This window comes from Grus americana, chromosome 2 (genome assembly GCF_028858705.1).
Source record: "Grus americana isolate bGruAme1 chromosome 2, bGruAme1.mat, whole genome shotgun sequence".
Taxonomy (NCBI): Eukaryota; Metazoa; Chordata; class Aves; order Gruiformes; family Gruidae; genus Grus; species Grus americana.
In genome coordinates, this window is record NC_072853.1 from 162,401,856 (window position 1) to 162,532,139 (window position 130,284).

The 130,284-nt window shown below is 46.1% G+C and overlaps 1 protein-coding gene across 2 annotated transcripts; it reads left to right on the top strand.

Moving 5' to 3' along the window:
* Window positions 1-20,956: 20,956 nt before the first annotated feature.
* ACVR2B (activin A receptor type 2B) lies at window positions 20,957-121,171 on the top strand. Of its 2 annotated transcripts, XM_054817114.1 has the most exons (12): window positions 20,957-21,094; window positions 21,591-21,782; window positions 100,845-101,052; window positions 104,769-104,878; window positions 106,242-106,393; window positions 107,520-107,663; window positions 108,770-108,913; window positions 109,810-109,958; window positions 113,719-113,833; window positions 115,398-115,536; window positions 118,138-118,268; window positions 119,437-121,171. In XM_054817114.1, the coding sequence occupies exons 2-12, from the start codon at window positions 21,731-21,733 to the stop codon at window positions 119,629-119,631; spliced, it is 1,539 nt and encodes a 512-aa protein (XP_054673089.1). In that variant the 5' UTR covers window positions 20,957-21,094; window positions 21,591-21,730; the 3' UTR covers window positions 119,632-121,171. The 2 variants fall into 2 exon arrangements, with proteins under 2 accessions (XP_054673089.1, XP_054673090.1); XM_054817115.1 differs by lacking the exons at window positions 20,957-21,094; window positions 21,591-21,782 and adding an exon at window positions 22,237-22,272.
* The last annotated feature ends 9,113 nt before the right edge of the window (window positions 121,172-130,284 follow it).

A 130,284-nucleotide genomic window follows, 5' to 3' on the forward strand; every position in this document is an offset into this window, starting at 1 on the left:
TGCATACATACAAAGAGAACATCCCTGGCTATAAGGCAACTATACGAGGAGGCTAAAAAAAAACCCAGATGGGTGCAAATATAGCAGGGAAGCATGAGGCAACAGCAAGATAGTTAAAACTAGCTTGAAAATACCTTGGACCTCTTGACCCCTACCAAATCCCCACTGTGGTGCTTTAGCTATTGTGTGCAAACAAAGAGTAGGGAGGAGAAGCTATAAAAATGGCACTGCAGTCAAATAACTTTTTAAAAATTCTTTATGCTTAGCCTCCATTAATCTTGTAATGTTAATTAGGTCTCCTGGGAAATAAATGTTCTTCCAGGACAGCCTTTTGCTGGGAGGCAGAATATGGATTGGAGAGAAGATCATTCTTTGGGAACAGAAGGCTCAGAAATCCCCCTTGATAATTGGCAGGTCTGGCTTACTTGCAGATTCTCCATGATAATACCTGTCTATCTGGGCGGGAGAACCAAAATCCAGGAATTCCAATAGAGAGGGTTAAGTCTTCCTTTGTATGGTCATCACTTTTTAACTTTAGAAAGTGATGGTCCCTTACAAACCAACCCTTAGCATCTAGCAGTTTGTTGCTGAGGGCTCCTTAGGGCTCTGACTACAATTCATGAAATTTTTGATATGTTTAATGCTTAGATTCAACTAGCTAACTACCAACAATTAGCCCCTAACCAGCAATACTTGGCCTTTGAAATGAGAGGAGAGGAGATACAGAGTACACGGGGATGCTGCAAGCTTCCCTGTGTGTTTCTGTCTAGGTATTTCAAAACCTGTGACAGCAGGAAAGGCTCCACCCAAGGGGAAGACCACTTGCATCAAGGTACTTAGAGGGTCTTGATCGATTTAAGCATTTCCAAGGAACAACTTACTGACAAGTAAAAAACGTTTCCCCATCTTTGACGCTCAGGAGAGCAAGGCTACCAGTAGATTATACGACTACATCACACAACCTCCAGACAGAATATGTTATTAGGATTTATTAGGTTATAATCCTTTTTTGATTAAAAATTATAAATCAGCTCATGTTTGATGTTAACCCATAAATGCATAGCACGTGTCAAGCAAAGCATAGTATGCATGGCCCCTGGGCACGCATGGAGGAGCCCACCCTGCTGCTTCCACCACTTTGCAGAAAATAATGGACACGATCAAAGCAGTGTGGCCCGCGCTGCATCAGGGCCCTGGCTTTCAAGAGGTTAATTCTCAGAGATGGAGCATGCTAAGCTGTTGCATTTGATTTATTGTCCCTCCTTTCTTCTTGTTTCTCCTTGAAACATAAAAGCTTGCAGCCCACAGACTCTTGACATTTCTTTTAAATGCTCTTGTCATTCAGAAATTGCCACAGTCATCTCCTGTAACTTTGCACTTAGCGTTCCCAGCCTGTTTGGGGTTACTTGCAGAAGTTGAAAAGGAAATACGAATAGATTACAGGGCGCAGTCCTGCAAGGTGGAGAGTCTTCTAGCTCTGAACCAATAAAGCGCTTAACCATTTACTTAACTTCAAGGGTGGGAGTAGTCTGACAGAACTGTGTTGCCACTAACTGAGTTATAATCTTGAGAATTAAATTGTGAAGATGTCTGCAAAGCAAACAGCCACTCTAGCTACCAAGGGCAGGTGACACTGTACGGGATTTTTAAAGGGTCTTGTTTTATGAGCACAATTATGGCTTGTACCGGAACCTGCCACTTAAATGCTTTTCTAAAAATCTGCCTCCCTATGATTTGGGGTTAGGTCCCTGCGCTCCTTGAATTCTCTTTTGCACAGCAGGACTGTTTTTCTGCTCATCCTGACCGTACCATGCAGGTCTCTCTGTCTCTAATGCATGTTAATGAAGGATGGAGAGTCTTTCAACGTGCAAGACAGTTCAACAGGTTTGCAACTTATTATCCCAGACCCAAACATCTCTGCGGGAAACTCAAGTCTCTGGCCTTTGTAGCCACCTAAGGTTAAGAATAAAAGTTGAGGGTTAAGAATAAAAGCTAAGAAAATCCTGGGCTTTTGGGAAAGCACCTTTATTTACTTCAACACAATGCAGGAATGCCAGGTGGAGCTTTCAGCCATTTATGAGCAATTAAACTAGCAGCACACTTTTTAGCTCTATTAGCTACGTATATGAACAGGGATAGAGATAATCAGCTTGTAAATGGTGCTGCATTCAATATGAAAACAAGCATAATGCCTCCTTCAGTATTGCCTTCTGAAGGACAGCCAGAGTGAAGACACCTTCAGGACCTTCATTGATCTCTGATTGATAGGACAGGTCCTGTGGTTCTGACCTGGGTGGTGCTGTTGATCACAGATAGTGCTTAAGTGTGGTTCCTTAACTGTCATGAACCTTACCCTCCATCCAGTGCTCATCTCCAGGAAACATTCCCCGTGATCTAGTCCCTGTATACAATTTTTTGTTTCTTTTCTTGGAAATTTTCTTGCTTTATCCTTTTTGGTGGAATTTAATTTTTTGTGACTAATGCTTCCAAAATCCTTTCCTTTCAGCCCTGAACACTAGGGAACCTGAATACTAGCCAGCTCTTCCAAGGACACATGGAACTTGTATTTCCTAGCTGAATCCTGAAAGCTCACTGGGCAAGAAATCCTCTTTTTTTTTTTTTTTGTCTCACACACTGTAAATTGGAATAAAAATCTTAACTTTTTCAAGTTGCTTGTGGCTGAATGTAGCAGTTGTTTCAATGAAAAGGTCATGCAAGAAAAGCATGACAAGGTGGTGGCAGATTGAGGTTTCAGACCTCCTCAGACAGAGGAAGGGAATGGACCCAAGTCTTCAACTGCTTGGGTAAGTGCTTGAAGATGAGGTTACTAAGTGGAAAATGTGGTCCCTTCTCTTTTCACTGTACCCTTCCACATGCAGTGCTGCTGAACTCCAGAGAGCACCTTGCCTTCCAGCTAGGGCATCCCAGGCATTTTGGGCAAGCAGCAGAGCTTGCAGACACCAGCGCGTGGGTATGGGACCTGGATGGGCTTAGTGAAGACAGGGACATCCCCAGGCATGGGGAACAGCAAAACTTCAAAGAGTTTCCTTGGCAGCTTTTGCCAGGGAAATGGAGACACTTACAACTCTGCAGGCACCCAAGTGGGATGGCATTATTTTTTTCACAGATCTCTCAGTTCAGCTGAGGTGTCTCTACTCTGTGCAACTGCTGTTTTAAATGTTGCCCTCTGTGATTTGCAAGATGAGGCCTCAGGTGGCTTCAGGAAGCCGTGCTGCACTGAAGAGGCACAGCTTTCTCTCAGTAATCCGGCTAAGATAGCAGCGACAAGTGACATGAAAGGTGCGTTTTGCATGACGTACATGGAAAAGCCAATTACATGTAATTAATGTTGGTTAAATGCTTTGAAGATGAAAAGCTTTTATATAAGTGTGATTAACATCTATTCTGTCAAAATGATTGTCTTTCTAATGTTTTAAGAAGCTTAATAGCATGCTTCAGCTTTTCAGTGTTTATCTCGGAGATGTGATGACCCCATGTAAAGCATTCACTGGAAAACTATGTAAGAAAGGCCTTCAGTGGGAGTTGATGTTGGCCACAAACCAAGAGTAAAGACTGAGACACTGTGGGACAGAGATGATTCACCTGTCAGCAGCTCAATCTCTTACAAAGGCTCCTAATCAGCAAACCAGTTGAGCGATGCTGAAGTATTGTCCTGATACAAGGTCTTAAACTGTGAGCACTCGCTACAGCATGGCTTGTGGAGCCTACAGAGATAGTCTGTGAGTGCTGGATCCAGTTTTAGAAGGTGCTGTACCAGCTTACACTTAGCAGGAGCCCAGGATCTGGCACAGGACCGAAAAGACACCTCCAATTGGGAATTTTGCCACCGATTTCAATGAATGCATGAAATGACTACATTTTAGCATGCAGAAAAATAAGCTGTTATTGACTGAAGGCTTATAGTCGATTGTCTTGCTCCAACACATTTTGCTTTCCACTGTAAATAAAGTGGATTTCATTGTAAACCACTCGCAGGAGATGAGAAACAATAAGGGTCGGACACTGAACAATAGGCGTTCTGAGAAAACAGTGAGTTCATACATTGGCAGTTGCTGTTATTTTCTGAAAATGAGTGCAGATGTTTTAGTATGCTGAAATCACTCAAGACTTTTATGGCAGAAAGAGGCCATGGAGTAAATAAACTGGTGACAGGTATAATGAAAGGCATTCAGTTTATTTGCTTGTTCAGAGTTATTTTATTCAAGGGAGCCCTGTTTTGCCTACCACAGGCAAATCCTCAAGACCATCTTGAAGAAGTATCTCCCTGGAAAAAAGAAACGTGCAAGATCATGTAGCAAGCCCAGGGCTTCTGGATGACAATCAAATGGGTTACTTAATTCTTTGTAAGCAATTCCTAGAAAGCATCGGATCCCAGAAGAGACATATATGAAGGCTCTGCTCTTTATTTGCTGGTGGGGAAACACAAGGGCTGTACCTCCGGTAGTGAGGGGAAGGCCATTTGAATCACTCGTGGTGCTGTGGCCAAGAAAAGTGTCCAGATATCACTCAACATCATGCTGTTAAATCAGCCAGATAAAGGTCAGGGAGGTTTACAGGGCTGGCAGAGATCATGCTCTTTCCCTCCATCAGTTACCTTCCTGGATGAGCTGATCCACTGGTGGGTTAGGACCAGTCCCCGCAGGTTTTCCCTGTACGGTGGAAGTTGCAAGATAGCTCTGAGGGGTTGCTGGGATCGCCTTTTTCTCCACTGTTCAGCCAACCTAGCTAAACCCTTCCCTGCACTGTCCTCCTGGCCGTGGTGGAGGAGCGGGTGCTGGGGTCAGTATTAGCATCAGTTGCAGCCATATTTGCTATCGAGCACCAGGGCAGCGTCACTCTGAGCTGTTCTCCTTCAGGACATCTCTCTTGAGGTTCAAAACATCCCTCAGAAGTACCAGTGATGTGGCAGTGGGGACACTCAGGACTCACAAGGTGCCGCCTTTGCCCAGCCGCAAGGTCTGTGCTTACCTGGTCAGTCTACACATGGCAAACCAGGTGAGACAACCCGAGCTTCACTGGGCCCTGCTAACACACACCGAAGATGGATGAGGTCCTCAGGGCGTATCTCTGTCAGTTCACATGTATTAATACTTTGGCTGCTCTGCCTTGACTGGGATTTTACCTCGGGTTAATTACTCTGTATGTGCTGATGCCATGTAGGAACATGCTTTTTTTTTCCCCCTGCTGAAGAGGAGCTGGATCCAGAGAAGCGCTGCCCTTCAGTGCAGCTTGCCGGAGCATTGGCAGCTTCGTCCTTCAAAAATGGGATTGGTAAAAATGTCAAAACCGTTTCCATGAGGCTGGTGCTGCAGGTGGGGATTCACGTGCTCTCCCACCAGGCACCGAGGTGCGCTGCTGGAAAAGGGGCATTGCTCGGGCTGTACCATTTATCATGCATCGGGTTTTCAAGTCCACCACCTTTCATAAACATTAAATGCCCTGAAAAAGAGTTTTAGAGGAGAGAGCTGCAAGACAACCAACCTTTCCCTCAAAGGGAGGCGTATGATAACTTCAGCTTTTGTTCCTGTGACCTGCCCTTGCAGGACTGAAAAGAGCTTTGAGCAAGCACCCAGGAGAGCAGGAAATCTCTCCTACGGATCACTTGTAAAATGGCCCGGTTTGAAAAACACGCTGCAGAAAGAATGACGCCTGACTGCAAAGGAGAGTGGGGTTTTTTTTCGCCCGTGAATAGGATTTCAAACTAGCAGCCAAAGTGAATCATTATACATCCTTGCCATATGCCACTTTCAATCAATAAGGCCTTATGCTCTGCTAACAATCATCCTAAACTATACCTATTAACAAGAACGCACATTTTCATAGTAATATTCCACGCACGTCACCGCACACAGACTGCAAACAGTCGAGAGTGATCACAGCCGAAGGGAGACGAAGTTTCTGAAACAACAGGCTAAGTGTGTGGACGCACCACGCTGTAGAGGCTGCCGCTCTTACACGTGTAGGCTGGTTTTTGCTTTTAATGGCATACGCTCCTACAGACTGATGTGGTTTTTTTCTTCCTTTCACGCATACACTTCCTTGATGACCCAGCCAGTTTCTCTCCTGATGACCCAAGAAGTGGCTGATGCACTGAGGTGCAGCAATAGCAACAGGGGGGTGAGATACGGCTTCAACAGGACACCTCCAGTTTGAAGGGAGAGAGATGACAGCAATCATCATGAACTAATCATCAGTATGATTAGTTCATACCTGAACTGATCTCTCTGTGAAGATATGGAACCCTCTGTAAAGGAGACACAGGGTTTGAGGGACGTGGTGCAGGAGCAGGAAGCGCAGATTTTATTTCCTGCTGATCACGGGGCACCTCTGTTTCCCACCCGCTATTTCTTTTGTCTACTTACATTGCAAACTCCTCCTGATGGGTGTCGCTTCTCCAAAAATACTGCACTTGCTGTAGAAGTTATTGACTGAAATGCCACAGTCTGAGCTGCTCAGAGCAGCCAAGTCTTACACCATGGGCATGAAGCACTCGGTAGATTCACCCAACTACAGCAGAAATCTGCACTTAAGCTAGTCACCCGTGGCTCCCGTGCTAGTCAATGGAGAGCCAGTCAATACAGTCAATGGAGTCTACGGTGATTCATCTCTTCCTAAAGTAGATGGTTAAAACAGAGCAGATGAATTGCATAATAAAAACACTTATTTCTTCTTGCTGCCTGGGAAGCCCAACATGACAGCTTGCATTTAGAAGTCTACTCTCTAAATATCTGAAATGAGGTGAGTCTAATCCCACCACTGCCCTCATGACCCTTCCCCGCCCTGATGCTCTCAGCGCATCTCAGGCATTTGCTGGTGCTCTGTGTCCTGTAGTGCAGCGAGAGCTACGGTTGGGTTGAGGGACGTCAGAGCAGAGCAGAGTGGCAGTCCCACACGTGGGTAGCTAAAACGTACCACCTCTGACCAACAACCCAGAGCCTCAGGCCCTCCCATGTGTCCCCAGACCCCAATCCCCTGGTCCCACTCATGAGTCATGGCCAAATGACTCAAAATGTGAGCTGTGCTTTGGGATTGCATCAGCCCGGGGGGTCTGGTTGTGCAGGACCTGAGGCTAGACTATACAAAGTTCTTACGTCTGCGGATCCTGGATTAGCAGAGCATCTACAGTATGGCATGGTCCCAGTACAATGGCCTTTGGATGCTACCACATAAAACCCCCTTCTATCTTTCTCTCAAAGGCCGAATTTAATCTTTGCCTATTTCTGTGTTTTGTAACTAAAGGCTGTTTCTGCAACCCTTTTGTAGATGTCTTACACGTGGTCTATGCAATACCCTTCACGAGTAATCCTTGTGTGTTTTTCAAGGTTCAACATAAAAATTCTTTGCTAATCAAAAGGCATTACTGCTCAGATGTTTCTGTGCTGCAAAATAACCCCCAGTCAATCAACCCCCCCTCAAACAATCCCTGCCTATGCTTATGGCTTTGCAGCCTCGTTGCCTGTGGGTGAAGGTGGGAAAGGAGAACGTGCTTACCTTTGAGCAAAAAGCTGTGCAACTCTGCGTGTCAGTAATACCACCAAAATATACCCGAGGTGGTGCAGTGCCCTTTTGCTGCCTTTCTGTGCAAGCACATATCCATAACGGCATCATTTGCTGCAAAGATTTCACTTAGTTTCTTCCTCTCTGGCACAGTATGCGCTCATTGAATCTGGAAGACCTTATTCCTCAGACAATTCCTCTTGCCTTTGATGAAGATTTGTAATCCTGGAAGGGCTGTGCAAAATTTATACTACTAATTTTTCATATTTGGAGATATTAATGATGTACAAGTCACTGGATTCAGTACAAGATAACTGGCCAAATTGCTGTAGTCTATTTTATATGTGAAGTAAATATAAGTGATCAAAAGAGAACTTCTGGCTTGAAAAGGCATTAATACTACTAATATCAGCCGAAGTAATTAAACTGCATGTATTTGTTTAAACACTTAGTGCAGCTGTTGACCCTATGGCATCCTCTCCCTTCTTTTCAACATCCATAGACATTTTGACATCAGTGGATCTTTAGGAATGAGGGCAGTAAAGCTGGGCAGAAAATAAATTTTCCCATCACAAGAATGCTCAAGACCACGAAATAAACACACTCTTTTTCCAAAGTGGGATGAAAGCTCAAAATCGCAGCCCCAGAATCCAGTCCCGGCAACGACAAAACCACACAAGGTCCAATCTCATTTCACATCTGGAAAATATAGTCAAACACCTCCTAACATTTTTGGCCACTGTTTCTGGCCAAAACAAGATGCACCTGCTCCCAAAGCAGCCCTGCATCCCTGGGGACCCCGTGAAGGCACGCGATGGGGGTGCAGGTGCTCCTTTATGGCAGCTTCTTGGGGATAAAGTCGAAAGATGACCTTAGCTGGGTCTGAGCAGACAAGGTGGTGGATATTTCACACAGAAAGGTTCCTTTGAAATTACTTTAAAGGGCTGTGGCGAGTTGAAAGGCAGATTCACATCTGCTCCTGGCAATTCGTCCCTACGGTGTCCCCAGGCATGATGTACTGCATGGTTTGGGAGACAGGACTGCTTTCTTACCCGTGTCCTCTGTGACTTTTTAGGAAGGACGGCAACTATTGAGATAATTATTCTGTTACCCGTACTATATGCAGAAATGCAGCACAATCTCACGCTCTCAGTCGGTTGTTTCAGGCACAGCCAGTGGGGCCGGCTCTGCATGGACATGTTGAGCTGAATTTAGAGCAAACTCAACTCCCTGTGCTGCAACTAATTAGAAGGTGCTTCCAGTGGGTGAGATACCGGAGAAGAGTTTTAGCCATGGCAAACCATGATCTCCAGCCAGATTCAAATCCACACCCCCCAGCAACTGCAGAAGTGTGTTTTCTACCCTGCGCAGTCCACATTTATTAATATTTGCATGTCTTCGGTTTTTTCATCCTTCATTTCCCTTTACGGTTTTATTTTTCCCAGTCAATAAGAATGATTTTATTCTTCTTAATTAGATTTTTTTTTTAGCTTTCCCATAGTAATTAAAGCACTTTTCTTCAGCAGTATAACCTATTACAGTAGTTAAAATATTAAATCATGACTGGTGCCAGATCTAAGGGACCAAGAAACATAGGTTTTTCAATAGCCACTTCGTCTTCATCTTTTGAATTAGTCTGCAGCCTGCTTTACATTTTTGGGTAAGTAATAAGATTTGTCGATTTGAATGAAGAACGATATAAAAATAAATTGCATTGTACTTTTAATTACATAGTCTTAATTTTTGTGGTGACACTCCAGGCTCTCATATAATGTTGTTTAATGTTTACTTCTCTTTATTGATTTGATAATTTAAATACAAAAATGTCATTTAATTTGCAAATTTCTACATTCATCGTTGGGGTGCTGTGCTCATTAAGGAATCAGGGGAATTCTATCTTTTCCCCCACCTCTTTCATGCTCACGCAGGCATGTATGTTCCATATTTGCTTTTTTTTTTTAAGCACCAAATCCCAGCTACAGAGATGTTTTTCTTCTCCACTGCTGTGAGACCAAGATCCTCCCTACGCTCGACATTCTGAACCAGGGGACTTGGTGCGAAATGGGCTGCTGCTCCAGGGAGCCCTTTTTTTGGGACTCCTTGGAGGTGGTTGAAGATAGCGGTGGGTAGGTCAAGAGCCATCGTTGGATGTGCTAGCCTTGGCAGGCTCTTTCTTCACCTGGGAAGTCAAACACCCTCACAGCAATGAGAGTGGTCTGAGTCAAACCCACCCCTTGCAGAGGAGACAGTGGAAGCAGATGTTGCAAAAAGTCCACAGAAACTGTAAGATGAGCCCACGTCAGTCTCCTTTGGTTTAGGGTGAGGATGATGTCCTTACTGCTCTCCAGATGCCATTCAGAAATAGATATGAGAATGCAACAAACCAAAGGCAAACCTTCAAACCTTCCTTCCTCCATCAAAACCAACATCTCTAACCTACCTCCTCCACTCACCTCAGCTCTCTCGGAGAGGAGCAACAGACACCGCTCCGTCCTACCCCAGGCAGTGTTAGGCACTTGGCTACATCCCAGCTTTATGGACTGGTTTTGAGGTGTTTGCCTTCTGGTTTTGGAGCTGTAGGCATATTCCAGAGCTTTTAGAAGTTAAGCAAAATTAAACTTTTCTTTCAAAAATCCATCACCATAAAACTGTTTTCCCCCCCTCTTCATTAATGATTTACTTTCTGTGGAATAAATGCACCAACTGAGGACAGAATCATTATTAAAATCTCAGTTAACAACACAATATTACTTTGGTCCCTTCATTTCCTCCACTATTATAAAATTCAAGATTCATTTCATCTATTAATATTAGCAATCTATTTTTTTTTAATTTTGACCAGGCACAAATTAAAGGGGGAATGATATTATGGAAGCAGCACAGAACTTATTCCTTTTTTTTTGTAAAATCTATTTTTTCCTTTCCATCAGTTCTTTCTTTGCATCTAATATTGGCTTCTTTTGCATCGATATTCCCAGTGACTTCATTTCATACCTGGCATTACTCCCATGGAAGTCAACTGGAAGAGGCCAACAGACTTCCTTGGAAGGTGATTAAAATTAGAGGTCAATGAAGAGCTGAAGGCTGGCACATGGGTTTGGGAGCAAGGGAACTGGGTTCTGGCCCTAGCCCTGCCACAAAATTGCTTTGTGACCCTGCACAAGTCATTTTATTTCTCTGTACTGCAGTTTCCATGTGTTTAAAATAGGAACAAGAATGTTTGCTGCTCATCGTTCAAGTCTCCTAGCAAATAAAACATGATGTGTAAGAGCTAACTGAGCAAGAAGGCACACATCCTTCTCAAGAAATCTGCATCCTGGAGTAGCGGCAGACAGTGAGGACTGGGACAGAACAGAGATGCACTCTATCTGTCCGAGAGCTCATGAATCGCTCCTGTTCCCTTTATAACAGGTCATTGTCAGTGGGTTCTAAGAAGATTTCCTTTGTGCCTCTCTAACACTAAACATAACTCAGATTTCTTTGCAATATTTCACACGGAAAAGCTCCGCTCATGTGCAGCGTTTCCTTGTCAAAGGCTGGATTTTTAATGCTCTAGAATAACCACCTTCTAGTTATAGGACACTTATTTTGTAGCTTGTTTCTTTACCCCTACAGTCCTAGGAGCTGCACACCAGCTAAATAGGCATGGGATTGCCCTTGCAATCTCCTTGATTGCAAACAGGAGATTGCTATTGTGGCAGGTCTTCCAGATGCTGAAGGGCTGAATTCCAATGATTTCAGTGGCAACTGGAGGAAATAGGAAAAGAAACTCGGATAAAGCCTTCTAAGAAGCCTCCGGTACAATGAACAATACTTGAACCATCCCTGTGAGATCTTTGTGTAAGACCTTCCTGCAGTGACAATTCCACCACAGCCTATGGAAACATCCCTGTGCTGAACTATCCATAGCACTGGAAAGTTTTTCCTCATCTTTTACCCACATCTTTCCTGCTGAAGCTGAAGCCCGTTACTCGCCTGACTTGCAGAAGGTGCAAGGACACATTGTGCCATTCCTCTTTCCATCAGCCTTACACGTATTTGGCAACTTGCTTTGTCTTGCCTTGGTCCCCTCTTCAGATCACGCAGTTCTCTCTCCCTCAGCCTTTCCTCAAAGGCAGATTTTCTACACCTCCAACCATTCTTTTTGCACCTCCTTGGGCTTTTCCCAGCTGAGCTGTCTCTTTCCTGAGGTTTGGAAATTTTTCCTAAGAGAAGACCCCACCACTGCCAAGTTGAATAGAGAGATTGTCCCGTGCCTTCTGCAGCGTGCCCCTCTGAACACGCATCCCGGGAGGACTGCTGGATTTTTGCAGGGCTAGATTTCTGCTGTGCTCCCAAGTATCACATCCCCGGATCTTTTTCCACACGGCAGCAGCCTGGCCAATTGCTCCTCATTTTGTATTTGAGAAATTGATTTTAACTCCCCTGCCAGGGAGTGCAACATTTTAATTACTTCTGTGGATAAAGCCCATTGTTCCCATTCTGATCAGGACTTAAGAGATAAGTAAAGCAAAGCCTATCAGAGATCCTGCAGAAGCTTGAGCTGGAACCCAGGCTACAGGAATATCCCCAACCAGTGCTTCTGCCATATGTCCTTCACCCTTTTCATCCTTGCCCCATGCCATCTTTGTTTTTAAAAAAATATTTCTTCTTCTCCTCCATTATTATCGAATTATTTTCAAATCTCATGTTAGTAGTCACCTGCAACCATTTAAACCGTGGTAGGTGAATAATAAAGGATCTGTGCACTATCCCACAGCATGGACAGGTCAGAAAAAATGGGAAACAGATTGGTTGCTTGCTGGATTATTGATTTAATTTCCCTGCTGCCAGTTCCTGCTTCTCAACACAAATGAGTGGCATTTGGTGGCAAAAATAAAGGACAAAACCAGTGGCCTTTGGGAGCAAGAGAGTCTGAGTGGATACAGGGCCAGGAAAGTCAAAACATGAAGTGCAGTCTTCTTTCCACAGGACCTAATCCCAATTGAGGGGACAGCAAGACACCTACAAATAGACAAAACCTTGAGCCTGGCTACAAAAATATTTGTGTCTCCTTCTTCTTCCTGCCCATGCCAGGAACCCACAATACCCCAGCATCTCAGCCTGCAGGGCTGGCTGCTCTCACTTGTCAGTACATTTATCACCGATAATACGCCAAAATGTCCAAGAGTTGAAGGCTGCGGAGCTCTGGGAAGGAGAGCACGTTCTTCTCACAGGCATGGCTGAGTGCAGCAGTACTTTACCTGCATCTGTATTGGCAATGTGTCACTCCTGTCTCTCTACAAAATTGACGGACCAGTGGTTGGATTTTGAACAGAATAGTTTTTATACTTTGTACTTTTTATGACATGTATGACTCTATGTTCCCTGCTATGAAGCTAAGGAAATAGTCTGAGAAAGGGCATTAGGGCAGCTGGGCAAGAAGCAGTTGATAGGAGGTTAAAGAGGCAGGACCAAGGAGGAAGCCCATGAAAGCCAGAAATTGCTTGGATGAGCCCATCAGCAGGTCGAGGGAGGTTCTCCTCCCCCTCTACTCTGCCCTGGTGAGGCCACATCTGGAGTTCTGGGTCCAGTTCTGGGCTCCCCAGTTCAAGACAGACAGGGAACTACTGGAGAGAGTCCAGAGGAGGGCTACGAAGATGATGAGGGGACTGGAACATCTCTCATATGAGGAAAGGCTGAGAGAGCTGGGGCTGTTTAGTCTGGAGAAGAGAAGACTGAGAGGGGATCTCATCAACGCTTATAAATATCTAAGGGGTGGATGCCTAGAGGAAGGGGCCAGACTCTTCTTAATGGTGCCCAGTGACAGGACAAGGGGCAATGGGCACAAACTGGAACACAGGAGAAGTTCCATCTGAACATAAGGGAAAACTTCTTTACTCTGGGGTTGACTGAGCACTGGGACAGGCTGCCCAGAGAGGTTGTGGAGTCTCCTTCTCTAGAGAGATTCAAAACCCACCTGGACATGATCCTGCACAACCTGCTGTAGGTGATCCTGCTCTAGTAGGGGGGTTGGACTAGATGATCTCCAGAGGTCCCTTCCAACCCCTACCGATCTGTGAATCTGTGAATTAGGGAGCCCTTCAGCATCCCAAAGACCCACAGTGTAACTGGGAGGGCTGAACCGAGTGAAGTCCCCCCACAGCCAAGGAGCACATGCCAGAGATGGTGGTATAGGGAGTCCAGGACTTCAGCAAGGGAATCCAGTCCTTGAGATACAGCTAAGCAGCCCAAGGGATGGAGCGAGGGTCATGCTGTGCAGCCAGAAATACAGGGAAAGGACAAACTGGCCTGTTTTGACTTTGGTAGACTGAAGAGAGACAGTCTTCCAATGTGTAAAAGCTGGAGCAGAAAGAAAAGGAGCAAGCCATCCCTCAGGTGCTCGGTAAGGACCAAACTGCAGCAGGGAAGGCTGAGGTTACGCAGGAAGGAAAATATTCTGCCGGTGAAGGTTGTGAAGTTCTGGGGGCCTGGAGCACCATGCAGTGCCCAGCACTGCAGGAAGAGGTCAGATGAGCATTTTCCAGGAATGACACAGGTCGAATAAACACTGCCAAAGGGAGGAGGATGGGCCGGATGACACCTGAAGATCCCTTCCCACATTAGCGTCCCACTTGCACATTGCCAGCTGCCAGCATGTGGGACCAGCTTCCTCCAGGCAGTTTACATCAGCGTTTCTCCACGTGAGCAGCAGAGACAGACCCAAACTCTGGTCTCAATAATGATAAAAGGAAAACTACCTTGCTAGTGATGTCCAATTCATTACTCAATACCATGTAACACAATAATATTGCACTTGAAAGCTTAGTGCATCTGCCTTGCTCTATTTATACTGTGGTCTTGAGTGTTTATCACCTCCTGCTAATGCAGTAGAGTATTTGCCACAAAAACTTAATTATTTGCCTTCTTTGAGAGGGTATTTTTCCTGATTAAAGCCTTCCTGAGAGCAATGCAGGAAGCACTCGGCCCCACCGGGCATTCTTATACCCTAACCACTGAAATCTGGGACAAAGGCCAATAATCTGGGACAAACTCTAAAAATACAGCAATCACTCCAGGACATATTTTATTGGCCCTTCCATACATGCCTTGAGTGCGTCGGAAGGCACAAGGCCACAGGTAAGAGTAGTGAAAGTAAACCCTCCGGCGTGGTCCAGCTGGCCGCAGGAGCGATACGGATGCTTTTCTTAGGCAGAGCCATTTCGAAGAGAGACACGACACCTCCATATGAACCTTCCCAGCGTTAAAGCTTAATTAAAACCAGTTTAAAACCCCCGAGTCTAGCCTTTTAAACAAAATATTGGAATTTGAAAGACGTTCTTCTGCCAACCAAACACCTGGGGAGGGAGGAGGGCGAGGCAGCTGGAGAGATGACAGCCCTTAGCTCTAGGCTGCTGTAGCCACCACATGCACTTTAAAACACCTGCACTGCATTTTCAGGTAAAACATCAACAGCTGAAGACAATGTGGGTAAATACCTACTATCTTCTTTCACAGAGGATGGTAATTTAAACGGATAGGGTTAGGGAACAGTCTAAGGGCAGTGACTGAACATGCTGTTCTTGCTCTGTGGATTGAAGGGCTGTTGTATTCCCAGGCTTTTTTTTTTTTTTAGGTGTTGCAAAACCCTGTGGGATCTGCTGGCAGCCACCCAAAAGAACGCAGCACTTAAGGCTGCCCTAACCTGGTCCAAAGCTCTCCAAGCGCAGGGGTTCGATGCCTTGCCCTTCGCCTGCCGCCCCCAGCCGATGCCAGCGACGTCGGCTGTCACGCAAAGCAAAGCAGAACGACCGGGGCGACTCGGCAGCTCCCGAGCCCCACGCTTGCAGCGTTGCACCCTGGCTAGTCTTACTCCGAGGATGGGAAGAGTTTCTTTTGCTGTTCTGCTTGTCCATCTCACGTAGAGGCATTGTAGATAACCTCTATGGAAGCAAAATGATTTGATGATGGGACCTGTATTTATTTACCTTCAGCTTTTAATGGAAGGAGGACAGAGTGCTTTACGGGCACAGAGCAAGAGATTAATAGATTCCCATTACTGGAGGCTGTCACAGCCACCAGGATTGTCACCAAGAACTGATTTCGGTGTTGCTACCAATAATTTGGGAGCATGTTTTCCTGACAGGCATCCAGGCAGTCTTAAACATTTCAAGCAGAAGGGATTTTGCTGCTGTGGCACTTGGTAATCTGTTTGAACGGTTAAGTACCTTCTGGTAGAAACATGTTCCTTCCACCAAATTTAAGATGCACCGACTTCAACTTGCTGTAACACACTCTCAGAAGTTAGAGAGACTTATTTTTTTAGGAGCTAAGCATCACCAATACTGTACTTGTATTTTACAGGGAAACTGAGGCAGAGAGCTTGAAAGCAGGACATTAAAATTAAGGTCTAAAGTTTGGTACCGTAATCCACTTACAGAAATACCGTGCTTTTCCCGACTCCTGGCCACCAGCTTGTGCAACTGCCGGAGCTTTTGTACCTGAGGTTCAGGGAAATCCCTCTGCAAGCTGCGAGCGGCACAGCCTGGCGTTTCAGGGGAATTTGAATGCTGGTTTCTCATCACTAAAAAGCACAGCAGCGCTCAAGGGCGTAAGACAATGCCAGCCGCCACAGTAACTTTAAGTACAGCGAATCTTAATGAAGAAAATACCTGAAAGGAACCACAAGCATTAGGCAGACCTTTGACGCTATGTCCTGGGTTAAAAAAAGATAAAAAATGCAGTCCTTTACCAATTAAGCATATACCGTCATTACAGAATTAGTCATATGATGTCCATAATTCTCCTTGTCTGAGCACAGAAGTCTCCAACTCGAGCGTGGGCGTGCTTTGGTTCCCGGCGAGCTGGCATGACTTGGGGGTATGGATTAGAGCCTGGATTCTCCTTTTGGGGGTGGGGGGTAACACGCTAACGGTACAGCTACCATCCAGCGCTGACCATCCTCCGGAGCCTTCTTGCAATTAAGTTCCCCGCCCAATAGGCCAGACAAGTTCCCCTGGATTTAAAGTGAAATAATTATATGAGAACTCTGGTGGTTACAGTGGTAAAAATAATGAGCTATGCCCTAGAAGTCCTAACAAAATTCACGGATGAGTAAAGTGACACTAAAGTTCCAACCTGAACAGAGCTTTGGTGCGCGGCTCTGACACCGGGTGACGTGTGCCAGTTGCTGGTATTTACACTTTAATCAAAATACAACCGAAAAACAAGGGAAAAATTCGATTTCTGGAAGACGGCAAAAGCGGCGGTTTACGGGCGTCTCGGCAACAGATCCCTTCGCTTGGTATATTCCCCCCTATCTGTCAACATCTGATGCCTTGCTCTTTAGTCTGGAGCTAAGAAAAGCTATCAAAAAATACCTTCGTACAGTTTAGGGCCCATTCTGTCTGCCGTATCACTCGCTATTTTTACCGGCCGCACTGAAGCCAGACCGCAAAGGGCAAATTTGTCAACGTGGGTGGGCTTTTTTAGTGCGAAAACCAAGGGCTCGTACAGACAGTAGCAAAGACCATCTGCATCCACGTCTGGAAGTTCAGGCTCTAATTTAAAGCTGCTTCAAATATAGAAATTCCAGCAAAGTTAATTGTAGCTGCATTATGGAGAGGTGACAGCAGCGAGTCCTTAGAAAGCTGGGGAAGGTTTAAATCTGCCTCAGCTCTGTTCCCTTTAGAGTCAGGCAAAGCCACCGGGAGCAGAGTCGGGCTAATACTGGGTGTAAATCCTACCGGGAAATTCTGCAGGTGAGATACTGACCACACAGCAATGGCATTTCTGGAAAATAAGGATAAAGTTCTTGAGCAAAACCATCTTTTCTTCACATGTTGAGAACCGTGCAACACCGCCCCGCTGTATTAATTGGTCTGTGCTTTTAAAAGCTTCCCAATTCTGCTCACAACCGAGAATTTAGCTTACCATTATATTAAGAAACCGCTTCATAGTGTGGGTTGGTTGTTACTGGGAAGCGCTTAATTACAATGAAATGTGTAGTTCGAGTGACAATTTATTTACTCAAGGTTACGAATAGAAATTGTTATTTCTTACCCATGCATTTTGAACTGGGGAGGCAGAGGCTGGGATCCCAGGAGTTTCTCTAGGCTGAGTGATTTCCTACAAGCAGCTTTAGGAACCGATATGGAAACTGCAGCCTGTAAAGCAGTTTGCTGTCTCGGGGCCGCAGCACACGTGTCTCACCTGTTGCAAGTAATGCAAGTTTTGCTTAAGACGACTGGGAAGGGGTCCCTTTAATTGCATCAGAGCTCTGTAACCTGCAATGAACCAACGCAGAGCTGAAAAATAAATCCCCGTTAGTGAGTACATGAAGAGATAAAGGAAACGTTGGGTCCCCTTCCCCCAGTATTTTCCATGTTTTATAACACCTCTGTCAGTATAAATTTCCATTCACTGAAGAAATTACATTTCACGAGAGCTACAATAGGATTTTAAGATAAATGACATGCGAGCACTGCAGTTTCGTACAGGCTTAAGCGATCCAAGTATCTTTATCACGTGCGGGGTATCAAAATACATGAATTTGACTTGTTACAACAGTCACACGAGAAAGATTGAGTGTCATATGAGGCTGCAAAGCATAAAAGCATCTTAGCTAGAATTTATTTTAGCGCGGGAAGGTTTTTTAACTGTTAAGTATAATTATTTAAAAATGGTCTGAGCTGTGATACCTGGAAACGGAAAAAAGATCTTGAAAAATGCCGCTTGTAAGGGCACTTCTTGCAAGCACTGCCTGCCCTTAACACTTCCTACCTTTGTTCATCGCTATTTCCGAAATTCTCGGAGGCTGACGAAGTTTTTAAGTGTCATCTTCCTAAGGCTGTAACGTTATCTCCAGTGACAATACTCACTCCTGGGCTTTTATGTTGCAAGTAGAGAAAACATTTTAGCTTTTCAGGAGGGTAAACATCTCCCTGTGAAACAATGTAAGCAAGACGGATTGCAATTTAATAAATGAAAATTTAGGGTACCATTTATCCCTGGGCAAAATATCGCCCTGGATCCGGCTCTCTGTCGGTTTGCTCTTTGCAGCATCGCCTGCGCCACGCAACAGCACGCTGTCCAAGCGCAAAAGGCCATGCTACGCCCGTCGTATCGGGTGGCTATAGGACAACATCCGAAGCGCTCCGGGCCCGTTTCCTCAAAAGCGATGACAGCCGCGTGATAAACGTGCTCCCAGGTCTCTGCCTGTAAAGCACAAATTCGGGTACCGCGAATCGGGGCTTTCCATAGCGCAGCGATTAAAAATAGGAGCGGCGTTGGCCAGGGAGCGTTTCAGCCCGGGGCAGGGAGGCAGCCCAAGCGATCGTTACGTTAGCCACGCTGCCAGCTCCCGAGGGCTAGTATCTTCTTGGTGTGAACTACATGACCCTTTTTCGGTAATCACGGGGATGCCTGTACAGTGAAACACTGCGCCATGTTTTATCACCCCACACATTTCTCCACACTTCAGCCACTTGGTAGCTGTTTAAGAACTTACTCCTCTATTGCAATAAGCAGAAATATTGACCTGTCACTTGCTTTCAAATGAAATAAGCGGCCTTATAGGAAATACTGACCCATTATTTGTCTCTTCTCGAGGCTCCAAATGCATCCCAAGCTGCTGCAGCCCACGGCCAGGACATTTACTTCTCCTTTGACCACTGTTTTACGTTCCCTTTTGCACCTCGAGTGCCCTTCTCAGTGACTTGTCCCACCAGTGTCCAGTGACAAAATCAGTCCTCACTGCCTCCAAACCCCCAAACCCCACTTTGTCAGTGCTTGTTTCTGAATAAATAGGGATCACCCCTGGCCCATCCCTCTGACAAACACTTCTCCTTCTTATTTTCCATCCTTGGTTTGACCAGCTGGGTGACGTTACCCACCTTGCTTGTTTTTTCCGTGCCACAGCCCTGCCCAGCAGCAGCTCTTCGTGGACTTGTTTTTGCTGCTTTTTTGCTCCAAAAATTATTCTCTTGAGTGGTTTTTGTAGCTTTACCAATTGCATTGCCCCTCGTCGGTGCACACGTTAGCTCTGACTTTCCCCCAAGAGCCTCGTGTTTAAAGTCGCAACCACTATACGCCTGCTGATGTATTCCTCTTTACTTACAGTAAACACATGAATGAGGTATGATAGCATGAATGATACTATTAATCACTTTATTGCAACTCCACCTAGGAATCCCATTCACAGTTAAGACCTTGTTACGCAAGTGTTATACCTATATAAAAAAAGTTTCTAGCTTCAAAGAGGTTACAAGCTCTTACAAAAGCCTCCTGAAGTTTCCTGCGAACTTCTTACTGTAAAAGAAACATACATATTCCTTCCTGGAACAAAACACTTCTCAAAGTTTTAAAAGAATGATTCATATCTATTCTTATCTCCCTCCAGAGGAAAAAGCAAATGGTTTTACAAATATTTTCAGCCTTACTCCCCATCGGACAAATTAGCGAGAGCTGACCTGCAATTCACCACCGTGCGCAGGAGCTCTGCCGGCGCGCAGCGTCCATGCCGCAGCCCTCGTCCCCGTGAGGCGTCGGACCTCGCAGACCCCAAGTCTTGGGAATGACCCAACTTCAGCGTCTTCCCCTCCTCTTCCTTCCCCTTACCAATGCTTCAGTGCTCCCTAATGCTGTGTTATTCAGTTATAATTAAAATAAATTGTGGGGAGAGTTCAATTCCTGTAACCCTGGCAATAGAGGAAACCTTATTAACCCTGAAACGGCCGGAAGATTGATTCTGCTGAGGTTGATTCAGCCCTGGCACCCCTGGACACTCCCTGAGCCATCGCTCCCACAAGATCTGGGGGTCACGGCACTTCCTTGGGTGCAGGGGGCTCTGGGGCAGGCGAGACACCAGCAGGGAAAACACATTCTCACCAGCTTGGGAAAAGAGGATAATTTTTTTTTTTTTTTTTTTTTTTTTGCAAGGACACGGTTTATTCCCACCCCGGGGGGCCCGCGCTGTTCTCTCCCCCGGGAAGGTGGCGGGCGCGGGGGGGGGCTTCCCGACGGCCAGCCCCTTTCCCCGAGAGGCCGCGGTGGCTTAGCCCTGCGCCCCTCCATCCTCCTCCTCCTCCTCTCCCCCTGCCCCTGTCCCCCCCCACCCCCCCAGCCCGGGCCGCTCCGCGGGGCGCGGCCGTGACGGGCAGCGCCTCTCCCCACTCAGCGGCCGCGGAGCCCCCGCGCCGCTCCGCCCCCCTCCAGCCTCTTTGTATCAAACATCCGGGTTTCCCCCGCTGGCTCCGCTTCGGCTTCTCCCTTTTTTTAGAAGCCATTTTGGACTCGGTTCAGGTTTTTTTTTTTTTAATTATTAAAAAAAAAAAACAACACAACAACAAACCTCCCCTTCCCCCCCGCGCTTTTTTTTTTCCGTCTTTTTTTTTTTTTCCCTCCCCTCCCCTCCCCTGTACATGGCAACTCCCGACCCAGCCTCTGCTCCCGCCGCCCCCTCGCTCCGCGCCCCGCGCAGCCCGCGATGCCGCGGCGCGGCGCGGCGCGGCCCGCCGCCACCACCAGCCCCCCGCCGCCGCTCCGCGCCCCCTCCGCGGGCTCTTGCCTGCCGCTCAGCAGCCGCCCTGGATGCGGGGTCGGTAACCTTGCAAAGTTTCGCTGCTGCTGCCGCTGCCGCCCCGTTCGCTGCCGGTGCTGGGAACGCGTGTGCGTTGCACGGGAGAAGGGGAGCGTGTGTGTGTATGCGCGTGGGGGTGTTGCGCGCCTTGCACGGGGCTGCGCGTGCATTGCACGGGGCTGCGCGTGCATTGCGCGGGGAGGGGGTGTGTGTGTGCGCTTGTGTGTGCGCGCACGCGGGCGTGTGCGTGTGCGCTCGCCCCTGCTGCTGGGGGAGCCGGAGGGGCTGGGTTGGGAGGAGGAGGAGGAGGAGGAGGAGGAGGAGGGGGAGTCGGTGTGTGTGGTGCACGCCGCGCTCCCAGCACAAAAGCCCAGGGAAAGAAACTCTTGGAAAGCTCGGAGCAAACGCCGGGGCCAGGCAGGAGCAGGTCGAACCGTCCGGGGCTGTTCCTCTCCAGTGGATACATTTTGCAACTGCGAAGGAATTAAATCCGATTTTTATTTGTATTTTTCAGGATTTTTTTCTTCTTTTTTAAGGGAGAGAGAGGGCAGAGCCTCGCTTCTCCCCCCTTCTTTCACTCTCTCGATATTTTTATTTTTATTTTTGTTTCCCTTGGGGATAGAGGGGCACACGAGGAAAAAAAAGTAAAGGAATATGATTGCTTCGTGGCTGACTTTCGCCTTGCTTTGTGGAACTTTCTGTGCAGGTAAGTGCATTTCTGCGTGTTTACCTCCCGCTCGGGCTTACGGTCGCTTCTCCAAATGCAGAATTGAATGGGCCGTGCAATTACTTGCAGCCACCCTCCAAAAAAGAGCAACCAGCGACCCTGCAAACTGGGGAATAACCCCACCGCTGCGATCTACTTAATTTTCTTTTCTTTTATTTTTTTACCCCCCCTTTTTTTTTTTTCGCTTTTCACCCCCTCCCCTCCGTTTTCTCTCTGCTCGCAGAACGAGCCTTCCCGTGCTGCTTTTTGTTCCCTTCAGGCAGCCTGTGGGAATAGATGGCAATGTAAACACGGCGCGATATCGAGGAAACTTTACAAAAATGGGCATTTACTTCTGGGCGGGTGCTGCCGGAGTGTGTGTGTGTGTGTGTGTGGGAAAGCTGGGGAGGTTGGGGTGGGGGGGGGGGGAAACTTGGGAGCAGCGGGAGGAGACCTGGAGGTTGCTCCGAAATGGTGCGGAACCCCTCAGGTAGTGGCCATGCGTGCGCCCCGCTCCTGCCGGGCTGCGGTTGTGTAACCCGGGGGGATGAAGGGGAACCCCCGCTCCGCCCCGAGAGGACCCCCTCCGGTTCCCCCTCAGCCCCCCGGGACGCCGTGCTCCCGTCGGGGTTTGCCTGTTAGCACGGAACGAGCCGTTTGGGGCTGGCTGGCGCTGCGGGGAGCTGGGAGAAAGTTGGGAAAAAGGGGGTGTACGGGGCGGGGAGGGGGTTGCCTGGGGGAGCATCCCCCGGGAGGAGGCTTTTGTGGCGGGGGTAGTGTTTATTTTGTATTTCTCCATGCCATTTATTTTATGGAACTGGGCTGGCCCCCAAACTTCAGCTCCAACCTGCGGGGTGCGCGGTTTGCCGAGGGACGCGGGGTGGAAGTTACCCGAAAGCCCGGGCACGGCCGGGGGAGCAGGAGGGGGCACCCGGGCAGCGCTCCGCGGGGCGGGGGGGGAGTCCACAGGGTGCCCCATCCCGCAGCCCTCGGGGGGGGCGGGAGGGATCCAACCCCCTGTGCCCCAGCACTGAAAAAAGCGGGCGCGCTTTAAGTCCCCACTTTCCCTCCTTGTTTTTATTTATTTTTTTAATGATTATTTTTTCCCCAATTCCTTTATACTAGCGCAGCATATTCCCCAGGAGAACCCGGGGTGGCAGTACTTTTGCCCCCTTCCCCCCCCCCCGCCCCCCCTTTTTGCCTGGTCACCACAGCCCCTCGACACCCCCCACCCCCCCCAAGGGGCTGAGCCTGCCGCCCCCCGCCCCGGCACTGGGCAGTAACTTGTTACGTTACCTCCATTCCTCAGCCCGGGGGGGGGGGGGGCGAAGTGGTGGTGGGGGGGTGTTGTTTGTGGCCGAGGGCTTCCCGGGGGCAGGGTGGGGGAGGCAGGGATGCTGCAGCCCTGCCCTTTCCCCGCTCCGCGATGGGCAGCCGGGGAGTTCCCGTCGGCTTTGCCATCGCGGCTTCATTGTATTGCAAAGCGGGTGGGAGTGCGTGTGTGTGTGTGTGCTGTGGGGGGGTTCCCCGCGTGTGTGTGTCCGTGTGTACCCCCCCCCCGCCCCGGGGAAGGGGCTGCCCGGCGGGGCCGGGGCACGGGTCAGGGCGCGGGGGGGAGCGGGCGGCGGAGCCGGCCCCGGGGCGCTCCTGCAGCCGGGCTTCCTTTGTTCCGAGTGCCCATTAAATATGCACTGCCACCGCCTGCCTTTGGCATTATAAACACTGCCATCGCTTAATTATTTTTTTAAGTCACGCCGAAAGTGTGAGGCGGGGGGTGGGGTGGTGGTGGTGGAAGGCAATAAGAAAGGAGCGGGCAATAAAAATAAAATAAATTTGATGGTGAGCAAAGGCAGCTTGGGCTTTTTTATCTGGTCGCTGGGACACTTGTACGCAGCTTTGTTTCCATGTGTTAGGAAGGGGGTTGTGCGGGCTTGTATTTACATAGCAGTGCTGAGGGAGAGCAGGTATTTTGGAAGAAGCAGGCTCTGCGTGTGTGCGTGTGCCATCAGTATTCGTGGTGCTCGGCGTTGCTATCATCACAACAGCTCTCTTGGCTGGAAAATTCTATTATGTGCATAAAGGAGATTTATGGTCAATGTATTTTCTTTCCATATATCTTGGAATCCTTTTATCTCGGGTGATTCAATAAAAGAGATGGCTTCCGTGTTGGGGTGGGTTTGGTTTTTGTTTGTTTGTTTTGGGTTTTTTGTTTTGGGTATGGGGTTGGGGTTTTGTTTGGTTTTGGGTTTTAACCTGATCCTAGGGCTGTGTGTGTATAGTGGCAGAATGAAGTTGGAAGAAAAAAGCAATTGCTTTAAAAAAATTAACCCTGAAAGCTTCTTAAATGTATCGTGTTATGAAAAGGATAATCTGATAGGGCATGCCTATGCTGACTTTTTCTTTCCTGTGAAAATACAATAAAGAAACCCCAGAAAATGAATATAATTCTGTTTATTTGAAAAGGTCCTCTCAAATCATTAAATCAGTACATTAGCAATTCTGTAAATCCCTCCCTCTCTTTTAAAGCCTTTTCTGCCTTTCTTGTGATATTTCTGAGTATTTATCAACGTGATCTTCATTGTCCGGTTTTTCCTAAAGCTGTTCAGTCAAAAAAAACCCCAAAAAACCAAACCAACCCCGAATACCCAAAGTTGCAATGTGTTGCTGGGATTCAAGCACTGGGCTTTGCTTGAAGTATGTCTTTTGTGCGTGTACATATTAGGACTGTGCGAAAGTGGTGGGCTTTTCGAAAATTGCTTGACCTCCATTGTTGACGATTCTCATCGCTACCTTGGCTGGCTGTAACAAAGCAAGCACGGGCTGCTATTCTTTCAAAAAAAAAAATCTGTTATGCTTAATTTTTGGAATACTGAGGATTCATTGAGGAAAACATTATGTTCATTTTTAGCCCTTTGTTTGCAAATTTACTGCAGCCCAAATGTTCAGAAATCATGTTTTAATCTATGAGCTTTAGAAAATACAGAAGGTGTAAAAGGATTTGTCTTGCAGAATGCATTGCTAACGCGTTTTCCCGAGCCATTGCATTACTTTTATTTTGGTGCAAGTTTAAGTAATGCCACACAGCAATGAACTGTGCTGCAAATGGATCTGGTCTCCTCTTTCACTGTCTTGTATTTATCCTCTTGTGCTTGAGAAAGGGAATAAAACTGGCTTCATTAGCTTGCTAATTAAACACAATGAAGTGCATGGCCCAAGGTTAATGGCAATGGCCTTTAAAAACACAAAACTCTTGAACAGGTGTTTGGGATATATATTTTTTTAATCTGTCATCAAATCTAGATAATTATACCACCGAGAGAACCATTGTCACAGTTCTGTGGAGAAGAAAATGCTATGTTAGAGATGCGAGCGCACAGTGTATTATTTTTAGTGACATTATTTATAAACACCTCTCCAGGTCCTGCACAGCCTGTGGTTTAGCTCCCCCCTTCTCCCCCCCACTCCACTGCAAAGCATCTTCTGCACCTCCCCTTCGGTGTAGGTTTTTGTGGATCAGGCAGGGTTAAAAATTCAGTATCCCTGGACCGGACTGCAAGTCTAAGCTGAGCTTGGGTAGTTAGTTAAAGTATTTACGCGCTGAAATTTCTGCCATTTCTTGTGTCTTTGAGCAGCCCATCCAGGCTGTACCGCTCCTGCTCGCTTGATGAGATGGTAAGAAACAGCCAATTAAAGCGGAGGTCTCTTAGTCCCCGCGTTCGAGCTGTCACCAGCCTCCTGTCCACTCTGGTCTCCGTCAGCTAAAACACGCTTGTCAGGTTTTTTTGTGCTTTACGTGATGCAACAGTTGTAGACCTCCCCTGCTGCCACTGAATAGATGGTAGAGAAGAAAGAAACAGGCCAGCCTCACTTTTTTCCTTCTTTTTTTTTTTGTTGTTTTTGTTCTCTCCTTCCCACCATCTCCCCCCTTCCCCATCACGCACTCCTTGCCTTGCAGATCAAGCTAGAGGGGTTTCCTGGCTTCGCCAGTTCTGGGAAGCAGGATGCGGGTTCAGATGGAAGAGGAGCAGCTTTTGGAGCGCTGGAAATGGGATCGGTGTTAGGAACAGCCCAGGAACGCACTGCTGTGATTTCCATCACGCCTGTCCACGGGGTGGGTTCCTCTGCAGAAGCGTTGCAGGTGTAAAAGGAACCAAGGGATCTTTATCATCATTTATCAAGAGCGGAGGAGATGGATGGAAGAGGTGGTTCGAGGCTGGGCACCCAGTGATGGTGTACTTGCGCGCTCTGTCCATGTGGTGCCTGTTCCTAGAAAGCCAGGGCGCCTTTAAAATAAAATAAATAGAAGTCAAAGTTACTCTGCTTTTGGGCCTTGCGGTGGAAGGTGTTTTGGCTGTCATATTTCAGGGCCTACTTTTAGAAGCATCTCTAACATTTAATGTTAATAGTAGTTGACCATGTGGAGCTGCGCTAGAATAGTGAGAATTAAACAGGATTTTAGTAGCGCTGCATCTTTTGAGCCCCATAGAATATAGCACCTTTCTACCAAACACACCCAGGACAGTTATTTTGAGCTTAATGTAGTAGCTGTAGTCTAAAAGTTATGGAAGGGACTTGATAACCCCCCTGCTTCTGGCTGCGCGTGGCCAAGGCAAGGTACTTTGGTGGCTGCCCCTTCTCCAGGGAGCACCGCACCCGGTGCTGGGGACATGGCCTCTCCTTACGGTGCTTCCCATCCCTCGCCTGGAAATCTGCGTATCTAGCCCCATCAGCCGGTGCCGAAGAAGGGCCGCTGTAATTTGGGAAGGATGGAGGCAAGAGAGAGAACCTGGTTGAGTTCAGTGGTAATCCAGACCCAACTGAAAGCCCTGATGGGGTCTTAGCTTCAGCGACTGAAGAACTACTTACGCGTCAAAAAAGTCTCGCAAAGGCAACTCTTACGAAGTCAGAGTTGGTCGATACCTGCTTCAGAGTTGGCTTTCTCTTGCTGTTGGCCTGAAGGAGTGGTGTCAGAAAGGCGGCAGCGTTTTCCAGGTTCCTTGGGCAGCGATGCGGGCAGCGTGGTGCCATGCCTTGGCACTACTGCAGCACCCCGGCTCCGGCGCTCTCGCTGTAACAAAACATTGTGGGAAGTTGGGAAATGGGAACCGCAGCGCGTAATCTCTGCTTTAAAGAGGTGTTGTCTTTCCCTTTTATCCCTCTTGGCCTTTGATTTTAAAACTAGCAGGGGGGTGTGATTTTCTTGCCTGGCCAATAGCGCTGCCTGGATCTGAATTATTCAGTGTAGCACTTGGCATTCTGCACCCTGTTCCCACTTAAGCTCTTTTTCGCCTGTTCCTTCATGTGGAGATTTTCACATCAGTGAAATTGGATGTGTTTAAGAGGGGTGTTTGTGGCCGCAGCGTTCACCAGTATAAGCTCTCCTCTCCCCTGCCTTTCCCCTCCATTAACCATTGAGGATCAACTAATGTCTAATCTCTTCTCTTCATTATTACTTCATTCTGAAATAATTTTGTATCTCTTTAGTCATTTGTTCCTTTAAGGTATATTAAAAATATATACATCACTTCCCCCCTCACCCCCTTAAATCTTCTTTGTAAGTTTTCTTGGAGCCACTGAAGTCAAAGGGGCAGAGAAGTAAATTAAAGATGAAACGCTCTGCCTGCATTCTGCAGACCCAGCACATTTTATGCTTAGATTTGAATATAACCGTTGGTCTTTTTCACCAATTTCATGTTCTTTTCTCTCTGTCATCTTCCTCCTTTATTACGGTATAGCTTCAATTCAAACTAAAAGTTAAGAGCAGCAATTGTCAATGTACATTGTAAAATAATAATATGCTTCCCTCCAGCACACAAGTGCCTCTTATTTTGCCAGTATTCGAGTCTTGTCGCTCTGATTATGTTATTGCATGTGGCATCGGTCCATCGTGCTACTTAAGAAAAAAATACGTTACTGATGTCTAGGTGCCTTGGAAAAATATGACTCTTCTTTTGCAAAGTGGTGGTTGTGTAGAGAGAAGGTCCCTGCCCCAAAAACCCTGAGTGGAGGGGCCGAGCTTGGGAAAACGTTGCTATCTCCAAGTGTTCCCCGCTGCATCCGGAACTCCTCACCCAAGGTCACACCAAATATTTTATACCTATACTAAAAAAAAAAAAATGAGCTGTGTATCAGGTAAAATCAGGCTTGAACCTGGTAGTGTGCTCTGGCCACTTAGGTGATTTTGTTTTCTTTTCTTTTGATGACTTTATTGGAGATGGTTGGTGTGGTTTTGCTCCTAGAGAAAATCTTTCCCGTTTGGGTTGAATTGACTGTAAGCAAGGACTGGCTTATGCATACGGATTTGTGAATTTAAATATAAAAGAAAGACAGTGGAAGGAGCGAGCCTGTTTGTGCTTGGCTGGAGGAAGATGTGAATTACGTGTTTCTCATTAATAATTCTGCGATTTCCAGCTTGGTGTGCCGTTTCATCCCAGATTCGGTTTCGGATCTTAGGGGAGCTCTGCGGGCAGGAGGAGGTTGCTCGGAGGAGGGCAGGAGGCAGCCTGGACCCGAAGCACCATTTTTTGGCTCACTGATGGGTTCGGGAAGCAGGGGTGTATTAAGGAGCTGAAAAGAGCCTGTTAAAATGTTGGCACAGGAGCTGTTAGAGGTAAAACTTGTATCCGTGGATGTTTGCATTCTATTCCTGTAGTGCATAATTTATGGGATGTAGCAAAAGTTTAAGAGCTATTCCCACCTCTTCTGTGGCAGGAGTGACTTCTCTGAGATTTTGGGGGTCAGCAGCAGGGCAAGAGTGTCGCTCCCCATCCTCTTGGGTCCACGGCTGGTGCTCTGACCACCCCATTATCCTTTTTTGTCCACCTGGAATTAAATTTGCTGGGAAAAATGAAGTGTTGTGTTCGTTTTGTGAAACCAGAGGTATCGTTTTGTTTTCTTTGTCCTGTCTCCGTCTCATGCTAATAGATCCATATATGAGTTCCTCCTCTTTAAATAAAGAGAATAAAGCGCATTCATGAAAAGATGCAGTGCTTTCTGGTCTGAGCTACATTAATTTTCCATCTAAGTGGATACTTGTGCAAATTAAGACATGGAGTTTGAACTCGACTCTTCATGTCTAATATCTACCGTTGTGTGATGACGGAAAAAGAAAAAGGGGCTCACGGGAGCAGAGGGAGTACGTTAATCCTCCTCCACGAAAGCTGGAAACGGAGTGTATTGCCGTCAGTTTTATAGAGAAAGAAACAAAAACTAGGAGAGATGAGTGTGTCTCTGGCACTTCCCAGACCAATCCAAAATCCCAGACTTGTGCCGAATGATCCCTAAACCACAGCGGCAAAGGTGGTCATTTGAAGAAGTCCGTGGTGGCTGACGCTGCCCTGTCATGTCTTAGGTGCTGTGACTGTCTCTACCTTTTCTTATTTAAAGCTTTTCCCATTATAGAACTTGTTTTCTAACTGCCGGCAGAAGTTTAAATTTTCTCTGTGGTGCTTGTAGGGCTAATGTAATGCTTCTTCCTAATTTATTGCTCCAAGGTGTGAGATTATAAGCTTTTGAGTGGATGAGAGGGATAAAGTTAGCTCCATTTGTGCCCGATCTATCAAATGGTCAATCTAGGTGGCTAACCCTTCTTTCCTCCAACGTTATGTAATTAAAATTCCTCTTTTAATGTGTGCAACTTTTAAAATTTGGCTTTTAGGAATATTTTGCTTATACATGATTTACCTCTGCAGACAGTTTTGAATTCCTGGGGAGGGAGGAAAGCAACTGTGGATCTGAAGTGAAGAAATGTTCAATCAAGCTCCGTCTCCTTTTTCTGACTTTTTAAAAGCATTTCATAAAATGAGGGCATTTTAGGCTTTTTAAGCCCTTTTAGTGCTATTCTCATGTTTTGCAGTCTCTAGCTTGCTTCTGTGGACTGGTGGCTGTTGCTGCAGTTTGACTGAGCTATCTGCAGACTTCCCTCTCCGGTGGCTCTGTTTGCCATCGATACTTTCTTTTTTTTTTTTTTTTTTGGCAAATGAGGGCATTTAAGCTTTGTACAGTTGATGTCCAGGCATCTCTCTGAGGCAGCAAGCTGAGCTTTGCACTATTAAAGTTGTAAGGAGAACAAGGTACCGCTCTTGGAATAGTCTGTGGGTTTTGTAGGCACTCAAGTGCGAGGAGACGTTTGCTTTGAGACCTGTACGCTACCACCTGGATTTGCAAATGTCCCCATACTCAGCAGAGAGGAAACGATGGTTGACTTGAGATGTGGTGGCTCAGCAAAGTGCAGATTTGTGGTTATCTTGGTGGTAGCCTTGTCCTGGCAAGTTCAATCTCGGGACAACTGAGACAGGGCAATGCAACCTGTGGGTGCGCAGCTTTTGTTTCTCCAAGCCTTTATTTTTCTTTCCCCAGTATGACAACAGAAACACAGTGGGCTTTTGTATTCCTGCTTTAGTTCCTGAGAGTAATTAATGGGTTAAGAATGCTAATTCCCTTATATATGTGCAGGCTGAGAAATTCAGTTGTCCTTGGGTTTCCGTGGTGGGAGTATCCAGTTACAGCTCGGCGGCTATTGGGTGGCTCTCGGGTGCACTAAAGTTTGAACTCTGAATCCCTTGCTTTCACATGCACCCACAACTTCCCAGGCACTTTTATTTTTATAGGAAAATCTCTGTTAAAGCACATTCTTATGCCCGGGACAAGGCATTTTCCCACGTACTCACCTGCTTGGCTCCTAAAAAGCAAGTTTGGGGTGGTGGCAATAGGCACCGTTGCTGATGTTCCTGAAGCAGTTCCCTGCCGTGAAATTCCCGTTTAAGGTGCCTGGCACGCACGTGGAATAAAGCTTAGCACAAGCCGAAGGAGGAGAGGAGGACGGTGCGTTTGGTGCTGCCTTCCCGGGATGTTGGCTCTGGCTGCCGGCAGGCGCGGTGTGTGGTGGTGTGAGCGCCCGACCCGGTGATGGCACCGGAGCCGTAGCATCTCTGGCTGAAATGCTGCGCCTGGACCCTCGGGTGGGGATGTTCTCATGCAGTGTGCCCTGCCACGGAGCTGCCTCATCCATGCTCCCTTGGCTTCCTTCAAAATATTCCAAAGACACTCTTTTTTTTTTTTTTTTTTTTTTTAAACAAAAAACCCTAATGGAGATGAACATTTTTATCTGATCACTGTTGTTTTACTGCCTTGCTGTTACAACAGACCTTAGTCTCTTCCTCAGGCTCCTGGAGCATCTTTTTAAAGTGAAAGCATGAAGCAGGGGCCTGCAGAAAGGGCAGGCTCGGCACGCTTAGTTATAGCAAGAAATTACCGTGTAGATTTTAATCACCTTTTACTGTCTTGGAAGCGACACGGTGGGCCTTCATTCTCGATTTCCAGGCTTCTTTGCGCAGGTGATAAAGAAAAGCAGAGCCCGATGGAGCATTTCTGATGAGCGCGCTTGCTGTTGCTGGGCAGTTCCCCTCATGGGTGCAGCTTGGTGGCACAAAGCTTATACAGCCTGAATTTTGAAGGTGATGGATGGGGGGAAAAAAAAAAAAGGAAGGAGAAAAAAAACCCAACCCACTGAACATACCGTCCCTGCAAGTGCGTGTCCCCGCGGCTGTCGCCTGGCTGAAGCCCTGGCACCGTGCCTGTTTGCATCGGCGGGGAGTTTGGCCCGATGTGTCCGTTCCTCGGGGGGTATTTCAACATTTATATTGTACCTGAGATAACTGGGGAAGTCTTTCACAGATAATTTTTATGGCTGTAGATAATTTTCCGTAGATAGCTTCTGCTATTGTCTAATGGGATGGAGTTAGTGCTGCTAAAAGCAAACATGAGAAACCTTTTTTTTTATTTTATTGGTAATAGAATTTCCTTTCCCATGCAATCCTGTACAGATTGGCTATTTATTATGTAAATAAAAGCTAAAAGAAGCCCTTCCAAGGTAACTGTAAGCCCCAAAGGTAAATGAGATCGCTCCTACCCTGTTAGATGAGTGAGATGCAAGTGTATCTGGCTGTGTAACTGTGTCCATGGGCTCCTTCTCAATGAACCGCTGATGAAAGAAGAAACCCCGCGCGAGGAACGCGCCGTTCTCGCAGCCTCTGCTGGAGAATCGCCCCGTCGATGTCCCCGACGCTTTTTGTGCGCGGAAATGATTTCGAACCAGCTAACGCGCAAAAAAACTTTGAAGTGCGGTACGACGAGATGAAGTTGGCTAAAAATAGGTCTGAATATGAAAGTCAGGAGAAAACTTGGGGGGGTGGTGGTGGTGGGGTGGAGCTGAGGGTTGGTTTACAGGCATTGTTGATAGAGTTTCAGGGTCCCAAGAAGGGAAGATGAATGTCTTTCTGTTATAGGAACAGCTGCTCTCTGTCCATCGGGATCTAGTGTTTGCCCATCCAACTCATAATAATTAAACAAAAGAGTTATTTCATAGCAGCCTTGGTGGAGGATTTATGTTGGAATTTTATCTTTCTCCATTTCGACTTTTTTTTCCTCCATTAAAGAAAAATACAAAGTTCTCTCTCACCTGGACTGCGTCTTGCCTCTTGTCAGATCCAGCTAATTACTACAGAGAGGAAGCTAGCCGGTAACTGGGCATTCAGAGTTACGTTTAAAAAAAATAAAAATTCCAAGTTTCACTAATGCGCTTGTCCTTAAAGAGATCCTCAGGGCTTTTGTGTCCCGAACCTCTGAGCGGTTGGTGACTCTGTGGGGTTGTTAGTAGGTCCCTAGTATGGCCATGTAATGCTACATGCAGATGTCTTTTCTTCTTTCCCGTTAATTTTTTAGGGGTTCCCCCCCTTTTTGACAGCTAACAGCTAGTGTGAACAAGCAAACAGCTTCAAAGGAGTCTCAGGTGCAAAGTGTAGCAGCGTTTCAGGAACGATCTGCGTCGTGGGACTTTATTCCCGTGTAGTTAACTCTGCAAAACCCCCTGGTATGGGTCACTCTCAGAGGAGTCCCAGAGGTCCAGAGCAAGGCAAAGCGCAGTTACTCGGTATTTTCTCACGTGTTCAGCCACAGCTTTTAACACAATGTGACGTTACCTCTGTACTCCAGGATACAACAGCCCTTGGCCAAGTGGGTCGGCATGGCACGGCGCGGCTGGTGCCACGTGCTCCCGTTCTCCCACCTGAGCAGGACGGGCATGTTCGAGCCCTGTCCTGTCCCATCCCCTGGGCACGGGCTGGAGAGGCACCGTCCAGAGCCGTGTCAACTGTTCCTTCTTTTTTGCAAATCTCTCCTACCATTTTTTTTTTTGTCACGGGGCTCTGTCCCTGCAGAGGCTTTCCAGAAGATTGCACCTAGAAATAGCTGGTGTGCAACTGTTTTTCATCGCAGTGGTGCAGCTTTTGTTTAAAAATACGCTGAAGCTGCCATTCCTTGAAGACCACGGACTTGAATTTATCCAGTGCTGAAGCACCGCAAGAAGCTACCTGAAGCCCAGGGCTCCCGTCGCAGGATCCTTTCCCAGGTCTTAACGGGATACGTGCCTCCGCGTAGCTGCCTTTTGAACCCTGGCTGTTAATTTGATACCGTTTACCCTTCTCTGAAGGAGAATAGGCCCAGTTGGATGGTAAGGTTAAAACCTGAGCTGCGCTATGTTTATATTAATAATTTCCACTGGTGAAATATGGATCTGAGACTTTCCTCGTTCATTTAAACCTCATAGTTAATAGGCAATAGTGGAAATGTACCATGTACGTGATTATTGCAGTGACCTGATTTCACATGCATTTCTGATCTAACATCTGTTTAAAAAAAAAAAAAGAATTATATATAAAATTGATTTTGGGAGCCCTGAGAAGGAGAAGGAAACCAGGTATTTCAACCCCCAAATTCCTTTGAGCTGTAGAAACATTGTCAAAGTAATTGTAGCCTTTTCAATTTTTCTGTGTAGATTTCTTTCTGTGTAGTCTCAGAAAAACTGTGCTCTGTTGATGGATGTCACTGTTTTTTCACTTGTGACAAATATCTCCCAAGGTATTGTTTGAGTGATGTAAAATTTGGTTCATGTGTAAAATTCTAGCTTTTCATGAATACTTTATCATGGATCTGTGTATGCCGGCTTCGTCTGGATTAAGGTGTTATACCTTTAGTGGTTTGCTGCGGGATATCATCTTAATCATTTTTGCTGTAATTTAATCATCTTAATTAAAACTGCATTGAATTGTGGAAAGTAATTTGGGTCTGGAGAGCAGTGGGTTTTGTATTTGTATTTTAGTGTGGGGTTTTTTTTTTTTGGTCTTGTTAGAAGATGGTAATGGTCTTGGCAAGGTTCTGCTAAAAATTAGCACAGTGTACAAAAACTCATGTTGCCAAGTTAGTACAGTATTTCTCCAGCTAATTGTGGCCTTGAAGGGTATGATATAAAAGGTCATCTTTGTTAGTGAACCGCAGGCTTCTCCTGCGAGACAGAAATCCATGTCCTTATCAAGGATGAAATCTTGGCTCCTTGGTTACACAATTGAGCTTTGCTATAATTTGGACATCATTAGGCTCTTTATTAAAGCAGCAGAACACTCTAATCAATCTTGGTGCTTTGCTTTCTTAAACGTACTTCTGTATGTGAATTTGTGTTACGGCTTCCCTTTCTTTTTCTCCTCCACAAACCCCGCAAAGGGGAAGGGTCTGAAGATGAGGTGGGATGAAAAGTTGCTGGTTTCCCCTTTTCAGGGTGTTCTTTTCCTAGAAGGTTCCCATTTGTGACAGTGGTTTTGAAAGTTGGGATGTACGACCTCCTCTTCTGATTATCTTCTGTTGAGAAGAAGGAGGAGGAGACCGTTCTGGAAAGAGCAGCCACTCATTTGGGTTTGTGGTGTTAAAATTAAACAAAAAAACCCAAACCAACCAACCAACCAAAAAAACCCCAAACACCAAGCCACAAAACTTAATGAACCCAAAATTTAATTTAAAATTTTAATTTTTCTTTAAATCCAAACAAAAGGGTTTAAATTTTTTGGGGGGTGGGAGCCCCAACCTGAACCAGAACTACTTCTGTGGCACGTGGTCATGGGGCAGAAATGTGGAGAAAAGTAAGAGAGTTTGTGCTTTTGCCCCTTTTCTGTGTTCTGGGTCTTATTTTCATTAGGGTGTTAGCCCTCCCAGGGAGGTATTTTTGTGGCTCTGACTTCTGGATCATAAAATGTAGCTGGCGTTTATCATCTCTCTTTGATTACTGTTTCTTTAACCAGCAGCTGTTTTTCTAGTTGGATAGTCAAATGGATCTTTCCCACTTGCTGGACAGTTAGATCTGATTTTTGCACAGCTATAAAAGTTAGACCCATGCTTTGGCAGAGTTTCATTCGTCAGGTTTTGGAGACTCGAAATTTTGGTGCCTTCCATCACCTGTATTTGGGTGGATGATGTGCTGGAGGTGCCTGTGTCCTTGAGACACTCACCAGTGTTAGAAACGCTTGCAGAGGTGGGAACAGCAGTATCAGATCATCTCTGTAAAGGACTGTCTTCTGCAATATCCCTGCCAACTTCACTTTCATGCATCTTGAAGATGATAATCTGAGAGTACCTCCCCACTGGGACATGGAAGCGCTGTTATTCGCACGCACAGGTGAGGACCGGAGCAGAGAGACATGCTTTATGGGAGCAAGTCTGTGGTCCCTGATCCCCAAAAACGGGTTTGTACGTGGACCTCTAGATCATCTCAACATTCCCTTGCTGGGAGGCAGATACCTACAGTTGTTATTATTAAAATAATGTACCATATAGATGGTTTCACCTCAAGCACAGATGCTGTGACAAATGCCTCGTTTCGCAGTTGGTTGGTGTATGTGCTGCGGCTCTGCGCAGAGTAACATGTTATGCCTTTAATTAAAAACTGGAAAAGAGACACGCTTTTGGCATCTAGTAAATTCTTTTCAGGAATCCTGCTTTTCCTTGAATCCTCTTACTGGGGGCTCCTGACCTCATGCTGGTACCACCGTTCGCGGCTCCTTGCTGCGTGGATGCACGTGGAAGTGCTCAATGGCATTTGAAACGGGTGTGTGCACCACCTCCTTCCTCCTTTACAGCCCCCTGGTTGGTACTTCCCCAGTTTCTGCCTGGCAGATACATGTGCTCTTCAGGAGCTCTCCCTGGGTTTCGCTGGTTCCTGCAAAAATTTGCTCTTTGAGCAAATTACGAGAACCAAATGTTTCTGCTCTGAAGGGACGAACTTTCTTGGGCTGCAAGTTTTTAATGAAAGCTTTAGGTTATGAATGTGTCATCATCTCATTACTGTTCCTTACCGCTTGGCGTCCTGTTGGCCTGAGCTAGTTTAACTGTCTCCAGCCTAAATGGAGTGCTGCTTTCGGTATTTATAAACTCTACAACTGTTCAAACAAACCAAGCCTCCAGTTGCAGCAATGGCAGCGGGGTTGAAGACAAGGAGTTGTCTCTAAGGAATATAGTCTATTATATGTTGGGTATAAATCAACCTCTGACTTGTGGGTGTTGGGAGGAAAATTTCCTTGGGGACTTGTAATCCAGAATCAGCCTCCTATAAATCTGCTTGGATCTTCTCCTGAAGCGTGTGGCGGTACTGGAGAGCTGATTATGGATGTAGACCGTGGACCTGGGAGTGTGAAATACTGCTGCTCCTTCCCTTCCATCACCATGCTGGATGGACAGGTCCGAGGAGCAGATTATTTTCAGTATGTTAGAAGTGATGAGTTTATTGTCCTGTTCCCTCCCTCCCTCCCTCCCAGTAAAACCTGCAGACTTGGCTTTAGATATTGGGAATTGAAAGCAAACAACAACAAATATAACTGGGTTGGTTTTATTTGCTTTCTGGGGTTTCAGGTGCGAGAACGCGCGTTGGTTGCATTTTTGTGCTTTTTATGTTTCTTTTCTTGTTCCTTGAGGGCTTAAAAATATTTTTCTTTAAATGGAAAGTGATGTTTTACATCTCCTAAATGTCTCTGAGAGATGAGTTTGTAGCAGACAAAAATCCAGCTCTGTACTGGGTAGTGGGAAATCCTGGGAAGGAAGAACAGGGCAGGAACTGATGCCACCACAGCTGCAGGGACAGGTTGGCTCGTGCCAGCTGGACATAATGGCGTGTGAAGTTTGTCATTGCACACTTTCTTCAAAGGTTTTTTTGTCGTTTTGTGGTGCAACCTAGCTGCTAGCAGCGATCTTAGTGTGGCAGGTTAAGGTAGCACTCAAAGGACGGGTTGTGTGAGCAGCTCTGGACCTTCAGGGGTTTCTGTGAAGAGCATGGTATGGTCGATGTCCTCTTTGTAGTCGATGAAATTTTCCCCAGAAAGGCAAACCATTCCTACGACAGCTCAAAAATGCAATCCCTATTCTGTGCTAGAAAAACCCCAGCAATTAGGGCAGCGTTATTCTCTTCAGTTGCCTGGTGGGCTCATCGGCCTCTGGGTCTAGGAGGCTGCAGGATCAGGCACCTCCTACAAGATGTAGGACTTGTCCATTCCTCGTGTTGGTCACTTCTTCATCCCTGTGTCCATCCTGGTTTGCGCACTGCTCAGATACGGCATTTAGAGGAGGTTTCTCCTAACGGGGAACATGGCCAGTAGCAAGTGATACATGGGCTTGGGTTGTGGGTTTTTATTAACCTTTTTCTTTTATTACTTCTCATGCAACTTGCCTACTTCTCTTCTTGGGGTTTTTGTTGGGGTTTTTTTTTTGATTGTGCTCCCTTTACCTTTCTCGCTCTTTAGAAGAAATTGTTCCAACTTCAGGAAATGTTTTCTCACTTGTCAGAACAAAAACAGCTGACCCCGGTGGGTTTTTTTTGTTCATGCGTGTGCAAGGAACGTGTCAGGGTGTTTTTACGGGCGCTGCTGCCGAGCTTGTCAGCAGCGGCTGGGCCAGGCAAGCCAGGCTCCTTTTCAGATTACATATCTTTACAGATTTTTATCTCCAGTTTGCAGAGAAGGGTAGCCTGAAGTCAGTTCTTGACAGTTCGGTAGCGGAGAAGGCTGGAACCACACCGCTCATGCAGTGCTTTGCCAGCAGACCCGTCCTCCTGCCTGCAAGCAGAGGAGAGGGGTGATGGGCGCTGTGGACAGGGACCCTCTCACAGTATCTCCATCACCAGGGAGGAGTCATCCTGGGGTGGTAATCATACTGATCTGCCTTTGCAACAAACTCTGCTCCCTTCCCCTCCTCCCGTGCTTGTTGCTGCTCGCGGCTGGAGGAGCCTAACTGGAAATGGAGAAACCTGTCCCTGCCCTTTCCCCATCCAGGGGAAGGTCCTCTCAGACTCGCTCTTTGGAGTCCTAGTGACAAATGATTTGCCGTTAGTCAGGAGTCCTTAAAATCGTGCCGATAAAGGTTTTTTATTTATCTTTCTCACAAGTGGCTGTTTGGGGTGGATGCTTGCAATTCTTTATGCATATTTCTTCTCCTGCTCCGTATGTTCAAAGGGCCCTGGAGAGGAGCCGGATCAAACCCTCAGGGCTGGAGCATCTCCCACCCCGGCTGGAGCATCTCCCACCCCGGGGTGAGCTCCCGTTCCCAGCGTGACCGTGCTTGTCCTGGTTTTAGCAAAGTCTGGGCAGCACCCCTTGTGATCCGATGCGTTTTGGCTGCAATTTAAAGATATTACAGGGTGTTCTTGCTTGTACGGGCATTGACACCCATCCCTCCCCCTCTTCCCCTCGGTATATCGGGGACGCCGTTATCTACAGCGGTTCTGTTGGGTGGAGGGTGAGCTGTCAGGAGTTAAATCGCAAACAGGCAGCAGGTAACTGGACTGAATTAAACTGGTAATTCCCTATTAAACCCCTTCTCCCTCCCCTCACATCTTTGGAAATGCCTTTTATCTGGACTGTAAATTAAATTATGGTGGTGGTTGTTGCTTGAAAGAAGCTGCAAGGATGAGTTAATGGGAACTCCTGAGAGAGGTGTCCTAAGAAAGTCTCCTCTTAGTAAAATGTTAGGGAATCTTTTTCCCTCTGTTCCCTAATTTTTCTGAAGCTAGGATAGAAATAATCATTCTGTCTTTTCCACTTCAACTTTCGTGATACATTTACAAAGAAAAAAAAAAAAAGCCCTATAAATGTCCGAAGTATTATCTTTTCTTGCAGGCTTCATCGTAAAAATATTTATTGAGACCTCACAGGCTTAGAGTGTTGTGGTCAGCATCATGAAAGTAATGCTTTTCTTTGTTTCTTTTTTTAATGGTACTTAAAAAAAAACCCAACAAAGCCACCTAAGAAAACCCTCATAGCCTGGCAGTGCTTGGTTCCCTGGCTTTTTGGTATTTCTTTACCGGATAAGAACCTGTAAAGGAAAAGGAGCAGTTCCTTTCTGTTGTCAGAGCTGAGCTAGCGGCAGAAAAGGAATGTTTAAAATAATGCTACGGTTTAGCAGTATACAAAGGTTTTGCTAAAAAAGATAAGGCATAAAGGGTATACTTTTTTCACTTTTTTGGGGGGCGGTGGGTTTTTTTTTTCTTTGGGAGGGAGAGTGGTGAGGGAGTTGTTGTTTGGTTTTTGTGTTTAGGTTTTGTTTAATTATTCTGGCTTTGGAGCTGTGGAGGGAAGAGAAGGAAGGGGGACATCAACCATTCGCACGATTTGGAGAGGAAGGAGCGGGGCAATGGGCAGATTTGCAGGAAGAGAGACAAGGCGGCTCCTGATGCTTCCTTTCACCGCTTCCCTTACTCTTTTGTTTCTGCACCTCTCCTGCCTCCGGATCTTGGCATCACGCGACTTAATGCTTTTGATATCGGCATGTCCTACACATCTGCTTGTCCCTTTGCTAAACCCCTTCCATCGAAATCACGCTGGCTTTCGTCCGTCGGGGCTGGACAAGCGGCGCTTGGGCGTATGGTGGTGCAGGAAGGTGGTGGGACACGCTGGGGTGCGAGCGTACCTGGGGGCTGGATGCACAGCGGTTATCGCCGGTCCCCTGGGATGTGAATTAGCGATGATAAAGTAACGGGGAGATGTTCCTGAGCTTTCTCGGCACTGATGCTCCCTTGGAATTTCTCATGGAGACGCTCGTGTGTGTTGTCAGGTGTGTAGTTGAAAACACAAACGTGCACTGGGGCACTTGTGGGTTCCAGGGCACCGCTTGGAAATCCCTGGTGTCAGGAAAATACAGGGAGGGAAAAATAGCTTGGAAGGTATTTAAGAGTCTCAGGCTGGTACCTTTTTATGAGATGTGGCTACCTACATTTTTCTAACTGTTTCCATCTCTGTGCAGACGTGGGGCTCGCCCCTGTCCTGAGCTGTGCTGGCGTTTAGCCACGGCTGGAAGCTGGGGCTGATGCTGACTGTAACTGAGATCAGATTTTGGTGCAAGAGATAGACTTTCTGGAAATGATGAACTAATTCCCCTCATTTGTCAGTGAAAGTACGAAACTTTGGAAATCCTGCCCCCGTGCCAGCCAAGAAAAGACAAAACCCAGTCGGGGAGAGTTTCTGTAATGGGGATATGGCTCCAAAATCCAGCAGCAGTTTCTTGTTTCTTGCCTGCCAGAGCACACTGCAACCTCTCCTCCTTGAGCTGTTGTGGTGCCTGACACAAACCATATTTTTCAAGAAAGAAATCATCTTTTCCGCAAAACACAAAGGTCGCCGTGTGTATGTGCAAACCCTCCGTCTGTGAAGGGAATAACGTAACCTCTGTCCTTTTGGGCTTCACCTCAGTTGATCTGTACCACATGTCCTTCAAGGTAAGCTGGGTAAGTGGCTAGCAGTCAAGGCAGGGAGAGAGAAATCCTGTTTGAAGCTGACCTGATGCCATCTGACATTTTGCTGATTTGAAAAGAGGAGGTTTGGTATGGAAATGGTGGGGCTAGTTCTGAGTTGCTGCAGCTCCTTACGACATATTAATCTTCAGAGTGAATTACAGCCTGACAAAACAAGTTGTTTGTTTTTTTTTTTTAACTCTGTGGTAAAGACTTTTTCTTCCACGGGCCACCTAAGTCTGCCTGGATCCTTGATGTGTTTGTGTGCCTCACTCGAAGCATGTTGAGAAACCGTTGTGTACCTAGTTAAACGTGTGCATTAATTCTGTAAAATTAAAGTCTCCTTAATTATCCCTCTGCTGAGGTTTTATGGATGATGTGGTGCACGTTCCCTACTTGTAAGTCGGGCCAATGTATTCTTTCTCTCTCTTTAGCTCTCCTTCTTGGAGAAGCTGAAAGTTTGCAGCATGCTTCGAAGATGAAGGAGTTACCGCTGCAGCCTGTCTGCTCTCCGGCAGATGCAATCCCCTCCCTTAGGAAGCGTTCAGCTAGAGGTTACAGAAAATAAACCATCTCCCCGTACTGTAACAATTTTGTTTTAAATGGGGTCTAGAATTTATATGCATGGGCAGGAAATTTAGACTGCTGCTCTGCTTGCTTTTTGGTCTTTGTGAAACGGCGTTAGCTTTGAGGCGTCTTGATACTTTCTGTTGACTTTGTGCCAGGGTGAGGGGTTCTTGAGCCTGCCATCCAGCTTTCCGTGACCGTAGAGTTTGGAGCGTGCCATCAGCACACAGCAGGTATGAGTGGTTCCGCCTTGGCACGGGAGCCCTTACGTGCCTTGCCCCTATTCCAGCTCCTGGGACTCGGACTGGCAGAGCAGACGCGGGAGAAATTTAAGGCAAAGAAATGCCCGTCGTTGGGAATAGAAGTTACTGAAAGTTTGTATTTTTCTCATTTTTCATTGGTGTGATGTCTCCAGGAGGAAAGGCAGCATCTTTCCTGTTCATGTCCTCTCTCCCATCGCCCAGCAGCTGGCTGGCGAGGTGGCCTCTCCTCTGTCCCATCCACATCTCGCTTGGTGCACCACCGTGCTGGGCTGGGGTTGCATTTCCTATCATGCTCTCCACTGGGTGCAACCAAGGAGAGGGAAGAGCCAGAAGAAAGATCTGATGGTCCCCAGCCCACGAGGATGTAGGGAAGGGGAGGGTTGTGGCCACGAGCGAGCTGGACACTCTGCCGTTACGCTTTCTGCCCAAGTCCCCTTCTACAGTTGCATCTTGTCCAACATTCCTGATTTTACTTGGCCAAGTACTCATCTCCGTGATACCGTGCTGGATGCCCTTTAAAACGTACTGTAATCTGGACATTGGCTCCGTGTGGTCTATGGGCTACCAGCCAGGCTGTGGGACAGGAGTCGCTCTCCTAAGGGAGGTCCAGCCCAGCTGCCACGAGAGCAGGTAGACCACTGCCATGGCCTGGGGGACACCCACATGGCCTTCCCACCCCAGATGGACATCGGGTGGGCCATAGGGTGATGAGGATATGCAGTTGGTGGGCTGTGGGGTGCAGCAGGAAGGTGAAGGACATCTAAGGAGACCAAGGGTCACTAGCTTCCACACATTTGGAGGGTGCACGTGGTGGCTCTCCCACACCCCTTGTCTCCAGGCAGCAGTGTGTGTTTCAGGGAGCTATTCAGGATTTTCCTTCTTAGAAGGAATTGCACTGGGTGAAAATCCCCGCACAAAAAAGCTGCTGTTGTCCTGGTGGGATCACGTTTGAGAGTGCCCTGTAATTCAAAATCGCAGCTGAACAAAGACTCGCATCTATTCTGTTTTGCTTTGTTTGCATTCCTAAAAATCATCCAGACTTTTTCTCCTCTTTTAAAAGCAGCAGTGCTGCAAACCTCTCCAGCTGCTGTTACGAAATGAGTGAGTTATTCTAGCTAAATGGAGTAGATTGGACTGGAAACACTTCTGGAAATACTGTGCAGGTTGTGGACCAGCTGTTGGCAAAACTAGCCAGGGTTTCATACACAGGGCCCCAAAAAAGAAACAGTATTTTGCCATAGTTATTTTTTTGCCCTCTTTATTCTGCTACAAGCACAATCCTGCACTTTTTAATTAAAAAATTTGAGCTGTCTCAGCACTGGGAGAGGGCTGTAAGTCTGGGGCACAAAAGGGCAGTCATTTCCTTCATGCTAGCTGGTTTCTCTGCCTCCGTCGGGTGGCCGGTGACCTGAGACAACGGCACGTGTGAGGCAAGAGAGTGGAGGGAGCTTTTTTTTTTCCTCCGATAGCAGAGTTTTCCTTGCGTTTCCAACCCCCTTCATGAGCTGCCTCCTCCTCGGCCGCACTCAATGGGCGGCCCAGCGGCAGAGGGAGCAAAGGAAGAGTTTGTGATAATTGAGAGAACTCTGCGGAGCATCCAGTGGGGAGCAGGAGGGGGCCTGTCAGGGACAGGTAGGCCCGCGCTGATCTCAGTGCAGGCTGGCAGTTGGGAACGTCTCCTGTTTGCTCTAGTGGTCTCTCCACGTCTGCCTCAGTCTATTGCTCTTGGGTCCAAACCAGTTTCTTTGAAATTTTCTGCCTCCCCAAGAGTATATCCTAACTCTTTAATGTAGGGCTATGGTTGTGCACGAAGGGTCGCAAGCCTCCTTCCCTGCCCGAGCAGCTGGGGCAGGCGCAGTGGGCAGGATGGGGATGAGCACAGGCTTAGTTTTCTTTTGGATACATTGTCAAAAATTCTCCCAGCAGCATCTCCCCTCTTTCACATGAAGGAATATTATCATCAAGCAAAATGGAGAGCGCCAAATTCTTCAGCCTACTGTTACTCTTCCTGTTTGTGAAGGATATGTCCTTTTTGACTCCCTTCTTAAATGTTTCCCCTTTCCAGTTCGGGTCACTTCTTAATCCATCAGGTTTTCAAATACAGATAGGAATTTTGTTCTTGTTTTCTTGCTGCACTTGCATGTTGTCTGCTGTCAGGTATCCGGCCAGGTCAGCTGGAGCCAGCTACTCTGTCCTGCCTGTGCAGGAGCAGCAAAGTCCAGATGCAGCCTTGTCACGGCTGGCTAGGGTGAGCTACCATTAGTTTCTGAATGAACCCAGCTTTAATGCCCTGCTGCCAGGGGTATTTGAACATAAGAGGGACTTTTTCCCCAACCTCCCAAAGGAAAAAACCCTAAACCCTTTAAAGCGTGGTATTCAAGAGTCTGTAACTTTCTCCAGCCAGTTGACCAAGAGGTTGACAGAAGTAGTGAGATGCTGCTGGTTACGTCCAGATGCTGCTGAGATACTAAAGAAGTTTTGACTCCCTTAAAACAACTTGAATTAGTCTTTGCAGATTTAGGTGTTCCTGCTCTGTACTGAACATAGCGTTTAAAAACGAGGTGGATGCGAAGCCCTCTGTCACCCTGTCTACAGAAAACCTTGGAAGTGCTACAGGAGGAACCGCTTCCTCCGGTTCCTTGCAGTCTGCCCTGGCCAAAGGCTTACTTCCATTTTGAGGCAGTTTAGCAAAAGCATGATACTTGGGAGCATTGGCAATTCATTTCTTGTTGCAGAGTAGCAGCTGTATGGTGCAAACTCCCACAGCTAACTTTGCAGCACCAAACTAAGGTTTTGAAATGTTGCTTGTGGTCCACCAACGTGCCTTTAAACAACGGCTTTGAACTAGGCCACGCTCTGATTTTGGGGAAGACAAGGCAGTGGGGGGATCTGTGGCTGAGTAGGCGTGTTGTAGCAGGGAGATAAGCTACCGTGTCCTCCCTCCTCTGCTGTAAATCATACAGGAGATGAGACACAAGTGGCGTTCGTGGTGACATGGTTAGGTGACCTCCCAGGACCTCGCTTAACTGTGGGTGAGAACTTCCCTGCTTTGCCTTACGATGATTTTTAGAGCGGTATAGCTGTCATGCAATTGTTAAATTATGGTAAAAATACAATTTTGGGGGGAATTTTACTCTTCAGCTGTTTTATCTTAACTCAAGTCGTAGCTTCTATGAAAACACCCATTTTGTCGCACTGTGCACGGGGTCAGAGACCTTGCATACCTCGTCTGAAACCTAGAAGCGTTCGGCAAACTCCATGGATCTCTTTACTAGGTGTACTTGACATTGTAGTATGCTGATGCGCTGCTTTAAAATGCTGTTTGGCTGGGACTTTCCATCGTGGACTCCACGTGCTTTGAAAAGCACTGCTCTCCTCCAGGCAGGAAAAAGGAGGATCTGAAGGGGCTCAGATTGCCGTGATTGCCCTCGGAAATCCGCCGCTGGACCGTGCTGAGCAAGAGCCCTGCTCCTGGCATCGGTGGGGAGGGATATCGCCCTTTGGAAACGTTTCGGAAGTGTGAAATGCTGTCCCTCCCAGCGTGCCGACCCCGCAAGGCTGAATTTTGCCCCTGCCCCCTCTCACCGGTATAGTTTTTATATGGGCAAAAATTTTGCCTTAACTATTTCAGATTTGCATTATCAGCACGAATTACTTTCTCTTCTCTCTTAGGTGTAAAAAACTATTTCGAATGGCCGCTCTGCTTTCCGAGGAGTTATTTAAGCGCAGTAGGTCATCAATGTATCGCGCGTATTACAGCCATGCCCTGGCATTTGGTTTGCGTTTGTAATCCAACACCCAGCTGCTTCAGCCTCAAACTCCAGGCAGCTATTTAGTGGTTCAGCTAGTGCTGAGGAATGCATTGTGGTGCTGTTTACTTCGTTTCTTGCAAGGCTTATATGGAGTACAGTGAGGTTCAATTAAAAAAAAAAAACCAAAACCAAACCCACCCAAACAAACCAAACCCAAAAGCCAAAAACCCAGGCTAGGAAATGCAAGCTTAATAGAAATGTTAAGTCAGAGTAGAAGGACCCAATGGAGAAAATTTGGGTTATATTCCACAGTCAGTGCAAACATTCTTGATGATGAGAGCAGAGATTACTTACAGTGCGATAGGGAACTGGACCAAGAAAAAAAAAAAGTATCCATCTACTCCTCTGCCGCAGCTGTTCTGTTGCTTCTCCATCTCTGGCTGAGCAAAAAGCACTGAAAAACCCCACCCAGAGCAGTAAATGGGGCTTTCCTGGGTATATTCAGGTTTTGCTGCTCCTGAGCTGGGTTAGTATTTCAGTTGTAGGCTGGGCGGATGGTTCCACATCCCCAAACTCTCTGGTTTTACTGAGGTGCTATGGGGTGAGTTGCCCTGTGCCTTAATTTATATCTGGTGCGGTAGTGAAAGTGCGCGAAGGCAAGGCGAATTCAATTCATTATGTTTAGCTGGATAATTAGGATGCTGCTAGCTCGTTACGTAAAGGGTGGTAGTAAGCAGAGCTTTTGATCAGCTGATGAGGATTTTGTGCGTATTCTTGCTGAGGCTCTTTAAGCCTCCCGGGGGGTGAGGAGCACTGGTGGCTCTTAAGAGGATCTGAGGTACTGAAATCTTGCTGCGCCGGGACAAGGGGGAGAGGGCAGAGCTCTTCCTCAGCAGCTGGAGATTGTCACGATGGTGTCTTCTCGGTCACAGGAATAGCTTCTTGTGACAGACGAATATGTTGTCTCCGAAATGAGGAGTGATTAATGGGGGGCTATTCCTGTCCCCGTGCTGCAACACCTGGCGTTGGAGGAGGGATCTGAGGATGCAGAAAAATTCAGGGAGCTTGGTCATTGTCCCCCTAACCGCCAGTCTTGTGGATGAATGTGGTGGAGTCAGGTTGAGGGTGGTTAGTTGGACTCCCAGTTTGGGCTGACCACAGCAGGGGACACAAACTGGGTGTTGCCAAAAAAAAAAGTGAAGAATGTGTTTTTCTGAACTGGAAGCGTAGCACGTGTGTGTGTGTGCAGTCTCTTGGAAGAGCCACTGCGCTGCAGTGGTACCTGCAAATGCTCCAGCAACCAGGGCGTGATGCTCAGGCTTTGCTGGTCGAAAGTGTTAGTACCTGGCCAGGTCACTTTGTGGTTTTGCTGGAAGAAGAGAGCGATAACCTTTGCCTGCTTTATAAAATGTGGGCCCGTTCAACTCAGATTTCTTTTTTAAAAAAATCGTATGGCCTTGAAAAGAATAAAGATGGGATTAGGATATAAATCTCAAGGCAGCTTGACTGTGTGACCTGGGCACCCTGCACAGCAAGTTGTTGTTTTTTTTTTTTTTTTAAAATATAGGGCTAGAGAGCAGTCATTCCAGTTTGAGGCTGGGGATTTTTTTGCTTTACCCATTTGTCATTGGGCTTTCTAAAGATGATACCATCCTTTTTTAGCTTCTCGCTGTTCTCACAACAAGTGACGTTGCCCATACTGGTGCAAGGATACATCCAGTGAGGAGGTCTGGAGTGCTGGATGGACACAGCTATCCAACAGAGCAGGTTTAAAATGCATTTGGTTTTATTTGAGCAAAAAGTCTCTTGGCATATGTAGCTGCATCTGACTTGGCATTTATATTTTGGGTTGGGAGATCTGCTTTAAAGCTCGTGTATCACTGGCACGTTTGTTTGGGGTTTTTTTTTTGGATGCCGTTAGATCCAGCAAGCAAACTGTGCTGGGCTCTAGGAAGGGTTTAATGAGTAAAGGTTGGAGCAGTGACCTTTTCCACGTGTATGGTTTTGGATGGGATCCTGCTGTAGAGCCTGGTGTCTGACTGCCCTGCGTTTGCGGCTGGAGTCAGGGCTTTATCAGCCTAAGTCAGCATTGCTTATCAAATCCCTGGATGGGAGTTCAGTTTCGGTGCCAAAAGGAGAAACTCCTTTTTTTTTTTTTTTTCTTCCTTTTTTTTTTTTCTTTCTCTCTTTCTGTGCAGTGGAATGAAATTTGTGGGAAATGAGAGGTTCTGTGGTCCTCTCCTGCTCCACTTCCCAGGGTGTTGAATGGATGGAGGCTGGGGAATGAGGTGGGACTCGTCCCCATGGGTCTCCTAAAAAGGAGTACAGAGGCAGCATCCTTTAGCAACAGATCTCTGCACCGTGATCCCCTGTTGAGAAGGGGGGGAAAAAAAAAAGAAATCTAAGCCTATTTGTAACAAAGCAAATAAGAAGTAGTATTTTATTGAGAAGGGACTGAGACATCCCTTAATTCCAATAAGCTCTTTGTCCTTTACAGCGGCGGTAAAGAAGGATCTTCCTGCCTCAAAGCTGATGCTTCCAGAAGGGTTTCCTCTGTACAGCAGCAGTCTTTAGCTTCAGAGAGGCATTGGGTCCCGTGAACGTCTTCAGCTGCGAAATGGTTATTATCCAGCTATTTTTGTAGCAGAGGGCATGTAAAAGTGGCTGTGTGGATTTCATTTGCCTGTTTTCCCTGTCAGCGTAGGTTAGGTATCTTGTCATACTCCGCGGTGGCTTTCATTAAAGTGGTTTCCAAGCAATAGCACTTCAGTGGTTTTGTTGTCTTTCTTTCTCTTCCTACTTTTCTGCTGGCACATTTCAGATTTGAGAAGAGTTGAAGAAAGCTGGCGTGTTTTCGGTGCTTTCTCACCTAGCAAATCCTTCCCCGCAACCTGGGACCAGCTCCTGACTGTGCCCCATTTTTCTAGACTCCCAAACCTTTGCAGTACCGGGCTTAAAAAAACCCCTAGCTGATGCTTTCTTATATGTTATGGGGTAGTCTAAAAATAGCACGCTGCCCTTTTTAACAGAAGCATGTATTATTAAAGAAAGAATGAATAGGCGATGGAACCGGCATAAAATCTCCCTTCTTGCTGACGATGAGCTTTAGAATCCTCTAAGCCAAAATATTTGACCCTTTTGAAAATGGGAGCTCCTATTTGGGAACCGCAGTCTAAACTTTGAATTTCTCAGCAAGTGGTGAGGTGGTGGTTTGCCTTTGCAAATGTAGTTCCCAGGTGATGGGTGTGTTGGTTTTTGGTTTGTTTTTTTTTTTTTCTCCGAGAGGAGCAGCAGCAAGGATGGAGCTGGAACCAGCATTTTCCTAACATCTCTATGCCCTTGCATTTCTGCCAGATGCTCCTAGGTGGTTTATATATAGTGATAACGGGGCCCATTGTATTTATCTTGCCTGGGACGTAGCGGTATAAAATACCCCTAAATTGGGCTGGTCGCGTCTGACACTGCACAGTCATTCACGCGGGTGCTGCGGTGTGTAAAACGATACCGTGCTGCTGCGGTAGCATCTTCTATTCACTGCTGGCGCAAATGGAGCGAACAAGATGCCCTGTGTCTTTTCTTGTCTGAATGACCGGTTGGGACAAATTATTGAAGGGTGTTTATAAGCAGCAGGCTCTTCTCTTTGGCTCGGTTTCCTGCGTGTTGCTGGTTGAATAACAGTGTGTATAATAAGCAATTAATGTCTATACATTTAATTTTAAAGGACACTGTAAATAACAGGTTTTACTTCTCTCCCTCCCCCAACTGTTGCATTGAATTTCATTCCCTTTAATTATACTAACAAATGTGGAAAAAATGATAAATATTTATAGTGGACTGGGTGGCTTTATTCCATGAGTGAGTGAATGCCCCAAGGTTGATTATAGTCTTCCATTCAATCACAAATCAAAAGTATCTATTATACAACTTCAAGAATGAAACTCCAAACTTCTGCCAAAGGCAGAATGAAACAACATCGGATGTCAGGAATGTTAGTGTGCGCTGCGGCGCGGCTGGCCAATACGTTTTTTGTTATTCCTGGTTCTGAGCAGCTAAAAAGTGAATTCTATGGCTGTAATTCTGGTGCGACAGTGCGTTTTAGATGCTGCCAGTAACTAATTTTTGGAAAACGAATGTCGAGCGTTGTGCCTTGACATTGACTTTGATTCAGTGCGTCTTGTAGAGTTTTAATTTGTTAAAGTATATTTAGGCAGGCGTATGAAATGATGGGCACACAAGTTTGGGTTTGTTGGTTTTGTGGGGGTTTTTTTCCCCCATCTGTTAGTGTAAAAACCTCTAGTTCCAATATTGCATTTATATCCCAGCTTTCTCTCTGACAGTCTGAGTTTCTTCCTACATCCTTTTCCATGTGTGCTGGTCACGGGAGAAACCATCCTCCTGGCAGACCAGGGTGTTACTGGGAATGCTGTATCTCCGTTCACCTTGAAGACTACCAGCAGTGTAACCCTTCGTATGCCCTCAAAAAAATATTTTTATATTTAGTTTAGTGCCTTTTTTTCTCTCTTGAGAAATGCTCGGCCATTACAGAGATGGGCCTTCTCTTGCTGCAGTAAGAATATAAAGTTTCACGTGGAGTTGTGGAAGGGTTGAGCATTGATTGCTTGGTGGAAAATAAGAGCTAAAAGTTTGAGATTGCTTAAAACTGGTTAGTTTGCACCAGCATATGCCTGCTTTCGCTTTATGACTGTATGGCTGAGAAGAAAGGAAAAAAATATCTCAACTTACACCACTGAACGTTTGATTGTCACTTTAGTGGACATGTTAGTGCTGTGACCAGCTCTTGGTGGATGAATTCCTCAGTCCACGTACTTCATCTCTGCTAAACTCCTGGGACTGCTTCTGTGGGCTCTGGTTGTGTATCTGCACCAAGCTGCTCCAAAGAGGACCTACCTGAGCTTTTTACAAATGAGGGGAGAATTTTTATATTTTTATATATATATATATAAAAAGCATTGCAGCTATAACCACTGAGTAATGGTCTGTTTGATTAAAATTTTCTTGAAAAGAAAATAAAGAGAAGACTTGCAAACCTTCTTTCTGTTCTTTATTAGCTATTCTTCTTTGTATCATCCAGCTGCTGTAAGCCAGCCAGGTAGACTTTTAACAGTACGGATTGTATTTTTATAAAGAGTTCAGCATAATAGAGTCCTAACAGGAGCCCATAATAGAGACAGTGATCATTATTGGCAATAAAACCTGGCAAATTTGCTGGAAGTGTCTTGTGATTTTATAACTTCAGATGTCTATCTTACATTATACTTAAATAAACGTGTCTCAAATTAGGAATTTAAGGCTTAAATTAGACTAACATTCCCACAAGTTTCATGATTTTTGTTTTGACTTTGAAGAGCTGAAATAAAATCACTTTGGTTTATCACTCATCCCCCTCCCTTTTTATTATTGAAGAGGACTGAAGTGACAGTCTTTGAATGTGGTCAGATGAAATGTTGGTTGTGTAACTTTTTAATAGACGCTTTCAACTGCAAATAGCAGGTTTGAGTTGAGGCTTGAGTAGAAGACATGTCAGACAGATTTTATTTATTTATTTATTTTAAATTTTAAGTTTTTAAAATAAGTTGCAGTGATGGGCAAATGCTATATACTCTCCCATGTCTAGGCTCCTGACATTGGCTCCTTTGGCCTCTTCTCTCCAGCTACCAACCCTCCAGCCATCCCCACTACATCACCTCCGTGAATATCCCCCAGCCTTTCCTTCCCCGATATCACACAATCTTTTTTTAAGCTCCTTTTCCTCATCTTTAAAGATTCTTCGCGGCTCTCTCCCCGGTCGCTTAGGTGATGTGGTGCTTTGCCGCGTCACTCGGACGATGCTGGCCTTAATCATCCGTCTGTCTGGCTCTCCTGCGGGTGTCCTCGGCTGCTCTTTCATGTGCTCCTTAAGCAGGTCCACGAAGACGCTTCTTTTTCCTCCAAATTGTTCTGTAAGACTCCAGGGATCCTACAGAGAGTTGGTATTCACACATGCTAGGAGAAAGGCCCTTTTGATTTGCTCAGAGAGATATTTCAGGGAATCCTGGAGATACAGTTCCATAGGATGAGGGTTTTAACTTTCCAAACCCCGTGAATTTTAGATGGTGCCTGTATAAAATCACATTGTGTGTCTTACTGTGGATTTCTGTTCTTGTCTCTGTTGCTCTTCTTTTCCATTGTTTCTTCTCAAATTAAATTGCAAATGACGATGTGGCAGTACAGAGAGCAAAGAAGGGCAGGAACCTTTCCTTATGTGCTTTGAATGGTTCCTACCACAGTGAGAGCTTGATCCTGGTTTATACCTTTTGATACTGCTTTAATGTAGACCTTTTTGTTGAGTGACACACATAATTCCCCAACAGCACCATCCACTGGCACCTTCCTGGGGCTACCTTGTGCTCCCTGTGCGGGCAGGGAGCTTTCACATGTCTTTTATATAGACCACAGTGACCTTCAGATACTCAACAACGACCCATTTTATTGTCTTCTGGCCTCTTCCTAAAGTTGGAGTAAATTACTTATGTGGCATAGTTGCTGGTAAGGCTCCTGGTAGCCCAGCTCTGTAAGTCAAATGAAATTGGTTGTGAAACTCTTCCCCTGTATTTTAACCTCAAGTCATGCCACGCTGGGTCTCAATGGCTGTGCGGTGGGAAAGAGGACTTGTGCTCACCATGCCGGGAAGACTCCGCGCGTTCTGCTGTGGGCATTTGTCCTGTGTAATAAAAGTCATATTTACGGATCAGTAACACGCACTGTCATGTTCTGGAATAGCGCTGATTTGTACCTCACAGCCCAGGAGGCACCCAAGTGTGTGCCGAGGGTGAGAGCGGTTGAAGCTAACTGGGAGCCAAGTGCAAGAAGGAGGGGGAGAAGGCAAGGTCTTAATTTTTCTAAAGGAAAGCATGGCTGAACACCTGCTGTTCCCCAACAGAATAATAAGAATTTGCATCAAAAAGGGGTCCCAATCAGTTGTGCTGGCTGCTTTTGAGGAGAGCAGTTGTGTCTGGAGGCATTCTGTTGGGGGAGATGTCTTCCAGTGAAAGCATTTTCCACACAACGGCCGTGGGGCCCACCCCGTGGCTGGCATTTAGAGAGGGGTGGAAATGCTATTTAAATTTCAAATGGACTCAAGTTTTCACAGTTGCCATGTCAATAGATCAAGTTCCTTGAAATACATTTTAAGCGGAGTTTACACAGAGCCGCAGGAGCCCGCATTGACTCCGAGGCCTGCCTTTATTGTGCCTCCAGCAGTGGTAAGTCAATATGGCATATTGAAAGCAGCTCTGCTCTGACGCCGAGTGAAAGTTAGCAAATTCCCCTGTCTCCTTCCAGCTCTTTTCTTGGGTAGCAGCATGTTTAACTAACTGAAATGGTCTTTTTTTTTTTTTTTACTTCTTTCTTCTTCTTCTTGACTTGTTTTGGGAAGGTGGTAATTAGATTGGGCTATCAAACTCATCACACCTTCCAGAATGCCAGACCAGGCAAGGCTGAAAAGCCGATGTGATACAAGGGAAGGTAACAGGAAAACAAGTGGGACCAGGGTGGTGCTGATAAGGGCTGACAGTTGCTTGGTACAGAACAATAGAAAATAGAACTCGGAAAACAAGACCGGCGAGAAGAGTGGTCGTATTTCATTGCAGGAGCTGATAAAGGTTGCAAACCCTAACTCTGGCGGTTCCAGGAATAACATCCTCTGGGAGTGACCTGATCTGACCCTCCAACTGTTACCCTTGCCTAGCTGTGGTTCTTACTCATTTATCTTCGCTCCCTACCCAAAATACCTTCAAATCCTGTACGACCAGGGCTTGCAGCAGGTGCGGTTTGTGGGCAGAGGCTGTGGAGATGGGATTGTCTCCAGATAGAGGTGGGATGGGAGCTCTCAGTGTGACTGGAGGTGGCTGCTCCTGGGAAAGGCTCTGGACCTTGTCATTAACTTCCCTAGCTCGTCCATCAGGGTGCAAATGTATCTGACATAAATGTCCTGGGTTAAAACGGCTTGATTTCTACCCTCCTGCCTCCCTTTTTTTTTTCCTGGGGGAATGGTGCAGGGAGCACACACATTGTGCTTCCACTGGCTGATGCTGGAATCAAATGCTGTCTCTGGTCTTCTGGCATGCGTCTGAATTTCATGTGTGGGTGCATGCAGTGAGTCTGCAGCGCTGGAAACCGTTGTCTTTGATTTCTACAAGATATGTTTGAAATGCTTTTGGAGATGTTGTGTGTACTTCTCCATCATCCGCTCATGCATGGGAAATGGTAATTTCTCCTTGGGACTACCATACAGGTTGTCCCTATTAAAGATCATGGAATCATAGAATGGTTTGGGTTGGAAGGGACCTTAAAGCCCATCTAGTTTGAATCCCCCCTGCCATGGGCAGGGACACCCTCCACTAGCCCAGGTTGCCCAAAGCCCCATCCAACCTGGCCTTGAACACTTCCAGGGATGGGGCATCCACAGCTTCTCTGGGCAACCTGTTCCAGTGCCTCACCAACCTCACAAGGAAGAATTTCTTCCTTATATCTACTCTAAATCTCCCCTCCTTCAGCTTAAACCCATTCCCCCTTGTCCTGTCACTCCATGCCCTTGTAAACAGTCCCTCTCCAGCTTTTCTGTAGGCCCCTTTAGGCACTGGAAGGTGCTCTAAGGTCTGTCTGGAGCCTTCTCCTCTCCCAGGCTGAACAATCCCAACTCTCTCAGCCTGTCTTCATAGGAGAGGTGCTCCAGCCCTCTGATCATCTCCATGGCCTCTTCTGGACTCTCTCTAGCATCTGCATGTCTGTCTTGTACTGGGGACACCAGAGCTGCATGCAGTACTGTGGGTGGGGTCTCACCAGAGCAGAATAGATGGGAAGAATCACCTCCCTTGACCTGATGCTCATTAACTATTTCTTGCTGGGCATTCACGGTAGATATGTGAATCTGAACGTCCCCATCCATGGTGAGCGGATGCTAGCAGGTATTCTGATTTTGAATTTGACCTGCTTTGATATTTTAAGATGCGACATGTTGCTAGCTATCTGTGGTCCTCTTTGCGCTGGTGTAGTGTGTGAGGAAGCTGAAGCAGTATGCAAGCTGGAGTCTAGACTTTTTGAATTTTAAATGCTCTGGTATGAGTTGTTTTGTTTCTGTTTAGATTGCGCCTACCACTTTCATACCCTAGTGTTACCCTGCCAGGATAAATCACTCTTGAGGTGACCACGCATTTCCTGAGAAATACCGTTAACTTAAGCAAGCAAATGAATGACCTGGCAAACCGCCGTGTGATGTTGGGCACTGATGATGGAGCCTTTGATTCTGCAGCCCAGGGAATGTTCCTCTCTCTTTTCCAGGGCTCTGGTAAAGCTCTGTGATTGTGGTACCCAAAAAAAGATGGCTAGATTTACATTCTACCAGAAATAGAGGGTGGCATGGGAGAAACATATGCCTTGATTCCTAAATGGGGAAAAAAAAATATTTAGGAAGGAAAAAACAGTTCTGTGACTAATTATTTTTAATTGTTTTCTTTATAAAATAAGATCAAGATTGTTAGAGTGCTTCTTCCCCTCCAAAACATCTACAAGTGATCAGGCTACCAAACAGACTAATTAGATGTCAAATAGACTTCAGTTCTTAAATTGGTTTAGTTACACAATGCAAAACATCACATTGGGAAGCAGATGGCGTGTCATTTTTAATATGTCTTGTAACTTGCCTGAAACCACTTCAAAGTTTCCTTAAAGAAAAAGTTGCTACTACTGACCAAAAGAGATGCCACTGAGTATCTCTCAGCGTAACAGCAAGGTGTTGGGCCAGCGTCTTGCAAGTATTGTCGGTGCCTTCAGAGGCTTACAAGTAGAATCTTTTTAAAGGGGTTTGTGTTCAGTGGGTAAAGAGCTCGTGCTCTCTTAGAAAAGAGATACCAAAAAAAAATAAAATCAAGGCTATAATATAACTAGTTTTGACAAATGTTCCTCTGTGCCCAGACTAGATAGTTCAATTGGCAAGACTTTGGGCCATGACTTCCTTAGAAATGCCTGTGTTGCCCTGGAATCTAAAAGATGCGTTGAATAGGAATATGGAGAACCAGAAACCCCACAGCAGTGGGGGGAACTATTAGCCTTGTTTGAAAAAAACAAAACAAAACATTAAAATGGCTCAATATCTTGTAACTCGAGTCATTACAGCATTAATAAAAACATCATTAAGTGCTGCCAGGCTGTTCCATTGCAACCTTAATTACTGAAAGAGTAGGAAATGAGTGTTTGGGTGAAAAACAGGTTTGGGATTGTAGTCGAGATTAAGTAATACCAAAGTGGAGGGAGAGCTCTCCTCGAGTGATCAAAACTACGAGATGACCTCAGTTATATTTTGAATCCTTACCCAAATATGCTTTGGTGGCTTTGGAGGGTGTGTTTGTTGCATAAGTGGAAAAGTCCATGAGATGCTGACAATAGCAATGAAAACAGAGTCGGCAGTAGGTAAAGAGATGGGATTGTTTTGGTAGGCTCTATTATATATAAAAAGTCAGTTTAAGTATCCTTGAATGATTTAATGCTTGAAGTAACATGTCTTCCTATTATAGGTTTCATTAAATATTACTGGAACGATATTGGTTTAGGTTGGGGTGAAATTTAGAAAATACTTCAGTATAGGTAAAATAAGGTGGAAGATTTAATTTCTCTCTAATGTTCTTCACTCATACACAGCATTAGCTTCATTACTTAAAAATTGTATTTCTAAAGGAAAGTGATAAATGCAAAGGATTAGTTCTTAATTAATATTTTAATCTGTTGTGCAAACTTTGGAAATACATTCTTTTCTTGCAAAATAACCCAAAATAGTGGAGTCTCCTCCCTCTCCTCAACCCTCCTGTCCTGAGCTCATAAACATCAGGAGGAGCAGAGTAAGCTTTGCCACGGGGCATCCTCTTGTCAAAGATGCTTAATGGCCTCCGAGTCTACTAATCTAATATATGAACAAATACCGAAGCAATTAATTGTGTTTATTTAAAAGCCATTTCCCCTCTTTTCTTTCTGCTTCCCCCTCCCCAAATCTCTTTCTGTATTTGTCCTGTTGGCAACAGACCACCAGTTGTGAAATTGGGTCATGTATTGACCTTTTTGGTGTCGGAAAGCTGTGGCTTGCAGGGTAAGCGCTATTTTAGGTGGGAAGGAGGAGATAGAGGAGTTGGTTCAGATGCGTTGGCAGCAGGGGATGATTTCTGCTGGGATGAGGTGTGGTCCAAAACTGCTGTTGGATGTGGGACCTGTGGTCATCCCCATGGGGAAAGAGGAAAACCAGGCTGGATCACACCTTCGTTGGGCAGGGAAGAGGAAAGCTGGCCCCTTTGAGTTGTTTTCACACCCTTTAGTCCCCCTGATGGTAACAGAGTTTATAATTAACCTCATTACTAGAGTATACAGGGCCTCAATCAGTCTCTGGGCAATTGCTCCCAAGGATATCTTGCTAAAGGACTACACGATAAGCACGTTTGGCACCAGAACGTGCTGAAGATCTTTGTCCGTGGTGCTAATTGCTTGTGTCATCCTTCTCCGCGCTGCCAGCTACACGCAGTTCTGGAGATTTTCCTGAACAGCAAAGAGTTTCCTTGGAAAGCAAACAGCCTTGACTGTATTTTTGATCATTTTATACGGCAGCAGTTGTTTTTCAGTGCTGCTCTGAGGGATTTGAGGTGGTGAAGGCAGTTTGAGGGGAACCTTCTGTGAACCCAGTGGAGAGCGGGATGGTTTTGAAAGGTGCTTCTCACCTTGGGGTGCTTTAGAAAAATCTGTTTCTAAAAGAAAAAAACCACCCCCAACTGAAAGCATAAAACAAAAGAAGCAAGGAGCAGGGTCACTTGCCCTTTTTTTTTTTTTTAATCCTTGCTTCCCCAAAATGGAAGTGCATGATAGTGTGGAGCTGCATCAAGGTCATGAAGTTTGCAGAATAGCAACCAGGTGGAGGAGAAGGCAAAAGTGAATGCAAAAAGACTGGGATTAGTTTGGGGTTTTGGGGGAAAATGGTTCTCTGGATTGCTTCTCTGGTAGACTGCTTTCTTTTGGGTGCAAATTGAGTCATCTCATTGTGTTCAGCTCTTGGCATGACTTTGTTTTTTAGTACCTAGTGGGTTTCATCCTACATGGCTTTGCAGACCCTTCCACATTTTTACTAAGGATTTACAGATCTCGGAGAGCACCTTTTAATAACATTGGCAGTAGAGTTGCTTTCATTTGCTGCTTTCCTAGACCTTTCACAAGTAGTCCTGGGATCCTTAATGGTCTGTGCATCAGTACCTTAAAACTCCTAATCCCTTGAATTATGGTAGCATTTCAGCTGATGGACTGGGACCTGTTCATCTCTTTTTTTTTTTTTTTTTTTTCCTTCCCCTAAAAAGCAGAGGAAGACTGGAAACTTTATTTTGTTTATAGAATCATAGAATGGTTTGGGTTGGAAGGGACCTCAAAGATCACCTAGTTCCAACCCCCCTGCCATGGGCAGGGACACCCTCCACTAAAGCCCAAAGCCCCATCCAGCCTGGCCTTGAACAATTCCAGGGAGGGGACAACCACAACTTCTCTGGGCAACCTGTGCCAGTGCCTCACCACCCTCACAGGGAAGAATTTCTTCCTTATATCTACTCTAAATCTCCCCTCCTTCAGCTTAAACCCATTGCCCCTTGTCCTGTCACTACACTCCCTGACAAACAGTCCCTCCCCAGCTTTCCTGTAGGCCCCTTCAGGTACTGGAAGGCCGCAATTAGATCTCCCCGGAGCTGCCTTTTCTCCAGGCTGAACAACCCCAACTCTCTCAGCCTGTCCTCATAGGAGAGGTGCTCCAGCCCTCTGATCAGCTTTGTGGCCTCCTCTGGACTCTCTCCAACAGCTCCATGTCTCTCCTGTACTGGGGCCCCCAGAGCTGGATGCAGTACTGCAGGTGGGGTCTCACAAGAGCGGAGCAGAGGGGCACAATCACCTCCCTCAACCTGCTGGTCACGCTGCTGGTGATGCAGCCCAGGACATGGTAATTACAAAGGAGTTATGGAAACTTTCAGCACGAGCACACTTTTTATCTCGCAGTGGGAGTGAAGACGCCAGGGCATTTAAGAGGGACCTGAGCAGGGGAGGTGGGTTCTGGGGCGCCGTTGCTGATGGGTGATTGTGGGTGTTTGCTCACCTTCCTGGCAGCACTGGATTGTTGGCTTCATGTGATCCTGGCGTGGGAAAAGTTGTTGGAGGAGGAAGCGAGGAGCAGCTCCATTGCCCGTCTCATATATTGAATCCAGTCTCGCTTGCTATTTTAATTACAAATGTTTTACTTACCCGTTTGTTTACGTGGGCCTGGACTCTAGCGGTAGCCCCTTGACTGTACACTCAAATGAACAAGAATGACCCGAAAAATCTGACCTACTGTTGTCTTTCATTCTCAAAGCTATTTTCAGTAACTGTATTTTTTTGGTTTTTCTACACCTAAAAAAAACCCCAACCCTTTTAGCAGCCTCAGCTGGTAGGCTGCAGGAGGATGGGAAGGCCCTGTAACCATTTCCCCCATGTTATTTTCCATAAAGTGTGAGCATTTTAAACAGAAAACCTGACAAGTCATTTCCTATCATGCATTGTAATTATCTATTATAATAGGGAATAAAGGATTAATTAGTTTTCAAGCTGCAGATATGATTTAATTAGTTTTCAAGCTGTATCTGAAACACCTGTCTCGGCAAAATCAAAGTGATTTCATTGCGGGGGGGAAAAATAGGGGAGAGGGAGAGAAGGAGAGAGCGAGTTCAGGGTCAGCGATGTTTGCTGACTCGAGGGGTCGCTCCCCCATTTTGCGCCCTCAGCACGGCACGATGCGTTTTTTGTAACTCTCCTGTTTATGGCAAGTGTCTAATGGCACTGATGCATGCGTGCTCGAGAGACGTCATTGCCAGTTCATGCCCGCTGCTCCCCAAAATTTAAGAAATTTTGAGTGTCCTCTATAGGATGTATGTGTTGATCCCACGGAGTCATGGCAGAGAGGAAAAGACCAAAACCCACGTTTTTTTGTGGAAATGTCAGCTCCGGTCACTTCGAGAGAGGGTGAAGCGGTGGCTGTGAAACTCTCCTCTGGTCATCGATTTGGGGACAGTTCAGTGCTGAGTGGTCGATTTAGGTGAAATGATGTTTTTGCTCTATGGGAGCGGCAGGTGAAGTCTCCATCGTGGTCAGCTGTATCTTTCCATTGGGATTAAATGTGATTTGGGAGGAAAAAGGATGTAAACCGGGAGGATTCGGGTAGGTTTTGCTGTGGCATCACCACTCGCTGTGGCTTTGCCTGGGGGCCAGCTCTGCCTGTGAGTGAAACTGCATCCTCTCTACTGTCTTTTCCTTCCATCACGATGATGATGATGATGATGAAGATGAAGAAACTTAAGCTGCTTCTTCCTCTTCCCTGCCCCAAAACCATATTTCAGGGTCACTCCCTGGGAAGAGGTTTCCAAAGAAATAAGAGTTTTGCATCTTAAAGATGAGAAAAACGGACCATTCCTGAAAAAGGGGGGTTTTTTTCTTTTTTTTTTTTTTTCCCCCCAGTCTCTAATGATTTTTCTTTGTGCATATTTTTTCCCCTCCATCTCCCTTTCTCCCCACCACTTTTATTTTCAATTCTGCCTTACAAAGCAGCTCTACCTCCCCAGCCAGACGCAGGGTGCAGCGTGCTTTCTTCCTGTAGTAGTAGTAAAGGTCACGCTTCCCTGCGGTGGCTTTTTTGGCTGGGTTATTTTTAACTCAGAGCAGCCCATCCGCGCTTCTCCTCTTTCTTGCCATCGCTTTCGCACGCGACGGGGTCTGCGGGAGGAGAACAACAAACCGATTGCACTTGAGTTTATTTTCTTGTCGTTATTATTTTGGTTTGTGGTGGGGGGTTTTTTTTAGGTTTTTTGTTGGTTTTTTGTTTTTTTTTTCTTCTTTTTTTTTCTTTTGGAACCGCTGGGGCTCTGCGGTTGGGTTGCGCCTGGTTGTTCGCCAGCAGCTATAAATAGCGTTGTGTACAAGCAAGAAGTGCCTGAATGAGGTTGAGCGGCAGGAAAGGAAAAGCCCCTTTTGGCTTCCAGCTGGCTGCCGGCCAAGCAGCGCATTGCTTCAGCAGATGAGTGTTTTGAGGTAGCGTGGGAAGGAGAGAGCAGTGAGTAAGATGGTCTTTCTCCGGTTAGAGGTGTGTGTGGATGTCTGCGTGTGTGTCTTTTGTTGGGGTTTTATTTTATGAATGGCCGCCCGCGGGCAGGGCGGTGCTGCCGATGGGGATGCTGCGGGTTGCGAGGGGCTTCCTCCTGAGGTTTGATCCCTCGAGGTGTTAATGAGCGAGCCTTGGGAAGGACATAGCGGTGAGGATGCTCTGGAGGATCCCGGGCGAGGTGGTGCTGGCTTGGGAATCGGGTGGGTTTTGGTTGTGATTTGGCTCTGCTGCTGCTGTGTTTAATGTTGCTCAAGATTCTTCTCCCTTTTTTTTCTGGTCTGGAAACGTGCCATCACATTCAAACTAGGGTGTTGCACGTGTTTACGGGTGTCCCATCTCCAGCACTTCTCGTGATCTCATTATCCTGTCTGGTTTCGGACTTTCGAGCTCAGAAAATGGGAACGGTCCCACTGCAATGGGAGGGATGGGACCATCGTGCATCGCTCCCTTTGCCCCCGTCGTCTCAGGGGCTGAGCCACCGGTTGGGCACCCGAAAGGCACCCGTATCCCCAAACCCGCTTCCTTGCACCCAGGCTCTTCTTTCCCAGGGGGTGGTGAGGATTTCTTGCGTTACTCTAGCACTGAGCGGACCCTGGTGCTATTGGGACTGTGCAAATAGACTAGAAGAAAACACTCAAAATCAACCCTTGATGTGTATATTTTTTTCCTTCAGTGCATAGATAATTTAATTTTAATCAAGGACTTTGCTTGAGAAGTCTTTTTGTCTATACATATATTAAAAAAAAAATGCCTTTAAGTGCTATATATAGAAGCATGGATTAAGTGGCATTGTTACTATTGAATTAAATGAGTTTTTATCAGAACACTTAGAGACACTTTTTCAATAAAACTTGAATTGGACCGGAGAAAACCTGACTTTTCCTGTGCAGTTATTTCAGCTCCACTGAAAGGCTTTCTAGGAAGAGCTGCAGCTCAGCCCGGAGAGCCTGCCAGGTTTGTGGGAAGGAAGGAGGATGAGGGGAGAGTTTGCTGTCTTTGGCTTTCAGTTTTAAAAAGAAAAACAATAAAAAACTCCACCAAACTTCCTTTTTGAGTAAAGACTGAATTTGCTAGGTTTTAGTCTGAAACTTGACTATTTCAATGAATTATGAGATACTAAAAACAGGGGTGAGAAGTGGAAATATTTTGAGAATTTATTCATTCTTCCCTCTCCCTATTATAATTTGTTTGCTGACTCAGTGAGAAACATTTATCCTCAAAAAAAACCCCACATTATATTCTTTAAGAGGTGCAATTAATGATTTCCTTAACCAGGTAAGACTTCTTAAAACTTCAAAACTGATGAATTAGCTCTGCAAGAAAGCAAGCAGCACGTTAGGGTTCGGCTGATACGTTAATGAAGGCAGCATTAGTTTTTAATAGTGATGGTAATGAGTTAATGATTGCTTATATGGCAGAACAATATATTCCAGTGTTTGTGGTCTATGCTGTGGCATGCAATGAGTTCACAGTTACTGTAACCATCACTGCCCAAAATAACCTCAGATCCTGCACAGTCTGCTTCAGAAAAGCCATAAACTGTGGGGTTTACTCTCTTAAATGTTTTAGGGACTTTTCCTTTCTTTTTTTTTTTTTTTTTTTTTTTTTTTGAAAGCTTCATCCTAATTCCATTGATCATCCTGCAATACAGATAATGCAGCATTAATTTAAAAAATACATCAATCTCCCTCTTTTTGGTTTCATAGCTCTTCAAATGCTATAGCTGCATGATATTGCTGGATAATTGTTTTTTCCTTCTGTAATTGAATAGTCTCAAAATGCAGAAGCGGCATCTATTTATTTGAACTGTTTAGAGGAAAATTAATTGGGCTATTTTTATGATTGCTCTTTTGTGTCATGGTCTTATTTTTTTCACTATCTGATTTATGTAGCTAGAGTAAAAGGACCAAAAAAAAAAATCTGCATCATTTGAGTTGCTGATATTTATTTTATAGAGGTTTAGGTTGGGATTTTGTAATTTCTGATTTTGGACTAGAAGGCACAGAGCTTGCGCAGGAGAACCTGAAATATGAAATTTCTTTTGCGCTGTTGTGATATTTGGGCTGCTTTGATCTCTCGTGATGAAATGCAAGATGCTGCAAAATGAAAGGTTGCTCGAGAGACCGGGGTGGGGGGGCTTTTTTCCCCTCCTTTAAATTCTTCATGCAGCTGGATGAGAGACAGACCCTGCGGAGGGAACAGGACACAGGCTGGAAATGCCGTTAAGGGAGTTGGAGCACCAAAGGTTGGCAGAGCCCTCCTTAAACCCAAGCGAAGGTTGCGACCCCCAACTCCGGGCTGGGCACCGTCCCCTTCGAGGGTGCAGGATTGTTCCTGGGTGAAACCGAGCCGTGGAAGGCTGGCTTCTCCCTTTTCCAAAACAGACAATTTGTTCTACGTGGTGGTGTTTGCTAACCCAGGTCAGAGACCAGCAGGGAGTTTGCGAGCGATAGTTTGGGAGGTCTCTAAAAAGTGGACGTGGGAACACCACCTTCAGTACCAGGTTTGAAGCCTTCTCCTGAGCTGCGTCTTCTCCCTCTGGTGCTGGCGCTGTGCGTGGATGTGGGAGGTTTCTAGAGGTGCTGCTCCGATTCCTCGAGCAGACCCAAATTGAAGCGGTGGGGTTGGCAGCTGGCAGCTAGTGACTGCCCGGCCGTGTGTCTGTCCCCCGTTACGTGCAACGCCAAGAAAACAAGGTGGCTTGAGCCCCTGGAAGGAGACACAGGGGTGATGGCTCTGCCCATGCTACGGAGCAGGCGACCCCTCAGACCCAGCCCTTGCCCGCTGCACCCAGTTTATCTTCTCATCCCCCTTTTTTGCTGACTTAGCAGAGGAGTTAAAGCACTTCGTTATTCCCGTAGTGAGCAGCTCTGGTTTGATATAATCCATTTAAAATGTTGAAATTTTCCTTTTTTTTTTTTTTTTTCGTCTTTTTTTCCCTTTGTGGTTGTCATAGACCGTTTGAAGCAGTTAATTACCACCAACCTGTGGTTCTCTCCCTTTCCTCCTCTCTCCTTCCCAGCCGCCCCCCGGCACCGCTGCAATGCTGAGCCGCGTCAGGAGGTCACCGGACGAACCTTTCCGACAGCAAGGCCTTGCTATCCAGGGAAACGCCGTTATCTCTCCGATAAAATGGTGTTTATGGGGGTGGGTTTTTTTGGCGAATAGCCTTCTCCCCTTACAGTCACGACTACTGGAGGAGTTAAATCGTCCAGCTTGAAGGAGCCTGAGCCCAGCGAGGCACTCGGAGCGCTGCCGGTCCCCACGAGCTCCCTCTCCTCAGTGGCCTTTGCTTGTTTGCGGCAGCATAGGTTGTTGATAGGGAAGTGTTGTCCTCTAATAAACGAGAGATAGCGGATAAGGAGATGTTAATGGTGGAAGGTGCCGCATGAGAACCAAAGACCCAAAGCACTTTGGGGGCTGTTGGCAGTGTTTCCCTTCCTGTGCAGACTTCGATGCGCTCCCAGGCTGCACAGTTCGTGGCTAGCGTGAGGGTTGTTAGGAAGTTACTATCAGCTCTGAGGCTAAAATCTGTGTTGGCTAATGATAGTGCAATACCTCTACATTTTACACTGATTTTTTTTTTTTTTTTAAGCTATATTAAGTGTATTTTCTAGTTAAAACATCTGCTGGCATGATAGAGTTTTTTGCTCTCTGAGCACCTAATGCTCAGAGTTAGTGAAACGAGCCAGAAGACCTTCCGTTTGGGATGATACCACGTGGCCAAGTTTCACTGCTCCAGAAGAGGTTCACATCTCCTGATGCAGCTGAGAAGGTCATGCATCAATGGAGAGACACCCATCACAACCATGCTGCTTGTTTGAACTCTGGGCAAAACCAAGTATGATACTTCATGCTTTAACTCCTCTGCTAAGTCAAAAAAAAAAGGAGGATGAGAAAATAAGCTTGTTCTCTTTCAAAAAAACCCTATAGCTATATTGGTTTTATAGCCATTATAGCCATGGTTGAGGGGCGCCTCTGCTTCATCCTGTTGATGAGAGGAAGGATGAAGCAGTCATCAGAGCTCTGGGCATGTGGGAAATCCCGGGTTGATCCCCTGCTCTCTCGCAGGTTGTCCCCCGTGGTCCCTGGTAAGTCACTTTCCCTTTCGGTGTCTCAGCCCCCCAGTCTGTAAGCACAGAAAACACTTTCTGGCTGCACTGGAAGGCTGAAAAGGATATATCAGTGTTTGTAGAGTACTCAAACTATCAAGTGGAGGTTATGTATGCACCCAGCATGTGCATGCTGAAATTGTCTCCTGGTAATGTGTACAAGAAATTGCTGTTGTGATAAAACCACAGGTGTATAAAGTACTCGTTTTCCTATGAGATCAGGTTGCATCAATTTGGGTTGGGTTGAAGGACTACCAGGTCATGACAAGCGCATTCAGTATGCAAAGAACAAGATGTGTTATCCCCGACCAGCAAATGTCTTCTTTGTTACTACTGTTATGTCCTTCTTGTGTTTACTTATACATATGTGCATTGAAATTATGGAGAGGGTTTTGCAGGGTTATTTGAGAAGCAAAACAGCGCAAGCGATCCGGATGCCTGTAGTCACTGGAGAGAGTGGATTGCTAGATCATGTTTTCTTTCTCTGTTTGAAACTTTGGAGTATGAGATTGTGCGGAGTTGTGTTTTTGAGACATGCAAAGGAGTGTATTTGAGCGTACAGTGTAATTAGCAGTGTAATTAGCCTTCTAATTAGCGAGAGCCTTGAGTTTGACATCCAAAATAGTGTCCTGGTGGTTGGGAAGAATACATGTCGCCGTGATGGGGTTGCACGGTGTCCCTGATGACTGCGCTGAGAACTGCTGGTCCAGGGCACTCCGGCAGAGCTGCCGTGGGGATCCCGATGAAATATGTAGGGCAGGGATGCGTGCTATTAGGAGAATGATGTAGGCACACTGCCATGGAGGTAGAGGTTAAATCACTGTGGCCTAATGCAGATTGGCACTAAACCTTGCCAAATTAAATGTTCAACCTTTCCTCTGTCAGAGGTTGCATTAACCAATGGTGTAATTAAGAAAAAACCAGTAATTTTACTCCGAGAGAGAGTTGAGAGGGGTCTTGTACCTTGAGTTGCAAGAGTGAATAATGTGAATGTCTGTCGAATTCAAGTGTTCGTACTAACAGGTTTTTACCAAAAATGAGTCAGTAGGAGAATTGATTCTAGTGCGAAGCAGAAGTTCCTGCTGAAAAATACCATGGCCTAAAGAAGTGGAGAAGATGGAGTATGGTTAAAAGGAAAGGTAAAAACGCTCTTTTCATTAGTGTCGATGATAATTGGCTGTTCGGTGGTTGCTTTAGCTGCATCTAATGGGCATAGGTTCCTTGTTGTTATTTGTTTTAATAAACTATAACAAAACCCCACTGATTTTAATCAATTGAGCCATTTAAGCTAGATTTTGGGTTTGCTTGTTTTGTTGGCTCTGCATCGTTCATTCGAACCAGTGAAGTCTACTGGTCTGGAGAGGGCAGGAGCTCTGCAGGAGCAATCGTGCTGATACGGTGGCCCAGACCTTCACTGGATTTTATGTTCCTCCTGGCGATGCCATTTTTTTAATTCTTTCAAAAGTTCCTTTCTGCTGCAGCTATTTGGTGTCATCTCAGCAAACTGCAAAACCGAGCGCCTTGGCTGCGGTGACTTTGCAATGCTGGAAGGAAACAGTTTGGGTTTTGTGTTGGGATGAGCTGCTGAGTACCCAATCCTTTCTCCGCGTGGTGAGAAAACAGGGCTGTCCCATTGCGACTGATACTTCCCACGGTGGAAATAAAACCAGTGCGTGTGGGGATATGGAGGAGGAGAACATCCATTTTCTTGGGCTGGAGGAGCAGTGTGAGAGGGAGAGGACCTGTTTTGTTGGGCTGGAGGAGCAGTGCAGACTCTGGAGGTGGCAATCTGTGAGTGAGGTTACAATCAGCCGGTCTGCAAGAGATCTTCAAGTGGAGCGAGACTCCCAGGAGCCACGTCATTACTGATAATCAAGCCCAGGCTCCGTGAAGATGGTCTCAGCAGCTGTGCCAGTCCTTTCATCTTTCCAGGATGACCCGATTGCCGTCACGGTTGTTGAGGTATCACTAAAAATTCCCGATTGAATGGCATGGCCCTGACGGCTGCGGCATCAGCCCGAGCTCTGCCAGGAACAGTCCCTGTGGGTGTTGTTTGCCTTGACAGATTGAAGGTGCTCGTTCAATTAATGCTGCATCATGGTTCGCTTTCAGTAACGCAGGAGGTGTCAGCAGTTTTGTTTACGAGCCTCTGTGCTCTCCCGGTTTAAGTCATTCCTGACAAAAGGAAGTTTAAATGCTTGCATTGATTCCTGGCTCCGCAGTGCAAAATATCCGCACGTGGCAAAGACGCGGAGATTTTTCAAAGCAGCCTAAAGGATTTAAAGTGCTTTTAACATCTCAGGCACTGAGCTCCCAGGCCTTGGACCACTGCTTTTAAGCATCCGTAAGTCACAAATAGATTTAGAAGATAAAATGCTGGAGGCTATTAGTTCTCTCCGCACGTACTTTAGTTATTATTTCTTTTGAGGATAGCACGCTTACTAAATTTACCCTTTGTAATGTTTAGAGATTGATATTCACAGATTTGGCCTTTCTAAAAAGCATGTTGGGTTTCGTAAAGAACATTGTGGCTTAGAAGCAAGATTTCTGGAGGCTTTTTTCATAAGTCTTCTCCCTGTCACTGAAGAAACTACCCAAAAATACAATCCTTAACAATTTGAGATGTGATACATGTAAGAAACTAAGATGCTTTTTAGTTTTCAAGTAAAAGCTGTGTGGGTTTTGTTTTGGTTGGGTTTTTTTTAGGAAAACCAAGTTTCTAACAGAAGTGGTTTATTTTTCCTACTTTTTAATGAATCATAGAATCACAGAATGGTTTGGAAGGTTGGAAGAGACCTTAAAGATCATCTAGTTCCAACCCCCTGCCACAGGCAGGGACACCCTCCACTAGACCAGGTTGCCCAAAGCCTCATCCAACCTGGTCTTAAACACTTCCAGGGATGTTAAAGTGTTCCATACTTGAATGTTTCCTTTGAAATTTTTTTGAAAAGTCTAATTCCATGTTTGCTGAAAAAATTCGGAATATCATATATTAAGAAGTCCCAGTATTTGGGGAAAAATGTGTGTGTGGGAAAAATTTCAGTTTGAAACTGTTTTCCATGTCAGATATATTGGAGTTAATTGGCTTTTGTATCTTGTTCATCTGTTGTGGATCTACCAAAATAGCCTAGATGATTGCTCTGCTCCATCTGGTTATTATCCTGCTTCTCGTAGTACCCTTGTGCGACGCTGTCATGGCCGGCCGTGGCTGAGAAGAAGCTAGCTGGAGATTCCTGAAGATCTGCTCTGTTATATGTTACCGACTTGTCAGGGACTCGCTTGACAAATTGAAAATTAGCCAAATGCTTTTCCAAGCCAAAAGTAGCCTGAGATGGTGTCGATGCATCATACCGAAGAGCTCTTTTTAGTTCCTTAAGGTGACTGACTCCAAATACTCCTCAGATTGTTAATAGTGCCCTAATAAACCCGGAGAGCGATCCTATAAATTTCTACACGTTCGAGGGTCAAGCAGTGAAGTCAATATTAATTAATAGTCAAATGCAGTGTTTTATTTCATGTAATCAGCTTCCTGACAGTCTGAGCAGTCTTGCAGGTTAGTTACGCTCAAAGAGCGGGAGCGATGCCAGAGCATCCCATGCTCCGTTGTTATAAAATAGCAAATAATCTCGAGCTGTTGCATGTAATAGCTGCAAGATTTAATACATCGCCTGAAACGCTCCGTGCCCTTTTGTAAGGGGCAGTAGGAGCAACGTTCTGGTGGACCTCACGGTGGTTTCTCCTTGCCCACCCTGCCAGCTCTCACCGGAGGAATGGTTGGGAAAAGTTGGCTTTGTCATGAAGGCAGGAGAGGGGTGCAAAGACCTGGGTGTCGGGGTGATCTTGGGTGGTTGGTAGCTTCAGTGGCTTGGTGGTGGCAACTCCAAGGCAGAAGGTTGCAGGGAGAAAGGAAGGATACGTGGAGAAACTCCACACGCAGCGCAGATGGAAAAGGAGAGGGGCTCCAGAGAGATGGAAGAGGATGCCTCTGATGTCAGCTCTAGTATAAACTAAATGACTTCAAAATTGTTTAATGTGCACTACTGGGAATATTTGAAGGATTCAAGTTCTTTTTCAAGGGGGAGTTGTGTTCGTGTACCTGGACTGTCAGATTACTGTGCTCAAAAGCAAATCCATTTATTTGAAGGAGTGATTTATAGATTTTCTGCCTTTCAATAGCTGATCTGCAGCTCCTGGAAATTCCTCATAAACTCTTGTCCTTTGCCTGGCTGGCGTTGGCATCTCACCCGGATTTGGCTGTGGTTTAGAGACACCCTTGGTGGACAAGGATGGGCGACACCTAAAACTAATTGCAGGATGTTTGATAATACAAAGCCCATCTTGTCCAGAAGTTCACCCGTTTTCACGCTAGCTTGAAACTGTAATGTGTCCCAGATGCAACCCTTCACCTCCCAAAAAGGGGATGAGAGGGAAGAAAGAAGGGGGGGAAAGACAATATTTTCCAGGCAGGTGCACAGATTCTTCTTAGCTGAGGATATTTGACAGCGTGAAGATGGATGCTCCATCCAGGTGTTTGTATTTTCTCTCCAATCCATTATTAGAATGAATTAGGATACCTTTCGGCTGCCATCTCTTCTCCAAGCGGCAGGCTTCTCCTAAGTTATTTACGTGGGATACGTCACCTTATTAATTATATTCCTGTATAACCTTATGGGGCTGAAGCAGAGTGTTCCCCAGCGTGAGGAGGATTCACTTGTGATGGAGCCAGGCTGGATCCACAGTGCTCATCTCCAAACCTGCGTCATACTTCGTTTTTGGGGAAGAAAAATAAAAAAATTTTCAGAGATTTGTGGCCAGTGAACCCAGGCAATACTTCATTTTTGTGGAAAAAAAAAAAATATATTTTTGGCCAGTGAAGAGTTTACTATAGAATTTTTAAAATATCACATATCTATACATACACGCGTAAATACAATACGTGAATATAAAATAAACATATATTCACTGCCAGTGCTACCGATGGTACTTTAGTGTTTTAATTCAATTTAAATTCATTTCACTTGCCATCTCGCTGCAGCTGGAGTTGGAGTCTCCAGGTCGCAGTGTCCTCCGTGAAGACCCTCACCGCAGGGCAGCCGGGTGATGGCCCTGCAGGGTAGAGCCCAGCGTGTTGCTGTTTCCAAAGCAAAACTTCTCTCTTCGGTTTTTTTCCACTGTTGAATCTGATTAATTCATTCAAAGAACATGCAATTTTGATTGAAGTTTTCCTGTGTCCCAGTTTTGGCCCCTGTTCGGTAGAGCACGTCTTGCGATTCTAGTTTAGACCCATCATATATTTATATATTTTGTCCTCCTGTCATGGTGAAGGCCTTTGCTGAAAGATCTGGACTGAAGCACATTAGGTGAATGTTCTCTGAATTGGGGTTTTTAATAATATTAACCGGATGTTAGGCAGCCTGTTTTTGGGGGGACGTATGTAGATGGAGGGTAGGAGCGGCAGCTCTTGCTATCAATCTCTGCATTTGTAGTGCTTAAGGACACAGTTGTTCATCATCCACATTTCTATATTACCAGATGCAGATGAAAATAAATGTTTCCGGTTTTAATCACTTTTCAACAAAATTGTTTAAATACTTTGCAAAGCTCAGGGTTTCCTTCCAGCAGCTCTTTTCATCCCAAGACGTATCCTAAAGGAGACGTTAGGCGATGACGTTATTGGTGCCATCTCAGCGGATGAAGTTTTCAAAGGCGACGTGTTTCTACAGCTATCCCGAGAAGAGGCTGCTGGGTTGAAAGAGTTGTGCTTCTGCCATCTCCTTGGCCAGGCGTTTTCTCCCAGCTGGCCTGTTTGGGATTTTTGGGGTGCAAACCCCAGCTGCAGAAGGCATTACCCCATGGGTCAGCCCTCCAGCGGCTCGTTCAGCAAACCTCTAGCCCATGGGGCATCCCAGCGCTGCCACAATCCTGCAAACTTTTACCGTTGCTGCCTTTTTCTGCCCTTTTTTTTTTTTTTTTTTCTTCTTTTAAACTAGTGTTTTGACTTCATCTCTGGCTGTAAATGGATTTTGTGCAGTTGAGGAGATAAACTGAGAAGCTCCACTCAAAGGTACCTTGTTGACAGCCTCTCCTCCGCCGCAGGAGTGCTTTCTCTTTCTGGCCACGTGTGGTTTTTAGCCACGGCAGCCGAGTTTCGAGCGCGTATTGTTGAGCACGTCGCGAGGCTTTTCGGTGGGTGAAGCGCCTGTGCGCGCAGCACCGAATTCCCCAGCGTTACGGTGAGTTTTCTCTTAATGCCAGCAACATCAAAACAATTTTGCTAGATCCCTTCTTTCTAGATTGGTGCAAAAGTGGGATAAATAACGGAGATCGATTAGTTTCGGAGATAGGCTTTTGGGGGGAGTTGTGGTTTTTTGGGTTTGTTTTTTTTTTTAAACCATGGGGCTGAAAATTGGTCTTGGATGAAGATGTGTTCCTGCAGCATGGCTTTAGATGTAGCTGCGATCTGGTACGTCCTCTCCTCATGAGAAAGCTGGCTGCCTCCTCTCCCCCGTAGCATTTCTTGCTCCGTTTCTTGTCTTTCTGTTTAAGTGTGTGCCTTCCGTAAAACCCAGCAGTTTGAGCATCTTGTAGTCTCAGTTTAAGCACGTGGTTATGCACTGCCTTGGATAGGGGAGGATTTCAGTCCTGAACTGCCGCTTTCCCTGAGAATCTGTCTAAAAAATTAACACAAACCTCCAGCTTTTTTCAGCTGTGTCTGTGACACGAGTAAATAAACAGCTCAGTGTTTTCCTAAAGGACCAAATATATTCCATAACTATACGGAATAACTCTCATTGTGCAGACAGTGGTATTTTGGATGAGACCATCCACCCAGATGGTATTTTTTTTCAGTGATAACGCTGTGCCTAAACTTCGGCTTTCATCGCTGTAGCTACATCAGCCAGGGATGGGACGGCCACGATGCCGAGGGAAGCGCCTTGTCGGATGATTAAATAGCTGTATTTTTAACTAATTCCTCAGTTGTGGGATACATCTGAGTGGATGGAGGCTCATTAATGCCCACCATTGAGTTTGGGCATTTGTGCTTGAACTCCCAAGTGTCCTTTTTATGATGGGACGAGGCAAAAAAGCAGCTGCGTGAGCTGGTTTAACTGGTGAAGTGTTGAGGTTTTGTGGGAGTAAGAGGCAAGGTGGTCAGGAGAACCGGGGTGCCTGCTTGGCTGTGCTTTGTTCTCCAGGATGGGAAGGATGCTGTAGACCACAGCCATAAAATAATAAATATTTAAGCATCTCAATATCTCGGCAGGTCTGAGCCTTAGAGCTGGTTTTCCAAAGGGTGTCAGACCCCTTGGGTGATTGTTGGGTTCGGGTGATACCTCCAAGTTTGCAGGCAGGTGTGGGCGTTTGGTCCTTCGTCTTCATGTTGGCTTTGGTTTTTTTTTTTTTACCGAATGCTCAGAGGCTTTGGGTGGTTTGCTGAGACACCCATTCTCCAAATGGGTTCCTCCTGTATTCGCAGGGTGCGTGCGCAGAGACAGGATTTAATGCGAATGCATCCTCTGTCAAAATCTGGTTTAAATGGAAACAGGGCTCACTGGACTCCCCTCATCGCTGGCTTGAGTGGCTGAGCGACGGAGAGAGTCTTGGCCTACTTTGAAGCGGGAGGAAGGGAATGTGTAAGGGGAAGCAGGAGCTGGAGTTGCTAGGGAAACACGAGCGGGGATGCTTGCATGGCTCTCACCTGATCCCTGCCGCAGCAGCTCCGCGGCACAGGTTCCCTTTCGTACGAGTGTCGTGTTAGCCTCCTGGGTGAGTTCACGGTCACAAAAATCTGCTGAAATCCTCCGCTCTGGGAGCATTTCTCCCCCGAGGCTCGAGGGACAGCAGCGGTGCCCAGCGGGACCCCAAGGAGACGGGGGACATGCCATCAGCCCCTGCGCTGCTCCGGGGATGTGATCCCCGTCGGTGTCACGGCTGATCCCCGTCGGTGTCACGGCTGATCCCCAAGGGGTTTTTCTCCTTCTGAGATCACTTTTGGGGAATTGCCAGCTCTCCCCTCGCTAGGAGGAAATGCAGCAGGTTGGGTGGTTTCTCCACTCGTGCCCGTAGGACGTAAGGATCCTGCTGGACCCAGCTGGCTTCTCCCCATTTTCATTGCTCTGACAATCGTCGTTCCCGTTTGTCCCTCTGGACTACGAGTCCCAGAGCACTTTGCTGTTTGACTACTTTGTGCCAGGCCGTGTTCCTAGTGCTTAGCACACCCCGTACCGGGAAAGATGACTTTCATTGTATTTATGATTATGCAGGTATTTTCTTTCCTGCAGATGTTTTATTTATTGCAATGGGTATTGATAGCTGCACGTACCAATTCTGTTGAGGCAAAACAATCTTCTGCAACAATTGTTGTGGGTTTGTTTTTTGGTGGGTTTGGGGTTTTTTGGGGGGTGTTTTTGTTTCATTTTGTGGGTTTTTTGTGGTTTTATTTTGTTTGGTTTTTGTGTGCATGTGGAATAAAAATCAATCCTGGCAAAAATTTGAGTATCTAGATTCCTCTTGGCTTCCTCGCCCACCCTCTGTAAGAGTTAATAATATCTTGTAAATGTTTTCATCAGCTGCTCCTGTGTTATTTAATTGAGCGCAGATGAATCTTGAATGAACGGGGTTTGTATGACTTTTGTTTGTTTGTTTGTTTAAGCAGCGATCCGTTCAGTTTAAGCAGCGGGCGCTTTTGGGGGATGGATGCGGGACTGTTTGGAGTGCGATTATTTTCTTAAGTTTCGAATTAAACAGTTGAGGAGGAAAGCAACTGAAACTTTCCTGTGCTGGTTGGTTCCTTGGGAAGCAGCCTGTACCGTGCAGGAATTGGAAGCAGCTGGCTTTGCTTTATAATTAATCAAGGGAGCGATTATCTTGCGATAATCTTGCCCCCTTCATCTCCTGTTGCATAAGTAAACAGAACTTCAGCTTGTATAAATTGAATTTCGGCCTTGCACCTTTTGCTACCAGAGGTGAAAATTCAGGCGTGCTGTGATGAGCTGCCCCTCCGTCAGCTCTGCCCGGCTCGTCGTCCCCGTCGCCCCGGCACGGTGCAACAAGGGGCTTAGGAGCAGCGACAGAGCCCGGAGCTCAGCTTGGTCGAGTGGGAACCGCATTTCACAGCCAAATAACTGCGTGAGGAGAAGGTGTACGTGGATGCCGGGGGGCTCCAGCAACTTTTATGGTTTTTGGGTTTTTATTTGTTTGGGTTTTTTTGGTTGGTTTTTTTTTAAATGAAGCATTTCTGGCCAGGAGGCTGCTGCTTCGAGCTTCGAACAGAAGAACGGGACCGATTAAAAAACAAAAGGCACCTGCTGAGGGGTGAACGTGGAGCTCGTGCTGCGGTGCCACGGAGTCAGCATCTCGAGTTCAGTAGGTTGGCGCTGGGTGAGATGAGCTGAGATTAGCTGAACTCCTGTCCTTAAGAGCCTTGGTTACATCCGAACTCGCAATGGACTTGCGAGGTGGTTGGCACGCACACGGCCGGCTTTGGGGCGAAGCCTCAGATCCCTTTCGGCCAGCTCGGCCGAGTGCTGCTGGGGGGGTCGGCGTTGCCGCTTCCGCGGGTGCCAGCACCCCAGGCTGGGCTTTGCCTTCCCAAGCTGCTTTCAGGTCCCATTTAAAAGGAAGGAGAGAGCACATCTGAACAGCAGACGCCGCATTCGTCTCTGATTTTATTCCTTAGCGTTCCCTTGCGATATATTCCCGCTGGGAAGGTGAAACCGTGAGCTGGAAGGAACCGGCTCCTTGCTGGTCAGCGGCGCCGGCATGGCCCGTTTGCTCGCCCGGAGGCGGGGGACGCTCAGTGCCAGCTCCTGGTCAAAATACATTTAGTTTCTAAATTAAGACAGGGATTCTGTAGAAACACTTGGCATAGGTGAGTTGGAAAAAGGTTTTAAGGGTAAGCAGGTTATTTATACTCTGCCTTGCGTGTCCAGCCTGCGTTTGCGCTGCTAAGTCGTTTATTTTATGGAGAAAGACCTCTGCCATAAATACTCCTCTAACCAGCAGCCGGTGCAGGGTGGCCACAGGGCACAGTGTCCAGCTGGGATGGGGGGGTTGGGGGGTTAAATGGACTACGACCCCTTCCCAAGGACCGTATCCCGCACCGTGCAGCGATGGAGAGGTGTGGAGATGAGCGGTTCTGCCCCAGGTTAGGAGTTAGGGCATCCGCAGGTGTCCCCAGCCTCCCTCCGTCCCTGGGCAACTTAATTTTAAACACTGGAAAGATTTCCAGGCTTGTGGGGCTGGGAGCAATCACAACTTCACGCATACGATGATTTTTTTAAGCAGGGATTGGTGTGTTTATACGAGCCCTGCTATGCTATGGCAACGATCCCACTGGTGAAGTCCCCGTGCTGTTTTAATATACATTTATATAGGTGCTGTTTAATATACATTTCCCTCCTTGGGACATAGGTACGAACTGGCCGTTGGGCACTCGGGTTTGGGTAAAAAGGGTTTGGAGGTGCCCCTTGGTTCAGAGGTGGAGGAAAAGGGTTTGGCAGGAGCTGAAACCCGCAGGGTATTAAAGAAAATCCTCGTCTTCCCATAAAACGTCGGCAGGGACATTTATCCTCGCATTTGTCTCGCGGAGTCTTTGGTCGGAAAGAGTTAAATGTCTTCTCACATGTGTTCATTGGCACAGCCTTGAGGATGTTTCTCTTCTTCAAGAAATAAACGTAGCACGTGTTCAGCTAAAAATACTGCAGGAGGAATCCTTCCTTGGCCACAGCCCCGATACGGGAGAGCAGCTGTGAGCTGCGAGGATTTTGTTTGTTTTTAAACTTCATCTGTCTTCAAAGTGATGCTGTGGCGGTCATGGGACATTAGAAGAGCCAAAGTCCCCATTGACCTTGTTTTGCATCCGAGGATGGACGTGGACTAGGACTTCTTGGCAGCTATTTGCAACGTGGGTTGGAGAAGGCTGTTGGGTTTTATCTGCAGTTCCCTGCAAAAGCAGAAAACCGGGAGGTTACTGGGATGAGTTGCTCTTGGGTGGCTGCAGGATGGAGCACTTTGAGGTCGCTCGTCAGCGTGACGATCTGCTGCTGCACAGAGGTGGAGGGCAAGGAGAGATGTCTCAGCCTAACTTTGCGCAGGAATCAATCCACGACACGGAACCTTCCTCATCGAGCAGGGCTCCCGGTTCACTGTGTTAACGGGTAAAATGGATATTGACCCCGCGAATCGACTGTCTTCCTCTAACCGCGCGTGCCTTTGATCGGTCCACTGCTTCTGAAAAGTCAAACCGCTCCCGTGCGTGTCTCAGTGGGGTGGGATTTCTTACGTTTAGCTTAACCTTCTACTTTAGGGCCTTTTACCCCGGCAGGTAATTTCAGCTTAGTGTTTCCATTCTCCAACGCGTAGTGCGTAGATTGGCGGTGTGGGACGGGACTTCCTTCCTGGCTGGACTGGCACTGCAGGTGGATGCTGCTGCTCCTCAGCATCGTCATGAAGGTGCTGGGAAGCTGCGCTGGAGGACCAGCATGCCCTGTGCTAGCTGCTCCCACTCCCAGACAGATCATTTTAAATTGTGCCTTACTTTGCATTGTAAAAGTAACCCTCCCCTCTTTTTTTTTTTTTTCTTTTTCTTCTTTTTATTTTTCTCCTCTTTTTTTTTTTTTTTTTTTCATCGCTGGCCAGTCATTCACCCACCACCCCAAATCCCAATTGAGACGTGATGCTGAGGGGCAGATGAGGCAGCGAATGTATTCAGCCCGATGATTTCCACATGAGCAGGGCTCTGTGCTGGTGAAAGACGTGAACTCATTGCAGAAACCTCCCAAGAACAAAGCTTTGGAGAAAGGATCAACCTTATTAGCACATTTAAGGAGAAAGGGGGTTTGTCACTGTATCCGTTTGTGCTTCAGCACATTAGCGTTGTAAATCTCTTTGTGGAATGATTGATTAAGAAACTATATTTACTTTCCCCCCTAAAAACCCAGAAAGAAAAAATTAAATCCCCAGCATGCTAGTTTGCTGTAAATCTTTTAAAAAAGTTTAGGGAGTTTGATGGTTTGAAGCCTCCTGCAGTTAAAATAATTTTTTTTTTTTTTCCCAAGCAATCTTTTGGTTTCCCAAGTATTCTTCTGGCCTTTTCACTTGAAAAGGAAAGGCAAACTTTCATGAATTGAGCAGGGGCACTCTTTGAATGAAGCGAGGGTCAGTGCTTCTCCAGGCTTTTCTTCCCATTGTTTGAAGAATACACTGAGGATGGTAGGAGCAGATGTGCTGCTTCTATCCAGGCTTATTCTGCCCCTAGTATGGATATATATGAGCTGCCTTTGCATTAATTCCTCCCGTGGCTGCTGCGGCTTAATCTATGTTACTTAATGTATTGAGGCTCTTCTGATAAAGAGTTGGTGCTTTACGTTGACGCCGTCCCACTGAAAAAACAACAGCAGCACCAAAAAGGGTGAAAAAAATATCGGTAGAAGGAAAAAATCAGTAGGAATCTTTCTGTTCTGTGATTTATGTTATGGGATGTATACCGTGCACTTGTGAGCCCCTCGTAGAGGTGTGTCTGCCACATAGTCCTGCTGCGGCTGGGAACGGGGAAACTTCGCCAGCTGCGTTAGTGATGGAGGGGGAACTGGTGCAGCATCCAGCCACTGATTGCTGAACGCGAAATGTTGTTTGTAATTGTACCTGCTGCTGGGATTTCATTCCAGCCCCCCCCCCCCCCAAAAAAAAAAATGTGGAAGGTGAAGGAGATTGCATTTAAAATAAGTGTATGTGAATGATTTATCTGTATTTCATAATATACAGAGAGATTAGCCCTGCTCTGAGCACCAGACTACTAATGGCTTTTGTTTGGCCAGTGACTCTCAATTTAACTGTGTTGTAAATGAAACGGAGAATGGGCGCTCGTGGTCACGAATGTTTTAATGTTAATAAAACCAAAAAAGTAAGTGTTTTTATTAGAGCGGAGGTTAAGCAGAATCTGGCTTTGGAGCAGAGATGCTGCATCGTCAAAAGGCAGCCACAAACCTGGCAGATTTTTTTGCTTTTGGGGAGAAATCCTGCAAACGGGGGCTTACTTCTGACTATCCAAATTGACATGAAAATCTCTGCTTCGTCTTAGTTACAGACATAGCATCCTCGGTTAGGCTCTGTCCCATCACGGAAATACTGTTATGTCACTGCCTGTTACCAGCTGGGTTCCTGCTGTTAGGATATTTTTTTAAGGTAGGTTTTGTCTCGGGAGCACACATTGCAACCGCTGTTTCAAGGACAGTATCTCTTTCACGAGGACAGTATCTCTTTCACCTTCTGAATCCCTCATCCTCTTGAAACAGCAGTTGTTCGGGCGAGAATGTAAAGTACATCCTCATCCCTACCCGCCAGTAATGATGGAGGCGGTTTGTTGTGGTTGGGGGGGAAAAAAAAAATCCACCATATAATGACTTATCTATTCATCTCCCTTTCTGTCCCGTTCTCTTACCTTGTTCACGCACGCGTGTGGGACACGGTTTGCCCAGAGGAGAGGGCAGAGGTGGGCTCGGGTCCGTGCAACACGAGGCAACCCAGGGAAATCGCCATGCTTGCGTGAACGATGGCTCCAAAGAGGGTCACGGTCCGCTTGTCTCCTTGTAGTGGGCAAGGAACGCTCTTTACCCCAGGAAATGCCCCTGTGGAAAGTCTGTGGCACATCCCTCTTCCCCAGAGGGAGATACACTGGGAAGAAATTCCGGTCTGCTCCCCCGGAGCTGCCTTTGCCGCAGCCCCTTCCTAATTCAGCCTTGTCTGGAGGAAATCACTGGTTTGCACCTGATTCATTATCAAAAAAAATCCACTTGCAACAGGCTGGATTACCCGTGACATTTTCCAAGGCCAGCTGGGAGAAATGCTTCATGATTAAGTGAAGCGAGTTTCTACCCAAGCCGTGCGCTTTACTCTCCAAAATGTTTCATTTTTGGAGGGCAGGATGCATATTTCTCACTTTCTTGCTGACAAGTACATTTTAAAAATGGGGCTAAACTGCAACCAGTCAAACTTAACTCCATCCCCCGGTCAAACAGAGTTGAAGAGATGCTATCTGCAGCAGGATTTGTGATGCGTTTATGTGCTTGGAAGATGCTGTGTGATACCCAGCTGCGGGTTGACCATTCAGGGAAGCGGTCGGATGACAAGAGGAGTCACCCAGCAGAAGCTTAGTGCGAGGGTCTTGAGATTTTATAGACGTTAAGGTTGTTGAAGACAACCGTGATACGCTAATTTAACCTTCTGCATAGCACGGATGGAGGAACTTTATCTTCTGATACCCGCAGCCTGTCTTTTTTAGTACTGGGTACTCTTCAGGCTTAAAATCTGTTCTAAGATAAGAGTCTACTTAAGCCTTCAAGATTGCTTAGCTGTCAGTAGAGCTGGAAACAGAACGGTCGGCTGAGGAGCAAAATGATACTGGGTATATCGGTTCCAGATCCCACGGGGATACCCGTGACGTGGCAGAGGCCGTTGCTACCGACGGAAAGCTTTGCCGAAGGAATGGGACCAAGAAATCTGACTGTAATGAAACCTAATATCCACGCTGGTGTTTGAGTTGAAAACCATCTGCTTCAGCTCTCCTGCTAGTCCAGCATGAGAAGTCTGCGTGCTTCCAAGAGGAACCGTGGAGAAGTGGTGTCCGTCATCTGTAAGTGGAAAATGGAAATAAGAATTGGGAGATAGAAATTTTCCACCCTAGGATAATGAGATAAGAGAATATAGCATCAGGAAGAAAACACCTGGAAGGTGCATCTGGCTGATGCAGGCGACTCCTCTGAAGAAAAAATTGTCAATCCTTAATCTCCTACTGAGGATGCTCTGGGTTTGGGATTCCTGTTCAGCCCCAGACAACATTTTGTGGATTCATGGGGCTTCCCCGTGCACTGAAATACGTGAGAGAGCTGCTTGCTTTCTAGCACTGCTGCGGCGTGCTCGGTTCTTGCCATCCCTGAGGCGGACGGTTTGCAAGGCGGGATTTCCCAAAAGCACTTGGTATTGACTCAGCCCTACTTCCAGAAGCCAAGGGAAACATCTGCTGAGGCACTGGGAAGCCCCTCCTGGAGTTGCTGAGGTCTGTGGGGACTTCCACATGTGCTTTGATCTTGCTGTCTGCTGCTCTTTGAAACAAACATTTTGTGGGTAGCAGATAGTCGGGATTCCTGAAGACTTTTGACTGCTGTTGTGTAGCAGCTCTCAGTACATCTTGCCTTTACGGTGATGATCCTCAGAAGTGAAAGACCCCCATCCAACGCGACCTTGACACGAGGAGATGCGGAGGGCACCCCTGGAGCTGCAAGTGGGGTTTTCGGTACAGATAAACTCACGGCAGCGGCTTTCTGGTTTGCAAACTCTCCTACTTGCCGAGCAAGAGGCCGAGCAGGAGGGGACAGGGCAGGAATTACGGGGGAATTTGGATGCAACCGGCAAGTCTGGGCCCTAAAACACTGGGTGCCCCTCCTCTGAGCGCCGTGCTCTCCGAGTCCTTGAGTGACTTTGAGTCTCTGGGAAGGTGGTTTGCTCCGTCCTTCACCGGTGAAACCGCATCCACGTGAGGCTTTTCTCCAGTGGCACAAACCTGCCTCTCGCTGCTGCCAACAGTTCCTCGGATGCTGCGTTGGGAAGAGCTCTTTGGACTGCTGTTGTAATGCTCTCGCTCAGCATACCCCGTGTTTGCCTACCCGGTTTAAAGTGTTACTAGTTCCTGAATACAGAAACTATTTGCAGGAACTCATTAGCTTCCCTGCTCTTAAGGGCTACAGCTTTTAAGAAGTGGCTGCTAAAGATTTGGTCAGATGTGCTGTTGAAATTAAAACACGATGTGAATTTAATGGGAAATAGCTGCTTCTAAATGGCTACCTGCATGCAGATATTCCTAATCTGCAGGGGAGATTAATTTTTAATCTGTTTTATTTCATTGCAATATATCCACGAGGCTAAATTGAAACAAAACAATATTATTCCAGGATAAACATGTGGGTATTCGGGAGGAACGGGAGCCCAAACAGCTCTGCTGGAACAACTCCGTGTGTGCACAAGCCGCAAACCGATTGCAGGCAGCAATCGTCTGCTGTGATTTTAAGAGGGAACCCATGATGTGGAAAATCCTTTGCAGCTGATATGTCAGTCATACCTGAGGATCAGCCAGGAGGGAGGGATAACAGCACGTTTGCTTCCCAGTTGAGGGCGAGCCGCTTGCAAAAAAAAAAAACTTGAGTAAAGCTGGAAATAAGCTGCTGGGACTTAATAGGGAATTGCAGTGCGGCGTACAAGCAGTTACAGTGTGGGAGAAAAAAAGAAATGGAGCCGATGCTCCTGCTTTGGTCAGTGTCTTAAAAGCACTGAGATTGATCAAAATTTCTTGCAAACCACCATTTTCTGGGGCGTTCGTGCGAGGCCGGCTCTGCAGGAGGCATCTCTGCGGGAGCTGTTTGCACCGAGCGTCGTGCGAGGGGATGGGGAAGTTTGCAGGGTGGTTCTGGGAACTCATTGGGCTAAAAATAAGATATAAATCTGTGGTGGGTATAAGCGGTCACTGTATTTTGCCTTTTTAGCATGCCTGGGCCGGTCTCTCCCACCCCTCCATCACCCCCTCCTCTCTTGGTGCTCGCCTGCCTGCCCGGCTCTGGATGTGCCAAACCAGAAACGCTCCTCCTTGACCCCTTCGGCCAGATTTTGGGGTAGGGAGAGAAGTTCCTGGCTCGCAGGGGTTGAGATGCGTTCGGGATGCCTTCGCTCCGGCAGAGGGTTCCATGCCGGGCTGCCTCCTGATCCTCTCCCTGCCTGCACCGCTGGTGTTGTACCGGTGGTCCCAGGCAGGTTGGCTGGCCCCGATGCTGGTGTCCTCACATCCAGTGCGGTTGTTGCTGGGCAGGGTGGAGGGATTACAGGCACTGGTGGCACCCAGGGTCTGTGGGTGTGTGGCCACGGGGGCTTCTTGGGCCACTATGCTCCCCCTGGGTCCGCTGGTTGGAAGCAACGCAGGATGCCACATTTGAAGGGTCTGGAGCGCAGGCTCTGATGAGTGGCTGAGGGACTTGGGGTTGTTTACTCTGGAGAAGAGGAGGCTGAGGGGAGACCTGACCGCCCTCCACACCTACCTGAAAGGAGGCTGTAGTGAGAGTGGTATTGGTCTCTTCTCCCAAGTAACTAGCGAAAGGACAAGAGGAAATGGCCTCAAGTTGTGTCAGGGGAGGTTTAGATTGGATATTAGGAAAAATTTCTTCACTGAAAGAGTGGCCAGGCATTGGAACAGGCTGCCCAGAGAGGTGGTGGAGTCACCATTCCTGGGGGTGTTCAAAAAACATGTACACGGGGCACTTTGGGACAGTGTTTAGTAGACATGGTGGTGACGGTTGGACTTCATGATCTTAGAGGTCTTTTCCAACCTTAAAGATTCTATGGTTCTGTGGTTTCCCTTGATAGAGTTAAATAATGCTTTTTTCTTTTCTATTTTTTTTTCCTTCTCGTTTCATGGGGGATTGTGACACTTTTCCACTTCAGCTATTTATACATCCAGGCAGCCCTGCCCGCTAGTCCCGGTCCCTATTTTAGCACAGCCCAGCTCCTTCCTTTGAGGTTGCCTTCACCTGGTTTATTTTGTGATAAAACGAGCCCATCTTCACCCTGATTTTTACCTTCAGGGCTGTGAGTTATCTGAGTTAAGAGCTACGATATTCTTCACTTAGTCATACAGAGATGGTCGAAGCCCTGGTGCTAAACAGCATCGATCCAAGCACTGGCTGCCTGGGGTCACAGGTGCCTGTGGGAATTGGGTGAAACATCCTTTTGCTTTTTGTTTTTTTGTAAAAATTGGTTTTGTGAATTGGAAGAAGCTCTAAAAACTTAGTTCCTTGTGTTGTTGTTTAAAAACCCCGCAAACCCATTGCTTCAAATGGGTGAAGAGGACAGGTGCGGGGCTGCAGCCGAAATTGCGGGTGATGGGAGCAAAGTAGTGAAATGTTGTGGGATCCCGGACTGTCGAGAGTTGTCACACCCCTGTGGCATCTTCTTGCCGTAGGGAAACACTTGATTTCATCTTAGCAAAACCTGCCGGGTGGTTTGTGCTGGGATGGTGGCGGTGGCACACCAGGTGTATTCCTTGTGTTTGATACCGTGCTGTTTCACCTCCGATAGAATTTGGATGCTTTTCATCATCTCAACAACATCTCTGCTAAAATGATTGATGATTGATGTGATTTTTTTCCCCTAAATTCTGAGAAATCTCAGCAGAATGTTGGAGCAGAGCAGGAAGCAGCAGCAAACACCATCTCTCCCTCGTGGGGAAAAAATCCCTCTCCTTCCCTGTTAAAAAATTAACAATAATGAAATAATTCCTTTATACTCATAGCTGGTCAGAAATAACTTACCCATCTCAGGACTTTCCTTATGTGTTTGCTGAAAATCTTTTTCAGGATGTGGGGCTTATTTTTTTCTAGTTCAAGAAAATTGCATCCTCGCTGGGAGCGATGCTGTAATAGCGTGTTGATGAGAAAGCGATCCGGACGCTTTGGTTTCCTCTCGTATTAAACCTTACAGGGGGTTTACCTGCTGGAATCGAGAGGATTTAAAATGAAAGCGGAGATGCTCAAATGAAGGTAGTGTGCTGAGTCTGGTGGTGATGGGAAACAGCTGTACAGCATTAGGGAGGGTAGTCTGAAATCTCAGGCAGTCAGAAGGCAAATGAAAAGTAAAGATAAAAAGTTCCTCAGAGGTGTTTGCTTAAAACAAAACAAAACAAAATTAAAATAAAAATCTTATGGAAGCAGTTCAGTGCTAATGCGCACACAAAAGATGTGGCAATTCAAAAAAAGAAAACGCTAAAAATAGAAATTAAAATTCCTTATATTGTTTGAAAGGCAAGAGACTGCTGCTTTAAAAGAAGTGCCGTTGGCACGTGTGGTATGTTCTGAAATTGCTTGGGAGAGAATATTGAACTGGGAGGGGGGAGGAATGGAGGGAGAGACTAATTATATATAATCTTAAAATGAATTAGGTGATATAAATGTAATGAAAGCAAATCCTGTTCCTGGAGAGACTTTTCAGTTTGCATTTTGATATCCTAGGGCAATGGCATGTTGCTCTCTGACAGACAACCATTTGATTTGGAAATATGTGAATAATTGGAAAGTGGAACCTCTTTGAATTTGTTACTTTCCCCTCTAGCGTTTGAAGGACTAATTATAGGAAGAGCTGCAGAATGCCCCATGCGGGCACGCATGCAGCCAATTTTATACTGTGCCGGTTGCATGAGTCACTGCACTGCATCCTGTGCTCTTTGATACGTGTCCTTGCTTCAGAAATTATATATTTATTTTATAGATGGAGAGATAAATGTTATCCTCTGTGTCGCTGAGCCCTTGCTAAAGATACCTGTGGGGGGAAAAAAGTGCGCAGCAGCTCCGTGGTCAAGGCTGGGACATGGAGGTGGTTGGGTTGGAAGAAACACACACACGGACGATGGGAAAAGTGAGCGGCTGAAAGCTTGACCATCTTGGCCAGGCTCGTGCTGCCTGCTCGATTGAGAGCCATCGCCCTATTTTAAGATTTTTTTTTAAAGTGGGTCTGAGGATGTTTCTGTCTGTGGTTCTCTGCTTACCAGCTGCGGGGGGCTGACCCGGCGCTGGGCAGGAGGGACCATCTCCCTGTGCCCGTCGTGACCATGGCACGGGCAAAATTGGTGTGGCCAACCTGAGCTCTCCGAGGAGGAAGAAGGGTTAATGAGCTGCGTGGCTGGTTGGGGGCACTTGGTCTCATTTGTCATCACTGCCTGTGCCCAGCCCCAGGATGGAGGGTTTGAAGGGAGCCAGCATTGGGGCAGGAGACACTGAACGCGTGAATAAAACCACTTCTGAATCTGGGAAAAAAACCAGTATTTCACTACTTGGAATAGCTCACAAATCCTAAATAATAATACTCTATAAATGTATGAATGTCTTAAAAATACATGAAGTCCTTCTCTCCCACTGAACGTAATGTTCATGATTGGAGCACAATCACCACTGGGTTGGGCTGTGCGGGGGAGAGGGGCACTTACAGCGAGGTGATGGATATAAAGCCGCAAGCCTGCGTGCGAGATCTGCAGTTCCCAAGCTGTGCTCCGCAGACCCGTTACAGTGTCTTGTGTTAAGCTTTTGTTGTTTAGGCAACATGAAAAGTTTGGGATCTTCTGACATTGATGAGTCAAATATTCCTAGTGGCTCATTCCTGACCTGATGCATAACCTTGGGCTTGGAGCTGTGCCTCCTCCTCCGGCTCTCCCCACCTGTGATAACTGTGATAAAGACATTTGCTGCTATTTGTAAAGCAGCACTGGCATGGAGAGCTGCAAAGTAAACCGGGATGCTTTGCTGGGCTGGGATGCGGGAGGCTCCGCTCGTGATTTTGGCCAAGAGCCGATGTGTGAGGTTGCACGAGACTCGGCGCATCCTTTGTCTCGCCTTCTTTAGGCAATATCCTCTTCGGGAAGAGACTAATGCAGTGAGGACCAGATGTATGTTAAGCCCTTAGGGCCATATTGAAATGCAAATGGAAATGAAATAGTGTATTACTTCCAAGAGCAGTAATGGTGGTGTAAAGACAAAAATGCTGCGTTGGTAGACTGCTCATCAAAAGGGGATAGCTGGGTATCAGCCCCGACAATGCTTTGTGCTGTTGGGAAACCTGCATGCAATGTAATGTTGTATTTGGGGTTTTGAGGTCATTGTTACACAGATTGTTTAAGCCTGGATGCATTTTTAGCTGGACTTTGTCTAAAGAATAAACATAACCAGGGCTGTTTTCCAGTCATCAGCTAAACAGCCAGATCGAGGGCTTGAGTCAGCGATCCTTGCAAAACGTTACTGACTATCTTCAGAAAAAATTCCTGACACTTTTTGCTTTTGAAAATGTAATCATGCATAAAGTGATGCGCGTTATTTTCACTTCACAAACGATGCTGGTGCCTGGACCGGGTCTGTGTGTGTGTCTTGGTTCTGCTTCTCACATGTGTGTGTGGTGCTCTGCTTCCTACAGGCATCCATGCACGCCTGAGCTGCCAACCTGAAGATGGGACTAGTCCTCTTCCAAGAGTAAAAGAACTTAATTATCTCCTCTGAAAAAACAGTGGCAGAAGGACAGGAGTTATATTTTTGCTACGCTGGGGACGTGTGGCTTGTAACAGCATCGCTAACATGTAGTCCCTATCCCACTGGAAAAGCCAGCTGTAAACAAGGGATACCAGCTCGTGCTGCAAGGCTTGTGGTTCTGCCCCGGCTTTTGATTCAGTCCGTAGGACTCCTTTCCTGTAGAAACGCCAGTATCGTTCAGATTTTTGCAGTGAGGTAGCGAATCCCCATTAGTTATCCCGTGCTAGAATTGTACCTTTTATGGCAAGGAAGGCAATATGTTAATTCATTGCTGTGCTGAAGTCAAAGGTGGTTGTGAGATGCCAGCTTGGACCGAGCACTGTGGTGACGTCTCCTCTATGCTTAGATTTTTCAAAACTGTAGTGGCTTGTGGATACTTAATCTGAGACATTTTAAACATTTTTTTTGTCCCCTCAAGACTCAGGCACCTTTTCAAGGTTGCTTAGGTTGGCTACACTGCATGAAAATCTTTACTCCCTTTGAAACTCTTGGCCCACATCTTCTCCCAGAATACAGCCGGACAGGCACGGCGGCTTCCTCTGCTTCAGTGAAAAGGTCACTTATGATGTGTTGTTAATGAATAATTACTACTGCATGCTTCCCTCTTTAAATGGCAGGGGCATCCTTGCTACATAAAACATTAAAAAGTTGTTAAGATGGAAAATGCCAATGAACAGAGGAAGACCCTGTGCAAAATCTGCCCATTGGGAAACAGTTGCAAGGGTTGATCTGAAGGAGAACAGGGATGGGCTCTGGCAGGGAAGAGCTTGTGGAGTCGTCGTGTCCTTCTCCCAGCAGCTGCTGGCTCCAAATGGCACTTCTGGGCTCGGGGCAGTTGTTCGAAGGGATTGGGTTCCTCGAATCCCAACATGAAAAGAAATGCAGGCTGTCTGGATAGGTCAAATGGAAATCAAGAGCGAAGTTGCAGTCAGTAACATACTGTGTTTGGTTCACCAGTAGCTGCTTGGGTCTTGAAAAGTTTGAAGTATTTTTAAATAATCTTTTTTGGATTGAAGACATTTAGTCTTGGATGTGGACAATGGCCAGACTGGGCCAGAACAAAAGCCCACCCAGCCTGGTGGCTGGTCGTCCCCATCTATAGCCAAAAGATGCCTGGGGAGGAAGAGCAGAACAAGCAAGCACATGTGGTTCTTCTTAAAACATTATGAGGCCTCTTCTGAGAAGGGGCTTCCCACGTGGCATGCCCTTTGCGTGAGGAACGGCCTTCTCCAGGTTTGTTTTGAACCTGAATCCCACCAGCTGTGATTGTAGCTTCATCCGCTGTCTCACCCTTCTTCCGTTCTCTCACCCTTACAAAGGTGACATGGAGATTGATCAGCAATATTATTCTCCAGTCTTAATTCAGCGTTGAGAAGAGTGCATCTCTTAGTGCTCACCGGAGGTCCCAGGATAGCTAGAATGATAGGGTATGTTTTGCTGGGGTTATGACGTTAAAGAAAGTGAGCGCTGTTCTAGAGTATTTACATTGAAAAGCTGGAACTGTGATGTGATACCCAGGGGAAATGTGTGCATGTAGGGGTGGGCTGAAACCCTCCCATACTCTTATCTTTGCTCCGACCTTAAGAAGAGAGCTATAAAAGATGGAGAGTTTCCCGTCCTTGCTGCCGCCTTGCCTGGGGCAGGTGTGTTCACCTGCTTGTTGGTGTGGAAGCAGATGGACAGTCCTGCGCTTTCCAAAAAGTTATCGAAAGCTTTATTTGCTCTTCTCGTTTAGCTGCAACGCCTTACCAAAGTTCAGGGAAATTGGCTGAAGAGCACTGAGACCCGTGTGTTCAAACCTAGTGGGTAGCTTAGTGGTTTTATTGCTCAACCGGCTGCTGTCATAGTGAAACTTTTCACATTGCCTTGGAATTTTTTTATTATTTTATTTAGAAAAAAATGGAATTTATTGGTCATATTGTCCTCTATTTCTGTTCCTGCTGATTAACTGCAGTGTACTGTAATGTCTCATAGGGTACCTTTTTATTAGAGAGGTGGGAGTAGTTTGCACACCTGTGTCCCCGGGTATATCTGGGCAGGGAGGAGGCAGCGAGAAGATCTGTTCAGGTTTGCAGATTGCTCATCTCTGTGTAGTTGCCAGACCTCTGTGTGTATGTTCTTGCAGGAACCTCTCTCATCTTACAACTCATGCACACGGACGTAAAGAAATGATTATTGCACCTTGCCGATGAAGGTCTTGAGGAGAAAGAAGAGGATTTGTCTGCAACCTAAAATGATGATGTTGCACATTGTGGAGGGAGTATTTGAAAGATTTTTTGCAAGGTGGTTTAAACAAGAATGAGCCGATCCTTGGCCACCCTCTTTCTGAAATCTAGAGGAGAAGGAAGAGAAAGAAATTTAAAGTATCTTCAAGTTTTGAAATGGTTTGGTCTGTCAAGGTGAAAGTCTGACCTAGTCTCTGATATCAGGAAAGGTCTCTCCACTGAGTGCTCAGGTTAGTAGAGGGAGGATTTATATAAAATGATTGCTTAGAAATACAGCTAGATCTTACATAGAGCTTCAGACGTCAATGCCTGTTGATAGTCCTTTTTATCTACAAGGAAACCAAGGCACGGCAAGTCAAGGGGTGACTTGGGGTGGTTAGTGGTCTTGTGGTGTAACCAGGAGAGGGACTTGGGCAGCAGAGTAGTGCTGTGCGCTCTGGGTCACACCTGGTAACTCTCAACATGGTGAGAATCACCAGGGATGAAACGTCCTTTTGTCACCACAACAGTTGCGCAGTCGAGGCTGACAACCATGTACAGTTGTTTTTCTTTCAGAGACCCAACTGTGTCCGTTATAGATTTACAGACTGGTTTGGGTTGGAAGGGACCTTTAAAGCCCATCTAGTTCCAACCCCCCTGCCATGGGCAGGGACACCCTCCACTAGACCAGGTTGCTCAAAGCCCCATCCAGCCTGGTCTTGAACACTTCCAGGGATGGGGCATCTGCAACTTCTCTGGGCAACCTGTTCCAGTGTCTCACCACCCTCATCACAAAAAAATTCTTCCTTATGTCCAAACTAAACCTACCATCTTTCAGTTTAAAACCATTGTTCCTTGTCCTGTCACTACAGGCCTTGGTAAAAAGCCGCTCTCCGTCTTTCTTGTAACCTCCTTTATACATTATAAGGCTGCAATAAGGTCTCCCTGGAGCCTTCTCTTTTCTTGGGTTCTCATTGCATTTCCAGTGATAAATCCCTCTAAATACTTGTGGTGTCCCTGAAAGTGCCCAGCCAAGGGCACCTCCATCTCCTTGCTCTCGCATCTGAATACATGGGAGCAACAACAGAGATGGGGCTTGTTGAGACTCCCACCTATCTGAGGTTAGGAAATTGTCTAGGAGTACATTACTGAATGTCAGAATATTATTTTATGTTGTTTTATGTAATATTGGAGCCTGGTCACCATGGGAACGGGCATCTAAATAGAAAGTTGAACTGGAAGGGGATGTACTCAGTTTCTGGGGTGGAGCTGCTGAGCGCATGTCATCCAGAAAGCTCAGACATGGATGGGAGGGTAAGTGCTTGTGCTTCCATGCCACGTGCACACTATGGTCCGAAGTGGTTTAGTCTTCCTTATGGCTTGGGAAAACTCTAAAACACCAGGAAGGAGAACCGTCCAAAACCATGCAATTATTGTATTGCTTTCTGCCTGCGTAACAGGCGGAGTTTCAACTCTCTGGGACAATCTGCTCAGAAATATTTTTATTTCAAAGTGGAATCCGGACGCTGGTGAGTGCATGTAATCAAGATGAAAGCTAATAAGGTGACTTTATTTCCCCCACCCCCCCCTTTACATAATATCTCTTCAGCATCTCTTTTATAACTTGTCTTTAGAGAATCACTGCAGTTATCCAGCCGTTTCTTCCGTGCCTTTCATTATTGTAACAGAAACAATCACTGGAAATTGCATGATGGTATTGGATTGTGCTACATTCCTTCCTCAGGTCATTTGACGGTAGCTTTTTTCAATAGACCCGAAAGAGAAAGGTACATTTCTGTAAACACGAGACAAGTCCTAGATGTGCTGTAGCCACCTGGGAGAAAACTCCATTGTAAAAGAGGCTTTTAAAATTGCTCATGTGGGATTTGCCATTAAGAGCATAAAGACGGGAGAAATGGACTTCTGATTCGGCTGACAACTCGCTTCTCATCCTCCAAAGAATTTTAGGAATGTCTTTACTTCCTTTTGGAGGGCTTAAGGCTAGTGTGTGATTGCGAGGGCTAGAGACTTGCTTTTCTTCCTGCCTCCCTTCTCTTTCAGGCTAGGTTCAGCCGCCTTCTCATGCTTTGACTGAAGCCTGTTAACTCTTGATATACCAGGGTGCGCTGGAGAAAGAGGCTTTTAAAAGTCAGCGGTGTCTTCTTTTGCAAAACTTGAATGACCTGAAGTTCTAGGATGTAAAGTAAAAGATGTCGCTTGCTTCAAGGAGTTATCGAGTATTTTCATACATACTGCTGTGGGCTGAACTGAGGAAGCTCTGACTGGGATGTGGTAACGCATGCTTATCCTTCATCAGTGTAACTATAAATTGTGCTAGTGCTTGCTTGTGCACTGTACTTCAACTGTATTCTTACTCTTTGAGCTAGAATACACCAGGCCGTCAGAGCATCAGCGATTTCTCATGCGCTGGGGGATGCAGCTTGGACCGGCAGCTAAAATTTGCACGTTTTATTCTCTAGAACATGGGGAAATATGGGAATTGTGTCATGCTGTATTTTGATGACAATGGTCTTTGCCCCAAAAGACATAATTACCCATCAAAGCATTGAACCCTCAAGCTTGCTGTAGGGAGCAATGGGCTTTGCTGCAACTCAGGGCTCTACGTAAAGACCTAGGCAAGCAACCCCCCACGTGGTCCTGCAGCGTTTCTTCTTGCTGAAGCCCTTGGTTCCTCTGAAGCAGAAGTTTGGTTTTCTTAGGTGACTAAAGTAGAGACCTCAGTTGGGATCAACCAAGAAACATCCATCATCACACTGGAACTGAGGTTTGAACTTACGCATCTGGTAAGATTTTCTCTCTGTCACTGACTCCCCCTCAGCAGGCTGGCAAGGAGACGCTCAATGCCCATAAAGCTATGGAGTAGCAGAAAGGTAATCTTAGAAACTTGATTTCTAGATAGAGTGAAACTTCTTCTACTGACAGTGATCGAGTTAATTCTTCTCTGAGTTTCCCACTTGCTCATGTAATCTGCTGATTGAGTCATCTCGATGGTGTATTTGAATTTTGGTCAATGATGGAATTTAAAACAGTGATTTCGAACCCTGTCCCACAGTTTAGAGTGATTGTGCTTTTTTATTTCCTTTCTTCCTCCATCCTGTTGAGAAAACTGCCCAACTCCGAGCTTTGATTATTCAAGTGGAAGAGGGTGACAAGAAGACAAACAAACATCATTTAGTTCTTGGGGGCACGCTTTCCTGATGCTTGACCTTTTGGACTTCCAACATCTCCTTGTCCATTTACATGCATTACAGTTTTTCCAATTACCAGTGAATTAAATTTGGAATTGTGGTATTTGGAAATGTCAAGCAGAATCAATAGAAAAGCACTTGGGGCCCAATCTTAGTAGACTCAGCACATTTTAAAGCATATTTGAAATGTCCCTGCTGATAAATCTCAGAGGACCACGTGTAGATTATGAATTGAGGTGCTGCTGTTTGGGTACCGAAGCACTCTGTGGCTTGCCAGGTGGGCTGTTTCACCATTAGTTTAGGTGCGTGGGGTGTGTTAGACACTCATCAATCTCTCCCTGGAGAAGACCTTAGAAATTAGGAGCTCTGAAAAGCCTTTCTGCTGTGACAGTGGCATGGGAGGATGAGGATGGTGATGGAGCAGGGACGTGAAAGAGCTGGGAAAGGTATTGTTACGTGGTGATTGGTGTTCCTTAAATCTCTGCACTCCACAAGGAGATGCTCCTGTATCCTCATCCCTTTGCCTGGAAGGAAATTTGAGGGCTGCTGTGTGGGGGAAAATATTTACGAACATACGTGATTTCACTTCTTCCTCCCATGCTCTTTAGAGACCTCATGCTGGCTCCTGAGGAGAATGGGAGAGAACAAATGATTATGTTTTAAATGTCATTTCAGAATTCGCTGCATATTTTACTTGGTGATTTGTGGCATATGGTCAAAATCTGCCCTCTATTTGATTTTTAGGAGCGTAGTTGGAAATATCTTAATCTTGTAATTAAATTCTAATATTTTCCGTCACTGAGGCTGCAAAGTTTGGGGGCTGAGACAACCTTCTCGGTAGCTTATTTGCACAGTGTTTAGCCCACAAGGGTCCATTTGTCATGCCAGAGAGTAGTCAATGCTGTTACAAGCAAAATAAATGGTCTGCTTAATGCTTTTATGAATGCACACCTCAAATTTAAGGAAAAAAAAAAGAGAATAATCTCAATAACTATATGCTTGTTTGAAAACTTGTGGTCTGGGGGAAGACACAACCTCTCCTCTATGGAAACCCCCTATGGAGCGAAGCATTTTCTTGGTGTGGTGGTGCAAAGGAAGCCAGGAGGTGTCTCCTAATGAGCAAGGGTGGACGGAGGAGCAGTTGGCATTCGCCTGCTGCGCTTGTGGCAGAGGTCCCGCACGAGGTGGCATCATTGAGGACGGTCACACACGGATAGACATCAGCTTGGCATCTCGGGAGGTTTGGCCGGGCGGTCTGCAGCTTCACGCTTTCTCCTCCGCGCTGCAAGCAGGCGGTCGGTGGCGGTGCCCTCTTTGGGTGCTTAACTTTGTGCTCGTTGAGGCTGACTTGATTTTGGTTTTATCCCCTTGGGTGTAGCAGGGGAGTGTATATCTGTATTAAAAAAAAAAAAGAAAAATAATTTGGGCCTTTTTTGTGTGTTATTACTAATCCAGTTTGAGCTCTGCTGTCCAAATTGCCTCGTTTGTGACCCAAAGTGCATTTAAACATGAACTGCAGAAGCACCACGGCATTAAATGCTTTTGATTGATCTCCCTGATGGTTTTATTAAAGAACTAAAACCTTTTTTGGGGAGACAGATACAGTTAGTGATGTGAAGGGAGAAATCTAATTACATTTTGGCTTTGTCCTTAACTGAAATGCTACAAAATAGGATTTTTCTAATGGCTAACTAAAATGATCTCTTCTTTAAATAAAATATAGAAATGACCAGCTGAGTTCAAGTCAAAAATGCACTCTTTCCAAAAATTGATTAACTGCTGGCAACGTTTCTGTCCTGCCGCACACCAGTCCAGCCGGTGACCTGGCCAAACCTCCTTGGATCGCTCTGCCTGGCCAGAGGAATGATTTACTAAACCTTTCCCTGAGTGATCCTCCCCTTTGGGCCAAGAGATTAATCTCATCAGCTCTGTGTGTGTACGTACACCCAGTATTTCACTAAATCAAGTAACGCTGTCATCTCGCTCGGCTCAGTCTTCCCTAAACAGGAATCTGCTTGGTTTTATGGGTTTGTAAGGAGCTGGGATGCTGCATGTCCTTCTCCGGATCCTTCTTCTATCAACCCTATTCCACTTAATATACCAGGGAAATTATTCAGAAGAATTAAACCTTTATTGCATCCTTTCCCCGAGCTGGTAGTAATGACTCTTAAAACATGCTCCCTATATTTTACAAAACATGTTTTACTAGCAGTTTGGGGCAAAATTGTAATAAAGCTCTAATTCCTTTGAATAATTTCCTTGTTATCTTTTACTGAGTTAAGCCCAAGTTAAAAAAGAGATATATGGGAGGGGGGATCGCTACACAGATGTCCGTGGAAGCTGTGAAGCGTGAGTCATGGTGTGAATATAGAAGCCCTGAGTTGTCATCCCTGGTGAGCAGGGAGGATGTATTTCTTAATATTAAAGTTCCTTTTTTAATTTTAAAAGAAAATGACTTAAAGCCTCCTGTCCTTTTGAGACTGGTTGTCAATGGCATCATTGCAGGTTACCATGGCAATATATGCTGAGATAATAGATTAACAGCCATTGATTGACTAGAAAACTTAGAGCTCTTTTATCGTGGGATATGCCAAATGTATTGACAGAAAACAAAATTCAAAGTAATATCCTCCCTTGGCGTTACACCGTTGCAGTTCTCGGTGCTGCATGGGCCCGGTTTTACCTGATCCGGCTTAAGAACCAAACCATTTTGAAATAGTCGATGCTTTACTAGATTTTTTTAATAAGCCAGGGCCCTGTCCGTACCTGCACCCGGCTGGCTGGAAGGGGCAAGCCCTGAGCAGCCGGTGACTCCGTGCCTGGGTGTACATTGGCCACGGGGTTCCCAAAGGTGGGGTGAAGTTTTGGCTTGAGAAGGGGGCTCTGCAGAGTCAAGGGGGCTCGTTTCTGTTCCGTGGGGCTCCGCCGTTTCCAGGCTTTTAGGGAAGAATGGAGGATACAAGCAACGAGTCTTTAAATCCTCATGTACAGTTACGTACTTAACCACAGATGTCATCACTAGTTTGATGCTTTGCCTAAAAATGTATTTAGACCCTATTATTTAAGTACAGCAGGAATGAAATCACTCCGCTTGGGGAATAAGCGCTGGAACAACAGTTACTAATTGCAGATTCATTATGTGCTCTGTAGAGATGCAACTGGGTGGTCTCTGTAGAGCAACATTTTCCAAACTTTCCCAGTTGCGAGCCTTCCTCTGGTTTGGTTTTGGGATCCGGTAACTATTTGAATTTCTTTAATTTGCAATCCTGCCACATAACTTCTGGACAAGCGTCTGGGAGAGGCAGAGCTGGGGGGCAGCGTCCCTCTTTCCCTGGCCTTTCCCTCCTCCACAGTGCTTCCCCGAATGCTCCACACGTGCTTCCATCCTGGTCCCCCCACTGAAGGATGTGCCAAAATTCAGCCCCGGGTTCGGAGGCGGCTGGTTTAGCATCCCTGCCCGTGCCGAGCATTGGGAAGGGGCGGGCGTGAGCCGGCGCTGAAGTGGCTCATCCCAGCAGATGCTGCAAGGTGAGCGCCCAGCAGCTTCTTATTTCCCAGCTCTGCTGAACCATGCCGCGGTTTGAGGGATGGCTCTTGAAAACAACCCCAAACCTCAAACAAAGGGCCCGACTTTCATAATCACACATGCAAGAATGCATCCGCAGTTGCTTAATTGCTACATGCAATTACCCTCCAAATTAGAGGGCAATTACCCCAATTCAGTGTACAATCTCTGTCATTTTATATTATAAAATTACATGTACAAATAGCTATATAGGGACATAACTAAGTGTTTGCAAATAACTTCAGTTGCATACACATTTTCTTGTATAAAGCCCGGTGGTTTTGACAGTTAGGCAAACAGACTGTCTGGTAAATCACTCAGTGTTTATGCAGACTATTTTGACACATCCCATCTTTTCGTATATACTTTCATTTTAGGTTTTAAAAAGGGGACAGGCAGAGATAAAGAGCTGAGATTTATAGCAGCCTTCAGCCTTGGGGAAGATATTCCCCATGTATCTAATTATGAGTTAGGAGCCCAGCAACTGCTAACACCTAGACCTGGAGTTGCTACACTGGATCTTGGCTGTAATTTAGCAGCTGTTGGATAATGACACAGCCTCAGTGATCTGTCGGCAGCTCCAAATTAGGAGAGCAGAGTTTAGTCTCAGATCAGCAGCAAGGTCCCATGCCTCAGCAGGCTGAAGTCCTTCAGTTCAAGAGGACCCTTTTTAATGAGCTCCCTCTGCGCCTTGCAACTCCCGAGTAGAGGAGAGAGGTCTTCCCATGCCACGCGGTGTTTCGACTGCTCTTCCCATCATTACGTGCCTCAGATGGGTGCTGGAGGTCTTACTCAGCAAAAACCTAGTGATGCTCCGGTCACTTGGAGCAGAAAATTGACCCCAGGGAATCGGCGTAATGATAGTTTCTCAGGACTGAGGTCAAAAAAGTTGATTTCTACCCCAAAAATGGGTGGTGGTAGGTAGCCTCCCTCTGCCTTCATCATGTGGTGGGAGTTGTTTGGACTTGGTGGTATTTTCTGTAAAGGTATTTGCGTGAAGTTTTTGTTCGAGGAAGGTGCTGGGGAGAAGCCACGCTGCGTCATCCCCAAAGCGCTGGGTGGATGCAGTGGGATGCCAGAAACCCATCTGCTCCTGCAAAGCCTAATTCTTCCTTAGACTTTGATTTCAGACAGGACTTCAGACTTTACTCTTTAAATGACTATTTGTGCTATTAAAATCTTTGTTGGTTTTGCCTGGCTGCTGACGTGAGGCTCTTTTCCACAGAGAAAATCAGGGCTGATAAGTGGGCCGTGCTGCTGGAGATGCCATGCTCCTGCCTGACAGCCACCCCGTGCACGCTCCTGGTTTGCTTGCTCAGCGTTTTCTGCAGAGCGCTGCCTTTGCAGCGAGGCGGTTCTGCCTGCAGTAGTTTCAGCGCGGTTGAAACACCCCCCCTGCAAAATGCATACGTGTGGCGGGGGCCAGCAGATCCCACCTGCCTTCACACCTCTTGCCTGTACCTAATGGGAGTCCCTGCCGGGTAGGAAGCTGCTTTTTTTCCCAACTTTTGCTTTGTGGCTGGTGGAGTAGGGTTAGGCAGGAGGGGAACGAGGGCCCAATGAGTTAAACCAAGTTCTGACAGCAGTCTTCAAACACTTGCTTAGCGAACGTTTTATATCTTGTTCCAAATCCTGTTGACTTTCTGCCAAAAGCTAAGCAGTTCCCAGGTATGTTTGTTTTCCACCCCACATGAGCAGGGTGTCCTTACCAGGCAGTGCCACCAAACGAAGGAGGTCAGGAGCTTTCCTACCACGTACCAGTGCTGGTATGAGGGAGGTAGCAAGAGCATCGTCGGGAGGGGAGGGCGGGACGAGGGGGATGCAGCCCCTTTAGTCCACCTCAAGCTGTGGTTTGTGACTACACCCAAAGGCTTTTGTTTCAAGAAAGCCTTATTTTTTTGGTAAACTTAATCCTGTCCTCCTCTCAGCTGCTCAGGTTTGGTTCCCTTGAGCCAGGTCGTGCTGAGGGAAACCCACTCAAGTCCAACCCAACCCCTGTTGTGCTAATGTATCCGCTGTGTCTGGGGGAAGGAGACAAGTGCTTCCTGCACCCATTTTGGGGCAATACCCTTCAATTTTTCTTGCAACTTGAAATGAGAAGCAGGACATGGTTAATCTGTGTCTCTCCCACCTGTGTCACTTGGCAGAAGTGTCCAACTTGGTGTTTCTTACACACCTCCGGTGGCCTTGGGGCACTTCCATACCCATTGCCCAAGGGAGGAAGAGGAGGCAGGAAAAACCAGGAAAAACCACATGATTTCCTAGTGATGCAGGAGGAGAGCTCAGATCTCCTCCTCTTAGTCACCACCACCCTACAGTTCTCCATCAGAGGGACAAAACTTTGTTGACGCCCAGTTGAGGGTTGTAACGCAGGGAGTGTAGATAGGGCAGTTAGCTACAAACTTTGGTCTCCGCGTGATCCATTACAGAGCAAGGTGCGAGTGTTTTGTGATGAGCTGAAGCAGCAGGTAGAGTAACACCCGGTCCTGGAGCCATGCCCCTTCCTGCTGAGACCCTCTTGGGCACAAACAAAAGGGTTTCTTGCAGTCCTGAGCACCCAGCAGGATGAGGATCCTTACCAAATGCATCAAAAGAGGTGTGACCAGCAGGTTGAGGGAGGTGATCCTGCCCCTCTACTCCGCTCTTGTGAGACCCCACCTGCAGTACTGCATCCAGCTCTGGGGACCCCAGTACAAGAAGGACATGGAACTGTTGGAGAGAGTCCAGAGGAGGCCACAAAGCTGATCAGAGGGCTGGAGCACCTCTCCTATGAGGACAGGCTGAGACAGTTGGGGTTGTTCAGCCTGGAGAAAAGGCAGCTCCGGGGAGATCTAATTGCGGCCTTCCAGTACCTGAAGGGGCCTACAGGAAAGCTGGAGAGGGACTGTTTGTCAGGGAGTGTAGTGACAGGACAAGGGGGAATGGGTTTAAGCTGAAGGAGGGGAGATTTAGAGTAGATATAAGGAAGAAATTCTTCCCTGTGAGGGTGGTGAGGCACTGGAACGGGTCGCCCAGAGAAGCTGTGGATGCCCCATCCCTGGAAGTGTTCAAGGCCAGGCTGGATGGGGCTTTGGGCAACCTGGTCTAGTGGAGGGTGTCCCTGCCCATGGCAGGGGGTTGGAACTAGATGATCTTTGAGGTCCCTTCCAACCTAAACCATTCTATGATTCTATGATTCTATGATTTTTAAAAAGATCTGAAAGCAGGTAGCAAACACACAGGTTTTTTAAGTGTCTCCTTAATGCAAGCATCCTTAGGAGCTGTTTTAAGGAAAACTTACATGTATTTAGTCATCCAGAACTTTATACGGGCTTTTATTCAACTCAGCTAAACTTTGACAGCGGGGGAAAAAACTGCGAAAGGCCTTTTTCCTGGCGCGGTTGCTGTTTGCAGAGTTGGGTTTGCGTGTTTGCAAGCAGATCTTAGTCTTCAGCTAAAACTTGTTCCAGAAAAGACAACTGTCTTGGGGGAAGGGAGCCTAGGCTCAGCACAGGATTTAGCGGCCTCGATTTGCTGGTCCCCGAGCCGATAAAGCTCCCGCTTCACATCTTTTTAACATTCCCTTTTCAAAGCATAGTGGAAACATCAAATCTCACCGCAGCTTTGTGCATTGCATTGGCCCTCGTTGCAGGTGGAAAAAACAGAGGCTACGCAATATCGCTCGAGGTTACAGACGGAGGTGGCTGAGCCAGGATTAGATTTTGGAGGCTGCTTCCCAGGAAAATGGTTCATTAAACCTTCTTGCTTTCTGGGACATGGGGTTGGGGAGGGAGAGGAGATTTCCATCTAGAGCAGAAGCAGGATTCGGGTTGGGATGATGGAAATAATATTACGAAATGTATTTCAAGGACTGGACCAGAAGGTGACAGTGAGCATTAGCTATCGGGTATCAGCTGGAAGGCGTGTGAAGTATTACAATGAAGCTAAGGTATTTACTCATTCCTTTATAAATAAAAAGATACTGCCTTCCCTGCGCACAAGACGATGCTCCTTCGCTTTCCTGCTGATTTAACCAGTATCTAGCAAAAATGCTTAATCTGCCCTAACAAAGCATGGTGTAAGTATCAAGAGAACAAATATCAAGGCTTTAACAAGAAGTGTCAATATTGACATTGTTCTGTGTTGAGGGATATTGGTAGGTTGTTTTTATTATAGTAAGCAACTTGTCAGAGGAAAACTCCGATGGAGCTTTGCAAGTGCCGATAAAACCTGCAGGTGCTATTGAAATTGAGCTCTTGTTCGTGTGTGCTTTGAATATAATTTCCAGTTCCAGAAGTCAGCTTTATGACTTTCTCCTACCCCTCCTCCCTTCCAGTCTCTCCCGTGATGCAGATTAAACATTCTTCCCAAAAAAGAGTTATTGAAGCATTGAACATCTCTTCAGCTTGCAAAGACATCTTCCTAGTCTGATGAGTTTGCTCCATACCACAAAAATTGCCCGTCGCTGAGTCCAGGTGTCAGTATCAGGAGCAGGGTGAACGCATCACCCCTCGCTTGTGCAGAAACTATGGTTTCTCCTGCAACCTTCTTAAACAGTTCCACTTCTGCTCCATGCCAGGTCATCTGCACTCCGTACTTGATGCCTGTTGGCAGCAGAAGGTTGATTCCCAGCCGCAGATCAGGCTACATTCAATAGCTTGAATGCAATCTCAAGCTCAAGTGCCATCTCTAGAGTGTTCTCCATGCGCTGCAAAATTGGAGGTGGATCCTGCCACCAGGTAACAGCTTGGAGACTTGGCAACTCGAGGAGTTGCAGGCTGTAGAAAAGGTAGGTCAGGCTCCCCCGTGGCATCCTGCTCCCTTGGAACAGGTCGTCTAATCTTGGCCTGTTGCATCTTCAGTTGGAAGTAATACTCCCTTCTCCGTCTGGATGTTGTGAGGTTGCTTATGTCAGTAGTGGATGGGTGTTCAGGTATGGAAACGATGAAGCTACAGAAGGTAGCCGGGACCTGGAGCTGGTGCCTGTGGCCAGGCTGGGTGTTTTCTCTGCTGGTTATAAGGCACTCGCTGCTCAGTGTCTTATGAAGACTGAATTTCATCACCTTGGAGACCTTTCAGAAGTGGCTGGTTTGCCATGTTGAGTGGGAATCACAGGCTGGGTTGCATCTAGATCATCCAGATATGGCCCTGACTGCCATAATCTCAACATTAAAGGTTTCAGGGCCTTTGGAGAAGATAGTCATGAAAGCACTGCAAAATTTTCCAGCCAGAAACTTAGTTCTGCACTTTGCAAAGGTCTGGCTATTCTGGGAATGCAGCACTTTCATTTCATCGTCCTGCGGGACCCATTCATGTTTTCTTCCTAGTTGTCATCACATTTTATTGGGATACCTACGTTTTCTGTGATTGCAATCCATCAAAATAATGGCCAGGTCTGACCTTGCCTTAGGTTGGGTAATCCCAAAGAGAGATGGCTGCAGGGCATCTCAGAATTTACAAAATCACAAGCTTCATGGTATCTTTTCTGGGTGTCTGCTTATATGTCATGTGTTTGCTTCATTTCTCATTTTAAACTAATCCTCAAAATGCCAGAAAGCAGAATATTTCCAAATGAAGAGGGGATTTCTACATCTTAGGACAAAAAAGGTCACCTGCAGATATCTGTGTTCCTTTAATTGACTCCATTTTTAATGGATGTGTCCGTAATCGTGTTTCAGTTCTGTGCCATGGTGGCCACGTGGGAATTGTTTCACTTGGGGCAGTTAGGAACTCCTTGGTCCTTTGGTACAAGGCTCTAATGGGGGAAAGACCCACAGGCTATGGAGATTCCTTGGTTTGTCGTGGCCAGACATCTGTTCGTGGTGGCCAGAATTGTGTGGGGAACAGAGTTGCTGAAGGTCTTGCTTGGGTGGAGAGGCAGCATGAGCTGTGTCAACTGCAGCTAAAAGCATGGCATTTATTGTATGGAGACTTACCCAAAAAAGCCTGAACTGGGATCTAAGTGAGGAATAGTCACTGGTCTGGCCCTCCTGTGCAGGATGAATATTATCTACTCTCAGTTAGGTCCTACTGACATAAGAAACCATTTATTTTTAGGTGGTATTTCCTGAAAGAGTGGTGGAGAGTGTGGGTAACTCTGTTGTGTGACATCCCAGCAAGCGGCAAGTAGCACCCTGCGAGCCTGTCTTTACTAAACAGGGTTTCTGTGGTTAGAAACTACTGGATAGGGGTTGTCTTGTACATCCCCCTGTCTGGGTTCTGCCATTGAAGCACTGGCTGGAGGAGACCTGGAGGGGTCTCAGCTGGGCTCTTGACTTCACCATGAGCTCCTGTGGTGGGCCTAGGCAAACCTGATGGCTCTGTTCCCCACCTCATACCGGCAAAGGAGAATGATCCTCCACACCGTGCTGAAGCTTGCAACGATGAGCTGCTTAGCTCCCAGGGAGGCAAATGGATGCATCACCTAAAGCATAGCCATGTGGAGATGTGTCTTCTGGGATCTGTTTCTCATTTTACCTGAACCTTCTTGGGGTTTGCATTTTGCTTCAGGACCAGGCCATGGGGAGGCTGAGACAAGGGAATGCATTTACTACAACGCCAACTGGGAGTTGGAGAAGACCAACCAGAGCGGCGTGGAGCGCTGCGAGGGGGAGAAGGACAAGCGGCTCCACTGCTACGCCTCCTGGAGAAACAACTCGGGATCCATCGAGCTGGTGAAGAAAGGCTGCTGGTTAGACGACTTCAACTGTTATGACAGGTAATAGTCCAACTGTTTTATTCTGACTACGGGTTTAATTGTTCCTCTAAGTGCAAAGGCTCTTGCTTTTTGCATCGAGGAGACGAAAGCAAGTCCAAGTCAATTGGCCCATTCATCTCCTGTAATTACTTCTGTTGCTAATGCAGCTCTCAGAATTGTCACTTATCTGCCTTGACTTTCTAAACAGAAGCTGCAAAAGGCACTTTTAGGGGTTTTTTGTTGTGTGGTTTGTTTTTTTTCCCCTTAGCAAAGCTTTGATAATTCTGGCATGCATTGAAAAACGTGTCCTGTACCATCGAATGAAGAGCAATATGTTCTTCCAAGAGCATTTGGCGATACAAAGGAAAACTTGGAATCATTTGGAGCTCTCTAGAAAAGCACAGATAGCTGGGGGTGGTTAGAGGTTGAGTTATTCTGCCGTTGGTGATGTCGCAAAAAGTTTCACTGTTCTTCGGCTGAGTTAAGAGATGGGCCAGGAGAAAGAGTGGGGCAGCAAAAGCGATAGGCGTGTTTGTGTGTTGCTGCCTGTAGCAAGCTGAAAAGGAGACAGGTTTTGTAGTATGAAGGCTCCAGCCTCATTAAATAGCTGGGAAAGTCAACTGGTCTTTTCTCATTCCCCCCGATGCAATTCTGCAGAGGGGAAAAGAATTACGGCTGAAGAAAACAGCCCTCTGAAGTTTCTCAGTTTAAAAGGACAATGCTCGGTAGCTCTGGACTTGGTGTTTCTGTTAAAAAAACCCCAGTGACCAACCAAGGAACCCAAACCCAGCCCTTTCAGTAAAGATTAATAGGACATAAAATTCAAGGATTTCCCTTGGTGTAACACCAGTGTAGGTTGATCTCACCTTTGTGCAATTCCCAGCTGCGCATCTTTGTAGCTTCTCATTCCAAAAGTTTTAGAACATCAGGTCCTAAGCTGTGGGGCTTAAGCTGGGACTAGATTTGTCCCATGGCCGGAGAGTTTTCTCTCTTCGGCACTGTACACTATCCCTGTTTTTGTGCCCGTTGTCTTAGCTTAACCCGACTGTGAGCCGTTCCTCATCTTCCTTCTATTATTAGCGCCGGGGTTACTTTCCCACCACACCTATTCCCTTGCCGGTTGCGTAGCCACGCTCTATATATAGTTAAATTTTTATTCTTTCTCGATAAATCAATCCTCCTTGGCCCATTAGTCATCTTAATGCCGATCCTTCTGAGAACAGAAGGTCACTCTAGTTTCCTACTTCCAAGCAGAAGTGTTTACTGTAAACAGATTTCTCCTTTCAGTGCCTGCTCTCGTATACAGTGACACTTGTATTGTCACTGAGTGTCTCTGTGCAGGGATGTAGTGGTTCTTAAACTTTGTCATAATGTGTTGCTCTGTTACAACAGTAAAAAGTTTCCAGGGCTCCTCAGAAGCCTTTTTGCAGCCCCGGGGTTGAGCATCCATTATCCTGCAGTCTGATTCTTCAAAGTCGCAGTTCCAGGGCAAAGCTAAAAGATCTTCTGAGAATTAACAAACAGCACAAGTGTTGAAAGCAACGTTTGAAATAAAGGTTACCTTTAATTAAATAAAGGGAGTTTAAATGGAGTCTTTTTTTTTTTTTCCCCTCGAATGCCCTCAGCAGTCTTTCACGCAGGTGGTGTTGCATCCCAAGATGGCAAAAATGGCTAAAAAGATGATTTTTCAATCGACGGTGCTGCGCTGATGCCATTTCTCTCCCTGTTTTCAGCACCTTTGGGTGCTGAGCTCCTGGGTGCGGCCTCGGGAGATGCACCTGTACCTGTATCTGCGAGCTTCCCCTGCACGCAGGGCACGGTCCTGCTCTGCTGGGCGGCAGCTCCTCGCATAGCAGAGGCAGCACGTACCGGCCCGTGGCAAACGCTGCCTCCTTGTCACTGGAAGGTGAAAAATTCAGGAGTGCAAGGGTTGGGACGTTGAGGGTGATGGCTCCTTACTCTGTTCTTTATCTTAAGGAAACAAGAACGTGGCATATGTACATTTAAGGCTAGAGGAAAAAGGTGGTGTTTAAAAATCGACTTGTGTGCTCTTCGTTTATTTACACAGCCCCACCGGAGAGGTCGCGTTCGTGTTCCCTTGAAGAGCACGTGAACCTCTACGAAACGTGCCCTCGCTGCCATAGAAAAATGTGTCATTCTCTCCCACTGTCTCATTTGTAATATTTGCTAAGTATAACATGTCATACGTACCTGGATGGCTGCCCTGAGCGCACACCAACTCAGAGACAGGGATAATGAATTGCAGATGTGGAGCAGGCTGTTTTCACTCATTAGCTTGATTTCTTAACCAACAGATTTAGCAAAGGATGTGTTTTCTATTGAAGACTCCAATACTGATGCTGTTAAATCCAAACGGCTTGTTATCTGATTTCATGAAAAAGCATCTGGAAACATTGCTTAACTTGTTGAAACATGTTTGTTCATTTGAATAAGTCAAATAGTTGCTTTTTTTTTCTTTTTTTCTTTGAAGTTTAAAAAAATAAAAGCCTGAAAAACAAACCAAGTGCTTCCCAGCTGAGACCTTGCATGAGACATTTCGGCTAAAGCCATTTTAAATATTAAAATATTGAAATAATAAAGCACCAAAACCTACCCTGTGTTAGGACTGAAGAGAGCCCTTTCCGTTCTTCTCGTGGCAGTATGTCAGCGACACCACAGAGAGGGAGGCTTGGCACGGGTTCATAAATGACTAATAATGTCAAACACATATGATTGTTTTGCTGCTTCCTCCGAGTGGTCGAAGGAAGGAAGTTATGCATATAATTTAGCTGGGCTTCAGGAAATAGTTTGATACAGTTCTCTGCGGAGAGCAGCTCTGCAGCCCTAATAACTAAAAGCAGAGGGTGACGTAGCAAAAGGTGGCGGGGAAGGGAAGCAGGCATTTCAGACAGAGAAAGAAAGGACTGCTGGGGCGCTGCAAAAAGTCACTGCACGTCTCTTTTGGCATTGATCTGCGGGAGAGGGAGGATGTGTGGAAGTGGAGTTGGTCTGATCCGTGGAAGTCCCCTAACGCCTTGCAGAGCGTGGAAGGAAACCTCAGTGCTGAGGAGGCTGTAGTGCTACCTGGATAACCGGCAGATATGAAAAATGAGAGCTGCAACCTGATTTTCTTAAAGGTTTTTGTGCAGGAATAAGTTTTTTTAAAGGAGAAGGAGATGGCACTTGAAAATTAAACTTTAAAAAAAATCCCCCAAACCTGCAGCCTCCCTCCTGCCTGCAGCAGGACTGCTGTTGCTGCCGGTGTCTGGTGCCCTCCTAGTGCATACAGTGATGCTCAGGCTCTGAGAGCAGGTCTAGCTCAGCCCTCTTCATACGTGCTTTATGGCACAATCTTTAATTGCACGATCAAATACTCCGCTCCCCTGACAGCATACATACAGGCTGAAAGACACTGTTCAGGGAACGAGGCGTCTCTCCATCGCTTTTCTGCTTCTCATTCAGTTAGCGGCGGTGGCTGTTATTTATTACTCGCCATCTAATGCCTTCGGTACATATGGAAGCATTTGTTTCCTTTACGGTCTTTTCAAGGGTCTTTGCTATCCACTGGGGTATTTGAGTGCCAAGTTGTTTTCTGTGAGCGCAGATCTGTGCAGCGAGGAGAAGGCGCGTGGAGAAGACAATTCGGAGCAGGTCAGCTCCCAAAGACAACAGGCAGGAGTTGGCTGACGTTGTTTTTTCTCTCCCTTCGTTGCCGTGTCTGTCCCTCCCTGACACAGGCAGGAGTGCGTAGCCACAGAAGAAAACCCCCAAGTGTTTTTCTGCTGCTGTGAGGGCAACTATTGCAATGAGAAGTTTACCCATTTGCCTGAAGTCACCGGCCCAGAAGGTGAGTGACCAGTGTGGGTGGGGAGGGGGGTCTCTTCCTCTAGACCCAGTTTTGTGATGGCTTTGGGCTGCTGGATGGTAAGCAAAAAAATACATCCAGTGGGACGCAAAGTACCATTTTGGTTATAAAGTCCAGAAACCCTTCTACTGGGATTCGTTAAGAATAGTTTTGTAATGATGTTTCACTCTGTGGGTGAAGGGTGTTGTACCAACACCTCGGGTACCGTCGGTAAGGATTAGGTTTTCTTTATGGGGGATGTTCACAGTGGGATCTTCCAAAACAAAATCCCACACAAGGGGAAGGGGCCAGGGTAATTAATACAGCATGGCTCCAGACTCAAACTCTTCAAAGGTATTTGACACCTTCTTCATTAATTTTCGTAGGTCGCAGGTCTCCAAATACCTTGAGCATCTGGGATTTTTGCATTTGATTGCTATTTTGTTGGTCTGGGGATTGTAAGGGAGTGGGAGGGGTGTCAGCTTTCAGAGTTTGTGGATATATTTCAAGGAAGAAAAGTAATAGCAGGTCCTTCTGCAGAGGCTAATAGAAAAAGGGTTCTTTCAGCTGTACGCTTGCTAAAGTATCATTCAATAAAAATTATTAAAGCAGGTGGATCTTTTGCTTAGGATGGTTTCTTTTGCTATCGACTACCTACACTTACTGCGATGTTCCAGTAGGCCATGATCAGATTTTCCTGGGCTTTCCTGTTAGGTTTTTAATTGTTTACATGGGTTTTATTATCTCCTGTTATTAATGTACCCGTAGCAACCTAGTAGCAAATTTTCTTTCTCTCACAGTTTTTTGTTTAATTTGGCAAGTCTTGCTATTTTTTTCCTTCCCTGTCTCCAACATAGCAACATGGCTCCATTTAGTATTCCCATTGTTTGTGTCTCAACTGCACTGATGTAATTTGGAACAAGAACTACTGTGGGAATAGTGCATTTGATTGTGGCTCCGGCAGCATTTTACTAAAAACTGACATCTTGTCAATCACTGTAAAAGGCAAAGCAACGCTGCGAGGGATTCTTGCTCGCTTAATACATTCGGAAGGGTTAAGAGGAGGAAATTTTCTGCTTTTACATAGCCCAGCAAGAAATACCCACCTTAAATAAAGGGCAGACGGAGGCTCGGCTTGCAAAGCGTGGTTTGTACCATTGTAACTCCATTAGTAATCACCATATGGGAAAGGGTGAACCGCAGAGCCCTGTGAACGCTGTCGGACGTGATGGGACATGCCACTAAGCACTGTCAGCTTTGGAGTAGAAGGACGGACGGGGTTTGGTTGCATCTGGACGTGTGGCTGACAGTGCTGTCGCGTGCCTGAAGGGTCCTCTCCCCCGTTTACCCTGCTCTTTTCTCGCAGTCATCTATGAGCCGCCGCCACCAACGCCCTCCCTGCTCAACATCCTGGTGTACTCGCTGCTCCCCATCGCTGTCCTCTCCATGGCCATCCTCTTGGCTTTCTGGATGTACCGTCACCGCAAGCCTCCCTACGGGCATGTCGACATTAATGAGGTGAGGGAGTCGCTCCCCTTTGTTTGGACCTTACAAAAGACACGGAGGCTGCTCAGTATGGGTTCGCATCCACTTTCACTTCACTCTGTTCAGGCGACCTAACTTCTCTTCTCTCTCTTTTTGAAGCTGGTAGGTACAGATGGCCTCTGTGGTGATGACAGCATCCCCTGCGAGGCTGATGGGTTTAGATGGGGTTGTTACCACGTCCGAGATTCCTAAGGGATGGAGTTACACAGCCCTGCTTGGGGGCTACCCTTCCCCCCAAACTCTCAAACCCCTTGCCTGATTTCGGCCAACTTTGCAGAGGAGCAGAGATCAGAGAGATGATAAAGTTCCTACCAGCTTTATGGGGTGAGGGGAGATGCTTTCCCTGGTGAAGCTCAGTTTTTATGAGCCATCAGAGAATGCACGCAGGAGGTCATCCTCATGGCCCAAAGCCATCGGGAACTGGTCCTTGCTGGCTCTGCTGTGCCCTGAGCCTTCTGGTTTCTTCTGAAAGGCCGAGCAGCTACTTCTCCCTCCCTCCTCAGCCCGGTAGAGCCCATACTTTCCCACCTGAAAGCAGATAGGACAGAGCTCCAAGCCCACGCGTCCTGCGGGGTTGCGTTGTTCTCCTGGACAAATGCAGAGTTTAAACAGATACGATCTTTATGATGCTGACAGACCTGTTTACTGCCCATTGCTAGAGTTCTGTGAAACACGCCTGATGAAGTGTAAAGCGGTGGGAGGTTTTAGGTGTAGTTGGCTGTTGGGTCACAAAGATCAAAAAGTTCCTGCTTTTGGCAGGAGGTGGCCTTGAGGTCATCGGTGTTTTACAGCCCAGAATAGCTCTTGCTTTGAAAACACAGGAGGATTCAGGTTTTGTCAGAGGATGGCAGGCAGTAGGTCGACACACAAAGTGACACTTGGAGGCGTAGATTGTTACATACGTTCTATACAAATACCCTACAAAGCAAGACAGGGAGCTTCAGGCTGCTCTTGCTGCAAACAGTGCATCGAAATAATTTGCATTAAATAAAATATCACTTCTTTACGCCTCTTTCCCCGTATGCAATCTCTCCATTCCTCCTCTCCCTTTATTTTACAGTCCAGCTTCAGCTGGTGACTATGTTTCTGTCTCGTGCAGGACCCCGGCCCGCCACCCCCTTCTCCCCTGGTTGGCCTAAAGCCTCTGCAGCTCCTGGAGATCAAGGCGAGGGGACGCTTCGGCTGCGTGTGGAAGGCTCAGCTGATGAACGACTACGTAGCAGTGAAAATCTTTCCTATTCAGGTGAGAAGGGCGTTACATTAGGTTCTCGCCTGTCGGGCTTCCTCCCCGGTGCCGAGATGCTCGTAGTGCCTATGGAGGTGGTTTTAAGGCCATAACAAAGATGCACGTGGACTCTTCTGCTGGGGAAGAAGTTCAAGGACCCTCCCTTCCTACACTTTTCTCTGCATTTCCTCATTACCCAGCACTTCCCGTAGTAGTAGTTGTTACAAGAAAGGCAAAACCAAGCACGTTTTGAAATCTACAGGGTATTTTAACTTCGCTGCAAGCGTCCGTGTTGTTCAAAGTCCAGCGAGGCATTGTGCGGCTGCAGCGCCCAAAGTGCGCACCGAGGACCAAAGCCCGGCGCTGTGTGTCCTGCCCGGGTAGGTCGTAAATCCGGCCCCACACCTAGCAAACAGTTCACAGCTTAGAGAGGCACGGCCCCGGCGCTGTGAAAGCTAATTGCACCGCAGTGTTTCTGTCGGCTCACGTCTTCTGCTCTAGGAAACCTTTGAACACTCCTGACTTGACTCTCTAGGAATTTCAGATGGAAAGAGGAAAGCAATCAAAAGTCAAATGAAAGAAGAATGACTGAAACATCTATGTGCTCCTCCGCTATCTCCTTCTCCGTTAATTTTTTGCCCTGTATTTGTTGTCACAGCGTTGCTAAAGGAGATTTGCACATCTCCTGGCCAAGCCAGCGGTGACCTACTAGTAAATATTCAATAGAGCCCAGATTAGATTTTGCAGTCGTAACAATTACAGCTGCAGCGCAGATCTGGGTGCTGTATGCACAGGCTTTATTCTTGCAAGCATCCTTAGGAAATCTTGACAAATCTTATTTCTCAGTGAGGTTGAGTTTTGATTCCTCCTCCCTCCTCTCCCCGCACATTTGCTTTAGGAATAGCTGAGGATAATTTTGGAGAAGGAGAGACTGAGAACAGCAACTTCCAGTCTTTCTCCAGCATCTACCCTTTAGGAAAAGAGCCTCATTTTGAAGGGATACATCACATCCGAACGCCAGAGGATGATATTAATAGGACCGTGAGCAGCTCTGACTGAGCTGAAGGAGCTGTTTGCTTTAAAGGGAAGCGTGATCTTTGATGGTGCATTTCTCCCTGCTTTAGGATAAGCAATCTTGGCAGAGCGAGAGGGAGATTTTCAATACTCCTGGCATGAAGCATGAAAACCTTTTGCAATTTATCGCAGCGGAGAAAAGAGGGACAAACCTAGAGACAGAGCTCTGGCTGATCACAGCTTTCCACGACAAGGTAATGTATCATTGCACGTACATTTTGGGAAGGCAAGAGAGCCAGCTGGTTGTGGAGCAGCAGGATTTGGTGTCTAATACTCTCCCAGAAGCTCCCTTGTGGTCTATCCCGTCTGTCCCTGGTGAGCCATTGCTCACTGGTTGCAGAGAGCTGCTCCTGCTCCGCTCTGTCAAAGGCCCTTCCTTTAGCTTTCAAGGCTTTCCTGCACAAACACAGGATTAATAAAGGTGGGACTTGGTGAGAGAGAGAGGCACAGAAGGCCACAGCTCACGTATGTGGTGGTCGCCATCTCGCAACCTGCGCAGATGAGCACGTGGGAGCCGGGGGTCGCAGACCGTCGCAGTCCCGACTCACCCCTTGCAGATGGGCTCCGTGTTTGCTTTTGAAGCTTGGGGCGTATCTCCCGTTTCATGGATTGCTTTAGTTATCAAACATGACTAACACTTAAAATAAAACAAACACACACAAATCCGGGGTTGAGCCAGCAGCATTATCCCTCTGTTTAATCCAAGGTCTACGGAGTCAATCATTGCCACAACCACTTGCTACGATGCATCTTCTTCTTGCATGGAAGACTTTCCCCTTTCTTAGGTTAGATGAATTGCTGTTTTGAGATGATTTTGTCTCTTCCTTACCTCCCTCCCCTTCCCTTGCAGATTAGTAGACTCCTTTTAGACATCCAGATACTTTCTGTGCTGTCAAGGGCTGAGGACTCATGAACGCTTCTGCTTTTTATTTCTTCTTTTTTACTTCAACTAGTGATTTTTTTTCCCCCTGTTAAACCAAGGTTCAAATTTCTCAAGCACTCATTAAAACCATTTTCGAAACTGATGAGTTGGCACATCTGTCACGTAGCAGAGTCTGTGATTAAAAACATACGATGTCCCGTTTCGCAGGGCTCTCTGACGGATTACCTGAAGGGCAATATTATCAGCTGGAATGAGCTCTGCCATGTTGCAGAAACGATGGCCCGTGGCTTGTCCTACCTTCATGAAGACGTCCCTTGGTGCAAAGGTGAAGGACACAAACCTGCTATAGCACACAGGTACGGCCTCTTTCATTGATGCCATTCAAGTGCTGTGTTCAAATGCTCGCAACTTCTTTGAAATGATGCTGCTGAATGGAGGAGGAGATTGTGCTTTTAGGAAGTAAATGCCTTTTAACCCAACAAATCCTATGCCTTAGAGTAGGATTCTTGTCTAGACAAGATTTTTTTTCAACCACATATGAAATGGTGAAGGGCAAGTAAGTGTCTTGTCTGTGAAACCGTCAGTATGGTTGGTAGTGGTTTGTGGCAAACATCTGAAGGGTACGTGCTCCCCTCTTCCATCAACTCTTCTCTTGATGTAGTAGGAAGGGAAATCTGGTTGCTGCAGAACCAGTCTTCGAAAGAACTGGGCTTGATGAAGCACATCCATCTATTTCTGTGGCCATACCAAGATTTGGACCCTGTTTTTCTTGGTTTAGACAGATAACTCCACTGCGCGTCTTCCCACAGAGCTTTTGATCATTACACGAGAAATGGAGAAACTGATGAAACGGAGACAATGGCTGCTTTTTATTTTTCACTGTAGTTTTGTAGTGCCCAAAGCGTGCCAGGGTGCTTATGAGAGACACCAGAGCAGGCACCAAAGTCCCCGAGACCTCTTGGCACACCCTTCAACCCACCTGGGCGACAGCATCGTGGGGACAGCGGGAATCCAGAAGGCAGTGGGTTAAACCATCCTTATTGCGACAATCCTTGGGTTTAGCCCTTAGCAGTCCCACGTTGCTTCCCCTGCACTAAAAGCATCACTACCCGAGCGGTTTGCTAGTGACACGGCAGGAGGGGGGAGTTTTCCAGAGGGGATTTACACAGGCTACACGCCATAATCTGCGGCCGTACTCCCCCCACCCCCCCACCGCATTTCATCTAGGAGGGACTTAAACCCCACGTCCAGCTGCAGCAATTTGTACCCGATCTAACGGGGCCGTCTTCATGTCCGGCGAGATAATCCCCGGTTTTGCAAGGGTGTCCCTTCCCCCAAAACAACCCCCCTCCCCGAAACCTGAAGGTTTCTGAGAGCTGGGGGCTGTTGAAAGAGCCTGCAGCTGCCTTTGTGCTGCTCCTGGAGCTGACCCCTGTGTCCCTGACATTTGTCCCTGTGGAATAAAGGCACTGGTTTATACATGAGAATTCCTGAGGGTGGGGAACAGAGAAAGGCTTTAAAGCAACAGATCGTGCTCATTAGCGTCCCCGTCCATTTAGCAAATGATAAAAGATGGAGAATGCAGCATTTGTGTGAATTTAGCACATACCTGCAGAAGAGGGATTTCAGGAAAAAAGAGATTTCCCTTGGATTTACCCCACCGCTTTTAGTTTTATTTTTTTGTTTTACAGAAACCTCCAAATCCATTTTAAATCTGGGGGGGAGGGGGTGGGTGCGTATTTTTGACCGGCTTCACACAGTGCCTGGGAAGATGCTGGAGGTGCCAGGTGGGACTCCCCCAGTCACGGCTGGGCAGGGGTTCCCCTAACTCCCTACTGTCCCCCAGCGCTACAAGGAGGATTAAGGTTATGGGATCGCTGGTTGGTGCGAAAGTGCCCCCACGTGGAAGCTGAAAATAAAATCTCCAGTGTCTGACTCGAGTTAACGCACCCGCTGTTTATAGTCCGCTCGCTCTCTTGATCTCCAGTTTGAAGCGTTACGTGGAAAAAGGATATTTTCTTCTTTTCGGGCCGCTTTGCTCTATCAGTGACCATTTTAGGATGGTGTAATGCATATGGTGTTGGTGGGAATTCTACTTGGTATGGCTTGGATCAGGTCTTTCTCCCTGTCCTGGGTATGTCTGCATTGCGGCTCACACTTGCCAGTTCGAGGTGGTTTGTAGAAGGTAGGAAAGCATGGAAAAATTGGGGAATGTATGGAAATAGGGGGAAAAAAGGAAGCGCAAAGGGAAATCCCTGCATCACGTATCAAGATGTAGTAGTGAACTGTTGCATGCCTAAAGGGCAGTGCGGGTGAACAGCAGCAGCAAACGCCCGTACATTAATCCTGGTTTACTTCTCGCTTCACTTTAGAAACGTCTCGTTCAGGCAGACTGTCCAATAATTTCTGTGTGGTCCTTGTTGAACCGCTGTTGTGTAAAAAATCTCGTGCACAATCTGTACCATCCTGGAGGGCATAATCCCCTAATGCCGACCGAGCAAAGGCGTTTATCTGTGTCATTAGATGATGGCCGTTTTCTACGCCTGTGGGGAAACTGCTATAGCGTGGAAGCAGTCAGGCTCTGAGACGACAGGCATTAGGTAAATGGTGTTTTTCTGTGTAACGGAGGGGTACAAATGTTTCGCAGGCTCTGCAAAACTGCACGTGTGTCCCTAGAAACCCCGTGTGTCCCCTCGATGTGCTGGAGGCTGGGTTCTGCTGGGGTTCCCTGGTTGTATGATGCTCTCTAACTTCACATGTGCTTCCCCCGTCTTGATCCTCGAGCCAGAAATGTCCATCACGCTGTGTTTAGCTTAGAAAGGAAAAAAAACCGTTCTTCAGATTTTTTTAAGCTCAGCATCAGGGGCTGTGTGGTACAGGATGATTTTTGCTCACGGTGCTTTGAGCTGGTGCTCCGGCATCCGAGGCCGCGGCGAGCAGCCCTTCTCTATGGTCCATCAGTTTCTCTCTTCCCAAAGAATTTTGACAGGTCTCTCTAGTGCGGAACAATTGTATCTGCCCTCATTAATTATTTTGTGCAGGCCTGCAATATCCTGCAATCAGTAGGGTCACCGAGTGAATTGATGATAGGGAAATTATAATGCTGAGCATACAGGACAATTGCCATCTGCTGTCTAAGGTCTGTAATTTAATTAGATTGCCAAACATTCCTTTTCAGATGAAAATGCGGGAAGGCCAGGGAACAAGGCTCAATAGGTTAGGCATCTCGGTGTGACCCTCCTCCACCTCCCCTTGCCAGCCCCTGCAGATCTACCTGAGCTGCCCTGGAGCCATCCCGCTGCGGCACAGGACTGACACAAACGTCCCCTTAAAGCCAGCCTCAAGCACAGACCCACCACCTCTGCCGCAAAACGCTTACACCCGCCCGTCGGCTGCCCGGTTCGATCCTGACGGCTTGTCCTAGCGTGGGCTCACCCCCTCCCCTGCTTGCTTTCCAACCTTCCGAGTTCTCCAGGGGAGATCGTTCCAGCAATTAAAACATAAGTATAACAGATGACTATGGCAAAAGTCTGTTCAAGTGTGTAGTCGGGGTGAACAGAGTCCCGCCGGCATCTGCGAATTTCCAGGATGATCTAATTCTGTAGATAGGAGCAAACGTCCTTACCAGGACAAAGAATAAATTCCTGCCCTTAACCTGTGCCTTGCATTTGCCGTCGGGAGTGAGAAACGTAAGAAGCGTCCAGAGGTGGGGGTCCACGGCTGGTACTCGGAGCAAAAAATAGCGCCTGCTCGAATTAAAACACCCCCTTCATAGCTCTCCTTGATTTTATTTTGAGGTTGATTCACCGTATAGTTCGGCTGACTCTGTGCCGGGCAGCACAGGGCTGTGTGGTTGTGTTTTGGGGACACGGGCAGTGGGGAGCAGCCGAATTTGCCAGCGCTGGCCGTGCTGGGCAGCTGGGGAAGGAAGGAAGGAAGGAAGGAAGGAAGGAAGGAAGGAAGGAAGGAAGGAAGGAAGGAAGGAAGGAAGGAAGGAGCGAGCTGATTTACTGGGGGCTGCTGAGCCTATTGACTTACAAGGTGGCGTGTTGCAATGTGATTTAGAAGCGTGCCGTAATAAACCCATCCCAAACTTGCTTCTTGGCTTGTCCGTAGGGACTTCAAGAGTAAAAATGTCTTGCTGAAGAACGACTTGACGGCAGTGCTAGCCGATTTCGGACTAGCTGTACGGTTTGAACCTGGAAAACCTCCAGGGGACACTCATGGACAGGTAATCATTATCTTTACCAACAACATTTTAAAAAGTTGAGCTTGAAATAGCTCCTCAGGAGTGGGGAGTGGTTTGTAGAGACGCATTTAATTCTGTTTGAGAGATGTATTTTCCATGAAAGCTTGTGCTCAGACATAAATTCCAGGAGCTGCTTTGATCTGGGTGAGCGGGGAGAGCGCTCGGACCCTCCCGACCGCTGGGCAGGTGGGACCCCAGCCCCGGGGGTGGGCGGCTTCTTCCTTCAAGCACGGGACTTGCCGACTCTTTATTGTCTCGGTATTAAACATTAATAGTCCTAAAATTATCAATTTATTTTTAAGCATTCAGCCAGGCTGGCCGCTCAGGTGGCCTTTAGCAGCAGCAGATCTTGCGAGCTGGCTGGGCGCTGCGTAAACAATTTAATACGTTTTTATGGGTTCTTAATTTTCTGCCTTTGCGTTGCAGCGAGTGGCCCCTCGTTCTGCTCTGGTGCCGGGGCGCAGCGAGGCCAGCGTCCCCTCCGTGTGCCTCCGGGGATTTTTGAATGCCCATCTCCAGTGCAGGCTCCTCTTTTTACCTTCATCCCAGAAGGAGTGAACGCTTTTCTGGGTTAGCCCCCCCCCCCTCAACTTTCCTTACTTTTGCGCTCTTTTTTTGGACTTTTTCAGTATTTTCCACGCCTTCTCATGGCTAGGCTTCCCTGTCCCCGCTGCCTCAGATAACGGCAAGAACAGATGAGAATTTCCTAAGGGAAAATATTAGAGGCATTTAAATTCCCATGTTAAAAAGGTGCTTTTTCCCTTGCTCTCCTCTCCGCTCTCCTCCAGTATGGGCTATAATTCAGCCACCTCTATAACCAGAACTATATGAGGAGCTCAGCATGGCTCTACCTGGACTAAACGCAACAAGATCCGTGCTATAACGAGGACTGGATCCCCTCAAAACGAGAGGGGATTTTTTCCAAACCAGATTGTGGCAAGCCAGGGCAGGGGAGATCTTGCAGGTTTCATGTTTTACTGCTCCTGTGGGTGCAGAAAACTTGTTTTATCCAGGGCTGTCAAACCACCGCCGTTTCCTACTGTCTCAGGGTATATCAATTTTACTCTTCTTTTTAAATTATTTATTTATTTATTTATTAGTGAAAGGGGGTTTAATTTTCAACGACTATGATATCAACCAAGTCTGACTTGACTTCAGGCTGTTTTGTGTGACTCCCAAGACAGCATTTTCTCATGCAGCGCGCGCTGCTGGATCATGACGCGGTGGGACGCAGGGAAGGCAGGATCTCATCCATACTCGCCGTGCCGCGCTGCATTTAAATTAGACCCGTAGCGTACGCTGAATGAATATCACACACGTAGCCGTGCACTTTGGCTTTTTCCTTCAGGTAGCTTATCTAGACTCGAGTGATCTTAATGAGAATCGGTGTCAGAAAAAACAACCCCCTTTTGCTCGTTTTCCGAGTGAGGTGCAACTTTAGCAGAAGTAGCCTTAAGGCTAATGAAACCAACTGTCACTCATCCCCAGCCGGCGGAGGCTGACGGCCCCAACTGCAATGTAACTTGAGTTGTTTCTTTCTCCGTAGGTGGGAACGAGGAGGTATATGGCTCCCGAAGTGTTAGAGGGAGCAATCAACTTCCAACGAGACGCCTTCCTGAGAATAGACATGTATGCAATGGGACTGGTGTTGTGGGAGCTAGTCTCCAGATGTAGAGCAGTTGATGGTAAGAATAAAGATCGTCCTCTTTCCCTGGGGAGGGCTCTGTTTCAGCGTGGTTTAGTGGTCCAGAGAATGGGCCTGGCTTTGTTTAAAACAAATTAATAACCAATGGTGTATTTTTATTAAGCAGCTAACCTGTTTTTCACTGGCTTGGTTTTTTAACATAAGCTGTCATTCTCTGTAGATAATAACCTTTGTAGCGTTCAAGTCTCAAAGTGCTTTTAACTATGCCAGTTACATTGCAAATGGGCTGAGGACGCAGAGGGAGAAGGAGCAGGTGACTCCTCCACCAGTGGTGGGTGTCCCTCAGTCCTGAGCCTGCTCTGTGCCGCTCTCCGTGGCGCTTGGCGTTCCTGCCCGCGACCAAGGCGGGCTTTGAGCTCCGGAGAAGAGCCATGCCCAGCTCCAGCTTGGCTGTCACACATCACTTCTGCAGGGCAGTCTGGAAGCCCAGAAGTGAAGCACCTCCGTGTTCAGCAGGAACACGGGGCTGGAAGGATCTTCCAGGGTCAGCAAACCCATTTCCCTGCTGTCATAAATCGTCAGGTATTAATCTTTGAGTTTTGCCAATCAAGCCCTCTCTCAGCAGTGGGCTGACTTTGTTGTTCCATCTACAACTTTGGAGGATCTCACTTTCTCCTCAGTGATCCAAAAGAATGAACTTTCATGGCGTCCCCTTTCTCATTATTTTTTTAACTCTAAAATGATGCTGCAAAACGGGGCCGATGGGGGCCTTTTCTGTCCAAAATAGCATATCTGCTTTTTGGTGACATCCTTGCTGTTGGCAGGACCTTGTCCCTGGTCAGGGAAGGAATCATTTTGTTGTGGTAGCTTTAAGGCTGCTTGCTCCAGCTTCTTTCCTCTTGTGTAGATATGGGTGCTCTGGACTGACTATCAAGTTCATAAATTACTAGTACCTCACCTGGACTTCAAATATTTTTGTTAGTATTGCAGTAGCATCGAGGAGCTTGATTATAATTAGGATGTCTGCATGGGTGTGTGGTAAGAGAAGGTGTTTTCTTCAAAAGTTACTAGCTAACCAGATAAAATGATGGAGGAGCAGGGAGGTAGGAGCTCACTGGGGTGACAAAGTGATACCTAGATCACTCTGCAGGTTTTTGTTAGATGTAGGAATAACCCTTCTCTGCCGAGGCCCCCCCAGATATCCACTTGGGTTTTTGTCTGTCGTGTTTGTGATCTCCTTCCAACTCTTCTCAGGCAGCAGCTGGCCAAGGTGCTCCAGGTGTCGTACACAGCACCGTTAAATCGGAGGAAAGGCTTCCTTTGGGATGAGGGGTGTTGTGCTGATCCTCATCTGCACATTTAGCTCAGAAGTGATGTTGTCTATCTTGCATCACCTTATTTAACAGATGGGCTCCATCTTTGTGGTCAAAATTATGTCTGCTGGTTTCAGTGACCGGTAGCCCCAGTCCTGATGCGTGGAGCTGAAAGGCGATGAATGTAACTTCAGAAACAGAGCTTTAACTCAATTCCAGTTGTGGGATAGTTGGTGAGCGTGATTTGGCTTGGAGATCACCAGTGCAGCTCTTCATAGTCTTGATTCCTCTTGGAGGAAGAGGGAGGGAAAGTTGTGAGCCTTATTGTGCCATCCGTTATGACGAGTGTTTCGGTTTGGGTTAGTGACTGGCATTGTGTCAGCAAGAATAACGATAAGCTGTTCTAGTGATTTTTATTTTTGTTTTAGAGTACCTAAACATCATGTTTGTGGTGTCACAGTTCATGACCGGCTGAAATGGTCAGCTTTTTTATTTTAGTCTGGAAAGGCCCTTTTGAAATATCTCCACTCTTGAAAGAGATCACTCTTTGCTACCGAGAAACCATAAGCGATGCCGCGGAGCACCCTGAGAAAGCCCATCAGTTAAGCTGGGCTGCTGTTTGTGAGAGAGCATCTACGCGTTGCCAAAGGCCAAATGACGTTTCAATAACCAGAAGTTATTGCTACCGTCCGGCGTCTGCACTGATACTCGTAACAGTTGTCTCATTCCTGTGGCTCAGGGCAGTTCACAGCCATAACTGGTATAACTAAAGCGTTCAGAAATCATTTTGCACTTAGGAGCTGGTACTTGGGACAAGTGCATCTGGCTCCAGCGTGTCAGGGCTGACTCAAACCTGTGAACAAGCCAGATCACGAAGCAAGAAATTGTAAGTGTTGTGTATGCCTGACCTAGCTAGTCAGTGCCTAAAATGAAATTAGGCTCATGCTGAAACCTTTCTCTAGGTTATCGTATGTTGAATTGCTATGCTAAAATGTGAGGGTGGGATGATTTGCTCTTTCTGTTAAAATAAATCACGGACTGCCCAGCAAGCCTCCTCAAGGAGAGCGGTGGGATCGGGAGGCCCAGCTGAGGGTTCAGATTCGTAACTCAACAAGGTGGAAAATGCGTGGCTGGACAAGCAGCAGGGACAGCAGAGTCCATTGTGCAGGAGGGATGTAAATCACATTTGTCTGTAATGACATGTGAACTTCAGGCTTTGCTGTGGTGGGTTGAGGTTGCTCTGGAGCCACAGCTCACTCGTGCATGGGGAGGACGTGGCTCTGCAGAGGACATTTCTCTACTAACCCGGTTCTCCGTGTGCACCTCAGGTCCAGTGGATGAATACATGCTGCCTTTCGAAGAAGAAATAGGTCAGCACCCATCCCTTGAGGACCTGCAAGAAGTGGTGGTTCACAAGAAGATGCGCCCCGTGTTCAAGGATCACTGGCTGAAACACCCCGTACGTCCCTCCTGGTTAACGGTGGAAAACGTTTTCTTGGGTGACAGGAATGAGGGATGCGCTTATGCGTCACTTGTTAGCTTCGAAGGGAAGATAACCAGTCCACCCTGGTGCACGGACCTGCTCCTCGGTGGTAGACTTAGTCAGCACTGGGGAGGGAGGGTTTGCTCAACACCTTCATGCTCCCCTTTCCGTTCGTCCCTTGGATTTAGAGAGTAAGCCAGTTGATTCAAGTCAGCCAGCGCTGAATGTGGAGCGTGTGGTGGTTTAGTAGGACTCGTTTAATATGATGAAAGAATGCAAAAATATAGTCCCTTTCATTAAGAAAAAGAAAACGATCCGTACCATCGGAGACGTGTTCCTCACAAGCTAGATAGCGTGCAAGACTTGAACAACTTTTCGAGGAAAAATTAATTAGATGTGAAGGCAAGCAGACAATGAAGTAAAATGCAGCGTGGGTTTCCCAGAGGTAGATCGTTTCGGGCTCGTGTTTTTAATAAAAGAGGTGATTTTTTTCAGATTGGAAAACTGAGCAGATGATGAAATCTCACAGGGCTTCCGTAAGAAGCTAAATATCTCTATTTTGACTAGACTCAGGTGTACTAACTCATTGCCTAGAAGGGAAGGAGAGCTGTGGGTTGTAGATAAAGACGACTGTTCCAGTTGCTGGGTGAACGGGGTTCAAATAGGAGCTGCGCTCTTCCGGCAGTGTGGAATTCGGTTATTTCGGGGATGTCTGCGGAAGGGATTGCCAACAGAGCAACGGTTTCGTAGTAACTGATGCAGTGCTGCCAGCTCTCATGGTTTATCATGGGAATCATATACTTGATGTCTTTTAAAGCATAAACTGCTGAGTCTTGTGATGTACTTTGATATTAAAAAAGTACTTTTGAGGCTGTGAAAAAAAGCTGGATGAGACCAGATCCTACTGCCATAGAAAGAGGAAGCTTAAAAAACTTGAAAACACATATCTAAAGTAATTTTTAAAGCTAATCTCATGATAATTCTATGAACCATTCTGTGATAATTTGCGTACCGTAGAGCAAATATTCTTAGTTTTTCTTCGCGGCATTAAGCTGTGTTAAGTGGACCTCCCCGTCCGCTGCAAGGACGGTCCCCAGAGCAGATGTTGTTGCTGAAGGCGCTTTCTCCCCCTTGTTGTCCGCAGGGCTTGGCGCAGCTCTGCGTGACCATCGAAGAGTGCTGGGACCACGATGCGGAGGCTCGGCTCTCGGCGGGCTGTGTCGAGGAGCGCATTGCGCAGATCCGCAAATCCGTAAACGGCACTACCTCGGACTGCCTCGTCTCCATCGTGACGTCCGTCACCAACGTGGACTTGCCGCCCAAAGAGTCTAGTATCTAAGTCCTGGTTCACTTTTGTCTTTCCAGACTCAGTGGATTTAAAAAAAAAAAAAAAAAAAAAGGAAAAAAGTTAAAAAAAAAAACCACACACAAAAAAACAAAAACACAAAAATCCAACAAACACATGAATGCAGCTGCTATTTTATCTTGACTTTTTATTATTATTGTTATTATTATTATTATTATTTTTTTGGATTGGATCAATTTTACCAGCACATTGCTCTACTGTATTAAAAAATGGACATTTCAGCAAGCATTCAGGTGCCGACTAATGAATGCAGAAAAGGTGCAGGTACCTCAGAACCTCAACAAACTCACTTCAGTTGTTTTTATTTTATTCAGTTTTCTGGGTTTCTCTTTATTGGTCTGTCTTCTGAGCGGAGCATCTGTGACATAAAGGAAAACCACCTACCATCTTAGAAAACGCAATGCTGCAAACTGTGGAGGAAACTTAAGACTGTTATATAAAGAATACACCTTCCTCAAAAGGATTTTTTTCCCCATTTTGTTTTGGTTTTGGGTTCAGTTTCTTTTTTTTTTTTTTTTTGGAAGTGAGCTTCAAAAAAAAACAGCAGATGTGTCTTTTACGGATCTAACGGGTGTCATTGTAACATGGAAAAAAAAAAGTAACTGGGCAGAGAATGTTAATTCTTGATGGTAGAGTTGAAGGGGGGAGTGTAGAATAGGGGTGGGGAGAGTGACGTTGGACTTGGCAGCATTTGTGGAAACATCATTTGCTATGGAGCTACTTCTCAGGTAACCATTAGAGGAGGGGAAGGACATTTCTGGGCAGAGTATTAACGGCTGCAGCGTATGGAGAAAGCTGAGTTAAAGAGCCAGTGGTTGTAAGCAAGGCGCTAGTTCTTTCTTCCTCCAGTGTCTCGGGCTCGGGTGGGAAAAGAACGAAGCAGAACTATAATTACCTTTTATTTTCGACTCCAGACAGTAATGGGAAGGATGCTTTTAAGCAGTGTAATTGGAAGAGGTGGGCAAGTGTGTTCTCAGAAGCACTTTGGTAAAATACTGGAAGACTGGAAAATTTTTGCATCTCGCTTTAAGCGCGAGTCAGTTCAGGAAATTCAGCCTTGGGGTTGATTATCTGTCAGCCCAAGCTACTGGTGCAGATGGTGAGGAAAAGTGTGAAAACTGGCTCTATAATTTTTATTTTTTTTTTTTCCCTTCTTAGTTTGGGGTTGGGAGGGGGTGTGGAAATACCTGAACCATTGGCAGATGGCTCCTGTAGCATCCGAGAAGCCTATGAGCTGCCCAGTGTCAGGATGCAGAGGCAGCGGAGCAGTAGCAGTGATTTAGTGCAGCATCTCTCCAACTGGTTTCTTTGACGCTGCTTTCTCCTTACTCTGTGACGAAACTCTTTTGTCTTAAAGTGGTGCATATTCTAAGATACCGTTACTCTTATTATGCCATAAACTCGCTCTAGTCAGTGAATGTTCCTAATGCTGCTGATTCAACATTGAAATATTTTTTTAATTTGCAAAACATGCAATGTTTAAAAAAAAAAAAACTTTAAAAAAAAAAACAAACACAAAACACACACACACACGTTACGTGGCTTCCGAGGTTTAAACTGAAAAAAAAAATTAAAAACTTCATGACCACAGACCACCTCAAACCAGAAATACCTCAGAATTTTCTACTTGTATGAGTTTTATTATATATTTTGTTAGTTGTGTTGTCTTGTAGTAAGTATATTTTAATGTAAGTTGGCTTTTATGACAAGGGAGTTTTAAAAAAAGAAAAAAAAGAAAAAAAGTTCCAAAATCTTTTAGGAAGTGCTACCATTTTTTTTTTTGTTTTATAAAGCACCATTGTAAATAACTGTATACAGTTGTAGAATAACTGCCTATATAAGGTACCTGGGCATTATTCACTCTTATTTGTGAAGGCTGTTTCCATTCTGTGTTATTTTTTGGTCTGTTTTAGTGAAAGGACAGTACATCTTTTTTTTTTTCTAATTATTATTATTTTTATTTTTTTGACTTTGTATATAACATGAATTCTGTGTCTTGCTAGACTGACAAAGTTATGTCCATTGGATGGCCAGAACTTCTAAATTTTTCTTTGTGTTAAGCCAAAATGCAGTCCTGAACCAGTCACCCTGTAACAAAAATGTAAAAAGTCTGTACTATACAAACAAATTGGACTTCTTGCCACTGCCAAATTGTCAGTGTGCACCCTCGCACAGATACAATTTATTAAGCAAACAAAATCGCTAATTGGAGAAAATAGAAAATTGAAATCTATTTCTTGAAAAATATAGCTTTAAAACCTAGAGGTCACAAATGAGGACACGGTCCTTTACCTTGAAGAGACATTAAGAGAATTGCCTTAATTTGTCTATCTGAATAAAGTCTTAACCTATTCTTTCAAGTTACTGAATGTATATTGCATATTAGTATGTATACACATGTAACTGTATTTCCGTGTGTAGGTTCGGGAGTTTCTTTTTCTTAATGTGCTTCTGTTGCGAACACCTTGACAAAAACCAGACAGAACGATACCGTTTTGACCCAGCCGATGTCCCCGGTGGTGGTTGGCATCTTTGGGCCTGATGCTGCGACATACCTATGCTTGGCATTAAACGTGCGGGTCGCTCTTCTGCGGTCATGACGTTAGGCACTCATTTAATGTTAAGCGTAGTCGTAAAGGCTTGCAGGATCGGTATTTTTCATGTTTAATACATTTCTGCACTGAGATTTATATAAAAATGTGACTATGTTTTAGAAGTGAAGTGATGTAAGGGTTGGGGTGGAGCGGAGAGCAGTTAAGATTGAGTGAATACTTGTTTCGAGGTGGGCTTGCTCCCGTTTCCCCGGGAATGGGAGCCACTTCATATTGCTGCAGAAAGAAAAAAGCTGTACTGTCTTTTAACTGTTAATATCTGTTTGCTGTTCTGGGTTTTTCCTTCAGCATTATGTATTATGGCTAAAACAGGCTTATTACAGCAGTTGCTTTTTTATCCTGATTTCTTTAAGAAGCTTTAAAGTATTTATTGAAAGTGCCATATGATTTTAATAGCCTATTAGACAGTCTCTTAAATCTTCTCTTTTGAGAAAGCATAAACAGAAGTTTCTCATGTGTAGCTTATCACTGCGGGGAACTGCGCGATCGTACAAACCTTGACCAAATGTTGATTGTAAAGTACGACATCTTCCCTGGTGTAATGGTTCCTTATAGATCATCTTGTCAACAGGATTCAGAAACTGATTTTAAAACAAATTTCCAAATTGCGTGTGTGCTCAGTTACAGATTTTATATGTATGTAGGTTTGTGTGTCTCGCTGTCGCAGCTGAGAAGGAAATCCTGAAGTTGTACTTATTTACAAAGTTGTACCAGTTTAGCTGAAGCTGTTCTTTTAAGCTGGTATTTATTTATTTTATTAACAAAGACAAGTTCTGATGAACTTATTGGTCTTTCAACACTTGAGCTGTCAAGCAAGTAGTTTCCTCATGGCTAATCTAGGGTTTGAACTCTCACTGACATGATTTTGGTTCCGTTCAGTACTGCAGAGGGTTTTTCCAAGTCGGCAATCGGGCACGTCCGTAGGTGTGGCTGTAATAAGCAATTGTGGCTCTTTTCCTCGTAACACTCCCTTGAATACGATGGGTACATCATCTCTTGCATTACTTCCTAAGCACTAAATTTCATTTCCCATTCAGACTTAGAGGAAGTAGCTCTTCAAAAAACTTTGCTGGAGAATTTTATCGTTGACCTTCCTCTCTTGTATGGCAGTTCTTAGGTAAATACTAATCTTGAATATCCTGGGTAAAAATTCTTCTTGACTTTAGGAGCCAGGATTCCCCATCTCTCTGGTGTAACTCCCTTTATGAATTCCTTGCACTGGCTGGGCTGGTTTCCTAGGTGGAGGAAGTTTGAGTTCACATTTTGAAACTGGAAATCCCACAGGAACTAAAATTGGAGGGGTGTTTTTGAGACCATAGAGCTGTGACTTGCCAATGAAATGGCATTAGTACAGCAAGGCTGGAAATTGTGTGTGGCTCTTGTTGAAATACATGTGCATGGTAGAAGAGATGGCTATAAACCAGTCTAACCATCCATTAAGTAGTACCAGCCTTATTCATTATGATTAAGGATTTTAGCTAGTCCTGATCATAAAGTTTTCTCTATTAAGACAAAAGAGAACCACGTTTTATTCTGCCTCGTTCTTCAGCTGGAACTCTCTTACAGAATAAACTCTGCTAGATAAAGTTACACCTATGGGAATGCCGAGATCTTTGTGTATCTTTGTTTTGAAGAGAAGGTCTGTGAGTTCCCCCCCAGTAACTCCACTGCATTTTACTTGGGTCTCCCGACCCGCTGCTGTTTCCACTGGAAGTTGTTGGTCTCAGCAGAAGCCCCAGGTCCACTCAGTGCAACGTTGCTGGGGTGGGATTTCCAGGTTGGTTGGGTCAGGCCTCGCCATTAGGAATCCTGATCGCCCCTTAATATCGCAGCACAGGAACCGGAGAAGACACGTTTCATTCCTCTTCTGCTACTTTCTAGGCAGGCTGTCGGAACTTCCCCTGTTTTGCAGGGAAAAGATCTGGTATCACTTAGTATGGAAGAAAGTCGTATTGCAGAGGAAGGTGCTGGTTGCTAACGTTGTGACAGTGCTGTTGTCGCAGTCCTCTTCAAGCCACACTCCGCTTGAGAAGTTGCTGAGCAGGAAGTGTCCCGCAAATTATTATCACTTCTACATACAGAATATTGTTTGGTAACATTGTAAATAAAATAGGCTATATAATAGAGGAAAATAAGGACATTTTGACTTTTTTACTTTTGGAAAAATATATATATATATTTTAGTTACATATACAAACAAAAATTCTACATTGTGTGAGAATTCTTTTATACCACAAATTATTTTTGTAATGCCTAATATGTTTCTGCAGGGAAAAGGGAGAAAGGTCTGTGTACGCACAGCAAATAAATAAATAAATATATATCTATATAATGTTTAAATTAAGTGTGCACTACATCAAAGTCTAGAGGATAGAACAAGTTTAGCCTGAAAACAGTTTGAGGAGCAAGTTAGGATCACAAAAAGTGTGACCAGCAGGTCGAGGGAGGTGATTGTGCCCCTCTACTCCGCTCTTGTGAGACCCCACCTGCAGTACTGCGTCCAGCTCTGGGGGCCCCAGTACAGGAGAGACATGGAGCTGTTGGAGAGAGTCCAGAGGAGGCCACAAAGCTGATCAGAGGGCTGGAGCACCTCTGCTGTGAGGACAGGCTGAGAGAATTGGGGTTGTTCAGCCTGGAGAAGAGAAGGCTTCGGGGAGACCTTAGAGCACCTTCCAGTACCTGAAGGGGCCTACAGAAAAGCTGGAGAGGGACTGTTTACAAGGGCATGGAGTGACAGGACAAGGGGGAATGGGTTTAAGCTGAAGGAGGGGAGATTTAGAGTAGATATAAGGAAGAAATTCTTCCCTGCGAGGGTGGTGAGGCACTGGAACAGGTTGCCCAGAGAAGCTGTGGATGCCCCATCCCTGGAAGTGTTCAAGGCCAGGTTGGATGAAGCTTCGAGCAACCTGGTCTAGTGGAGGGTGTCCCTGCCCATGGCAGGGGGGTTGGAACTAGGTGATCTTTGAGGTCCCTTCCAACTCAAACCATTCTATGATTCTATGTACTTGGACATGCTTTGAGGGCAGCACTGAGTATATGTTTAGGTTATCTTGTATGTCACATCCCTCCTGCTAAAGATGCTTATTGCTTTTCTGTGACCACCTTCCGTTTAACCAGGAAGTTTTTTCATGCATTCATGCGAGTATCCGTGCGTGAGCAGTGTGTCTTTTGGCACATGCTGTGAAGCTGCAGCGAGTTGTGAAGTCAGGGTGTTAAGAATTTACTTGAGACCAAATAGCCAGGCTGATCTCGCTCGCTGCCATATCCGTTTATAGCAGCTGCGTCTGCTGCATTGACAATATGATCTGTAAGGAGCTGTTGCCAGTTGAGTCCTGATAAACCCAATTCCTAGAAGTTCTTTCTCTCTCAAGTGACACAACTAATCAGGCTTCACCAGAACACGCAGATACGTGCTCCGTGTTCCCAACGTCAGATTTTATGGTCTGGGTCGGAGGCACTAAAGAAAAAGAGCACCGTCATGTGCAAAGTCCTACTCACAAAAAGAGCATTCCAAATTTGTGTTACCAATCCAAGGTATTCTAAAAGTATTAAAGAAAAAAACCCAACACCTTAAAATGTATTCTTTTCACTTAAGCTAACTTTTCCCATTGGACTGAAAATTCACTCCGGTCTTTTTGGTTCCCTTTACCTTGACAGCACGGTGTCAGTGGGGTAATAGTTACCGAAAAAAGCTTTAAACCAAACAATACACTGCGCTACCTGGAAGCCTTTTGAAATTGGTGCTCAAATGGCTTCCAGCAGGCTCCTGCAATTGCCGAATCCTACAGCTGTGTTCTTGGTGAAGTCCTGGCCCTGTGGAGGCTGGGGGGGGGGGGGGGACTTGCCATCCGATTAAGTGGGACCATGAGTGTGCATGTGTTCCTGCAGCACTTTCTAAACACACCTGATCCCTTACTTACATGGCACTTCTTTTTTAAAAGTCCAGTTTCAGGGTGACGCTCAGTTCCCTGACTGACGTAGTAACCTATCGAGTAAGCAGTAACCCTTTTTGTCGGGACGCTTCCACAGAAAGAGATCATACTTGTGTTACGTCCATCCAGCTGTTCTGAAATGTAATGCTATTCTGTTGTGCCTTTATTTTTCCATGTAAAAGCAACTGCTGTAAGCTTTTGGGTTTTTTTTTTTCTTTTACTAGTTTTTTCTGTCTGAAAAAACACTTTTCATTGCCCAGCTGTTATTTCTGGATGCAGTCTGTGATCCAGGTATTTCAAGAACCAATTACCTCAAACCTCATGTTAAACAGTGTTGCTATCTGGATTCTCCTTGATACTACAATATCGTAACATACACAAACAGGAACCTTGCTCTATATGGGTGTTTATATATATGTATCATATATGTATATGATATATATATGATATATATATGTAAATGGAAGGTGATCCCCAAGGACTGAAGGAAAAAAAGCAAAACTTTTTTTGTTTTCCAACATTGAAAACAAAAGGGCTTCTCTGAAGCTCTATAATGGCATTGTGCTGGATATATATCAAGAAAGTGTTTTCTGAAAAGTGCTTCCTTTGTTAGCCTTTTATTTCAGTATTTTAGTGGGGCAGATGATGTGATTAAAACATGATTTCTGCATTTTTGGCCCATTTTGAAGCAGAGGCCTCTTAATCTTTCTAGTTGTTAAAAAAACAACAAAAAAATCCCAACCTCAGCGTATATAACATTCCAGTAAGGTTAGTATTGCAAAACTTTAGCATGTTCTGGGAAGACTTGGTAGCTTCTGTTTTTGTGAAAAGGAAGGCATTGGCCATACTTTATTCAACTGTTCCGCTGTTTTGAGGAACTGAAGTTTAACCGGTAACCATCCTAGTCAATTAAAATCCTAATTCAGTAGTCACTGGCATCTCTGCATTGCCACCCCTGTTAAAACACCAAAAAACCCCCAAACCCGCAAAACAACCCAAACCAAAAATCTAGCCATGACAGAGGAGGAGGAGGTTGGAGCATTTCATAGCTCCTGACGGTAGACTTGGCACCAGAGCAGCTTTCTGGATAGCCAAAAAATGTGCTGGCAAGACCTAGAACCTGTCTGGCCCTTTGCTTTTCCCAACTACCTTCTCCCGAGAACCTTCTCATAAAAGCAGAACTTCAACCACAGTGACTTCTTAATGGTACTTTGCTGAAGAGATTTCTGTTCAGGATATATTTTCTGGGGAAAAACAAAGTTAGACCATTCTTTTCATTAACGTTTTTACTGCACGTGTTCCCTTCCCAAGTGTCTGTTTTTTAAAAAAAAGTCTCCATGTAGCTGATGCAACATTAGAGTCTGTATTTTACTTGGACAAAATAGGAGCTTTCCAATCCAAATAGTAATGAATTTACTATTACTAATAATTCATTTAATGAATGAATTACTGGTAATTAATTGCTAGTAATTAATTTGCTATTCTAAAGGAAGAAAAGGAGATGTTTCTCTTTCCCCATTTTTCTTTGACTATCTAATGTTTCTATGGCTATCGATGGTTTATGATTATCTTTGGTAAATCATTTACAAAAGTACTAAAATCTCCCAGGAGGAGGCATTTTGCAATGCTGCTGGCCTTCCAATGGAATAACTATGATGCAGAAGTCGATCTGTTGGTGGATGAGAATTGAAGGAGGTGGTTACTGCAAACTAAGTAACATTCTTGACCTCAATTCTATGCCATAAGCCCGCACAATGCCATTGTCAATCTGCTCAAACTATCTGCTTATGAATTCTGCATGATCCTCATGATAGAGTTGAAAGCCTGATCTTTTCACCTGTTGATATTTTCACATTCGTCCTTAAGTTTGGCAAATTTTATACTGTAAAGTTGACTTAAGTACAGTTTGATGTCAATTCTTGTGGAAAGAGCTTTCTGCATGTAACGTTAGACACATACAGTTAAACAACACAGCATAGTACAAAACTCACACAAGAAAATGTTTTGGCACCAGCAGAAAGAAATCTCACCCTAACCATTTGTCATTTTAAACCATCTTATTGTAAGTTTTACCAGCTACTTCTAAATTTGTGCTTTATTTAAAGAAATAAAATAAAATAAAAATCCTAAGACTCGTCTAGCGTAGTGAAATATGTGTATATCAGTTTTAGGATAAATAGCTAAGTCTTATTACGCTGTGTTACTTAACTTGTATATATAGAGTATACATAAGAGTTTGCAGTAACCTGTTTCTCCAGGATTTCCAGTTTGAATGGATTTAAACTGAAACTATGAGATTAAGTAAATGATTTAGAAGACTGCAGAATAAACTGAGTGTAAATTACAGGAAGCTCTATCAGATGGTGAAATAATTTTTAAAGTCTTTTGGTCCTTGGCTCAAATTCAATAAGTACTGTTTGTATACCAAGATATGTGAAATGTAAATGTTGTAGGTTATATTTCACTCTTGTAGCTATAAAAATGTAGAACAGAGATAGCTTGTACTACTGAGTTAACAAAAGTTATACTAAAGTATCCTGTTAAAGAAAAAAGTATACAGAGAGTTAAGCTCGTTGCTGTAACCCCTTTTGAAGTGTGCTGATTTTTTATATATGTATATTATATATATATTCTGCAAAAGTATATATATATAAAATGTGTATATAAAATGGCCTAATGCAGACATCCATTGTATTGCAGTTATGAAATGAAGACATTTGGAAAGAACATTGTATCATAGTTCATGAATTTGCAGTGGATCTTTGTTCCTTTTTACTGTGGTATTTTAGAAATGAGTCTCAAGTTTGAAATTAGATCAGCCAAGTTGGAGTTTTGCTGCTTCAGCTTTGCACTGGGTGTCTGAATAAACCAGTATGAATGTAGTATTTGCCCTGTGTGAAGCAGCTACACCCCAACAGATAGGAGGAAAAAAACTAGAAAGAACTATTTCAAGTTTATCTTTTTGTATATGAAAATAAACAGTAAATTACAAATAATTGCTTCTCTTGTTGGTGCGACGTTAAAAATTGTCGGTATTTTATTGTCTTTGGCATCTAGCTGGAGTATTTCCTTTTTTTATAGAAGAATGTTTTGGTGTTTTAATGGCATCTCTGCTGTCCAAAATCCCTAACAAAATCCCTGCTGAGGCATAGCTGAGGCCTCTACTACCCATCATTTGCTAACTCCTCCAAAGGGAAGAGGGAATTGGCTCGAACCACTGCATCTTAAGGGTGTTGCCTTATGTAGTACTGTGGTAACACTGCTTATCACTCCCAGTGAAGAACCATTTGCACAGAGCATTATGTGCACATTAAGCTGTTATCAATACAAAGTCCAGCAACATAGCTGCAGCGATGGGGGGTTTAAGCTGAATCCCAGGACCTTGCAGTGAAGCGTCTGCCCTTCCCATCCACCAGCTCTAGCAGAGGAGCAGAGCAGGCAGCAAGGGACAGTGATTGCCTGTATGGTTCCAACCTGATTTACAATACCTTACCTGCTAATACCTTAACAGTTGCAGGAAGTCAAAGTTCCACTGAATGTACAGCTGCTATTAGAGCCATGAACAGTACAAAGCAGCATGTCCCTGTTCATGGTGTGCCCACTGCAACTGCACCGCCACATCCTTGGTGAAGACGGATGGGTATTTCCTCAGGGAAGGGAGGCTGTTAGCAAACACGCAGCGTGCACGAGTGCTGTGGGGTCTGTTCTCTGTCAGGGAAATGGCTTCAGCATGAGGTACCTGCCGTCAGGATGAGCATCGGACCTGGGACTGAGATGCAGCTTCCATACACCATGGGTTTTGGGTTTTTTTCCCCTCTGCTTCAGCTGAGTACCGAACAAGATTCAGTGAGGTGGGGGGACTGGACCTGGAAAAAGACTTGTTTTTAAAAAAAAAAAAGCCTGAGCTCACTCGTAGCAACACAGTGAGCTCTGTAGTCCCAACGTGGGGCAAGAAGATGCCCTCAGCCACAAACTGAAGCACGGCCAGGCCTCTCCGAGCAAGCTGCCTGACGTGATGGCGTGACGATACAGCCCTCGTGTTTTGGTGTGTGCCATTGCTAAACTGGTCCCTTTTTTTCAGA

Excerpts from the sequence above, each read along its gene's own strand:
- ACVR2B (XM_054817114.1), top strand. The coding sequence starts at position 21,731 with ATGATTGCTTCGTGGCTGACTTTCGCCTTGCTTTGTGGAACTTTCTGT. Across the intron at positions 104,879-106,241 it reads TGAAGTCACCGGCCCAGAAG|TCATCTATGAGCCGCCGCCA; the intron begins GTGAGTGACCAG and ends CTTTTCTCGCAG. Across the intron at positions 106,394-107,519 it reads GGCATGTCGACATTAATGAG|GACCCCGGCCCGCCACCCCC; the intron begins GTGAGGGAGTCG and ends TGTCTCGTGCAG.